Source organism: Esox lucius, chromosome 19, assembly GCF_011004845.1.
Source record: "Esox lucius isolate fEsoLuc1 chromosome 19, fEsoLuc1.pri, whole genome shotgun sequence".
NCBI classification, from domain to species: Eukaryota; Metazoa; Chordata; class Actinopteri; order Esociformes; family Esocidae; genus Esox; species Esox lucius.
The window spans coordinates 9,089,535-9,230,798 of NC_047587.1; the positions used below are offsets into that span (position 1 = coordinate 9,089,535).

Consider the following 141,264-nt stretch of genomic DNA (forward strand, 5'->3'; position numbering starts at 1 on the left):
TTGACTGATCTAGGACAGCTCGGAGGCTCTCCAAGTCTAATGAACATTGAGTGGATTAGCAGGGAATGCTGGGTAAATGGCAACACAAGGGAATTGTTTATTAGTGAAAGGCTTGGTTACAGTAGGCTCGGTTCTTCCTGAACACTGAGTCACGGTTGGTTATGGTTGGATAATATTGCCAAACCTTTGCCCAGTCCATACGGCATGGAGACCCGGTTGTCATTGTTAACGGTGTGTTGACCTGCCTGCTCAGAATAGGTGAGAATACCTGTGTTTTGGTCAGGAAAGGTCAGAGGCCACTGTGTGTCAGTAGATGCCTGTGTTTGCCTTTTGAATGAGTCAGGCAAAAATGGCCTTACTAGATTACACCTGAACCCAATCAGATAGAGTCAGCCATGGTGTGTCTGTCAAAGGTATCTCTGTCACCTTTTGTGTCCAGTCTGTGAAAATAGGGGATCACCTTCCAACATTTGTTGTGGAAGGTGACATGGGTGTGTGGGTTAATAAACATGACATCATTACACTCTTCTTACCTGCGTGACACAATGCTGCTGGACACCTCTCCAATACAGCGGGGGCAGGCTGCGAACGCTAGACACTAGCGAATAACCATCCCATTGTACACTCTGAATTACAGCAGGCATTTAAGCGGAGACCTCACCTCTGCCCAATTACACAGCAAGTCAGGAGCCCAGAGCCCTTCTGGGTGCGGGTCTGATATCAGTCTAAAAGGAGTCACGTCACTTTTCTATGTGAGCATCCTACACATTCACTATCCCAACACAGGTCAGGATTATACACATACTTCTCACTGTACCCGCCCAGAACTTAGTCCAAAAGACAGTGGCTCTCTTTCAAATTTTTTCGACCTGTTTTCTTTGCAAACCATTTGTGGCTCGGTCGGTATTAATTAGGCTGAAAACTAGTCATTCATTAAAGACTATTATGACAGCTGTTACCCTCCTATTGGTGACCACTGCCTTACGTTAGATTTCACCTGCCCTTATCTGTCTTTTGTTTCTCAAAGTGTAATGGGATAGCTTGAAAGTAGAGTGACACCATCAGTCAAATGAATCTGTGAATAATAGCAAGGAAGTTCAACATTATTAGCTTTATCTGAGGTGTTATCAATCAATCAGATACCTTGTGCTAGATAGACAATAATGAATACTTCCACCAATTGCTAGCTAGCTGCGATAATGGCTATCTAACATTTTTATAAATGTCAGTCTGTTTTATTCAAGCAGCAATTTAACGTAATTAATTAAATTGTAACATTACCATATGTTCCCTTTCAAATCCACATTTCTTCTGTGCCTACCTTGTCAAATGTTCCAACGCAGAGGAGAGCCAAGCAAGTTCGCTAAGCTCTAGGGTACATCTGTCTAGAGTATCACTTGTGGATGGAGGGGGCTTAACATCAACATTTCTGAATGATTTACGAGACCAACAAGTTGGACCGGTTGAGCGAGAAGCGCTGTACGCAGCAGACAAGAGAAGTCATATGACGTGATTTGTCAACAGAATCATTCTTGTCACTTGGCACGTCTGACACACACAATCCCACCGTACAGTAACCAAAGCCATTCAGAACATCCATCTGGGGACTTGGTGCAGGGCCATAGGGAGGGACACCAGGCCATCAACACTCACTGCTCCGTCCTCAGGTTCCTGGCCCGGCTACGTGCTTTGTCTGGGGCACGCAGGTCACCCCCGTTGGCAAGGCTCTCATGATACAGTGGAGTTTATTTTGAACTGGCCAGCAATGCTGCAAGTGTCTTCAACCCTCAGACCTCAGTCAGAGCTGTCTGCCTAAAAAGTGGGAACCAGTGCTCCTGGGGTCCTTTCCACCTGCTTACCCCTTCTACCTCACACTGCCTCCCTGGGGCTGGATATGGGGCTGTGGGCTGGGTTTCATGCCCTACAGGGAGAGCTGTCCCTGGGTGAGGAGCGAGGTAATGACGAGGTAAGAGCTTCAAGGTGCTACTGACCTACTGAGGTATGTACCACTTAAACTAGGCTTTAAGTAGTATGATATAAACCGTGGAGAGGACAGCTGTGTTTGCAGTTTGTATTAGTGATAATGGTACATGTTTGAGGATCGGTCTAGGCAATGCCTAAGAATCGGAAAAGTACATATTGTTTGTAAAAAGTAAATAAAATTTACTCTGCACATCATGGACATTATTCTGCATGCTAGTGTAGTGGGCGTGGTTCATGGGACAACCCATACGTGAAATAAATGCTCACGTGATTGCAAGGTGTTTTGGATGAAGACATCCATTAAAGGGCACTCCTTTGTCAATTCTTTAGCTTGAGCTGGTTTTCCTTGTACATAAAAAAATACTAATTGTATATTTTTTAGATGGACACTAAATAGGGGCATGGCAAAGACAAGAGGGCTGAACGAATGAACTCAATGTGCTTCGGCCAGTCAAAGTTGGTCAGTACAGAGTCCTGCTGCTACTTTTCTGCTCCGAGCAAGGCTGTGAATATTTTTCCTGTAGCACATGTCTGGTATATTTTTGATGCTCAGTATTGATTGCATTGCCCAGGGTCATCAAAAGGCAAGTGTGCAGGATGCAGAATATAGTTGTGATCATGACTGAATACCATGGATTATTTATACGTTGGAGAGAATGTTCTCTCTGGTTCGGTGTTGGCTCGCTCAGGGTAGGTTGGTGGTTTTGTTTTGAAGTGTTGCCATGGGATAAAGCAAAGGAAGGCAGACCATATAATTCTGAAGTTCCTGCATTCCTTAACCCAGGCCAGGAAATCTGCCCCGATACTGTGTGCCATTTTGTCTATACTGCTACACAAAAGAAAAACAGTAATTCAGGTATTTTTTGACTGCATAATCAGCAACATGTGATGCTTAATGATACAATGTGTTCTTATTTTATATTCATAGTCACTGCATTTTATACTTTCTAGGGCCGTGTAATGTAGTTGGCATCTGTCAACTCCACAGTTATGATTATACTGTCTGGGTTTAAAACTGAAATTTACAAGAACTCCAGACCCCTTTAAAGGGACAATCAGCAGGTGCCATATACAGGCTATATATTATTTAATTGTACTCTTTGATTTTTTAGCAATGTACCTTTGAATGCCTCACAAGCTTAGTTAAACTGTCATAAATCATCAGAACTGAAATTATCAGGTTGTTAGCATCATCAGCTTTTTTTTTACTGACTTTGCTTGTCGATGAGAACATTGCCGCCTGTCAAAGAACATATTATGATATGATGAAGACGAATATTTCTATTAAATATTCCTAAAACAATGTTGTAATTCCTATATTGCAATTTAGTCTGTTTAAAGTCATTAGCCCCTGTTCAACTTCTGGTCATCCATATGACACAATGTCTAAAGCTTGTATACCTGCTTTGGCTTTCTCTGTAAATACTATGAAAAGTCTGTCACTTGACTAATGAGATTTGTCTTATTCTACTGCTCTATTTGCCCAAGCCTGACTACTCTACAGCTCTATTGGCCCGAGCCAAACTAGTCAACAGCTGTATTGGCCTGAGCCAGACTAGTCCACAGCTCTATTGGCCCGAGCCAAACTAGTCAACAGCTCTATTGGCCTGAGCCAGACTAGTCCACAGCTCTATTGGCCAGAGCCAAACTAGTCAACAGCTCTATTGGCCCGAGCCTGACTAGTCAACAGCTCTATTGGCCCGAGCCAGACTAGTCCACAGCTCTATTGGCCTGAGCCAGACTAGTCCACAGCTCTATTGGCCCGAGCCAGACTAGTCTGAGCATGACACAGCTATTCTGACACACAACACTTAGACCGTGATCCACATCAGTTCTTTGGACATGAATAAATTGTACCTATAGGGAGATTATAGTTACTGTAATGGCTTTGTCATTTTGGTAATTTTGGTTAGCTTGATACCTGGAGGTCAACTTTCCGCTTGATGACATCACTCCAACTGGGTACTCTGCCTAGTGTCAGGGGTGTGTTTCAGGGGTGTTATTCTGATGGTAAAAGTGTGAAATGGCATTAATAATAAACTAACATTCCATTACACGTTGCTTTTATTGCGTTTTCTTCTCTCATTTCGGATCTGCCTCATATACACTCCAGTGGTATCTTCTAACCTAATTTTACGGGGAACCGTATCGTCACCTGTCAATGGGGATTCAATTGGGCCGGAGCCGTCAGATGAGCTCCAGTACATGTGGTCGAAATGAGACCTAGGAGGGGTGAGCTCCCGCCCCTCCACTGGCCAGCAGTTCGACGTTTTAGTGACGACGCGAAGGCAGAAAATAGGGTTCCACCTCTAACCAAACCCCGATTTAACCCTTGCCTGTAAGTGTGACCCGCATCCCTCCTCTGCACGGTGCTGGTGCTCTGGGTCGACGCTGAGCAACGCCTGCCGGGCGGGTGGTTGCCGGACTCCTCAGCCAAGTTCAGGAGACACTGATGCCGTCTGCGCTGTGTCTCCTGGCAGCTTGCTTACTTCGTCTCAGTCACCTGGGTACTATTAGGGAGTCACAGTATGCTGAGGTTTGGCCAGCAAAGGCCCTCACTGCCTGCTGTTCACCACGGAAATAGAATAACATGATTGGCTTACTGACTGACCGACTGATCTCACGCCTATTAGCCACTGTGGTTTGGGGCAATGTCAGTGCAGCAGTCTGTTAATGTGTTTCCGGTTGTTATTAAAGCTGCGTGAGGCTGAGTAAGAAGGAAACAAAGACAGTGACTACTCTACAGTGTCTAGGTTGACACTGCTCGAAGAAGCCTGGCAGAGTCAGTGGGGATAGCAGCCTTTTCATTCAAAAATAGCCGTAGTTTGATTGACATAGCCACAGATGTATAATTTCACCACGACAGGCTCTTTGCAAAAGTGGAACAAAAGACACCTCTTTGGACTGACTCTTTTGCAAGGAAAAGCTGTCTTGGATGTCTGTTGAAAAACACACAGACAGCACATCAGGCTGAAACAAGTGCAAACCAAAGTGATGCCTGGTTTTCAGGCCATTTAAGCTACAGGTTAACTTTTCTGAGTGTGATGTCGTACGTTCCCTGAGCATCCAACCTATATGCCTAGCTGCCTGTTTGGTGACACTAAACAGAGGTTAGTTTAGACCTGGTGTACCCTGATCTCCTACCTTTGCTTTGTGGGTAATCACTTCCTCTGCTCTCACCCGATCTGGAGACCGGCAGCGTAGCAGGCATCAGGGTAGGATTTCATCTCTGCACTGTTTGTCAGCAAGGCAGCGGCGTCCCATGGGGCTAGCAGCAGAGCAGGTGGAGGGGGGGGGGGGTGGGGGCTGTGATAGCTCCGGTGGTTCCGTCTCCAGGACACGGCAGAGGGGAGAGGGGGCGTCAGATATGTCAGCCGGCACGCCTGGGAGCCATATTAGCACTCTGTCTCCGCCTCTGTCCTGCTCCCCAGCCTCCCGGTGAGCCCGCCGGCACTGGAGAGAGATCCATCGCCTGCAGTCCTCCTCCCCAAGAGGCCCCTCTTACAGGAAGCCAGCGCCGGGTCCCTGCTGCGGCACCTCTGCTTCAAGACGGGTCCCTCGTCAAGCCCCCCCCCCCCTGCAACACCCACACGTCAGCTTCCTCCTCCCTCACCAAACGTAGCGGCAGCTTCCCCTCCCACCCTGTGAGCCTGCTTGCTCGTCTGCCTCCTGGACCGGAGAGAAACATCTGAGGAGGTGACGAGGAAGCCCAGGCTCTGCGAAGGCTCGTACAGAAGACACAGGGAACCGTGGCGCCCAGCAACTTCTCGTCCACCCGCCACCGCCATGTGAACCGCCTCTGGGAGTCTTATTCAGGAGGGCTTCGTCCAAAAAAAAAAAACAGATGACCTGAGTGGCCGAGACCAGGGGGAGGTTTTGTTTTGTAAGACGCAGGTCTCCCAGACGCAGGCTCTCTTCCAGTCCGGTGAGGTGGGGCTGAGGTGTGGCGTGGGCGTGGCAGCATGGGGAATCTTCGCAATGGGGGGAGACAGGACCTCGCCCGCCTGCTGTGGTTTTAACCTCCTCCAGGGATGCTGGGGCAGCCAGGGCTGCAGGAACAGGAGGGTCCAGCCTGAGGTGCATGAGGTAATTCATGGCGCAGAGGGGTCAACTGAAAAAGGGGAAACGGAGAGGCACTCTTTTCCTCAATCACTTCATCTTTTCTGTGTTGCTTAAACGTGTCTTTTTTTGTACGGTGCTATTTTCAGCGGTGGTGACAGTGATTGTCTGCTTTATTAACAAATGTAAATTCAGCTATTAAATGCTAATAATAAGTCATGTGATACGTCTGGATCATTTCTGAGTAATCGTGACAGGAGATGTGGTTTTGGAGGAGATGTCTCTAGTTTAGCTAGATATATGGTACGCCACCAAACCACACCCACTGTGTGGGTTTCTTATGTAGTTCTGGCGGGTCTGTGACATTTCATCGTTAATTGCATCCTCCCTCTGCCACTGTGACATTAATAGACCCAGCTGTTGTTCATTGATTTTTTTCCAATCCTTTTTACATTAATGAACAATACATGGCACTTTTAGTTAGTTACGCTACACCAATAGAATGCTACTGCTCTAACATTTCAAATGCACTCCAGTTGGAGGTGTATAATAGACTTACTTTTGAAAGAAAATGTAGAACGATTAATTGCTCAAAGAAAGACATTTTGGGAAGAGACTGTGCTTGTTATGGGGGACAGGGAGGGGTGCTGGTGAGGGAGTCTAGGGTGGGGTGTTTTGGGTCAGAAGTGTTTGGAAGACAGAGTTTGATTGCAGTTTGAAATGACAACAGTGCTGAAATAGCAGAAAACAATGCTGCTTCTCTTCAGCTTATCTCATCTTCATCTGCCAATGGGGCATATTAAGGCAGTGCTGGGATTCAAGTATGTTTTTTTTCTTTGGCCGGCACAGGGAGCTGTGCAAGAATTCCACTCAAAGGATTATTGTCTGATTTGTAAGCTAGTTCAAACCAATATGTCTGATCGTAAGCTATATTTAAGAGTTGCAGAAAAATCCTTTGCTGTTCTAAATTGTTGTATTTTTAAAAGTTTATTTAGAGATGTTATATATTTTGGCAGAGCAGTGGTATAGATTTATATGATTTTGCTGGCCTTATTAAATCTGGATGATTTCTATCACATAAAAACATAAATAATTTGACTGGTTCCAGAAATTACTATGTTGGGCCAGGGAAACACATGGGTTAAAGGCGCGTTTCACCATAGCAAAATGTCTTAATGTACAAGTTACTAAAGTTAGCAATGATACATTTGTGTCATAAAAACACAAAGTCCCTTCAACACAATAAAATTTGAATTTTGCTGTAGAATCTACTTCCTCTGTATTGGTCGGTCCATAAAATAGGCCTACCACAAGTTCCATCATTCATATTGAACGGACATACTGCTTCCCCAACGAATTGGTGAATGGAGATAACAACAGCTTTTAGAAGGTCAAAACGTAACATTGTCGTTAACTCACTTATCTAACTCATCCTTTCTGTCCTCGTTATTCTTAAGATCTGCACTGTATGTTCAAACGAAAGGCCAATGGAGAAGAAACATCTCAAATGAACTCATGATCAGTTGTCTCCCATGCACCATGTTATACTTCACAGTGCAGGGCCAGCGTATAATCAGCTTTGGCTCACTGTAAATTAAACCAGTTTACGCATAGCATTGCAGTTCTGGAAGTTTTAAATCAAGGGGGAGCTGCCCGGTTGCAACAGGTCTGACCAGGGCTATGGGAGGGGGGGGGCTGAGTAGAAGATCTACGCCATCACTGAACGCTTATCGTGCTGAAGGAGCACTCTGTAGCTATGACAGGTCATCCTCTTAACACTCTCTATTATTCCAGAGCCTTTGTGTTGCATAACACCCACTATAATCATATTCACCCGCATCCGTGTTACGTAAGGGTATGTACTTTGTTTTTGCCTGCTTCACCTGTCTGTGTTTGTCAATAGGTTTTGACCCGATACCCCAAAGGAATTTTTTTTTACAGTCCAATTGTATATGTTTCAGTGTAAGGTATTCTTATGAAAAATGCTTCTTTTAGGGTCAGATAGAGACATGCAGTGCATGTAAGGCACAAGGTCCTTAGGGTGGATATTAGATATTCCAGACCTACAGTAGCATCACAAGCGGTTAAGCAACGGCACAAGGTCTCTGAGCAGGATGTGAGATATCCCAGAGCTAGAAGCGTCCTTAAAGATTGGCAATAACACAATCTAGAATGACTCTGTAAATCACTGTCTGTAAGTCACTGTCTGTAAGTCACTGTCTGTAAGTCACTGTGAATAAGAACATCTGCTAAGCACGAGGCTTTAAATTAGGGTGTGAATAATGCGTGTTTAGATGGCAAGAAGCAGAAACCGCAATAAAGTTATCGTTGACTCACTGTACATTTTCAACTAAACCCCTCTTTCCCAACTGATTTCTAAGTTCTCCAGACTTGTTAAAGGGAAATTTCATCATCGCTCATCTACAACCTCCTTTCCAAAAAAAGTTGGGACACTATAATATGCAAATAAACACAGAATGCAATTATGTGCAATTCATTTATCCCTTTATTTAATTGAAAATAGTACAAACACAACATATCAAATGTTTGTGGATGAAAGAATTACTCAAAGAATTACAAATTCAAAAAATATATATAGAACGAGCAAATTAGAATTTCTTTCTAATATTTCTGTCTTCATTTATTTACGTTGGAACTATGTAAGTTGGAACATTCATAGTGAACGTAGGCTCTGGCTCCTAAACAAAATAGCAACTGTAGAATGTAATAGTAATAATTTTTAGAAGATGAATAAACATAATTTTTTTTAATTTGATCATGCCTGTGAGGTGTTCTGTGCCCGGCAAAGCAATACTAAATAAAAGCAAGCGCAGAAAACATTCCTTTCGTGTTTCGTTTTCCTGGTGCCATCACCCAATGCACCCTCTAAGTAACTACCATAGATCTCATGGGTGAACACCACGTTCATGTTTATTCTGCTCATACCATAACATTATCTTTGGGACCATTATGTCCATGGCTCTCTAAAACAGACTGAAATTGCATAAATCTTAAATGATTAATCTGTAAATAGTGCTGATGTTCTTAGATAAGCAGGTCATAGTTTTACAACTAGCCAAAGTTGTATGAACCAATGATCAGCGTTTAGTAAGTTTGACGATATCACAAAAGTTAGCTTGATTTGCTAATCTAGCTAAAATTAGCAACTAACACAAAACACAGCGCTAATAGTGGAGAATATACAAAGTAAATTATATTACGGCCGTAACTTTGGTTACTTTTGATTAGTTAGCAGCTGCTAACATCATTATGAGTTTTTAGAAATTGAGCTGCTATTGCCTCAGTGTTGACTGTAATGTAATGTGGTGCAGTATACAGAAGACCCCAGTGTCCAGTGTTGCCAGGTTAAGCAAAAATGTCTAGCACAACGACTGCTCAAAACCATCCCAGAATGCCTGAATTCTAGCCCAACTTTTGTTGGTGCAAAATATTGACTATTTTACAAGTGAACAACCGCCACCCCACCCCCCCGGGAAGAAAACCTAAGATGCGGTATATACACATGTGAAGCCTCGGATCCTATGGTAACTGACGTTCAACTGTGATAACAGCATAGAAGCACACGATATTACACATAAAGACTGAAATGGTGCAGCCGCGGTGAAGTTCAGAAGTAGACCAAAAACCTGCAACCTACGACCAGTTCATTTTCACCCAGCGACATTGTTTGAAAAGTAGCCCTGCTGGTGTCAGATGCTACTAGCCTGTACACAGCTGATCAAAAGTAGCGTAATGGCGATGTTCTTCTTCAGACTGATTTCAGATTGCAACCGCTCTTAATTTGCTCCACAACGTTTGATTTTTGTTTCAAGGATTATTAGTCAGGCTGTAGATGTTAAGAGAAGTTAAACTCAAAGAGTATTCTAAAGAGGTTAGAGATAAATTAATACAAATGCATGGATTATGAAAGGGGTACATATTTATGATGTTGGATATCCCAGTGAGCACAGTTGGATCAATAATCAGTCTCGTAGATCTCGCCCGAGGCCAAAAATCACTTTAAAGGTGGATTGTGGAGTAATGGAGCACTGCTGAACAATATCAAGAGCTCAGTATAAAACTGGCCTGTATTGGAGAGTGACAATAAAGTGCCACTGAAAGCATTAGTGACCCAGCTGTAATGTGGGAAAGGTTTTTTGTTGTTCAGTGAGATTAAGATAGAGTTTTTGGCCCTAAACTTAGTGAGAGTGGTGGCAACAATCATTCTGTGGTTGCACTGGCTGCCTGTTAGGGTTAGGGCTGATTTTAAGGTTTTATTGTTAACATATAAATCAATACATGGACTTGCTCCTACTTACCTCGCTGAAATGATCCAGCCATACATACCTACACGTAACCTACGATCGCAAGATGCAGGCCTTTTAATTGTACCTAGAATCTCTGAACAAACAGCCGGGGGCAGGGCCTTTTCTCATAGAGCTCCACTACTGTGGAATGATCTGCCAATTAAGGTTAGGAAAGCAAACTCAGTGCAAACTTTCAAGTGTCTACTAAAGACTCATCTCTACAGCACAGTCTATGATTAAGTGTAGTCTGGCCCAGGGGTGTGAAGGGGACCAGAAAGGCTTGCTGTCTGGCCAGGTGGGCTCTAATCGCCACTGGGATGCCCTCCCTCCAAAGCCTCTCGGGGGCGGAGTCACTGGTTTGTTGTTGTCTCTCTGTTGCGCACTTGTGCAATTGGGCTGTACCCTGCTGACAATACTCGGCCCTCATTCGGGGGAGTAGGGTCAGTTCTCCTTCTCCACTAAGTTCTCCTTCTTCACTATAAATCTTTGCTGATATGAGGAATGCATTTTCTGAATTTTCCCAGTCTCCTCCCATTTTGAACTTAGGAGGACATGAGGTCCTGGCCCACACCTGCGGAGTACCTGGCTTGAAAGTCCCGTTGCTGTCCCAAAGTCCGCCTGGTTGTGTTGCAGAACAAGACGAAACCTGACGATTTCAGCTGCCACTGTGCTGACACCTCCCCCTCCCATGTTGTCCCTGTACTTGTTCATCTGGTCATGCTTCAGACCTTGACTAAGTTTAAATAGACCCACATGCATTTATTAATTATTACAATTGTAATTTTAATATGTTCACCCGGCACAGCCAGAAGAGGACTGGTCACCCCTATGAGCCTGAGTCCTTTAGGTTTCTTCCAAAATGTTGGCATTCTTAGGGAGGTTTTCCTAGCCACTGAAATTCAACACTACTGTTGTTTTCTCCTTGGGGTTTAAGGCCAGGTGTTTTGTAAAAGCACTTTGTGAGAACTGATGTAAAAAGGGCTTTATAAATAAAAGTACAGGCTGCTTTGCTCATCTTTATCACAGGTGCCAATAAATATGGACCTGACTGTAATCTTATACTGTACAATAGGTTGCCTATATTTCATCATTACGTATTGTGTTTGTGTGAGTGCATGCCTGCTTTTGACAGAGATAAAATACAGCACTCATATTTCCTAACGTTGTTTTTCTGCCAATCCAAAATTACAATTTCACTATTCGAATAAGTCGATAGAGCACAAAATCCAACGGGCTAATGATTAACAGCTTTTCAAAAAGCAAGTCGGATGTCTTGAGACTAACATTTCTTCATGCCTCATAGACAAACCAATAAATTGTGCAGCAAAGGTTTTAGATGGTGGATATTGGAATGAGGTAAGGACATTTTGAGAGACAGCAGCTTTTTTTAATACATCATCGACGTTTCCTGCAATGTGAGCCTGTTAGGACAGTTTTTAGGTAATTTACAGAACTACTGTGTGTTTTAGCCACACTGCCTCCGCACAAGGCTACTGTGTATTGGCTTGACTCTAATGGCGCATTCTGGTGGAGCACTACTAGGTTTTAAGAGTGTCGATCCAATGACAGGTAGGCTAAGCTGACCGAGAAACATACGGTATTTTGGGGAGACACAGCTGTCAGCTGCAGAAACATGAACAGGTGGCTTCTCTAGAGACTTAGTCTATGCGTCAAGGCGAATGGACTTAACAGCTTGCCTCTTTCTCTAATCTCCGGCTGACGACAGCAATACTGACCCGATGATCAAAATTATGTTGACCATAGCAGACTGAGATTCAGGACCAGATAACTTTGTGTTGTTTCAAGTGAGAGCCGCTGCTCGGTTCGACTTGAGTTTTATTCAGCCGCAGAAAATGTGCTCGCATCTTGCATTTGCCTGGAGTGTACTGTAGTTCTCGGTAGATCCTCGTAGGTTTCCCTGCACGGTCACTGAGATTGTGATTTAGCCGGAAAAGGACCGAGGTCCCGAAGTGCAGCATGTTTCCCGAAATTAATAACAAGGTGAGTAGTTAATGAATACATTTCTGTTTATATAATGGCACTATTTAGATTATAGTTATTTTTAAAACCATATTTTCTTCTTTCGTCGTCATATTTATTGCTTAAATAACAGAATGTTTTTTGGTCAAATTTAATTTAAACAACAATAATTTTTGTAGTTCAAAACATATGCTGATTCAGTTTTCTTCTTCGCTTACCAGTCTATTTCAGTAATATAAAATATTTCAAATATTATGCTAAACGTTTTTGAACCATTAGTGGTTTGTTTATTATAAATTGTGGTGATTATAGAAGGTCAACAACGCTTTAATTATGGCATGGAAAGAAGCCCTATAGCTTTACTATAAACGCTATTACACATAACATACAAATAGCCGGCTACTGTTAACTTTGTTGCCTTGTTGTAATCCGTCAATCATTATTTGCATGTTGTTAATTAACCGTCTGTAATTCACACGGTACAAGTGTATTTTACATTTAATAGTTTGTCACTCATTAATGTCATTCTCATGTAGGGTTAATATTGCTCAAATTTTTTTGAGCACGGGCCCTTATGTGTACGTGGTAGACTGTTTATTATGCTTATCAACTAATCCGCTCAAAAACCGTGGTTTACATATTTTCGATTAATTCTTTGTAAGACATTGATTATCACTGGAGCTTTAGATTCCTCATGCGTGTTCTGTAACGGCTGTCACGTGAGTTGCAGAAAAACATTTGGAATACCGACGTCTACAACCCTAAAGCATTTTCAAATATCCAGTGAAATGCGCGCTTTGAATGTGGTGACGTGTTTGTTGTCCTGTGACTCTGCCCTACTGACCCCGAGACCCACTGACCTACCCAAGCCACTGTTGAGACTTCAGGGAATTCCCACAATTCCAAGTGGAAAGACAGAGTAACACGTCATGACACAACAAGTGACCCCAAGAAAGAAGTGACTTACTGGACCTTTGAAAATCGACAGTGAGACAAATCATTGCACTTTGAACTAAGAGGTTTTGCGTGCTTGGAATGCACCTTTGCTTATGTAGCCTACACATCCTTCCAACTGGCCCATCTTTCATTTAGCCGTACTACTGTACATGTACTATCTATGCTACAGAGTGCAATTTGCTAACTAATAAGCTGTTTTGTTGGCCTACACTTCGTTTGCTCACCCTAAGTACCAGTGTAGTTTAGTGTTCTTCCACGGTGACCCACGTCGTAGTAGAATCCTCTCTCTGAACCCTCCCTGGGTCCGGCCGAGGTTGTGTTACACTTGAATCATGCATGTGTTAATATTTGATTGAATGTTTGCTGCCTTGAACTTCCAGACATAACCAGTGGTGAAGGCAATCCAAGATGTAGTTACTGATGTACTACTGTAAATCCCTTTAGCTCAGCAGGTGGATTGTGCCAAATACTACAGCATGTATGCATGCCTGACTGTAGGTGATTTGGTCCAAAGTGTATACATTATGGCAAATCTTGAATGAATACATTTTATGGTCCTGGACGTAATATATTGATCCTGAAGTGACTCTGTTAAGTTCTTTCTCAATATTCTCTTCTACCAAGTCAGCCGTTTTGGCCTCGCACACTTAAGGTTTTAGTCCACCCATATGGTCTGTAGTTAGTTCATGTACTCCCCTCTGCTTAAGCCATGTTTAGCTGCTGACACTGTGGCCCCAGGGCTAATAGAGTTTGAACGGCTCTTATATGGCCCCATACAGCCCAAGGCCAGAATGAACCACCCTGAAACAGCCCTCGGCTCTCCTCTCCATAACCACCATCGTTAGCATACACGTACACTCTTCCTTAAACATCAGGGCCTGTGCTTTGTGCATGAAAGGAAGCAGATTGGGGAAAACTCTGCTGCATAAAATACTCTGAGACAATGCCTTACAGATGTGTCATGGTAACCAGGGGTTAAAATCTTGATTCCGGCATTCCGACGGTTCCTGGGGTCTCGCAGATGGTGGTGGGAATTGTCTCCGCAATGCCATGGGTGGCTTGGACGGGTTTGCCTGGACTCGATGCACTCTGGGGATTCGTTGTCGTGTCTGGCACTGTCAAGATAAGAAGCAGAATGTCTTCACTGGTGGAATGTTGCAATGTCCTGCTCTTCGACACTTCCGATTCCACTGGGAGTCAATGTGACACTGCAGGGCCATAACAGCAAAACGAGACACTGCGGAATTGGGACGGGAGAAAAATTATAGCTGATTCTGATTTGAGAGAATTTACGTTTGCAATGGTGCGTCCAGTGCTCCAACACTGATTTAGCAAAGGTATGGAGAAGCAACACTGTCTTTAAATGTAATATTAAGTACGATCTCCCACACTGTTTTCTTCCAGTCTTCTAGACCAGAGGCCTTCCCCCACTCACACAGACTTCTGAACCAACAGGTAACCAACTATTCACAGGTGAGTCTTTACTCACAGTAGACCCTGACCTGTTGAGCACTGCAGTCCTCCCAACCCACTCTCTTCTCATCCTGTATAAATCCTGTATCTTGTAGTTGTGCAGTGTCTTCCGGCTTCACTCCAACGAACCCCTACCCTCTATGTAGTTTCTGCTATTACAGTAAGAGTGCCATGTGGTCACTAAGTGATTGGCAACTCAATCAGATAGCAAAGAGGCCGCGACAAATTCATCACAAACAAGCGGCGAGTTTGAAGTGGTGCCTAATGTGACAGCGTAACAGTTGACTTGATGTTGCCGCGTGCACCTAACCGTTCCCAAGAGGTGACGTAGCTCTACTGCCGCCAGTCAATGGAGCGGGACAGCGCAGCGTACTGTAGAAGCGACAAGGCCGACTCCACGGCCACGACACCGAATTACACCTGGCTCGTTATAGTAGGATTAGAATTATATTTAGCCCGTGTCTCCAGGCATCATCAACAGGTTCTGGCAGCAACCACAGCAGCTTGTGCACGTATGATTGAATGTCATCGCTATGTTTAGATTGGGGATCTCTCATTTGCCTGGTGTTTTGGAAAGCCGTGTTGCTGTTGCCGAAAATGGTATACAAAACATCCTTCACATTTACACTGGAAGAGGTTCTTATGTGGTTCCTCCACTGCATTGCTCTTTCATTGAATTAGAGCAAACGCAGAATACTGTATAATGATCCCACATATACTGTAGACCTACTGAGCAGGTGGAGGAGATTTAACAGAACTTAAAGTTGCCCGCTCTAAAAATATGTCACCTCTGTGGCTGGATTCCAAGAATTACATATTACTTTGAAAGCCTGTGTACTGTAATGAGTGGGTTAAGAGCATCGGTCATTTAACTGAATGGTTGCCAAATCAAATCCGGTGCCTAGAAGAAGAAACAAATTTGTCATTCTACCCTTGAGCAAGGCAATTAACCCTAATTTCTCCCAGGGTACAGGGTAGTGTTGCAGCACTCCAATACCATTACAATACAAAGGGGCGGGATTAAAAGACACATTTAGGTCGGACCCTGTGTGTTCTTAATGTAAAGTATATCTGGCACTTCGGGCCACTTTAAAGCTAGGCCATCAAAATAAGGCCTTATGAAATGTGTAATGTATTGTCTTAATTACAACTAAATAATTGTCTTGCTTGGCCACAGGACTTAAAATGTAAGTATACTTTAGCCAACACAGCTATCAGCACACACATCATGGTTTCCGAGGGCAACATAAGAAGTATGCAAATAAGACACCTCACCTTATTGCCATTGAGAAAGATGTTTAGAGCATCCCATTTAAGGGTCTAGGTCCTGCATATTGCATTGTGCCAAATAATGTTATTTTATTCAAAGTTAAAGCTTTTTTGTGCAAAAACTATCTATAATAATACATTCACATTAGTTATGTAGGCCCATATACAGTGTGATTAAATCTGGAACTAGCATTTTCACAACTTCAAAGATTTTATGCACAATCTTTGCCATTCGGGTATCCTTCATTAGAGGTCTCCCTTTCTTTATGTTGGTTATGACTTGACACTTGCTCCTGCGGCCAGCAGAATGGCAGTAACAGAACGGCCTGCTCCCGTTCACCCCCCCCACACACACGCACAGTAGCAGCTAACTCTGACAGCTTCTGTCAGGTCCCACTCTCCAGGCTTTTGTCCCTGCCTCACTCTCACCCTGCTTAGTAATTCCATCCCAACTTGGGGGTCCTGGTTACCCGAGCCTCCACGTTTTGAACAGATGTAACACTTTATTCCTCCATCCAAATCCTTGTTCCCCTTCTCCCAACAATGTCTGATAGTATCTTCACACAGCTGCTGTTACAGCTAGTATGGGAGTACCAGGAGTCTGACATAACTAGGGTTAGAGCACCAAAGGTCTGACACAACTAGGGTTAGAGCACCAAAGGTCTGACACAACTAGTGTTAGAGCACCAAGAGTCTGACATAACTAGTGTTAGAGCACCAAGAGTCTGACATAACTAGTGTTAGAGCTCTACGAGTCTGACACAACTAGGGTTAGAGCACCAAGAGTCTTACACAACTAGGGTTAGAGCACCAAGAGTCTGGCATAACTAGTGTTAGAGCACCAAGAGTCTGACATAACTAGTGTTAGAGCTCTAAGAGTCTGACACAACTAGGGTTAGAGCACCAAGAGTCTTACACAACTAGAGTTAGAGCACCAAGAGTCTGACATAACTAGGGTTAGAGCACTAAGAGTCTGACACAATTAGAGTTAGAGCATCATCTATGGTTAAAGTACCAAGTCTGACACAACTTGTGTTAGAGTATAATCTGGAAAGCAAGACTAAGATGTTATAGCGATACAATGTTATTAAGTTTTTAATGTGTTCATCTTCATTCCTTTTCTTTTATCCCTCCTTATTTTTGTAGAAATTTAACTCGGGCGTAGGGAGCTTGCCCCAGCTGGAGCCCCCGGTGATACAGGTGGTTGTCAGCAATGCCAAACTTCACCACCAGCAGTCTGATAGCATTCTGCCCCACATTGCCAACAATGGGGTGCAGAACAGCAACCAAACACACCAGGTGAGGCTACATTTCACACTGTGTCACATTATACTGTTGGCCTCCAACAATTGACCCCAGTTGTAAATTGTAAATGACAGGAAGTCCTTGACAGTTCATACTGTAAATCTTCTGATGTACCTGCATTTGATATGTAACATCGGTCCCTGTCATGTATGTGAAAAAAACTTTGATTGTACCTTCCACCTTTACACTGCATCGACTGATGGAGGCAAAGTGTTGAGAGCTGACCTTTTAATTCCTTTGTTGATTGGTAGGGTGAGAGACCAAAGCTCTCCTCCCAGTTTCCCACACGGTTTGGTTCCACAGTGGAGAACCTGTCTGATCCCATGGTGACTAAGGGCCTCAGCCACAAGCTGGAGGAGAAGCTGTATGAAGGACAGAGGCTTCCTATGTCTCCCACAGAGGCACTGAAGCATTTCCAGGACCGTCTGACAGGGTTTGAGCAAGAGGAGATCATGGACTACTCAGAGATTTGGTTCCTGGGTCTGAAAACAAAGAAGATTGAGGGCTCCCATGCGATTCTTCAGAATGCAGGCTACGACGATGAGCATGGCAGCTACAACAAGGTATAGTTTCATTATGGTTTCTTGGGGGTGATGTGAGAGGGTTGCATTGTGTGTCTGCAGTACCACATTCAATGATCTAACCAGTCAGTCCAGCAAACGGACTCTGATCTTTAAAATAAACTGTTGTGAAATGATGTTAGCCACTTACTGTACTACTGGGAACTGGCTTGCATGGATAGGGCTAACTTTACATTTTTCTTCAATTCAGTATGAAAAGCATATGCGTGCCATGGTTGCAATTGAAAGGAAACCTTTTGAATATTATAGAGGAATTTTTAGACCTAAGGTGAGAACGCAGCATTTCACCTGACACGACCGTCTAAACATTACACTGTTGATCACACGTCAGTTCATTTTATATTTACATGTAGTGTACTTTTCTCAGCAAACTCTGAAAACACTACCCCTGATCAATTCATCTGTAATTCCAATCATGCCCTGAAAACCTCAAAAAATATGATATTGTTGATTAAAAAACGCAAATGTTTTGGGTCCCTCTGTGTGTCATTGAAGCATCAGATCTACTTCGCACTATTTGGAACGTGGGCAATTTGTGTGCGCCCGCCAAGAGAAAAAGACTGAGTGCACCAGTCACAGGGCAATACATTTAGGAATTCTGTAGTTTCTGTAGTGGAAATCACTGCATGGGCTCAGGAACACTTCTGAAAACGATTGTCCGTGAACACAGTATGTCGCTGCATCCACAAATTCAAGTTAGAACTCTACCATGCAAAGAAGAAACCAGATATAAACAAGATTCAGAACTGCCACCACCGTCTCTGGGGCCCAAGCTCATTAAAGATGGACTGAGTGCATTTTACACAGCGTCCCAACTTTTGTAGATGAAAACCAGCAACGGATGCATTCAGGTACTTGTTCTTCTGCAATCCTAGGCTCACTCCGTTCAGAGTGACTGTCAGGCAAAATCCGTAGAGGGCTGTGTAGTGTGCTTGAGCACCAGCCAAGCTCTGTGAGCTTGAGTGACTGTCCACAGGCTGTTTGTCTGAATATACCCTGCATGAAAGTGCTGGCAAATGGGAGGCTGTTAACCGTTTGGCCTTGAGCCTCTGTTCATAACTGTAGGAAGTAGGGGTGCTTGGGGGTGGGTGCATTCCTCATACCCCCCAGCACAATAATATAGCAGCGTAACACCTTGGAACTGAGACGGGGGGGTCCGGCGACACTGTGGCCCTACCCATTGAGTCAATTATGGCTTCAAAGGCTTTTTGAAGAGGATCATTGGACTTTTCCATATGAATATTGAAATCGCCAAAAATGTGAATACTATCTGCCATGACTACAAGGTTAGACAAGAACTCTGGAAACTCATTGAGGAACATTGTGTATGGCCCGGGGGCCTTTAACTAGTAGCTGTGTAAAACGATTTATCGCCCTGGTTAACTTTCATTAGTAAAACTTCAAAAGAATGAAACTCAGTGATGTGTTTGAGAGTTAATTTATATTTACTGTCATAAATATTAGCAACACCCCCTCCTTTTCGGGATGCACGAGGGATATGATCACTAGTATAACCAGGAGGAGAGGCCTCATTTAGGGCAGTGAATTAATTTGGCTTTAGCCACGTTTCACATAAACCAATAACATCTAGTTTATGATCAGAGATTAATTCATTTACGGCAACTGCCTTTGGAGCAAGGGATCTAACATTTAGGAGTCCCATTTTGAGAGGTGGAGGAAGGCTTCATCTTAATAAGGTTGCTATTGTTAGCACTACCTTGTTTAACTTTTCTCAGCCTTGAACGAGTCACAGTGACAATAGGTAAAGCTGTACTAACTACTCTAGCTATGCTATCAACAGACTCCACTATGCTAGCAGGCTGGCTAACAGCCTGCGGCCTGACCTGCACCCTATCTCATGTTAAGGCTATAGGAGTGAGACTCCTGTCAATGTTCCTAGATAAAAGAAGAGCACCACTCCAGCTAGGATGGAGTCCGTCGCTCCTCAGCAGATCAGGCCTGGCCCTATTTCTGGGAGAGTCCCAAAAAGAAGGCCAGTTATCTACAAACTCTACCTCTTGTGACGGGCAGAACTCCGTTTTCAGCCAGCGATTGAGTTGCGCAAGTCTGCTGTAGAGCTCGTCACCACCCCTAGCTGGGAGGGGGCCAGAGACAATTACTCGATGCCGACACATCTTTCTAGCTAGTTTACACGCTGATGCTATGTTCTGCTTCGTAACCTCTGACTGTTTCATCCTAACGTCGTTGGTGCCAACGTGAATAACAATATCTCTGTACTCTCTATACTTGCCAGTTTTAGACTTCGCTAGCACCAACCCCAGATTTGCCGCTACGTCGGTGGCTCTGCCCCCCGGTTAACAGTGTACGATCAGTGTTTGACAGAGGTCACGACAAAGCTTGATAACCTTTGTGAGACACAATGCAGGAGTAGGACTTTTATGAAATAGGGCACATAATGTTTACTCATTATAAACAACCATCATGAAGTTTGTCACTGTATCATGAACAATAAATTGCATACATACGGGGAAAGACATTTGAAGAAAACAGTTCAACGAAGCACAGAAAAACACCCTGTTGAAGGTTCTGTCTGTCCCGTTTCCAGGTTCTGCACGACCACATTGCCTTTCGCTTCGAGGTGTTGGAAGTGATCGGGAAAGGATCCTTTGGACAAGTCCTGAAATGTTTGGACCACAAGACCCAAGAGCTAGTCGCCATCAAGGTTATTCGCAACAAAAAAAGGTATTGTTATTTAATGACCTGAAAAGGGTATCAAGTTTTCAATGACTCCGAAACGTATCTTCTGGTCATTAAAGGTTAAATGAAAGTTTGATCGCTTTTTAACCTTCTTATGAGGAGTTCACTAACCTGTATCCAAATGTAGGGTATCAGTCCACCTTGGTTTGGCTTTACCTGTTGTCTCTCTGGGGATCCAATGCTCTCAGTCTGTCAATGAAACTCTGCCTCCTCCACTTTGATTTGATTGATGATCAGATGCCATCAGGACTTACTGCCCTTTAATAATGCAGAAAACAAAATGGGTGCTTATGCCTCAGGTCTACCTTGCTTTCTCAAAGATCCGGTTTCTTCACAGAGAGGAGATTCAGACTTTTTTGCAGCAGTCATCGTTTTTAAAATAATTTGTAAAATGTATGGTCATTGCAAAACTTATCACTGAAACTTAGTCTCTGTGATTAGTAGATTGTATATACTGTATATTATGTAGAATTTAACTATGACTAACCAAACCTCTTACATTGGACATCAGGTTTCACCATCAGGCCCTAGTAGAACTGAAGATCCTGGATGCTGTGAGGAGGAAAGACCGGGACAACTGCCACAATGTCATCCACATGAAAGAGTACTTTTACTTCCGCAACCATCTCTGCATCTCTTTCGAGCTTCTAGGGTGAGTTTAGTCTGTATGTATAACACTTAAATAAGGCACCTAAGATCAGGTTGTGGTTAAAGCAGTCAAACACAAACATAGGGGGCAGATGGTAGCTGAGCCGTTAGAGTGTTGGACCAGGAACTGGAAGTTTGCGGTCAAACCGGAAAAATACAAGCCCCCCCATATTAAATACAAGCCCCCCCCCCCCCCATATTTGACTTTTGGAACACAATCAAAATAGTCACGGTAGAAGGTGACAGGAGCCCTGCATAATGAATATGTTAGTCAAACAGGCTGGTGTTAAAGGTTATGCCCTTCTTCCAAGTTACAAACACACGGCTTAAGCCCCAAACAGCGCTATCAAATTAGCATATCGCTTATCACTAATCACGTCACCTGTTAAACCGCTTGAGCAAAGGGAGTATCCCACCTAGAACAATCTGCCTCAAATAACCTAGTCTAATGTTCCCTCTGAGACAAGATAGTCTTCCAGACCAGCTGGCTGACCTATACTGGACGTTTCGGACTGCCAGCTTGCCCTGTCTAGCATTACAGTCACTCAATCCCTTAGTTAAGGCCTTGGTTGGGGCCTGTGTCTTAATGTCTGGCTTCTCCCAGTGTTAATGCTGCAGATATGGTGGTCAGATCAGAATCAGAAAGAGTTTTATTGCCAAGTGAGTTTCACAACAAACTAGGCATTTTTCTGGTCCGTTAGTGCAGCAATTTGTACAAAAGAAATAAAAACAAATAAGAATAGTGGACTGAGCATAAAAACAGTAGACTGAACATTAATAAATTACTAAAACATTTACAAAAAAAATATGTATGGTGCAGGAATTGTCCAGTTATGGGTTGTGTGTTTATGTGGGGAGGGGTTGTAGATTTGTCAACTAAGATAAGTTTGTTCTTCCAAGTACACAAAATAACCGGAACAATTGAATTTCTCATCTCAATAATGACATTAAGATATGAGATAGTTGTTTTTTAATAGGCCATGGGCTGTTTTTTAATAGGCTATGGGCTGTTTTTTAATAGGCTATGGGCTGTTTTTTAATAGGCCATGACCTGTTTTTTAATAGGCCATGAGCTGATTTTTAATAGGCTATGAGCTGATTTTTAATAGGCTATGGGCTATTTTTTAATAAGCTATGGGCTGTTTTTTAATAGGTCATGAGCTGTTTTTTAATAGGCTATGGGCTGTTTTTTAATAGGCCATGGGCTGTTTTTTAATAGGCCATGGGCTGTTTTTTAATAGGCCATGGGTGTGGATCAGACTTTTAGGGATCTTTAGTGTGGAGCAAAAGCTCCTAAAGTTCTCTGAGGTTTCTGTGCATGTGCAGACCCCAAATTGCACTCATGTATATATTCTACTTTGCAGGCGATGTCGGGCAAATGGTGCTAATTTAATAATAAATTTGGTTCTGTACCATCTCTATAATACTGCATTGTTTTACACTATTCTAATACATTTGTTTCTGTTCTGTAAAATTCCATTTTGTCTGACTTTAAATTAACATGATCAAAGAGTGTGAGTAGTCTATTCTATATGTGTAGATAACATACACATGAACAGAATGTGATTTGCACAAGAGCAGCAGCATGAAAAGCTCCGGATCACTTAGACTTGTGGACAAAAGATCCAGAAAAGTTGGATCAGCACCCACTCGATTACATTCAGGGTTTTCTTCCATTACATTCGGGCTTGCGGGGTCAGGGAGACAGTATGTACCACACGTGTCCTCCGATGCACATCTCGCCAAGCCTGTCCGCTTCTTATCACACTGCTCACTCAACCAGCAGCATCTGACCAGTGAGCATGAAGTGCCACATCAAAAGATAATCAGTAGATCTGTCCCTGAGCATGAAAACAACGGTAAAAAAAAAAGAAGAAGGTTTTTGCTAGTTTGCACACACTGACATTGATCTTGGAGGAGCCCAGCCCACCTCAAGGACTTGCCACAGTGCTATGAGACGAGGCAGACTTCTCTGCAATTTGAACACGTACGATTTCCAAACTGGAGAAAGCTGCGATTCCGGCTTTTGAAATATTTTTTTAGTGGTGTGCCATCTTCGCTAAAATCCTATTCGTATTTATATACAATTTATTAGGAGTTGATTTTAGAATCCGTTTGCTAGTTAAATATAATAATTCAGATTATTAGTATAAAGGTTGGAGTCTGGCAAGTGAATGTCAGGATTGTGTCGGTCAACACATGTACAAGCGCTCTTACAACACATCTTCCTCTCACTGTCCCAATTTATTAAAAGTTAAAGTGAGTATTCTTAAAATATCCCAATTCCGTGAAGGCTCTACAACTAATGAAAATAGCCCCAACCCAATAAAGTAATAATGCGTGGGTCGGGGAAACAACATTAGCCGTGCAATCTGAACAGCAAATTCTAAGTCAGAAACATTGAAGATGTGGCGTAGAGCGTACTTCGAAAGAGTGCGGAGTAGGGCTTGCTTTTAGGGGATCGATTAAGAAAATGAACCCAGAGGACAATGTGATAGAGACTAGGGTTGATTTAATGCCGAAAAATAATTAACCTTCTATGTTTGCTAGAGAACTGAGCTATGCCATGGAGGGAAGACAATTGTAAAGTGATGCCCTCTAGCGGACAGAAAATCTCACATTTAAAGGCCAGACCCTACTTTCAGGAGAGAGAAACAGAGAATGCTATATTTATCTTTTTACCAGCTCTCAGAATGACTGTGTCTATGTGTCTTTTTTTTTTAGCGTGAACCTATATGAGCTTATCAAGAAAAACAACTTCCAGGGTTTCAGCCTGGCCTTGATTCGCCGTTTCACACACTCCCTGATCAAGTGTCTGCAGATGCTACATAAAGAGAAGATCATCCACTGTGACCTCAAACCAGTAAGGACCTAGGCTCTAGTATCTATTTGTCTCACCAAGTATAAAAATTTGCAAGCGGGCATTTCACTGTACTGTTTATTTTGTACAGGGACCCATCATGTTTTTGTGTACAAGATCTAATGATTATCTATAACAAAATATGTATTTTATTTGAAGTTGGTACTGGAAAGGTGAAAGTGTCCATTATCTACAGATGATTTCACATATGTTATGTTATATTTCACATATATAATCCAGTGAGATCAATGAGGTTGTGTTCAAAACATGATCTAAGCACTAGTAAACCTCAAGCAGAATTTTGCACAAAGGCTGAGACCAACGAGACATTGGAAGAGGCTTAACCCCCAAGACTAAGAAGTATGTCTTTGATTTGATTACGTGACACATTTTTTTTCCTTTTACAAAAGGAGAACATCCTCCTATCTCAGAAGGGTCAAGGCAACATCAAGGTGGTGGACTTCGGTTCTAGCTGTTACGAGCAGCAGAGAGGTCAGTGTTTCACCTGATTACCGTACCGCCGTACCCGGTGTAAGCGCGAGGTTGAAATTGCCAAAGCACATCACTCACGGACGTAACAATAAAAATGGTGCGTGTTGTCCCTTCTAATTGTCTCTTCTTGCCCTTGTAGTGTACACCTACATCCAGAGTCGTTTCTACCGCTCCCCGGAGGTGATCCTGGGGCTCCCCTACAGCACGGCCATCGACATGTGGAGCCTGGGCTGCATCCTGGCGGAGCTCTACACCGGCTTCCCGCTCTTCCCCGGGGAAAGTGAGGTGGAGCAGATTGCCTGTATCATGGAGGTATGTGATGAACCACCTGCAGGCACACTGTCTCAGACCTCCGCTGTAGCTAACTTATTTGGTTCGGTCATTTTTAGCCATCCATTTATTTCCTGACTAGTGAGTGAAATTCTGGTATTTTTATTTCTCAGGTACTTGGAATGCCTCCCAATGATTTTGTGCAGGCAGCATCGAGGAGAAGATTGTTTTTTGGTAAGAACTTTCTAGGGTTTTCTATAGATTTGGTATATCTGGAAGTGGTGTTTGAACCATGAGGTTTGGTATATCTGGAAGTGTGTTTGAACCATGAGGTTTGGTATATCTGGAAGTGTGTTTGAACCATGAGGTTTGGTATATCTGGAAGTGTGTTTGAACCATGAGGTTTGGTATATCTGGAAGTGGTGTTTTTATGACTTGTTGCAGACTCCAAAGGAAACCCCAGAAACATCACAAACAGCAAAGGCAGGAAGAGACGTCCAAACTCCAAGGACCTGGTCAGTGTGCTGAAGACCACTGATCCTCTGTTCCTGGATTTCCTTCGACACTGCCTCACGTACGTCTATACTACTGACTCACAAGATCATTTTGCATTCAGCGCACGTCAATCACCCTGTAGTTTGAGGGTCATGAAATGTGGAGTTAACGGTATGAAAATTACATATCACGGTTATAGTGACCAGAATTATCGCGCTTATCAGTAATTTCGCGGGTATTGTTTAAATGTGCTGGAAATTTTCAAAAAGTACTGATACACTGAAATCATTTCACAAAGTTTGAAATTGAAAACCAGCAAACAAATAAAAGTACTGAAACACACACTGAAATAATTTACCAAGTTATGTATTGAAAACCAACAAACTAAACTAGTTTGCGTGCATAGACATTAAAATAATAACATTAGCATTAAATATGGCACCATGTGGCCATGAGATGTAAAAGTTTCCCTAATGCAGGTTTTAATGAACTCAACCTTAAGTAAGCAAATCAAATGTGCATATAAAAGAAACACAAGTAAAGCAATGTGCATGTAAGAACTATACAACCATATGTTAACAAATCCAATGAGCAGGTGTTGACATAAAAATAACAATACTAAATATGTAAACATATCAAATGAACAGCACTGATTGTACGTCCGTTCTCTTCTTCATAAAGAAATAAGGTGCTTCTGGCCTAACATCCTGTATGTATGCATCTTCGTTCACTTGAGGCTAAAAGCATATTGACTTTGTCTGGTTTAACTTAGCTCGCATTCGCAATAAAATAGTGGGTGCTGGTCACGATGACTCAAGAGACTCAAGAGTGTTTTTTATTTTGCATATTCTGCAGGCAGAGTGACCATCTTCGATTAAGTTTCCCTCAGCGCTCTCGTAAAACCCCAAATATGACCACACATCAGATTTTGTCCTCTTAGAAAGCTGAAAAATCTCCTGCGCGTTGTCACGGCCTTCAGTCATGTTTTCACACAAAACAAAACCCACGTTGCATGCTGCGCCTGCATCAGGCTGGTGCTAACTTTGGTTGATGCTGGGCAGCATTTACCCTGGGTTTTTCAAGCCGTGGTAATCAAACACATAATTTAAATTTGAAACAGTAATACTAACTGTTGGGAATGTTGCTGTGGTTTATTGTGAAACTGGTAACCATTTCATCCCTATCCCCGACACACACACAAACATACATACACACACACACTCACTGTGTGTTCCTTTGCTATCTAGATGGGATCCAACCAAGCGTATGACACCAGATGAGGCAATGCAACATGACTGGATCCAGGAAGCCCGGTTCAACAAGCTCAGGCCCAAAACACGACCCATGATGAGGAAGCCCAGTGAAAGCCTAAGCACAGAAAACAACTATGAGGCCACTTACCGAAAAATTGTCACTAACAGGACAGGTAAGACCAGGCCTCTCACTTTCTTGCTCTAAAATTAATAATAACAGTGTGTCAGGTGGATCTATGGATTACACCACATGAACATGTGAAATAATGTCTTCGTTATACATTGCAGCCGAGAAAATCAAGTCTGTGAGCAATGACAAGCTAATAAGAGACCCCCCCGCCAAGGAGGTGACAGCCGAGCGACTGCGTCCCATTGGCGCGTCGGCAGAGGGGAAGTCGTGTGAGGGTGTGGCCAAGGTCAACAGGGACACCAATCAGGAGGCGGTCGGTGGGAGGCCTGTGCACATTGTCATCAGGCCTCCGCTGGATGTGGGTTCTGACGGAGCCCAGGAAGCGTCTCAGCGTCTGCCTGCCGTCATGTAGCACCGCCGGGGACGGGGTCGGGCTGACAGCACTGGGCGTTCGGCATCATCCACAGGACTCGGGATAATGCAGGTGGTGTTCACGTCCGGAACTCCCTGCTGTGTGACATTCAGGTGCTCTATCGGGACTCACTCAACAGAGTTACCTTAGCCTGTTCTGTGACTTCTATTGAATGCACTGTCTACCTTTTTAACGGAGGAGAGGGCAGATGGGTTGTTTTGCAAGGTACCACTCCTTTTGTGAACAGGGGTAATTGTTGATAATTTTCTGAATAATGGTCAATTTGCTGAAATATGGACACTCAGAAATAGAGACACGACCAGTTGAAGGGAAAAAGCACCATGCTTTTGTTATGTTTTCTTTGTTTCCTCTACCACTCAGTCTAACCTAAAGGTACCTGTTGCACATTGACTTCCTAGAATATATTACTATCCTCTTTTTTCTGTGTAATTATTCCCAAAAAGCTGTTCTGTTGTGCAATATTTTTGCATGGCTTTCAAAAAAAACCTGTGTAATACAATAAACAATCAACAGAATAGCTAGTCAATTTCTTAAGGCAGAGCCTCCCCCCAAACATATTCACTACTAATCTTTCAGCTCAGTTGTACCCTGTAGGAAAATAAATGTCCTGAATCATTATTACATTGAAAATGTTGATATATAATAGTGCAAAAAAATATTTGTAATGGCTTGTTTTCCCTGTACAGTATATACCTGCAGTGATTTTCAATGTATGGAAATACAGTATCGTGTATGTTACTTTTAATACAGTATCGTGTATGTCTTTTTAAAATGTAGACAAGGTTTTACTTGTTGAGGTTTTTCATGTATTATCTATGTATAAAGGAAAAGAAACATTTTGTACTCTATTATGTTTTTGTTCTTTTTTTAACTATTAGACAGTTTTTTAACTATTAGACAACCCTTTGATTAATAGTTTGTGCCTTGCAGTGTTAGAGTGCTTGCACTTTATCTCTGTTTGTACCTGTGATAAAATACTGTGAGATTCTCCACACAAAAACACTATATCAGTCAAAGTTATATAGAGCATATAGCATTATATAACAACAATGTACAGAGTTTTCCACTAATGTCACATTATGTATAACAAGGCTATGTTAAACCGAAAAACAAGCTAGACAAAGTAGAGACACGCTAATTACTGTGTCTTAATTGGGTAACTACATTGAAATGAATTGATTGTGAAAGAATATCAGGATTCAACTAAAATGTTAGTGGAATCAGTCTTCTCATTGTGAAATAAAATAGTTTTTTCAACCTGAATGCCTTGGCTTCTATGTAAGACAAAAAAGATTTTTTATGCATGCATGCCAGTATATTTTCACTGATGATGAGACCATAGTATTACTACCCAAATCAATCCAAATGAAGTACACTACTGTTCAATGGTTTGGGGTCACATAGAAATGTCCTTGTTTCCCAAGAAAACATACATGAAAAAAGTATGAATAGGAAATATAGTCATTGACAAGGTTAGAAATAATGATTTTTAGTTGGTCTCACATCTGCTCAATAGGGTTGAGATCCGGTGACTGTGCTGGCCACTCCATTACAGACAGAATACCAGCTGACTGCTTCTTCTCTAAATAGTTCTTACATGGTTTGGAGCTGTGCTTTGGGTCATTTTCCTGTTGAAGGAGGAAATCGGCTCCAAACAAGCGCCATCCACAGGGTATGGCATGGCGTTGCAAAATGGAGTGATGGTCTTCCTTCTTCAAGATCCCTTTTATCCTGTACAAATCTCCCACTTTACCAACATTAAAGCACTCCCAGACCATCACATTGCCTTCACCATGCTTGACAGATGGCGTCTAGCACTCTTCCAGCAGCTTTTCATTTGGTCTGTGTCTTACGAATGTTCTTTGTGATCCGAACACCTCATACTTAGATTTGTCTATCCATAAAACTTTTTCCCAATCTTCCTTTGTCCAGTGTCTGGGTTCTTTTGTCCATCTTTATCCTCTCTTACCAGGATGAGATATGGCTCTGCCTAGAAGGCCAGCAACCCGGAGTCACCTCTTCTCTGTTGACGTTGAGACGTGTGTATCGCAGGTAACATTTAATGAAGCTGCCATTTTGAGGACCTGTGAGGTGTCTGTTTCTCAAACTAGACACTCTAATGTATTTGTCCTCTTGCTCAGTTGGGCACCGGGGCCTCCTTCATTCTATTCTGGTTAGAGCCAGTTTGTGCAGTTTTGTGAAGGGAGTAGTACAGTAGCATTATACAAGATCTTCAGTTTCTTGGCAATTTCTCACATGGAATAGACAACAAAATTGCAAAAGGGTTTTCTAATGATCAATTAGCCTTTTAAAACGATGAATTTGGATTAACAATCCCAGCATGCCATTGGAACACATGACTGATGTTTGCTGATAATGGGCCCCTGTACGCCTATGAAGATACTCCATAAAATAATCGTCTGTTTACAGCTACAGTAGTCATTTACAACATTAACAGTGTCTACAGTCTATTTCTGATCAATTTTATGTTATTTGAGCGAGCCTACAAGAACTCAGGACTATAACCCCACTTTCAAGAGTACAAAAACTCCTAAACAATAAAATCAAAACCGCCTGCTCATCTGCAAGAACATCCTATTACACAATATTAACTCAGGCAAAAACTCTATACGTCCTCTTTTCCACAATCAAACATTCACTACAACCTCCCTAACGACCACTCGCCCAAAATGTGCAAAACCTTGTTAAACTATTTCAGTGCCAAAATCCATAACATCAATCAACAATTACCACCTCTCAATCAACCTGCTGACAACCTGTCCTGGATGAATACATCAAGAGGCCAAGTCTACTCCACCTGCCTCTCTGACTTCACCCTGCCTACTGAAATCTCTATCACTGAACTGATCTCCAAATCCAAACCCTCTCCCCACCAGCCTTGTTAAAGCAGGTCTTTTCTCCATTTCCCCCCTACTCACTGGTGTAATTAACTCCTCTCTCACCACAGTAGTGGTACCTTCCAGTTTGAAGATTGCTGCTGTGACCCCGATCCTAAAAAAACGAATGCTTCCCCAGATATCATGAACAGCTATCATCCCATCTCGAATATTTCCTTCCTCTCTAAAACACTGGAGATTGTGGTGGCCGTGCAACTGCAAACCCATCTCAACTCCAACAACCTCCATGAATTATTCATGTCTGGTTTCCGTTCCAAATACTGAACGGAAGCAGCCCTAGTCAACATCACCAATGGCCTTCATGCAGCCGACTCAGGCCTGCTGTCTATCCTCGCCCTCCTCGACCTTAGTGCAGCCCTTGATACAATCTCCCATCCAATCCTCATGGAACGTCTGACTGGTGTTGGTGTAACAGGTCTTGCACTTTCCTGGTTTTCCTCTAACCTCTCTGACTGTCACCAATTTGTGCAAGTAAAAGTCGGTGCTAGGTCCATTAGTTTTCACCTTTTTTATCTTTTTCCCATTCTTCTCTCCTAAACCTTTTGACAAAGGGGTTCATATCCTCTTTCCACATTTCCCTCCCCAAATATATCTCTCCTTTTTTCGGGTTCTTTGAGACGAACGTGTCAAGCTTAAGAATATTAAGCAATTCATTACAGTCATTGGTTGCAGCTAACTGAAATGGCTGTTGGGAGTTTTGCTTAATCAGAGAATTAAGTAGATACCAGTGAGTCTGTCTTTGTGTGTGTATAAAGGTACAGCTAACCTGATATATATGTATAAAGTTCACAGTGATGAGTTGTTGGTTTTCATTTTTTGTATATGTGGGGGGGGTGGGTTTCTTGGATTGGGTTGGTTACAATATAGCGTTATATAGACTGAAAGCATTATATTTGTTAAAATTATATTCCTTTCAGTCTGAAAGAAAAAAAAAAATCATTCTGCTTTTACACAGCTACAGAGACTTGAGTTTTGCGTTTGAGTCGCTTTTAACCCTTCAGCCTTACCGTAGCAATACGCGCTTTCAGAGAAGAAACATGGCGACTGCGGTCGTTAGCCGTCCTGCGAGTGTCCTTTCCAGGTTTTCTAGTGAGTAATACAAAAAAACCAACCATTTATCGTGTTAGAATGCTCTGATAAGTGGAACGTTGAGATATAGTGGAAATTATGTGAAACCTACACAAAATAAGTCACATCGCCACCCTTTTAACATGTTTGTCCTATGACCTAAGGTAGCTAGTTAGTTGCGTTTGCTAGCAAGCTAGCCAGAAGAATGCAAATGTATACTATAGGACCCTACCATGTCATAATAACAATTGCTAGGTAAAAAGACAGTCATGACTCTTGTATATCTATGTTGTTAGTCATTGTCAATCTATTTATTAATGTGCATCACTTAAACGGAAATAAGTTTAGGTACCCCAGGCCCAGCTCCAACTGTACTGACCGTACCTAGCTTACATGTCAGACAGCTAACTAAACAAACTCGTATATACACAGACAGTGTTTATTAATATTGATTTTCCAAATTAATGGGCCATAATTGTATCCTAGTGACTGAAACTTAAAGTTAAAAGGTTTGTTTGTCTGGGTTATTTGACCACAATCCGGATTATATGACCAGAGCAGCCAGCTACACCACCTTTCTCCTCTGTACTGCTCCCAGCTGCAGCTTCCTGCTCCCCTGTGGTACTGTCAACCAACCCTGTTACTGTCCAGCAGAGGAAGGTGCATCATGCTGTCATCCCCAGGGGCAAAGGGGGTCGTTCCTCCTTCAGTGGGGTAGCAGCCACAGTCTTTGGAGCCACTGGGTTTTTGGGCAGATATGTAGTCAACCGCCTGGGTGAGTTTTCAGTGCCAGAATCAGTCCCACACATGATGACGTTTCTATCGACAACGGCTTTATTGCAGTACGTGGTTGTGTCTCTACGGGTGTCTGTGTGTGGTTGGGATGGATACAGGCGTTTGTTTTGTCATGTGACTTTCCTCTGTTTACGCAACTGTTTTCTATTGGGCAGGGATTTGTTTAAGGGTTCTGTCTTTGTTTTTTTCAGGTCGTATGGGTTCTCAGATTGTGATTCCTCACCGTTGTGACCAGTATGACCTAATGTACCTCAGGCCCATGGGGGATCTTGGACAGATCATCTTTATGGTAAAAAATAAAAAGTGATCTCAAACCATTTGACTTTCAAGTCCTTTGTCTTTTCGTGTCAGCTAAAGTTAGTTTTTTTTATGCCAAGCAACCCTCATGTCTTCATGCCACTTCATTCTCATATTCATATTTGTATGTTTCAGGAGTGGGATGCCAGGAACAAGGATTCCATCAGCGATGCTTTGGCTCACTCCAATGTGGTCATCAACCTGGTGGGACGAGAGTGGGAGACGAAGTATGGCTCAAGTAAAAAAATTGTTGTTGAACATTCACCCAGTGTTGCTCTATTACTCCATAAATAAATCTGCCTATCTTTGCTACACCAGTGGATCTTGGTTTAGTTCACGGTGCAGCTAAGAATTCCACCATTATGCACATGTATGCAGTGTGGTTCATAAATATTTGGGCAGTGACCCTTGTTTTGAGCTTGTTCTCCAGCCACTTTTGAAATGACACATTGAGTGTTGATTGGTGTTGTGACTTTTTACAAAATGTCGGCTGTACTTGACTGTACTCCGTGCTCTCTTCCATCTGTGTTTAAAGGAATTTCCCCTTTGAGGAAACCTATGTGGGAATCCCGCAACGGATAGCCAAGGCCACTCGGGAGGCCGGTATCACAAAGCTGATCCACATGTCTCACCTCAATGCTGACATTCGCAGCTCCTCCAAATACCTCAGGAACAAGGTGCTGGCCCATACTGACTCTGTGAAACCGTTTTCGGTTTATCTTTATGGCTTCTCTGGCTGTAATGTGTGTTGTTACTTTGCAGGCAGTGGGTGAGATGGCTGTGAGAGATGAATTCCCTGACGCCGTCATCATGAAGCCCTCTGAGATGTTTGGAAGGGAGGACAAATTCTTCAACCATTTTGCCAGTAAGCAGAGAATATAGTTCATTTCTCTGTAGCTTTGTGTTTAAGAAAAATATAATATTAACTTTTATTTTATTTACTTTTAATATTAATAATAAGTCTAATTAATTGATATCCACATAGCAGAATGTGTTTGTTGGCATGATTACACCGCCTGTATTGACTTTTGGAGAGCAAACTGTGAAACATAGCAGTTTATGGTTGAATGTACACTACCTGTCAAAAGACTTAGAATACCACAATTACTCCAATTTTTATTGAAATTTAAGTAGTTCAAGGCCAGTGCATAACCTGAAATGTTCAAATTACAAAACATAAGTTACCAAAGTTATGAAAAAGGCCTGTTTAAAAGCAATAGGTTTACAACTTGCAACTGTTCTGCAGCAGTGGAAGTGAATTAAGCCTTGAAAGTTGATGCTAATTATTACAGGAGTCTTAACTTTTGCTGACAAGTGGCAGAAGAAAGCCATTGCTAAGATGGCAAAATTAGAAAAGATGCTTCCCTGGGGTATTAAAGGGTGCTACTTTGATGAGTAGAAAATGTATAACTTAACTTAAAACGATTCCATGATTTATTTTTTCTCCAATTGCAGAGTATAAGCTGTGAATTTTAATAAAAACTATAAACATTTAGATGTTCTATATCTGTTGACCGGCTGTGTACGTTTTTGGCTTATTGTCTAAATATGTAAACATGTGATCTAAAAGCAACAAGTGGTCATGAAATGAAATGCACTATCATTTAGAATGTGATGACTACCCAGTTTTGTCCCTTTGATGCATAGACATGCGCTGGTTTGGAAGAGCTGTGCCCCTCATCGGCATGGGGAAGTCGACGGTGAAGCAGCCTGTCCATGTAAGTGTTTCTGTCCTCGAGAAACCTCACAGCTTCAGTGAGATCATTTATTGGACTGAATGAGCGCTCAGTCACCAACTTTGGATGTTTTTCATATTTTGTTGCATTATAAAGTGGGCTAGGTTGGCATACAAACAAAAACTGAATAACTATACTGTAGCTGTTAAGCACTCACCTTGGCTTAGGAAAGCCACAATAAATTAAATAAAAATGTGCTTAAATCACAAGTTAAATCTCCTCTGTCCTCCATACATACAGGATATGTAAGGTCCCTCAATAAGAATTAAAATCCCAGATTAAAGTACATTACAATAAACAAATCCGAGTGTGTAAGTGCTCTGGGTGACATGTTAAAACACTCAGACACAGCAAAGATGCAGTCGTACTTCTGAACTGGGCTGCAGGTCAGGAAGGAATTTGCTCATTGATGTCACCACATGAGGACTTAAATAGCTAACGCCACACTTAAAAGAATAATAATTTTGGAAAGAATAATTGATAAGCAAGCTAAAATAGACTCTCAAATCTAATCGCTGCCAAAGGTGATTCCATCATGTACTGAAGACTAATCTAATGTAGTAAGAATGTGCTGTATCTAATCTGGGTATATTCATGTTTTGTTTTTGATTAATATAAAATGTTTTCTTCCACTGACATTCAAGTATTTTAGTAATTTTAATCACACCTAGTAATGCATTATTTAATCTACTTCTGTCGTTTTCAGGTGGTGGATGTGGCCAAGGCTATCATCAATGCCATCAAAGACCCTGATGCCAATGGGAAGACATACGCGCTAGTTGGGTAAGGATTCAATTAGGGCAGAAAATGAAATTAATTGCATTGATTTGAAATGGATAATTATGATAATATTATTAATATAATACACCCAAATCATGCAAACCATTTACAGTTAAAAAAAAAAAAAAGGATTTTACCAAGTTCCGAAATGTTTTATTTGCAAGTGAACTGATTCCAAAATGGCACCGTTACATGATTTAACTTACATTTTTTTTGGGCACAAAATCTGAAACCAACCGCAAATGTATCCAAAAAGTTTCCAAAAAGAGTTGCAAGAATATGGGACCAATTATTTTATTTTGGTATTAACTATAAGGGTCTTCAGAAGTCCTCTTTCTCTGAACAATTGTATTCATGTAAAATATAATTTCCTTTTTTCTGTCGCATACAATATAGCTCAGCATTTCTATTAGTGTTTTTCTTTTTCCTCAGTTATTAAGGGAGGTGTCTATGTATAAATTGTCACCAAAATCTGTTTTAAAAAGACAAATCAGGCGTGAATACATGTAACATCCACTGTTTAAAAGGATCTGTATTTCAGATGCATCGGTTGGGTGCTGTGAGTTTTTCTCTAAATTTTGTTTGTCTTGTAATCATGGGTTTGGTTTTCCCTCAACACAGTCCGAACCGTTATCTCCTTCATGATCTGGTGGAGTATTTATATGCTGTGGCACACAGACCCTTTGTGCCTTATCCACTCCCACGCCCTCTGTATCAGTGAGTACATACCATTCACCAGTCCTGCTTGCTAAACACTTTTTAACTTAGTTACACCAGGATGTCTGGAACTGCAGCAAGGCTGTCCTCTCAGATACCGTATAGTGAACATGTCGGTGACTCTCGTTTCAGTCTTGTTGCACGCTTCTTTGCAATGAACCCATTTGAGCCTTGGACAACTCCTGACAAAGTAGACCGGGTAAGTAAACGCATCTCCTATGGCCAATTATGATCACCTTAATAGGAAAGCAGATTTAATACACATTAAGTTACAATTCTGTGGCATTAGATGAAAAAATTGTCTTACTTTTGGATTTGTTAGAAAATATGAATGTTTTGTTTCAGTTCCACACCACAGATATGAAGTATCCAGGGCTTCCTGGCTTGGAAGACCTGGGCATCGTCCCTGCCACTGTGGAGCAGAAGGCCATCGAGGTTCTGCGTCGCCACCGTCGCTTCCGCTTCCTGGAGGCTGAGCTGGATACCAAGCCGGCCAAGACTGTTAGCTATTAAGACCTCTGGCTGAACGCCCAACACCAGGCAGATCCTCTAATGCTGTCAATGATAATTATTCTGTACATAAATAAAATATAATATTCAAAAGCTCTGTCATAGAAGAGAGTTTGATACCCATGAGTCTGGAAGAGGTTACAAGGACGTTTCCATTTGTGGACTGCCATAAATGGGCTGCACAAAATGTATATACAAGACTGTTTACGTTTGCCAGACAACACTTGAGTGAAGACCGAACTACTGGAACAATGTGGGTGTGAAGATCATCAACCTATGAATTGACAGCTTTCAGCATAAATTATAGCCTGAAATCGATAATTAACCATTCTTCATTCTGCTTGAGTAAAATCTGAGTGAATCACAGAATAGCCTATCTTTTGCGTTTCAGCCAAGAGCGGAAGTCCTTGAGAAGTGCAAGCTCTGCCGTTACTATAGGTTAACCGCCAGTGAAAGAGTGTTCTGTAACTGCGCTGATTTTGTGAGTATGACAAATGGTTAATTATCAGATTTAGGCTATAATAAACACACCCTTAATATATTAAATGAGGACAGGGGCACCGTGTCCGCTTTACCCGATTTATCAATTTGCGATTACCTCTATGCTCATTTCGAAAAGGTGCGAAAGTTCCATAAAACACTGAATTTCTTCTCTCCATAAAACACACCTGTGTCCCATAATGACCAAGCAAAAACATGTTTTTAGAAATGTTTGCAAGTTGATATATGATACTGCCGGTATAGTATCATGACATTAGATCATTTTGTCATGCACTGACATCACGTCAAGTTTTTATATTTTGCTAGACACCATTAAGCATTGTGTTAAACTGATTAAACTTAAGTTTACCTCCACCACAAATAGCATATATTAAATGTATGGCTTTTTCTACTGGCCATACAAGAACCAGTGAATGAACAATATGCGGACCTTGAACCTATCCTGGTCGCCCAGCCCAGCTAAAGACAGCCATCGCTTTTTTATTATGGGCCCATGAAAAGCGGAATCAGTATGAAAATGAGGTCTTTATGGTGGAAACGTCTTTTCATTTATCTGGGTTGTATTTTATTCATCAGCTATTTTGGCATATCTGTGGTTTTGAGAAAAACTCCCAACGAAAAGACCGTGTATACCAAGGAAGACATAACTATTGAAATTGCAAGGAAATTTTCAGACTTGGAGAGTAGCATCAACAAAATATGTGAGTGGTAATTTAAAATTAAGTAATGGGACTTGCTTTAGCTATTAGGGTATTGTTGTGGTTGCAGAATAAGTAATTTAGATTTATTCAGAATAGTAGAGTAAGATTTCATACCCATTACGATTTTGTGCGACGAGTTTTTGCCCTGGTTTTAGAAGTGTTACCGGTGCTTATATAACAGAGACTGTCTGGATAATATTGATATAAATATATAATATGTATATGGTGCTGGGAAAACGTCTTGCGCACCTGAATGTCAAACTAAAGCCATTATTTTGGGCAGTGTTTATTTGTAAAAGATACATAATATATTAATAAACACTTACTACCCAAATAAATGGCTTTAGTTGGACTTTCAGATGCCTAAGACTTTTGCACAATACTGTATATTTATAACTGATGTACTTCGTATACCTATCCATTTCTTGTTCACACAAGTGAACAGCTGGTTTTAAAGTTAGGCTACAAAATTTTTTTTAATATACCAAGTATATACGCACACACACACCATAAGCAGAATAATTGTATATATGCATTCAAACCTGTCCTAAATATTAGTTCACGAATGAAAGCCAGTAAATGAAGCTGTGATTCGGCTTCTTTCTGACAAATATCACATTTGAATTAATTAAATTATCATTAGATTACCAACAGTTATTTTGAAATACAGCCCAATAATATAGCCTATTTTAGGCTGAATGTAAGCTACATACATATACAAGCAAACTTAAAACATTTAGCCAGAAATCTGTTTTTTTATAGCACTGGACAAAAGCAACACGCACGCACCGACCTTTAGCTCGTTAATAAACGGCTTATAGGCCTATATGTGGTTGTAGGGCAATGGTCTGTGTAGCACTTTATGATGTTGTAGACCTATTGATTGTTGCCTTATCAAATGGTCATGTATTAGATATTTTCATTATATAGCCTACTCAATAGATAGTCATTTAAAAGTTAATTACTTACACGATGAGGCCATATTTGCGTTACAGCCCAAAACGTTATGTTCGGTATCGAGGTAAAGTTGGTTTGATATTCGATACTGGATATACAACTAGAAGCCAATAGTACGAAGCAGAATTTGGGGTTAGCTCGCTAACTTCAGGTGGACCCTGGGATGTCAAGGTCACGACTGTGGTTCACTTGTTTTTTTGCTACAGGTAGTTTTGTCTATGCTGTGATGCGGAGAACACGGTATGCTGTGCAATTCGTAAGGGGATTCTTGCTCTAACAGATCCTTCCACGCAGTCTATTAAATAGGGCTTTTAGGAAATAGCAGGTAGACAATAACGTATGTTGACCACTTCATCTATAAATAATGTAGACCCTGTGACGTTTACTGTTGTATATTAAATGCAACATACTCTTTTCATTGGACTCTCCACAGGGATCGGTGCCATAGATTGCACCCATATTCCGATAACAGCATAGCTGGATGAGAGTGAAGGCGATTTTGTTAATAGCAAGTCATTCCACAGCATCAACTTTCAGATAAAAGAAAAATAAGGATATTGTTTGGTCATACTGGTACATCGCCAGCTTATATGTACACCAATGGTTTTAAGGAAAATCAGTAATTCCTTTTTAGCACAAATAGAAATATTCACACTGCACAGGTGTCACGTTGCACTGTTGGACTATCTGTATCTCCACCACGGAGTCCTTTCAAATGCACATTGATGTTTCACTTGATATATTTATTTATTTGTTCCCAAGACGCTTAACACTGCCAGGGTTGCAACTGTAGGAATTCGGCAAAAATTGTTTTACACGCCATAAGAATTCATCTAAGCAACACATTAATTTAATGTAGTGCACATTTGTAATAGTCAGATCTTATTGTACTTTATAAGATGGGGCAGTGATAATTATTAGCCTTGTAACTTACGGCATTTATACAGTCGGCAATTTGCAATTTATATATGTATATTCTTCATATATCTCTAAAATGATTGTTTGCTCCTTGTGAATTAAATATGCGGCTCTAGTAGACTTGTCCATGTTTGCGATTGGTCATATTGTGAGAACGCGCTCATCGCACTGCTTTATAATCGAGATTCGGGATTTGATCGTCTATACCTCAACGAAACCTACAAGAAAGACAGGAGTTAAATATTCTGAATCTGATCTGCTGGCGAAAGCGAACAAGCAACACTCCCTGTTTTCTCTGTTGCGTTACATTTTTAAAAGACGACGTTACAGTCATGTCCATGGCAGATTCTCCGTGTATTTTCCGTTAAGGGAGAGTGTTGAAAGTACATATTGAATGTAGTTTTACTGAGAAACGCCAATTGCATTGCAACCAATAAAAAAAATAGACTAATCAAAACAACTATAAAGAGCTCAGAATTCTGTGCCCTAACATTTACATGGTTATTGTTTTGTATTATATAAAAAAGTATAGGTCAAAATACTTTGATTGCCTATTATTAAAATAAAGGTCAGTACATGAGACCCAAGGTAACTTCTATAATAGACCATAAGGGACAACTGCCCTACCATTAACATAATTCAGTCTTATAATTAAGGAAATTATTTATTATTAATTAAAACATTTTAATTCAGAGAACTCTCAATTGCTCTGACCCAATAAAACGTCTGTTGAAATAACCAACTGCTCTACCATCAACATCCTTTATATTTCCATATAAGTTTTATTGGGTCCGAGCTATTGAACAGAATTTATGAAAAATGTATTTATAAACTAGTAATAATGTCCAAAATTTAAAAATAGCCAAACTAAAGGATGTTGATGGTAGAGCAGGTGTCCCTGAATCTAAGTCAGTTGATTATTTCCATCTAAGTTTCATTGGGTTGGGGGAAATGTTGGAATTATAAATGCATTTCATAAATCCACCACAATGTATTTTTAATTAAACAACCGAGATGCAATTGATGTGCAGACTTTCAGCTTTAATTCAAGGGGTTGAACAAAAGGTTTTGTCATTATCCTGGTGAAAGAGGCCACTGCCATCAGGGAATATCCTTGCCATGTAGGGATGTACCTGGTCTGAAAGTGAAATGCATGCTAGATCGGGTTGAGATCAGGTGATTGACTCGGCCATTGCAGAATATTCCACTTCTTTGCCTTTCTTTGCCTTAAAGCTGGGTTGCTTTCACAGTATGTTTTGGGTCATTTTCCATCTGTAAATTCAAGCACCGTCCAATCAACTTCCAAGAATGTGGCTGAATCTGAGCAGACAATATATCCCTACACACTTCAGAATTAATCCGGCTGCTTCTCTCACATCATCAATAAACACTAGTGACCCAGTGCTATTGGAAGCCATGCATCCTGTGAAGTCTAATCTTTATGGTAGACTTGGACAATGATATGTCTGCCTCCTGGAGTGTTCTTCCCCTGGCTGGATGTTGTGAAGGGGTTTTTCTTTACCATGGAAAGGATCTTACGATCATCCACCACTGTTGTCTTCCATGGATGTCCAGGCCTTTTTGTGTTGCAGAACTCACCAGGTTGTTTTTTGTTTCTCAGAATGTAACAAAATGTTGATTTGGCCACTCCTAATGGCCCTGATATCTCTTGGATGGATTTTTTTTGTAGCCTAAAGATTGTCTGTTTCACTTGCATTGAGTGCTCCCTTGACCATATGTTGTTGGTTCACATCAACAGCTTTCAAATGTGAATGCCACACCTGGAATCAACTCCAGACATTTTACCTGCTTAATTGATGAAGAAATAACCAAGGAATAGCCCACACCTGTCTATGAAACAGCTTTTGAGTCAATGAAAAAGAGGGCGTTACATATTAAAGAACAGTAATTCCCTTCCTTCTTCAAATTTGGATGTGAATACCCTAAGATTAAAGATGAGAGATTCCACTTTAAGCCCATATTCATTATTTAACTGTAACTTGAATATATTTTGGTAAAGTCACCCATGCCATATGCACTAATGCACCCCCATACCATCACAGATGCCAGCTTTTGAACTGTGTTCTGATAACGAGCCGGATGTGCCCTCTCCTCCTTAGTTCAGAGGACGAGGAGTCCATGATTCCCAAAATATAATTAATATTTCTGAATCATCAGACCACAGGACAGTTTTCCACTTTGTCTCAGTACATCTTAAATGAGCTCAGGCCCTGAGAAGGCAGTGGCGTTTCTGGATCTTGTTTATGTATGATTTCGTCTTTGCATGGCACAGTTTTAGCTTGCATTTGTGGATGCAGCGACATACTGTGTTCACAGACAATGGTTTTTGGATGTGTTCCTGAACCCATGCAGTGATGTCCAATACAGAATCCTGTATGTTTTTAATGCAATGTTGTCTGAGGGCCCGACAATCACAGCCATCCAATATTGGTTTTCGGCCTTGTCCATTGTGTATTGAGATTTCTCCAGATTCTCTCAAACTTTTTATTATATTATGTACCATAGATGATGAGATCTCCAAACTCAATTTTACATTGAGACACTTTATTCTTAAATTGTTGTACTATTTACTGGTGCAGTATTTCACAGAGTAGTGAACCCCTCCCCATCTTTACTTATGAAAGACTCTGGGATGCACCTTCTATACCCAAACATGTTACTGACCTGTTGCCAATTGACCTAATTAGTTGTGAGATGTTCCACAAGTTTTTCTTTTTAGCATAACACAACTTTTCCAGTCTTTTGTTGCCCTTGTCCCAGCTTTTTCGAAACATGTTGCTGGCATCAAATTCAAAGTGGGCATATGTTTTTCAAGAAACAATAAAATTTCTCCTTTTGAGCATTTGATATGCTGTCTTTGTTTCAAATGATTTGCACATCATTGCATTCTGTTTTTCTCTACATTTTGCACAGCATCTCAACCTTTTTGAAAACAGGGTGGTAGATAAAAACTCAGTAATGTCACTAATGTCATTCCGTAACTGCCTGGCTTCACTTCACAACACAGTCATCACCAAGGCAATTAAGCAAGCGGGCGGTTATCTTGAATTCTACAAAGAAATCTTTGCTTTAGATTTTTTTTTTTATCAGTTCCTGCATCCTATTTAACTCCTACGGAGCTCACCACTGCCCCAAGCACATTTAGTTGTGTTAACGAGAGTTATTGAAATTGACTTAATGTTGTTTTTGTGTAATTGATCTACGCCATATTACAGAATATGCGTTCTAATTTCAGTGTGAAGTAATAAGGATTTACATAGACCTTTGTAGGACTGTGCAATATTTATTTATTACCTCAGTAAACTATAGTGTTGATTTCATCACCTAGATAGTTTTACTTGTTGTCACAGTCTCTCCCGGAGCCTTTTAGTTGCCATCGTTCTCTATCCCTCTCAACGAGGCGCTCTTGAATGTAGCGGACTGTCTCGTTCTACCATACTCACCTGATTCCCATTCCCCACTTGTGTATTTATGTTCCCTCAGCTCCCCAGTTCATTTTCTAGTATTTTCTCTATGTCACGCTGTCTGTTGGCTGGTAGAGTGTCTAGCCGTGTCTAGCCGTGTCTAGCCGTGTCTAGCCGTGTCTAGCCGTGTCTAGCCGTGTCTAGCCGTGTCTAGCCGTGTCTAGCCGTGTCTAGCGCTGTGCACCAGTTCTACTAGGATATCTATTTTGGCCAGTACCAGTTTCTTTTTCTGCTTAGGTAGAAGAGCCTGTTAACCGTCTGTATTTTGCGGTATATTTACGATCATTAACCCTTGACTAATAAACGTCATTTTGTTCCCGTATCTGCCTTTTCCCCTAAATCGTGACACTTATTTAGAGTTTTTCTCAGTATATTAAAACGCCGGAAAACAACCCTAAGGTAGTTGAACACTTCTGGATTTTGCACAGGATGAGATGTAACATAAAAAGGCATAATTTCATTTAAAAAAATCACAGACTAAAGGTCTTTAGTCTGTGATTTTAGTCTATAATTTTATCAATCAATCAATCAAATGTATTTATAAAGCCCTTTTTACAACAGCAGTTGTCACAAAGTGTTTTTACAGAAACACCCGGCCTTAAACCCCAAGGAGCAAACAACAGTAGTGTTGAATTTCAGTGGCTAGTAAAAACTCCCTAAGAAGGCCGAATTTTAGGAAGAAACCTAGAGAGAACCCAGGCTCAGAGGGGTGACCAGTCCTCTTCTGGCTGTGCCGGGTGAGATATTAAGAGTCCAATTGGAATAATTAATACATTTATCTGGGCTGAATCCAGAGTCTTTTTAAATTTAGACTAGGTCAGAAGTATGACCAGATGGACAAGGACAGGGACAGCAACGGGCCCCCCAAACCTGGTACTCCGCAGGTGTGGACCAGGACCTCCTGTCCTCCTAAAGTTTAAATGTGGAGGAGACTGGAAAAATTCAGTAAATGCGTTCCTCATATCAACAACTATTTATAGTGGAGAAGGAGAACTTAGTGGGGAAGGAAAAGCACAATAATATAGCAGCGTAAGACCTTGGAACTGAGACGGGGGCCCTACCCGGGGGAGGACATCAATCCACCCACATTGCCAGGCATCAACCAAAGGGACACCCATCAGCCATTTCTTATCTTCCTGTGAAAGAATAAATTTTTCTTCATGCTGCATTTGGATGTTTTATTTGTATTTTTTATTTTATGTATTTTTTAGTGCAGAAGTTTAGATAATCAGAAGATAAATACCTTTTCATGGCATTGTAATTTATTTCATTTTCTTCATTTTTTTTGAAGTGGCTGAATCAGTATTATAGTTCAGACTTTTTAAATCAATACAACCAAAGATGCACGTCCCTGGAGAGTTATGTAGGCCTACATGTTCAGTATATTCTCCTGAATATATTCTTTTTATTTTACATTACATATAATGACATAAAAGATCCATAAATAATGTTTTAAGGCATCCACATTATTATTTAATGTCTCTCCAGCTTTGTGTTATTTTATACAGACTTATTTTACTTAATCAACATGTGGTTGGGCTCTGAATATGCATTGATTTAAAGTCTAATCTCATACCTGTTTAGTAATTAATAGTATTATTAATGTGAATATTGTTGACTATTTCTGAGGAAAACAATCAAGACCTCTTTTTCTTTTGTCTCAGACAATTCATTCAATAAATTTGAACAAAGCAGAATGCTATTGAGAAGATGCTAATGGATGAAAGAGAGATATTTAAAGACCAGAAGTTTGTGGCATCATTTGCCAAATTGAAGCCAGAGCAGAGACACCAAGATGACCAAAAGCCCAAGCCCCAGAATGAGGAGAAAAAGGCCTCCAGACTGTTCCCCGACTCGACATTGTTTAAGAGCTGGGGGAAGACTCTCTCAGAGGAGGATCAGAAGGAGGCCCAGGCTTTGTTTGAGAAATATGGCTACAACGTTTTCCTCAGTGACCGCCTGCCTCTCAACCGATCACTCCCAGACACTCGTGAAGCAAAGTAATGTCACTAATCTCTGTTATCAGTTTTCTATTTCTCATGCTCACTGCAATTGCTTGTCTGTTGCTACATAGTTTTTAATGCTAAGATCTGGCAACACATTGCTTAGGTTACTGAACCAACAGACAACAATTAGTATTAATATACATCCAAGAGAGAAGTTTGATGGTTTGCTTCAACAGGTGCATGAGTAAGAAATACCCTAAGGAGCTGCCTAGTATTGCTGTGGTTCTGATTTACCTGGATGAGGCCCTGTCTATCATTAAGAGAGCCATCCACAGCATTGTCGACCGAACCCCTGGGCACCTGCTTAAAGAGATCATTCTGGTGGACGACAACAGCTCCAATGGTACGTATCACCAGCATACACTGATGAGCCAAAACATCATGACCACTCACAGGTGAAGTGAATAACATTGATCATATCCTAACAAGGACACATGTCAAGGTCTGTGTAGATTCGATGGTGAGTGAACAACCAGTTCTCAGAGTCAATGCAGGAGAAATGGGTAGGGGTAAAGTCTTACACCACCACCTGGCCAGACGACTGGGTCAGAGCATTTCTGAAATGACAAGGCTTGTGGGGTGTTGCCGGTCAGCAGTGGTGAGTACCTATCGACAGTGGTCCGAGGAGGGAAAACCAGCAACAGGGGTTGGGTTGCCCAAGGATCATCGATGTGCTTGGGCAACGAAGGCTATCCTGTCTGCTCCAAACCAACAGAGGGTGGCACAAGCCACAGAAAGATTTAATGGTGGTTATGGGGGGAATGTGCCACAACACACAATGCATCGCACCCTGCTGTGTTTGGGGCTGTGTAGCCGCAGTCTGGTCACAGTGCCCATGATGACCCCTGTCCACCATTGAAAGCACCTACAATGGGCACACGAGTGGGGCAGTGAAAGAAGGTCACCTGGTCCGATGAGTCCCGTACATGGACGGCCGTGTACTTGTGCACCATTTACCTGGGGAAGTGATGGCATCAGGATGCATTATGGGAAGATGACAAGCCGGTGGAGGGAGTGTGATGCTCTGAGCAGTGTTCTGCTGGGAAACCCTGGGTCCAGGCATTCATGTGGACGTCAATTTGACATTTGCCACCTATCTAAACATTGTTGCAGACCAGCTACACCCCCTCATGGCAACGGTATTCCCTGATGGCACTTGGCGTCTTGTAGAGTCCATGACTTGGCGGATTGGTGCTGTTTTGGTGGCACGCGAAGGACCAACTTTATATTTGATAATAATATTTTGGCTCATAAAAATATTAATATAATATAATAATATTTTGGCTCATCAAAATATTCATATAATATAATATTTTGGCTCATCAGTGTATACTAGTCCATACTAATCAACTAATAGTACAATTACAGCTTTGATGTGAGTTGATTTGTCCTCTACCTTTTCTAAACAAATCAGATGACCTGAAGAAGGATCTGGAGGTCTACGTGAAATCCATTGAGGCGCAGAATCCCGGTCTTCAAATAATCATTGTAAAACACACTGAATCCCTAGGTTTAGCTCAAGCTCGCAACTCTGGGTTTAGAGCTGCTACTGCAGATGTAGTTGCCATTCTAGATGCTCACATCGAGGTCCACAAGGAGTGGTAAGAATATATGGGAATGTACACTGTCCCTGAATGGTGCCAGTACCTACCATATCAAGTTGAATATCAGTGAAACTTGTCCCTCACAATAAAGCAGTTCAGCTAATCCACAGGAACAGTTACTTTTCATGACTCTGCTGTATGTTTGCAGGGCGGAGCCTCTTCTGACTCGTATCAAAGAAAACAGGACGGTGGTGGTGTCCCCTGTGTTTGACAGGGTGAACTACTATGACCTGGAGGTTGTCCGATATCCCCCATCGGCCCATGCTTTCGACTGGGCACTGTGGTGTATGTATGAGTCCTTCAGACCTGAGTGGTACAATCATAAAGACCCGTCACTGCCAGGAACGTAAGTAAGACCAGTCAAATGGAATGGGTTGCGGGGATGGAGGGTTCATTCTAACTCTTTGTTGTTTCTATCAACAGGAGTCCCTCTGTCATGGGAATCCTCGTGGTGGACAGGAAATTCCTGGGAGAAATTGGAGGCCTCGATGGTGGAATGAAAGTTTATGGAGGGGAAAATGTTGAGCTAGGCATCCGGGTGAGCAGCGACAAAAATAATACAGTATTTAAGCTGCCTACGGTGCACTTCACTCTGGGGGGAGCTTAGGTGGTGTGCATCATGTCTGACAGATTTCTAGGGCAGGGAAATGTATCATTGGAGCTTTTATTGGAACTGTTTTATGGTCACATGTCTGGTCCTCATGAGAGTAAAGGCTTTCTTCTGACAATATTCCCAAACAGCTTGTTGGCATGGACGTTGCTCCTAAATGTAGTTTTAGAGCCTTGGTGACCCAAAGATTCGACCAACTTAAACAATTGCTCAGAGCATATGCAGTTTGTCAACAAACACTGACCACAAGCCAATAGTTTACATTTGCCTTACTGCAACAGCTTAAACTCATTGCAAACCATACCCCAGTTTCACAGGCGTAGGCCTTTGACCCACGAACGTCTGCAGAACTGATTGACTTTCCACTCTCTACCTATATCTGTCCACATGCACGAATCAAACTATGAAAAACATTCCTAGAGCAAATCTGTGTCAAACATTGCCATAGTGATAACCCATCTGAATGGCGCCTCCTTCCATAAATCAGAACTATCCTCCTGGAAATCGCCTAGCTTCTTTACCCAAAGTGCCTTCTCTTTAGCTGACACACGAGTAACCAAAACACACCTGCTCTCCATAGGTGTGTTTGGGTGATCAGTTACGGCAAATGGAACATTGTTATTAAGAACCCATACTCCTACCAGAAACCTTTCTTCTGTCAAAACTCCTGCGCTCTCCCTGGTCTTTGATTACTATTTTCCACTCATCTCCGTCTAGTCTCCTCAACTGATTCTACACTGTTTCTGTCATCTCTCCGTCAGCGTTGTTGAAATATATATAAACCAACCAGGTAATCAGAAAGGCTCAGCTGATGAAGGTTGAAGTTCCACCTATTTGACTACATAAAAATAGTTGATTCCTTTAATCTTTAAGTCCTCAAGCCATCTCTATGTTCCCTGTTGGGCACTAAGGTTGGTCGATATGGCAATAAACAGAAATGAATCAGTCATACACACTATCTAATTTAGCCCCTGGGGGACTTTGCATAGTTTTTAGTGAACAACATGTTTACAGTTGCCCTGTTTTTCAGATATGGCTGTGCGGAGGCAGTATAGAGATTATCCCTTGTTCAAAAATTGCCCACATTGAGAGACGTCACAAGCCGTACCTGCCTAATCTGAGCTTGGCAGTGAAGAGGAACGCCCTGAGGGCAGCAGAGATCTGGATGGACGAGTACAAAAGTAATGTAAATCTCGCCTGGAACATTCCCATTAAGGTATGAGTTTATGGAAATATACACATGGTCAAAAATACATGAATTCTCCTTCATGAAAAGAAACAATGAAAAGTTTGGCAACTGTTTTATCAGATCCAGGAATACAAAACCACAGTTCTGCAGGAAACACGAAATGAACCATTATCTCCCTGTCAAAACTGTAGGATCACGGAATAGATATTGGGGACGTGTCCGAGAGGAAGAGTCTCAGAGAAAAGCTGAAATGTAGGCCCTTCAAGTGGTACCTGGACAATGTGTATCCTCAGTTGGAAACATGGGAAAACATAGTTGCCTACGGAGGGGTATGTTTCTTAAAACATTGGCTCTCAAAATTCTCTTTTGGCCATTTTCATTGTGGCACTAAACTAGCTCCACTGATTCAGCTAGTCTCATAGTGCTGGTGAGAAATCAACAAGTTGCGTAAGGTGAAACACTATCGTACGGTATCCGTGGGAGTTCATGTGCATTTAAATCAGGAAGGGGCGAATTTGGGGCGAGGAGCCAGATGATCATAAGGGGACCATGCGGCTCGCGGGTCTACACATCTAGACATCATGTGAAAAAGAAAAAGAAAAAAAGTTTGCCATTTTACAAGAAATGTCATGTGATTGTACTTTTGTTGCCATGGGGTTTGTTAGTGTATACGGTATCCAAATGAGTATGGGAGGGCACTTAAGAACTGAGGATGCTAAACAAAAAGCATTTTAAATTGTATATTTTACTTTTCTAACTCTCAAATGTGTGTTTAGGCCAACAGAGTTTAAAAAATAAGATATAAATATGTTTTCTGTTGAGGGGGTTGATTGAGCAGCCACGGCTATCATTCAGTTGGGAAATTAAGAGTTCTGAATGGTATCAGTCTAGATTAACCAAATGTTTAGTGAAATCTCATCATTGTCGTCACTTTACATTTGCTCTCTTTCTTCTGCATGTAGATGAAGAACGTGGATGCAAACAGGTGTATTGACCAAGGGCCTGTTCCAGGTCATACACCAATAGCCTATGAGTGCTACTACTATGGCCCACAGGTAACTGATAGCAATCCTCTTTCTCTTTTGCTCAGTATTCAAAGAGATCCTAATGCTCTGTCTTCATCTGTTTGATTGATCAGCACACATACTACACCAGTAAAGGGGAGCTTTACATTGGTGGCATCAAGTCCCACAAGTATAATGACAACAGATGTTTGGCTGACAGTGGGGAAGACAGTGTTCCTGATCTTTACAACTGTAAGGAGGCTGTGAAGAAGGGCATGGGCATTCTCTGGTCCTTCACACAGGTAAATATCACAGTTAATTCAGTATACTCGCAAAGGCAACTCTTCCCTAGACTGTATACACAGCATATATGATTTCCTTTAAGCCAAAAAAGTCCAATGTTTAAAATAATACCTTTATTTTACTATTTTTTTCCAGGGAAAAGAACTCAAGAACAGAAAAACAAAAAGATGTTTAGAAGTAATGGAACACAACCTTGTGATCCAGAACTGCACCAGCCAGACATGGGAAATCCAAAATATCATCAGGTCCTTCTAACTGACCAGTGTAGGATAACACTCATGACTAAACCACATTGGAGTAATATAAAGCAGAAGATACCAGATGGACCTATAATTTTCTATCCCAGTGGGTCTGCCATTAAACGTGGGATCAGGTCTGAAAAGTAAAACAACTTAACACTATGTCGTGGTGATATTTTATTTGTGCAGCAGGAACTAGTGAGAAATATACAATACTGGGTATACTGGAATCACTTCATGTGTCCTGTAACACAGTAGGGAGGCTGTATCATATAATACATTTCCTTTACATACCTTTTAGAAGCTAACCTCTTCTATGATCTTTTACATTCAGTGAGCTAGGTGAATTACTGAGCAATTACCTGAAATAACATGAGTCATTACGGTGGGGGGGGCAAAAGGGGGCAGTGCCCCTCCAGGTAGAATGTGTGCCCCCCTAGTTTTTTCCCCCCATAAACACTGCAAATGAATTAGATGTGCCCCCTAATTTATAAGAAATGCCACCTGTCATTTCATTCTGCAGCCAGGCCTGAGTGATAATCCCCAAAACTGCTCGCAGGTCCACACATCTAGACATCATGTGAAAAAGAAAAAGAAAAAAGTTTGCCATTTTACAAGATCAGCTGTGGTCATTTAGATTAGCTCAGCATGAAACAAGCTTTTCCTGAAGCATTTCAGTCCTTGGTAGTGCAACTGAAGAAAACAATCAACTATGGGTGGCAAGGCATTGTCAAAAGATCTCCGGGATAAAGTTGTGGACAGGCACAAGTCAGGAGATGTATAAAAAATTTATTCAAAGGCTTTATCAGTGCCTAGAAGCACAGTGAAGTCAATTATTAAGAAGTGGAAGGTATTTGGTACAACACAGACCCTCCCTGGGTCAGGACGTTGCTCCAAACTGGATGAAAGAGCCAGGAGGAAACTGGCCAGAGAGGCTACCAAGAGGCCTACAGCAACTCTGAAACAGTTGCAGGAATTCATGACAAAGGGTGGTCATTGTGTGCATGTGACAACAATATCCCAAATTCTCCACAAATGTGGCTTGTATGGGAGTGTTGCAAGAAAAAAGCCACTCCTCAAGAAAGGCCACATGCAGTCACAACTGAGCTTTGCCAAAACGCACCTTGAAGATTCTAAGGCCACGTGGAAAAAGGTGTTATGGTCAGACTAAAATGTAATTATTTGGCCTCAACGCCAAACAATTTGTCTGGCGAAAATCCAATACATCTCACCATCCAAAAAGCACCATATCTACAGTAAAGCATGGAGGTGGTAATATCATGTTATGGGGTTGTTTCTCTGCAACAGGGTCTGGAGCACTTGTCAGGATAGAAGGAGAAATGGATGGGGCAAAATACTGTCAAAGTCTTGAGGAAAATCTGCTGTTCTCTGCCAGAAAGTTGCCAATGGGAAGAAGATTTACCTTCCAACATGACAATGACCCAAAGCACACAGCAAAACTGACCACACAATGGTTGAAGGAGAAAAAGAAGAATGTCCTTGCATGGCCTAGTCAGAGCCCGGACTTAAACCCCATTGAAAATCTGTGGAATGACTTGAAGACAGCAGTCCACAAACGGTCACCATCAAATTTTACTGAACTTGAGCAGTTCTGCAAAGAAGAGTGGTCAAATATTGCAACGTCTAGATGTGCAAAGTTAGTAGAGACATATCCCAACAGACTAAAGGCTGTAATTAAAGCAAAAGGTGGTTCAACAAAATACTGACACAAGGGGGTGATCCTTTTTCCAACTCAGTGATTATTATTGATTTTTTTCTGACATGTTGGTGTTATATCTTTCACTTGGATGTTATACGTTGCACTGAGTAAAAGTCTGTCTGCATTTCAGGCTGCAAAGCAACAAAATGTGATTATTTTAATGGGGGGGGGTTCTTTTCTATAACCACTGTAACACCATGAAGTATATACTGATGATGCACTGTGTGTTCTGACACCTTTCTGTCAGTTCCAGCATTACATTTTTCAGCAATTTGAGCTACAGTAGCTCATCTGTTGGATCGGACCACACTGGCCAGCCTTCATTCCCCACGTGCATCAATGAGCCTTGGCCGCCCATGATCCTGTCACCGGTTCACCACTTTTCCTTCCTTGGACCACTTTTGATAGGTACTGACCACTGCAGACCGGGAACACCCCCACAAGGACTGCAGTTTTGGAGATGCTCCGACCCAGTTATCTAGTCATCACAATTTGGCCCATGTCAAAGTTGCTCAGATCCTTACGCTTTCCCATTTTTCCTGCTTCTAACACATCAACTTTGAGGACAGAATGTTCACTTGCTGCCTAATTTATCCCACCCACTGACAGGTGCCATGATAACGAGATTATCGGTGTTATTCACTTCACCTGGCAGTGGTCATAATGTTATGGCTGATCGGTGTATGTATTCTGTCTATCAAAATATCTAAGTGTATGTGTATCCAATGGATTAGTTCACTACAGCAATAGGACAAATGAACTGATGACAGACAGGGGACTGAACACTGACCAAATTAGGAACACAAGGGACAGAACACTGACCAAATCAGGAACACAGGGGACAGAACACTAACCAAATTAGGAACACAGGGGACAGAACACTGACCAAATTAGGAACACAGGGGACAGAACACTGACCAAATTAGGAACACAGGACAGAACACTGACCAAATAAGGAACACAGTGGACAGAAAACTGACCAAATTAGGAACACAGGGGACAGAACACTGACCAAATTAGGAACACAGGGGACAGAACACTGACCAAATAAGGAACACAGGGGATAGAACACTGACCAAATTAGGAACACAGGGGACAGAACAGCCACCAACAATCAGGAAGAGGGAAACCCAAACACTGGGTACATCTATCTTTAACAACAACGACTCAGGAAATAGAACTCTTCAAATCAAACACACTTGCAAATCTTTATGGCAGTGACTTTCTTTGACCACTCAGAAATTAATGAGATCTCAAAATGAATAGGTTGTATCTGTAGTGTACATCGTGAGTTGTCAGTGTATTTGGCGCTTTGTCTATGTAAAGAAGGAGTTGTGTGTGTGAATATTTTTTTATATTTGAAAGAAAAAAATTGTAATGATGCAAATTGTTCATTCTTGCTATTCCTTAAGCACGCATTCACAGATATTTAACTACAAATGCTAAACCGTAGTGTGGATTGTGATTTACATGTGTGCAAATCGCTTTATTTACCTACAAGACATTTGGCATTAATTTGAGCCCATAGTGAAGATGATTTAAGATGGGGCACACCACAGCGACCTCTCTTCCTAGTGCGCTCCTTGGCCACTAGGTGGCCCAGCAGAGCAAAGCCATGGCCGACACCAGAAGTGCTGAACAACTGTTGAAAAAGTAGTGCATCCAGCGGGTTCCCATCCACCTCAGTGCCATCTGGACCCGCAGGTAGGTCAATCCGTGATGTTTTCCATACACACACACACAAAATAGGGTTCCATGTTCAAACTTTTGGTGTCAGGCAGAACGCTGAATCTAACCTGAGAAACATGCATGACGGGAGAAGATGTCTATATAAGCATTTGGCATGTGAAATTTATTTCTGACCCACAGATGTCCCTACTGTGCACTGTGTTTCAAAGCTTTGAGTAATAATAAACAGGGTTTTTGGCTTCAAAGATTTCAAAGAGCTTTGTTTGTCCATAGGTTACAGTGCTTTGTTTGTCCATAGGTTACAGTGCTTTGTTTGTCCATAGGTTACAGTGCTTTGTTTGTTCATAGGTTACAGTGCTTCATTTGTCCATAGTTTACAGTGCTTTGTTTGTCCATAGGTTACAGTGCTTCATTTGTCCATAGGTTACAGTGCTTCGTTTGTCCATAGGTTACAGTGCTTCGTTTGTCCATAGGTTACAGTGCTTCGTTTGTCCATAGGTTTCAGTGCTAAGTGTCTTCTCTCACAATGCTGAATCATGATTATTCTAACCACGTCTTTTTATTATTTGCCAAGTCTCTAATAAACCCAAATAATCAATAATGAAATTCATTGCCAACAATTTTTTTTATCATCAACATTATCTGTTTTAATTGATTTGTTGTTTCATTCTAATAAATTATATGTCCTAAAACTACAAATAAAACTCTATTTTAATATCTTCGAACAACTGTTAGCTTAGTAGAAATTACAAAACAAGGACAAAGACCAATTGCTTAGAGATAGAGCCTTAGCTAACACAGGGAAAGGTGGATATGATTCACAGGGCCCATGGCTTGGGGCGGGGCACTATTAGTAATTATATCAATATTGTCAATAAATGAGGGTGCCCGAACGTAGCTTTTCAGGGGGGCCAGGATTGCTAGCCACAGCCCTTCTCGATGGCCGAGGGTCTGCAGGTTTTCGCTCTCACCTTGTACTTGACTGATTCATTAGGTCACTAATTGGTTAGGTTCTACCGTCACATGGTTGTGTAGGTCTAAACTAGGGACCAATTTAAAAGAAAAACCAGCATACACTAGGTCAACTGCAGATGGCAGTGTAGCGCCGTTTCTTCAGAAAAAAACTGTTATACTGTAGGAGGAAGTATGGGAAGAGTATCTTTCACTTTGGAAAGTCTGCCTCTCCTTGTGAATTTCAAATCTAGTTATGGTTCTTTATTTCCATGAGATAGCATTATCAAATATTTGGTGAAAGAAGTAACAGGTAAGTCTGTAGTTTACAAGTCTATTGTAAATGTTAGTGTACTTTTTAATCGTTTTCGATTGCCAAGCGGTAGTTTGGCATTGCTCCCATATGTAGTGTAACTTACAGTCTTTGTTTTTGTATAGTCACTGGCGTAACAATCAGGGGTGCCGTAGGGCCTTGTTAAAACAGTTTGCAACCCGGCTCGGTGTCACCACGCTTCGCCGGTGCATATATGCTTGAAGAGGAATAACCTTCGTCACGAGAAAACAACTTATCACACTGAACTTAACCTTAGTGCTAACCTACGTTTGTTGACTGAGCAGAAAATGTAGTGTATAGTAGCCTACGTTTCACTTACTGTAAATGCAAACTACAGTAATTTTGTCATGTTTCTATATTAGGCAATGACATGGAAATAGCTATGCCTGTTCTTTTGAAAAGTGAAACCAACTTGAGTTACTGAGTAAAAAAAGAGGAAACAGCTAATTTAGTCAAGAGGCAAACTCATTAATGAGGGTGTTCTTTTTAACAGTTCATTGTGAAAGTAAAACAAATAACATGAAGTTTGTAGTCCCAAACCTTTTCAGTTACTGTTTAGCAGCTACAGCGTCCTCTGCCAAAAGTGTCCAAAAGTTTTTTTGTTTTTTTTACAGGTTTGTGCATGGTAGCCATTTTTGTGTTTAGATTTAATCCAGATGCTAATCTGTTGAAAACCTCCCTGTGTTTCCCAGGCTGTCTTGTTGTGTGTTGTCTGTCAGTGAGATGGAGAGCCATGCCACACCAGAGGCGGACATCGATACATTCCCAATGGACCAAAGCAGTGAGGAGTTTCAGCTGCTCGTGGCCTACTGTGAAAGGCGAAAAAGGAAGCGGTCTGGCCTAATCCCTCAGTTTGAAGGTTACAAGATCTACCCTCAAGGTCCTGCTCCATCCAAACACATGCCAGAAGCAGGAAGGCAACGTGTCATGATGTTTAAGAAAGGTACATGTTTCTCGCCCTCTGGAGAAATAAAAACGTGTTAATATGAAATATCAAAATGTTGTATCACAGAGAACCAACACGTTTGTCTAACCCTTGTAACCGAATAGGCTCCTTTCCTTCTTAATTTGTGTGTGTGAAAAAGTTGCTAAAGGAAAGGGCTCTTTGAGTGGCGTGGCCGAACGACTGACTCAGATTGCAGACACTGTGGACATCACACAAAGGGCAGACACAACAGTTGCCATCAGGCCGTGTGTTGGTCACATAGAGGCAGATGGGACCGACGATCTTGACGGTATGTCACTTCTACACTTGCTAGAATAATTGAAGACAATGAACGGATTCGACCAATGAACGTTGGCCTGCTGTGATCAACAACTAGTACTAAGTAAAGTGGAACTTCTTGTTTTTGATGACGCAAATGGGATTGGATTGCCCCCCCGCAGATGTGATCTTGAAGATAGTGGAGCTGCTGAAGGTGTCCGGAGACCAGCTGAATGAGAAGGTGTGCGGGAGCTTACATGTTTGCACTTGTGTGGTTGGTACTTCATGGGTTGTGCAAGAGTCTACCCCCAATCACCACAAGATGGCGTTGTTCCCTATTCAAACGTCACTTGACAAGAACGTGCTCTTTCTTCTTTTTTATTTATGGGGTATTCCAGAAAGATAACGTATTAAGAGAACATATTTCCCTGAACCAATCCGGCTTCCCATAACACAATGAGGGATTCCCAGATTTTGTTTTGTTAAAAAAATGTCTGCTTCTCATTCAATCATCATTGTTGTTAGTCAAAGTAAAGTGCAGGTTGGTTGACCCGGCAACTCGCACAGAACATTTATAAACGTTCTCATTACAATGACAAAAAACATGATGGAAATCATGAAGTCAAAAAAGAGAGCATAATATTTTAGTAATTTGGAACATGAAATTAATGTTACCTCCTACAACGATCATGTAGATGTTTTCTCCAAAATAAGTAACACCACCCTGCCACAAAACCTGGCAGTAAATAACTGAGTAAATATGTGAGTGAAGTGGCATGATTTCCTTATTGAATAGGGCTACAAAGGGTGATTAATATTAATAATATCTTTAATTTATAGACTACTTCTATTGCAATGCTAATGATAGTAATTGACAATCCTATTACCTAAATTGAAGTTGCCTACCGTAGGTCACAACTGCAATTGTATTATCCAGTTTGTAAGTAATTTTCATAAGATGAAGTTAACCTGTTGAGAAGGTAGCAGGTTTGGTTCAGAGCATTTGTTGCTGTGGTTTCTGATCAGGCTACACTACACAGCTCACTTTCTGGACCCAAAATCTTAAAGTTTGACCAAGTTCTGGTTTTACAAAACTGGTTAAGTTACTAATCCTGCGTGGTAGAATACCCTTCAGATATTTTTATTTTATGTAAATTACATGATGCAGTATCCTGGCTGACTTTACAGGAGCCTACTGGAACCGCAATATTTGCTAAGAAAATGTTTTGTGATTCGTTCTTCTTTGCTAGCTTTTTGTTAGCACAACACTGCAAGCTTCAACAATTCACTAGGTAAGAGATTTTAGATGTTAACATGACATTCATGGGGTGTTTACTAAAGCATAGATTATGATTTGTATGATTCCCAGCCAGCGGTTGCACATTCCCCCTCATTAACACCTCTTACCTACAGCATAAAATAAACCCTTCCAGACTGTAGTCAGGAGGACTTCAAGTCAGTTGTCCGCCAGGATAATGTTTCAGTACTTTTCCTTCGCTGTTGTGTTGTCGTCGGATGTCTGGCGTACTCTTAACCCGTTCTTTCCAAACCCATATTGCCCTCACGCTTATCTCCGCCCCCACAGATCAAGAGTAACCCCACTTTGCAGAAGCATTTCCAAACCTCATTCACCTACGGTCTATTTGAGAAGGTGACTACCACCCTTGTCCAGGGAATGATGGGTGGAGATCCTGTAGCAAGGCACGGGGACCCGGCGCCTGAGAAGAGCGTCCAGAGGGAGGAGATTGCTCTGGTCTGTGAGGTGACCAGCAGGCTGTCTGCTCTGGACCTCCACCCCATGAACCAAGCCATGGGCTTTGGGTCACGCTACCTCCAGCAGCATCACACGGCCTGGGTGAAGAAGCAAGGCGGCTGGGTGAGTACAGCACCACCTGGTCCTCTATCAGTGGACTGTAGGGGGCTTTTTTATTAAATAATTTGGGTGGGGGGGTGAGGGGTGAGGGTTGAGGGTTGTTATGCTACCTACTCTACATTTATTTCTGTCTTGTAATTCTTGTCATTTCTTTCTTCCAGAATAAAGTGTTTGACAGTGAAGACACTGATTAGATCTGCAAGACATCTGAACTGCTTTAACTGTCCATGAATAAGTAGCTGAAGTGGTCACAAAAAAATAAGAAATCTTCCTAACTGGACTTGTCTTAATTTTTTCCCCTGAAATGATGAAAAGATGAACGTACAACAATGTCTGGGCATATTATACATTTATAGGTGTCCCCTTCTCTCACTCAATGACACTCTCCCTAACAGTTGGTCGTTTAAAGTTGCTCTCATGAACCATATCTCCTTAAAGCCATTATATGTTGGCGAGGTAATCAGGACAGGAAAAGAGCATTTAAAGAATAAAACATTGACAGAATAGTAACCTTTTTAAAGTACTCTATTAATACAAAAATATTATACTAATATTAATTATAATAAACTACATTTTACAGTCTCAGTAAAAATAATTATCATTGGATCTACATCCAAAAGTAATGTACTGTATTAGATAGTGAATCCACTGTTAATTTTGTTAGTTTGGGATTAAATCCCACCTGCAAACATGGCATTGAACCTGTTCTCTGAGAAGGAACTGACCTATGGATTATCAATCAAACTGCCTTATTGGAGGATAGTGTATTAAACCTTTTTCTAATGTTACATATCTACTGCTAGTGTGTTATGAAAATAATGTTCAGGAATTTTTAATTGCATAATTTTTTTTATGTTGAATAATGAATACCTTTTGTGCATACACTCACCTAAAGGATTATTAGGAACACCATACTAATACTGTGTTTGACCCCCTTTCGCCTTCAGAACTCCCTTAATTCTACATGGCATTGATTCAACAAGGTGCTGAAAGTATTCTTTAGAAATGTTGGCCCATATTGATAGGATAGCATCTCGCAGTTGATGGAGATTTGTGGGATGCACATCCAGGGCACGAAGCTCCCGTTCCACCACATCCCAAAGATGCTCTATTGGGTTGAGATCTGGTGACTGTGGGGGCCATTTCAGTTCAGTGAACTCATTGTCATGTTCAAGAAACCAATTTGAAATGATTCAAGCTTTGTGACATGGTGCATTATCCTGCTGGAAGTAGCCATCAGAGGATGGGTACATGGTGGTCATAAAGGGATGGACATGGTCAGAAACAATGCTCAGGTAGGCTGTGGCATTTAAACAATGCCCAATTGGCCTAAAGTGTGCCAAGAAAACATCCCCCACACCATTACACCACCACCACCAGCCTGCACAGTGGTAACAAGGCATGATGGATCCATGTTCTCATTCTTTTTACGCCAAATTCTGACTCTACCATCTGAATGTCTCAACAGAAATCGAGACTCATCAGACCAGGCAACATTCTTCCAGTCTTCAACTGTCCAATTTTGGTGAGCTCGTGCAAAATGTAGCCTCTTTTTCCTATTTGTAGTGAAGATGAGTGGTACCCGGTGGGGTCTTCTGCTGTTGTAGCCCATCCGCCTCAAGGTTGTGCGTGTTGTGGCTTTACAAATGCTTTGCTGCATATCTCGGTTGTAACAAGTGGTTATTTCAGTCAAAGTTGCCCTTCTATAAGCTTGAATCAGTCGACCCATTCTCCTCTGACCTCTAGCATCAACAAGGCATTTTCGCCCACAGGAATGCCGCATACTGGATGTTTTTCCCTTTTCACACCATTCTTTGTAAACCCTAGAAATGGTTGGGCGTGAAATCCCAGTAACTGAGCAGATTGTGAAATACTCAGACCGGCCAGTCTGGCACCAACAACCATGCCACACTCAAAATTGTTTAAATCACCTTTCTTTCCCATTCTGACATTCAGTTTGGAGTTCAGGAGATTGTCTTGACCAGGACCACACCCCTAAATGCATTGAAGCAACTGCCATGTGATTGGTTGATTAGATAATTGCATTAATGAGAAATTGAACAGGTGTTCCTAGTAATCCTTTAGGTGAGTGTATGTCGTTATCGTTTTCCTTGAAGTCCTGTTAAGTATACTGTGATGCAATTAAATGCAATTAAGTAATTAACTGTTTTGTCACAACTTACCAGTTTCATTTTCATAGCCATTTATTTGGATTTGGATTCCCTCTTTCTAAAGTTGTGAATAAAGCTGTGAATGTCCTTTTGCGAAGTGAGTGAAGTTGTGAATGTCCCTTCGTAAAATTGTGAATGTCGACAAGGGATCCCTTTGCAATGTGCAGTGAAAACCGTGTAGCAGACAAATACAGGAAAACATGCATGCAGAATCACAGTAATTATTGATCAGTTATCTAATCTAAGTGCAACATGTACATACGTAACAACATGCATGAAGACCAGAGAAGTCTGAATAAAATTTTTATCCTGCTGTTTGTTTTGCAGTTGTATTACATAGTGATGTTTCTTAATCAAATGTCAGTCAAGTTACATTTTACATATTTGCAACATTTTATTATTTAAATTAGATGCACTCTTTAGTTGAAAATATCTTTGCAGCCCCCCACCCCCATACAATTATCACTATAGTGTTAATTGTATAACATCCATACCATAATATTTTATTCATCATGTTCTGTGCAATAAGTGGAAAATTGATTTGTCACATGAAACACTTCTATTACACTGACTATGATCACTTTATTTTAATAATTATAGTCTGATTTATATTCACCAAGATGTTACAGTCAAAAAGAGAGCTCAGAAGACTTCCAACTAAATCCCTAGGTAGGTGTTCATCTTGCCCAGGGCGTCACAGACAGTGGTGAGGTCACTACGGAGGTCCTGCACCACGTTCTCAATGCTCCTGGTGTCTTTCAGCAGGTCTATGCTCTGGGTGTAGGGGTTGTAGTACACAGAGAACGGCCTCTTGATCGTCTTGGCAAACTCCCTGTTGGGTAGATAACATTTAAACTGTGGGTGACTGGTGTTGTCCGCCAGCCACCCACAATGTACTGAATTTAAACTAGCCATGTGTTCCCTGTGAACTCCTGAAAACTGCAGGGTCAGATCATTAACGTAAAGAGTTTAGAAACAGATCAACTACGCCATTGGAACTGTCACTTTGTCGCCTTTCAACTTCACCTCATCTTCTCTTTGGCCTCTTCGAAGCTGTCAGAGACAAAATAGACATCCTGGAAAGTTGTGATGAGGCACTCCTGGTAGCAAGTGGTGCCGGGGTCAAACATCTTCACCAAAGCTTTGTCGGACAGGGCGTGCTGCAAGGAAACACCAGACCAGTCACTGGGGCATCCGTCAGTGTGTGTGCGTACATGCGTGCATACATGCATGCGTGCGCGTGCGGGGCCTACCTTCAGCTCTCCAATAGACGACAGTAAGCCGGCGCCATAGGCCCTGAGCTGGCCATCTTGTTTGCACAACCCAAACTCAATAGTGAAGAAGTAACACTGTCGACAGCACAGAACGGTCAGTCCCTCCATATATAACATGTTCTTTATTCAGCTGACACCATTATTCAAAGTGACGTGCAAACAATTGGTACTTTAACGTGTATTTAAAAAGGTGTTGTGGGGGGAGGAGACAGGAATAATGAGCCAATTAGATAAGTGCCATTGGACCTTTAGTGATCACTAAGCCAGGACCCCTAGCCTCTGCCCGTTCCCTTCTCCCAGTCACGTCTTAGTCCTTTTCTTCACGTTTGTCTGTGTAATTGCCCCATCACTCTCCTCGGATGCTGTTTGTTTTGTACCTTTAAAGCATCTTTGGGTCCCAGAAAAGTGCTATATAACTGTATGTACTGAATGTATTATTATTATTATTAGGACAGCCATTGAACATCATCCCAATGATTGTATCCTACGCAGGGCAATGTCCCCTTCATTCCCCTTGAGCAGTGGGATGTGATTTCTAGACCAGTGTCCCATACTGCCATTCCAACAGCCCTTTAAGCAAGCTCTAATCACGCATCCAGAGACTGACCAGGTCCGAACCAGATTAGCTCCAGAGGCAAGTCAGTACTGGGATGCCAGGCCGTATGCTTAATGATTAATGAGAAACTTTCAATATCACTTAAATGTTTTGCTTTTGCTCCTTTCCTTGACACAATCAAATATGGAAGGTGTCATACTAAATGATGGAACCACAACCTCTCAGTTTATGATATTATGTGGTTATTTGGTAGGCTTCAAGGGCCACGTGAGGGGCCGACACATCGCCATCAGCGTTCAATATTACTTGTTTGTGGATCGTCTGTCAGTACTCACTGTGGCAAGTTTCTGTACGTCCTCGTCCGATGCCCCTAGAGATGCCAGGCCAATCTCCTGGGAGAACTGAGCGAACTTGGGGTCCGCGAGGAGTGGGACGTGACCCAGCAGCTCATGGCACGTGTCCCTGTACCCCAATATCAGTTATGATTCTATTAGCATTAGATGTTGTCTAGTGCAGGGCAACCCAACCCTGTTCCTAAAGAGCTACCACCATGAAGGTTCTCTCACCAGCCCTAATTTAGTGGACCTTATTATAATCATCAGCCAGATGAAAAGTGAAATCAGATTGGTCACAACTGGGGTTGGACAGGAAACCCACAAGGTGGTGGCATGCAAACGTCATCTCTAAGAATTGACTCTATCGTTAACATTTTCCATCTATATTTTCCTCGCACGTAATCCCACAAACACAAATGTTTCTGTTTTGGTGCGTGTCAGTTCAGGTTCTGTTAAAAACAGAAGACTCTGCGCTGGTGATGAGGCACTCACGGCTCGGGGGTGTAGAGGGGGTCTGTGCTGTGGCGGACATACTGAGTGCAGTTGAATACTCGGTATGCCAGGCCGGCCAGGAAGTCTCGAGGAGAAAGGTATCCTGCCACAGGCCTCACGGTGAACCCTGACCTCTCTGAAACAGTCACACCCACAGCATCAAGTGATGACCCAGCTAACGTCTGAGGAATTTCCATATCTTCGTTGAAACTGATAAAATGGTTTGTAGGGTCAATTCGAGGTTACACAGATATGTACTAGATGAACGAACAGTGTATGGGCAAGATAAGGTGTCTGAGAATGACTTACGGCAGTGGCCAAACAAACTGGGGATGCTTTTTCGACTGACGGCATCAATGAGAATGAATGTGTTGCCAAAGCTTATGAGTAACTGCAGTTGCCTGGTACACTGACGTCACTCATCATCCCATACCTTTTAAGAACAGGGACACGTCCTCCAGTTGGGGGATGTTGTCCTCCCGGTACCCACAGTGCTTAGTGAGCAGGGGGAGGTTCTTCAGGTACTCTCTGCAGGCATGTGTCGGGTAGAGTTTGGTGAGCTCCTTGAAGACCACACCCCAGGTCCGGACCTCCTCTGGGGTGTACTCTATGTGGGGGATAGGCTGGCCACTGGAGAGCGGAGACGGATGACTAATCTAAACACACTTATAATGAGGCAATTTAACATAACTCATGCACACTGCGCTGTTATTTATGTGATCTGTAGTTTATTAAGTGATCTGGAGTTTCTCTGTGTATCTAGTCAGTGTAACTAGCAATACAGAGTACTAACATAAAAGTTCAACTGTAATTACAGTTACGACACAGAATGAGTGAGAAAATAACTGATTACCAGATTGTTACCATAGCAAAACAACTGAAAGAGAAGGGGCTACTCATACTATTTGTAATTCATGGCCATTTCCACAAAGTACTTCCTCCTCTGACGGTATGTGTTATCTGTGAAGCCCTAGGGTTAGGAGAGATAAGGAACAGCGTCACAGACTGGCATTTTTACCAGCCAAAAGTTAAGGAAATGGTTCCTGTGATTTCCCTAAGATTACTGCTGTTAAAATGTTTAGATTATCGTTATATATTCCAATGCTGAAATTAATTATATTGCCAGTTGCCCTTTGATTCCAATGCAATTGTTGAATTTGAATGTAACTGCATTTGGACACACCCTTAGGAAGCTTATGTATTCTGCAGTATGGTGATGTACATTGCAACATCATTTATGGTTACCATAAGAAAAATCTAATACAATGTCATGGACTGTCTATAATAATTCAGAACTCATAATGTGTGTGTGTGCACAAATATTTAATGTATTTTACGTGTTCACATAAATCATTCTTTAAATAAAACAACATTTAGCAGATGCTTTCATACAGAGCAACTTACAGAAGCAATTAAGGTTAAGTACCTTGATCAAGGGCACAACAGATTTTGAACCTTGTTGGCCCAGGGGTTCAAACTAGCAACTTGTAGGTTGCTGGCCCACCGGTCTAACCATTAGGCTGCAGCCCTGAACCCCAACCCTGATATTATCTCATAATTATGATGACCTCTTATTATTAGATTACATTTATTTAATAAGATTTGTAACTCAGCTGATAACCAGTTCTCATTTGCTGAGCCGGGCAAGCAGCAAACACACAGCAGAAACTTACTGGATGGTCGGCATCCAGCTCAGAACCGTACATCAGCACTCTGTGAGAACACTGGTCGAGCTCTGCGATCTTCTGGGGGAACCAAGGTACTTCCTCCCCATCTAACAAGGCAAGCACAACATATACACACAAATGAAGCATTATAAGCACACAAACTAAACCACAACCGATGTCATATTTCACATTCATTTCACCCGGCCTCTCACAGTATGAAAATAATCCTGCAGCGACAGAAAGTGTGGATTATTGTAGACACGGATGAAACTTGATTTGTCCCACACTGTGAATGTCACATAAAGCAAGTTTGATAAACTTTAATTTAACAACATGTAAAAAATAAAATCCACAAAAAAACATTTCCAAATGTTCAACAAAAGCTGACTGGCTTGTTAGAATTCACTCTGTACTCACACACATGTCCATTCAGAGACATTTACTCCTACAAGATGAGACAACAAACAGAACATAAGATGTTACATTCACTGTGAACCACGTAAAAGAGCCACATTTCTATTTGTTCTTGAACTATGGTGAATGCTGAACTGAGAATAAAACAAGCTGTTGTTTTTGTCCCAAAAAAAAGGTTAAACCAAAGAAAGAATACAACAAAAAGCCGGGTCAGTACCTGCTTCTGAGGACCACTGGTTTTGGGGCGTGTTGAAGGAGAGGATGTTGACGTGATCTTTTAGGAGCTCCAGCAGCTCATTGAACTCCTTCTTGCTGCAGTTGCAGTCAGCATAGATCTCCACCTCAGAGTGAACCCGCTTGGATATCCGTGACTCGATGTGAGCCAAGTTCACACGCTTTTCCTGGAAGAGCAGAGACAACGAAAGGGCAGGGAGGTGAGGAGAGTTTGGGCTTCACAAAACTGAATAGTATTACAGGAATGTTCAGGTTGTGTCAGGAACAGGACAGTAAATACCCACCTGAAAAATGCGTAGTGCTTTGACCAAGCAGCCCACCTCGTTCTTCAGAGAGAAGACAACAGCTGTCTTTCCTGACTCCCTGCTCTCCCTGATTTCCTTGTCCGTCGGGTTCTCATCTATTGGACAGAAGGAGGGCCGGCGCGACTGTCGGACAAAAAGAAGATCACGTCTTGTGAGCAGGAGCATCAACCGCAACATGTCTACCTGTTAATACAAGTGTTAATATGTAACATAACAATAGCCAACATAGAACAGTCTCATTGATTCTGCAGTTGATGCTTTTTCCCTTAAGCAAACATGGAAATCTGCCTTAGTATTTCAACCGGTGTCCTCACCCAATGCTTCAAGCCGTCAGTTCTACTTCCACTGGCCTTCTAGCTTTTACAAGAGCAGAGATGAGCTAGCAAGCTGATAATGAACAGATAAAAATGAGGATTTCCTGGCCCTTATATGAGCGATGGACACTAAGATATGTCAGGCTAGAAAACCTAATAAGTGTGCATTACAAACCATAGCAGTGTACAATCTAAATTGAACATGCAGGTTGAGCAGTTATCAGACTCTGAATGCAAAATCAAGTCAAGTTTATTTATAAAGCACATTTAAAAATAACAAGTGTCAACCAAAGTGCTGCACAATCAAAGTATCAAGGAGAGCAAAAGGAAAACCATGCATAAAACATATAACTAACTAAACATACAGCTCTGGACAAAATGAAGAGACCACTGTACCTTTTTCTTTCCTTTGCAAAAAAGTTGAAAAGGAAAGTTTTGAGTGAAGAACAAGAAAGGAAAGAAAAAGGTACAGTGGTCTCTTCATTTTTTCCGGAGTTGTATTTACATAGAACATGACAGATAGAAACACAACTTCATACCCATTTGCAGAATGGGTCAATCAAAATCAACGACTCAAAAAAAAAACAACAACAACAACGCACCAGTCAACCAAACAATCAACCAACCAATCAACCAACGGACCGACGAACCCATCAACCAACCATTGTACCAATCAACCAATCAATCAACCATTACCAATCAACCAACCAATGACTCAATCAACCCAACGACCAACCAATCCATTCATCAACCAGCCAACCAACCATTCCACGCAACCGCTCACTCACCATTTGCCCTCCGGTGTGGCGCTGTGTCTGCTGGTCAAACATAGCCGAGTCCAGAGAGAGTCCCCGCCGGGACCAATACTTACTGGAGAACATCATCATGGCCGGCTGCATCCTGGGCACGGGCTCTGGGACGCCCCTCCTCTCCGTGCCACTGCCCCGCTTCCTCAGCTGGGAAGACGCCATCACCATGGGCTGCCTGCATGGAGGGAACATTCAGATGCAGTTGAAGCCGTAGGGGTCTTTTGTAGACCCGAACATTGGTTTGTCCACACATGAGATGCGTACTGAACTCAACGGGGTAGAGTCACGCCTCACCTGCCGATGCACTGGAGAGGATGTTCCGGATCCAGAGTTCCTGGTCTGCTTCCACTCATGACCACTACAACAGCTGTTACTGCCTTGGTCCACTGGGCTACAGTAGGCAAGTCGTCTGCCAGCCAGCACAACTCAAGCTCCTTTATATAGTGTGACGGAGGTGGAGGGGGGCTGGTACTGATAAGGCATCCCATCTCTGGTCTCTCTCGGCTGTTGACATGCAGACTTATAAAGAACAAACAGAGGTGTGTGTGTGTGTGCGAAGAGTTTATCTTCTTTGTTTTGGAGAGGTAGGAAGCTCCACATTAATCCACCTTTTCGTGGATGCAGATCCACCAATTGAACATTGAATTAGAACAGGATTCTTGAATAGTTATTTCACATAGGGTTGAAAAAATAAACCATACATGGTCATTCTGAGTGAGAGGTGAGATCAGATACAACTCTACAGGAATACTGTACTGGTGTCTTAAACCATGATTGTGATCAGATGAGAAAATGGATACCTCAGTTCATGTCCAAGGGGGTTGGGAATGTACAGTGATAGTTACGGGTGAAATTATCACCTACTTATATTACAATTTAAATGTCCTTTCTAGGCAAACAATGCACTGCATATAACCACACCAAAACTGGAAAAGCCCAGGTGTGTTTGACTAAACCCAAGAAAAGAAAATTGCTCCATTCATTTAGAATACTCTATTTCCTTCTGTTCATTCAGTGTCACTACCGCAACACAATAACGTTTACATGTTGCTCCAGCTGAATGAGCAAGCACCTGTCAGTCCACAAAACACTGCCAGAGCCACCTCTTTAATGAAACCCAGGGAGATGACAGATAAATCACAGTTGTGGGCAATGTGCTATCGTCTGACTGAGGCAATTTCCTGTAAGACAGGAAATGAAAGAGCGCCGGAGACGGGAGTGGAGGACGTGGGCTGCTGCCTTGTTCTAATCGTGACGGCCCGTTATGAGCAGATCGTTGTGATAGGCGGACTCCCTCCACCTGACTCCGATGTAAACAGCACTGTCCATTCCCTCTAAGCCAGAGACGTCTCCAAATGTCTTCCATCAAAGACCCAGGAGGGGTTGTGAACTGTCACCAAGACTGAAGACGTCACAACATCAGGGACTTAAAAGGGGCGAAATGCCATTTGGAGGCCATACGTGGGCTGCATATTAAGTGGAATTATGGAGGGGATTCAGGGAGTAAGTGTGCAAGGTGGATATCTCAAGCATTCAGTGAAATTACTGAAAAACCTATTTGTCCAGTAGTGACATTTCTGCAGACCGTTATGATTGGAGGAAGTAGTTTGAATATAGAAGGGTGTTAACCGCACACATATTGGAGACTAAGGTTCATGCAGGTTGCATACATTATGAAAAAGTGCAGCAACAAGAAACAAGTGTTTCAGCAAGTGTCACTGTATATCCCCATGTGCGTTCCCTGACAGGAAACTGGTATTTTAAACAGACTGTACACAGAAACTATTACATTCCAAGCAATTGCGAAAAGAGGTTTATTCTTGATCGAAGTGCTTTTGCAACCAATGAGATGAAATAGGCGGAAAGGGATGTTACAGGACATGGCATATATTTCACAGGATGAGTCATAATGAATCCTAAAGGTTTGGTTTTATTGCCTGAATTGACTTTGCTGCAGTTCTAACTTTTTTCCTGGATCAAATACAGTCTGCAATTTAATGTTTTGGTAAGAAGTACAGTCAAAGGAATACTTTCACAACACAGAATGAGTGGTGGTGGTGCTGGACCCACACTTCAACTGATATAGAAATATAAAGAATGTGGAAAATAATTAAAAAAATCTCACAAAACAACACAATGCTATCTTTTTATTTTGATTCAGATAGATTTTTCTTAAGTTAGTTTTCTTCACATTTTCAATCTTAAAATGTTTTTATTGTGGCATAGCATTAAGGGAATAGTTTGTTCCAAAACTATCTTTTAGCGCTGTTCATTAGCCCAAAAATACAATCCACAAAACGTCAGGTTTTCAAGACGGTACAGAACAAAAACCCCCATGATGCATTTTGCATCTCCTTTGTTGTTTAATTGAACTCCGGATAGATCAAAATGTCAATAACAGGATTTGATTTGAATTCTTTTGCGTGACTCAAACTGGTTATATAGAAATAAAAACAGCACATTACTTTACAATGCAAACTTACCTTGCTCGTCTTTACAAAAAAATCCTTAGCAGGGCGAGAAGGAATGACTTACTTCAATGAAAGACAATATGATACAAGAAATTACAAAAATAATACAATTTGAATAATTTTAAATGCTTTTTACATTATTTTCTCTTCTCATTTCTCTCCTGTTAGGGACTTAATGAGATTGCTTCAGTTGCCAACTTATCCAAAATACTCTTTCTGGTATGTGGACATTGCAAAGTGTCTGTGTGAATTATATTGTTCATTATGATATGAAGGCGACTTTGCAGCCATTGTGAGTTGGGGGTTCTCTGTAATGTCCATTGTGACCATTGGAGAAGACTTCCTGTTTATGTGCGGGTCTGGGAGACTGAGGAGAATCAAGAGGAATTCCAAACTCCCTCTCTTCTAATTTGGAAAGTTCACTTTCTGTATCGAATCCAAGGATCTCGCTTATTGAATGTGGCAGGTCCTGAAAGCAAAATACAATTTTATTATTCACAAACAATATCAAAATCTGAAACTGCGTGGTCATTGTTTCTTAATTTGAAAGTTAAAATAGCACTTCAAATTACCTTACAACTTCTGATCTGCATACAAATGGCCTCTGATTTGTGAAGGATTTCTTCAATGTCCAGTTTCATTGACAGGTCATTAATGTGCTGTGAAAACAGGCAAAATAGCACTAAAAATGCAAATTCATAAAATCAAAGCAAAGGCAATAACTTGGGAAACTATGACAAAAATGTCTAACAATATATACGTTGCTGTTCAAATGTTTAGGGTCACTAAGAAATGTCCTTGTTTTCTGTGAAAACATACATGAAATGAGTTTGAAAAGGAAATGTAGCAAAATGAATAGGAAATATAGTCATTGACAAGGTTAGAAATTGTTTAATTTAAATAATTGTGTCCTTCACACTTGTGTCAAATAATCCACCATTTGCAACAATTACAGCCTTGCCAAACTTTGACATTCACGCCATGCTTCCTGAAGCACTTCCCACATATTGGATTGGCTTGACTGGCACCTCTTACATAACATACGGTCAAGCTGCTCCCTTAACAGCTCAACAGGGTTGAAATCCAGTGACTGTGCTGGTCACTCCATTATACACAGAATACCAGCTGACTGCTTCTTCTCTAAATAGTTCTTGCATGATTTGGAGCTGTGCTTTGGGTCATTGTCCTGTTGTAAGAGGAAATTGGCTCTAAACAAGCGCCATCCACAGGTTATGGCATGGCGTTGCAAAATGGAGTGATGGTCTTCCTTCTTCAAGATCCCTTTTATCCTGTACAAATCTCCCACTTTACCAACATTAAAGCACTCCCAGACCATCACATTGCCTTCACCATGCTTGACAGATTGTGTCAAGCACTCCACCAGCAGCTTTTCATTTGGTCTGTGTCTTACAAATGTTCTTTGTGATCTGAACACCTCAAAATTGTCCTATTCACCTAAAACAATTTGTGTGCACATAACACTTTTCTAATCTTCCTCTATCCACCCACTCTTTCTATTCTGGTTAGAACCAGTTTGCGCTGTTCTGTGAAGGGAGCAGTACACAGCATTGTACGAGATCTTCAGTTTCTTGTCAATTTCTCACATGGAATAGCCTTCATTTCTCAGAATGAGAACTTTCAGAAGAAAGTTCTTTGTTTCTGGGCATTTTGAGCCTGTAATCGAACTTGGATTAACAATGTGCCATTGGAACACAGCACTGATGGTTGCTGATAATGGACCTCTGTATGCCTATGTAGATATTCCATAAAAAAAACACTTATTTTAATGGACATAAAATATCTAGGTGACCCCAAACTTTAGAACGGCAGTGTATATTTTTAACTGGTTAAACCGGTTAGTTTGCCAATGACTGCTGGTACCTTGAGGATCTCATTGAATCCATAGTTTTCCTCTATGATTTTCCTTTTCTCCGAGTCTAGGATGGAACAACACACCAGCAGATGAAAGTTTTGGCAGGGCAATCCAGTCCACATTACCTAAGCAGAACCAGGAAATGTGTTAGTAACTAGATCCATCTGAATACAAGGATAAGTTTCAAAGACAACATAAGGACATTTCCAGAGTAATGACAGAACATAACGTTAACAAGCAGTCCATAAGAGCCAAGTAGATGACGTCATTGTACACCTGAAGTAACAGGAAGTTTCCCTATTGTGTGTGATGATGGCATAGTGCTACATCATAGCTTTAATTAAATGGAACAAAGGCGGCTGACAGGCTAGTAGAACCATAATCACCTCCCACAGACGAAGGACGTCTGGATAGCGAAGTTCCCTCTTGAAGCGGATCAGTAACCAACGGAAACAGAAGTACAGATAACCTGAATCCTGCGACTCTGCATGAAACCAATGAACAAAAACAGACAAGCCATTTGAAAGCCAAACAAGATGCTCGTTTCCCCATTGTCTTTCTAGCTTGAAATGAATAATGTACATGACTTTTACAGTAAAAGTAGACATCATTGCTAAAAATAATTCTGTCCACACAGGGGACAAATACACAAATGTTTGCCGTGAAAAGCCTTCTCCCGGTTTATGGTCGGCGGCTCCCAAGTGCAGATGAAGGTGACCTGATTGACGTTTGAACGGAGACCCGTGAGGCTTGTGACGCACCAAGATAGTTCCAGAAGGACAGGTCCAGCAGCCTTAACAAAGTACTGAGCTGGATCAGCTGAGTCTTCATGCCCTGCATCTGCTCCTCAAAATTCTGGTGCTGCAAACACAATCGTGTTGCGTTTGGGTCACGGAAGGCATACTCAAGCATGTTAAAGGAAGCACAGGTTTGTTGAAAAAAAAAACTTCAATCAATAACAGTCCCAGACAAAACGACGCAACATTTCTTACCATCTGATCCATGTAGGAGACAAAACACCAGAAGGCCTCCACCTCGTTCTCCATCACATAGAGGACAGGGGAGAGAAGGTCGCTCATTCCCTGGACATATCCTGGAGACCGACACGATGAGACAACCCCGCACAATTCAATCAAGGCACGCGTAGATAATCCCTCTGATACGCAGTTCTTAATCAGCTGTGATTGTTTAATTGTCTCTATGACCACGGGTGAATTTCCATTTTGAAATGATCGTCAACTAGGTAATAGATTCCATCGATGCCAATCAGATGACCTTTTCGTTCAAATACAAAACGGGATCTGCTGCACAACCGGGATGTAAGGCTCTCACTCACCCAGATCAAAATCATACATGCAGTAGGTCATCAGGATGTCATGGAGTAATACCAGGCCTGGGTTGTCAATGCCTTCATAGAACCGGTTGGTTCGGTCTGTTCTGTTCACGTCCTTCTCTGAGAAGACAGGACATTCACAGACAGTTAATAAACAACCCACTGCACCCATAACAGAAAGAATACACTTCTCATGCTTTACAGGTGCTTCCGGGACAGTCAAATAAATTAAATCAATGACACTCTACACAGAAAAAAACATTAAATAATATGATCATAAAACTTTGAACACACTGAAAAATGAAATTCAGATTACAAATGAAACAGCCGAGACGGAATTCATTGACCTATCAGGCTTCTGAAGTCTCTCAACCTAGAGTTCCTCCTCTCCTGGTCGTCACTCACAGACTTCCACTGGAGCTTCATCCTGAAGTACTCATCCCTTTTTAGAATGAAGGAAGGAAGGAAACAAAGGGTTAAACAATTTAGAAGGCCATGTTTGCACAGCTTGTGTTCCACTCAGGCACTGAGTTCCTCATACAGGTTTGAGAAAGATGTCAACAAAGGCCATCTGCCACACTGGCAAGTGGCTATTCTATTCCTAATGAAAAAAATAACATGTCAGCTTCAAAAACACTTTGTCTTGGTTAATACGTACGTCTTCCTCCTCTGTAGGCTCTTTCTCTCCTCGTAGGTGCTGTCCCAGGGGTAATATCCTAGTAGAAACTTCCAGGCTTCTTTCCTGACCGCGTGGCACAAGCCCTGCGGGGTCCAGACATTACATTACAGACAAGCCACAAATGTATAGTTTCCACTATCTCACATACAGAGAGAGCTTCTCAGAGGGAGATGACATAAAATCAATGTCAGCTCGACCTTGGTAGGTCATTTTTGCCACACACTATGAAAACCAGCCAGGGGAGTTTTGCTAAAGATTATTAGGCGCTTTAGCAACCCACTCCATAATTCCAACATACCCCTTTGAAAATCATTTTCTTAAGGTGAGAGACATTTCTCATCCTTCCCTCTGCATCTTGGTGCTCGGCCCAGTCGTCTGCAGACAGTGGCTCCCGCCTCGTTACCTCTGGCCTGGCTCCCAGGTCAACCTAACAAATCAGAACCAAAACCAAATAAGGCCATGCCTTCTGTACTGAAAGCACATTACCAGATCAGCTTCAGCTACTGACGGACAGTGCAAATTATACAGGTATACTGGTGGGTAAAGCTGACGGTTCAATTCCCAGAGCCGACAAGGTGACCTCATTCATAGGCACTAGACTGGTGTTGGCGAATGCTCCTGGGAAGTTACTGGGTGTCCATGCTTTTTAATTCAGCTAGGCTTTCATGCACACCCTCACCTTGGGACAAACAGCTGTTTCATAGAAATGCTGTAACCCCTAATCAGCTGATTAATTACTGAAGTGCTTGATGATTCGTTCACAGGTTGAATTCAGTGTACTAGCGATGGAACGGTTAGGTACATGGAAAAGTCCTTAATGAGACATATTAAACCCCTGCTGTGACACACCTGACAACAGCGGCCATGCTCCAATTCATCTGGAACCAAAACTTCCACACCCCGTAGCTCTCCAAGTAGGCTGGACTGTTTCTACTCAGACAGACACCTAGGAGTGCTGTAGTCGTGGTCAGAGGTGCTTATGTGCCTCTTCCATGTCCACTCACCCGGGTGATGACCTCGAACCCAGGCTCCTCCTGCTGGTTGATCTCCAGGCCAGGGATTACTTCTCCCAGTTCCAGGATGTCCAGGTCTGCCACCTCCTCCGCGGGGCGCCTCTGCCGCTCCAGCTCAGGACCGCGGAACGCATCGAAGATGTAGTTGGTGACCTTAGAGAAGCCGCCCAGCGTCGTCACGTAAGGATCCTTCTTGAGCTTCTGTTGGGGGAACAAGGGAGGAGTCTTTTCGCGACAGCAACAATAGACTCAATCCCTCCGATTCTTTCTTCTGCGGAAGCACACTACACTGAAATCTAATCCTAGAAATGTGTAAACGTTCTTGCTGCATAAAGGCGACACTGACGTGAGCCTGCATTTTGAGACCGGCCATGGCATTCACCATTGTTTCATTTCATGATAGCGGCACAGTGGTCATTCTGTTTCCAGTGGGTACACTGCATATGACGATGACAGTTGTCTGCATGACGACAGTAAAGCCCTTACGGTGACAAGGCCATAGTTGTTGTCATCGAGAAGATTCTCGAAGGACTGAGAGAGCGCTCTGTTGGGAGTGCTAACCAGCAGGCAGGTGTTGTCATCCAGGGACCTGGAAGAAATAGCAGAAGTTAAAGATCCCTTTGACGTCAACCTAAAATTTATTTCAACATACATTACAGTAGATATTCTGACTGAAGTAGAAATAAGATTGCTTTTTGCTGTCAATTATGGGAAATAATAATCAAATTGATCATCTAAATGAGAGGTTGAGGATTCAGGGTGGGTCCAACCCCAGGCCTCCAAGCTTCCTGACAAGCGTTGAGGACACTGCAGAATGGTGTTGAAAGCCAAGCTGTAGTTACTAAACAGTTTGTCACATAGGTGATTCCCTTGTCCAGGTGGGTTTGTACTCAGCCATGTCTAGCCTTACAGATATTTTTGAGATATTGGCTTGCAGGGAAATCCACACAACAGGGGAAAGAATCAATAGGAATTGCCACAGAATGTGATAAGTGTACATTTGAGGTATTCCACATCACACGTGCAAACATTTCTCCACTTCCTGAAGGTTGCAACAGTCAAACAATTTATTAACACAGTCCACCGCTTTGGCCAGGATTCAATAAAGCGAAGAATATTACAAATGTATAAATATAATTACAGAACTTGCGCCTACGAGGGGAGCCTCCATTTCCGACAACGGTGTTCGTGTCAAGGCTTTATGATAGGAAGAGACGCAACGAAACAACCCATAGTCCTCAGAATCACTACAGATAAATCCCGCATGCGAAGAAGATAAAGCACCACATTAGCCTTAACATTCAGCTTTCACATTCAGATGCACTCAGACTTTTAAAGGGTTAACGGTTTGTCAAAAAACGTAACCGAAGAGGAGACATGGTACGGGACATGGCATTATTGAATCATTGGCAATTTTTCTCTCCAAAGCCAACACCTAGGCAAAAACTTCCGACTGCCACTTATTTCATTCAAACAATTTTATTATGAAAGGCCTCGATAAGAACTTTAATAACAGCTATCAGCTCCAAATGCGATAGGGCAGCCTGTACTGGGGGAATTATCTGCTGTGATATTTGGCTCAAACAGAAAGCCCAGCTCTTTCATGAGGAGAAAAACTGCCCACTAACCACAACATCACTCAGAAATGGGCCAGAAAGAGGAAAACCGAGTGTTAGCTATAGGCTGTATGCAAATCACCAGCATTAGCATATAGATAAGAAACACCATAGGAAAGCTAGTTGTGTTTTAAGGTGGTTCAAAAACCCATTATTTTTTTAGTCAAAACATAGATGAAGACTGATGAGAAAGAATTCCATCTACAGTTAATAGCAACAGCAGGTAATTTTCCCTTTAATCTCATGAAAATGGGATTGTATCTGTGTAAGCGTGGTCACTTAAGTAATAGTTTTGAGTTTTCTATGCTTTATTAGACATGAAAGTGGGGACAGTAGAAGGGAACATTTTAGCTTGAAGAGCAATTAACCTGATTATTTTCTAATGGACTACAGTGTGGAGTCATTGTCCACACTGAAGAACCTACAGTAGTAAACAACATTTACAACCTGGCCCACATAATATTGTCAGAAGTTGTTTAGCATCCATGGATCCACACCAAAATTGTAATCCTGCAATAATCAAGGTACAATCTCTTGGTTTCTGCTGATCACTTCTGCCCTTGCAATGGTACATAAAGTAGACAGAACTCCACTGAACTTAAAAAGGATTGACAAAAAAGCTTGATCAGTGGGTTTTGGCAGACAGTGAGGCAAAATGTGCAGAGAGATATTCCTATTTTTCAACTACACTGGAAAAGCGTGTCCTAATGTCCAAGTGAACTGGACCGCATTAGCTGTATTCACAGATGAGCGGCAGACAGACAAAGTGGAATGACGACATGAACTCGCACCCTTCGTTGTTATTCACTGCAGACCCACCTTCATCCCATTTTAATAAACCGCTGTGTGTGAACCTGAGCCGGTATACTGAGCAATTTGTCAAAATCAGTGCCAGAGGAGCTCCAGAAAGCCCCCACACCAGTTAAGCGCCACTTACAATCAATTTATTAACTGAAAGACTAATTATGAAGTCATTATTTCCATTTTACAGCCAGTTGGACTGGTTCAGCAGATCAGAAGGCTGAAACACTCACTCTGTGAGCGAGGCGTGTCTCCTCAGGCAGTCCAGGAAGCCTTCACTACCTCCCTGGTGGAAGTGGAGCATTGGCAGGGAAGTGGGGGGCTCCTTCAGCTTGAATACAAGGCGGGTCCAGCCCTCTTTCTTCACGCTGACAGACCTCAGGTCCCAAACACTGAAGCTAAAGGCCCACTTGCTTTTCTCCTGATTGTGGTTTAAAGTACCTGGTAAAAAAAATAATAATAAAGGAATTAATCCACAGCTTCCTGTTGAAAGCTTCCATCATTAGGCTTCAACTGGCAAACCAAAAGGAAATTAAATCTCTGGAAAAGGACAAAGAAATGCCCAAACTTTTATTAGAATGTGTTATTCGAATTATTTAAAACACGCATATCTCAGTCAACTTCTAGCTGTCCGTAAGTGAACAACACATAAACCGGATGTCATCGCTCCGGGCTGTTTGTTTTGGGAACACCGTTTAATGCAACCCTGCAATGAAGCCAGCCTAAGCACCAAAGATCCACCTACCCTCTCCGTTGGCACAGGGTTTCCTCTTGGGGTAGGAGACTGCGTTGATCATGTCCCACTCGGTCTCATAGCTCTGCTGCTGCTGCTCCACCACGGCCTGCTGAAGTTCTGACCTCTCCTCCCCGGGACCCCGGGTCCATTCCATCACAGAGCTGGAGTCCTGGAAAAATGGAATACATGTGCCCTCATTAATAACACCAGTTAGGTTTTAAACCGGTCACGACAGGGTCAGAAGTTAATTACGGCCTTCTTGAGGAAAAATAAAAAAGCAATCCCCTCGCAGAGCTTATTCATTTTAAAGAAATTGATTTACAAAGAAACAAATATAGCATACAGTAAAGGAATCTCAAGCAAAACGCTGAGTATTGTCAGTAGTCTGCAAAGAGAAAGCTATAGATACAGTAGCAATTTTTAGCACAGGTCGATTAAACAGCTTTTTAAATGTAGCCTATGAATCGCTGGTGGGGAAAAGCACGCCAACCCGTAGGCACTGCATGAAACCAATACATTAAAGTAATTAGTGGAAAATAATGGTTCTTCTATAAGCCCAGTGAGTCATTGTATTTTGACTAGTGGTCAGACGGACATGGTCTTACAGCCTTAATGTATGCCATTTTAAAGCATTAATGGTTATCCTTTCAATGTACATGGCAGTCAATGTAAACAGCTGAACAACTGGGTAATGAATAAATAATGATGAAAAAAAAGGACAGGTCCAACCTTGCCAGCGCAGAGCATGTTGGACGGATCAACAGTGTCCTCCAGGGGTTTGTATTCCACAATTGTTTCACCATCCTGGGAATTAATAAAAACATAATAAACATACTTGCAAATAAGTCAAATTAAATTAAAAAAACAGCCTGCCAGAACAGGAATTCCCAACACTCAGTATTGCAGTTTTGTTCCAGAAACTTTTTGCCAGAATCCTCCGCCTCTCATGGCACAAATCATAAATAAAATAACAATAATATGCAGGGGGTGTGATTTGAAAATTTGGGCAACATTGAATCCTTGAGACCAAAAAGCATGCCCACTCCTGTGGGTGGTCAGATAGAAATCCGCACCTCCATCACTTGAGACACATGAATGAAAACCAATCTGTTATTAATATACCTTAGAAACCTCCAAATAAGAGCAACAGAAGCCAGTTCTAGGTAGGAAGTGAGCAAGCGTGAAGTTTCGGACATCGCCGGTGAATGAGCAACTGGGTGATTCCATGAAACTAGAAAGCTATTTTAAGCTGCTATTTTTCTCCAAGAGGTTGTTTTCATCGATATGAGATTCATAGTGTCCGATAGCCTGTAATTCTGACCAGTTGAGCAATTTACAAAAATCTCAAGTCATGTTAAATGGGGCCTGGAACATTTTCCAGGACTGAGAACATATGGGCTAAAATTATACCCTGTAAGTGCAACTTCTGGTGGCTTCTCTGTCCTCGAGACCAGCTGTTTTTTTTCTTCTCAAACCCCGGTCTGCGGACCACCGCCGTTACATGGAGAAACGGCTAACAGTCTGTGATATATCCCTCAAAAAAAGTCCCATTGATTGCACTGACAAATGTCTTTAGCCTTGGAATGGTTTTAACTAACAACTATTACACCCCCTTAAATTAAATGTGTAACTCTCAGGGACAGTTCTCATTGGTTTTCCTCTGACGCTCACAAGCTTCATAGATAGTGACAACATTTTGTAAAAAGGCCTTTATAAAATACATTTGATTAATTATTATGGGAGTGCTCTAAAGACAAAATACAGCCTTTTATTTAATCACTATTTTTTCAATAGCCCAAATTTGTCTTAAAATAAAACATTAAAATGCTTGTGGATCCATATTATCACTAGTTGAAAATAATATTTTGTGTTTGGTTAGTAGATTTGGCAAAAGAAAAAGTGATTTTAATAATTAAAAAATTAGATGGACAAAATGTTTCTCTGAAAAAACGCTGCTCCTTATGCCAGCGCAAATGTTATGCCTGACATACCATGTGTTCCGGGAACATTGGCGCTACCCAAGTCACCCCGCTCTCATTTCCTGTTCTGGAACCTCCTGATTTACAAATGAAGCACTGGATATCATGTTACCTTATCAATGATCCGTAGGAACCCTGACACAAGTAGATCTTGTTCTTCACTGTCTTCAGAGTTGGAGTGTATGAAGACACCTTCATGTTCAAATAACACCTGAAGACAAGGGATAACAGCATGCTATTGGATTACAGAATTGCCAATTGTTTTGTAAAAAACAATACAATAACATTACATTATGTTATATAAAAATATTATTGTAATGCTTAATACAATAACGTTACTAGCTTACTAGCAACAGTGTCAATAGTACAGCTATTCATGTGTGCTATTAGTGGCCGCCAAAAATAATCTTGAAGCATCATCTCAACATGAACTCTTCAATTGAGTAGCTAATTGTTATATTTCAAGTTAAGCAAAACATTTTTTAAATCAGAAACTCAAAAAAAAAAAAAATATGTAAGGTCACACTAGTTTTATGTTGGCAAAAATTAAAAATAAAAAGTAAGCATCAAACTCTGGGGAAGCTTCTTTATCGACGGATACTGGGTATCTTGCTAAAATTGAAGGAACAAAGGATGAGGCGCAAAAAGGAAAAATAATACTGCAAGATAACCTGGATATTAACTTTTCAGCAGAATAATTATCCCAAGCACAAGGCCAAAGCATCACTGGAGTGGCTCAAGAACAAAAAGGTGAATGACCTACAGTGGCCGAGTCAAGTCCTGTTCTCAATCCCACTGAGAATCTGTAGCACTATTTGACAATTGCGGTCTACAACGTCATCCAACCAACGTGAACAACGTGGAACACCAAAAAAAAAAAACGGCCCAAAAATGTATCAGACACTGTGTGCAAAGTTGCTTAACCCAAAATACTTCAGATGTTATTGCAGCAGAAGTTGTCACTACCAATAAGTATTAATGCGTGGGGTTTAAATACCGCACATATTTCAGTTATATTTTTCCTACAAATATTTCCCAAAATAAATGTCCCTTTAAAAAAATTGATTGAGTTTCACTGTTTAAAAAAACAGACAAAATGAAATTTGTGAGCCCTTCGTAATTCAGGAATATAATCAGGGGTTTAAATACTTTGATTTCAACTGATCGCCTAGTTATGTTAGCTACAGTTGCTAACGGTATATAATTAGGAAGCCATAACGTTAACGTAGCTAACACTACAGGGACACACTAAGCAAATACCGTTAGCCAACTGAACAGTCAATAGCCAAATGTATGGGCTGTTCTTTAACAACTTGCAACAGGAAACTCATTGTATTACACGTTTATAACTTAAAATAGGATGCCATAACATCAAACTACTGTACCAAGATCTACTGGTGATTTAATGCATGCATGTGTTGTGAAGAAGTGCCAAGTGGGCGGCTGGCTGGCTGGCTGGCTAGCTAGCTAGCTAGCTGGTAGAAGAGCTGGTGATGGACACCAGTAACCTAGTGCAGTGCAGTGGGGCTGAGCAAGCCTCTTTATCAACGGAATATACATTATCTACAGTTATGTTTATATTCAAGGTTAGATCAATCAAACTACAAATAAGCTGATTTCAAATACGCAAAGAAATTCAAAAAGTTCTGAATTTTGCGTACCTTAGGAGGAGTATCAGCCGCCATATCGCCTTTTAGCACTTTTACGACGACGTAGCACTAGCTCACGTGCCCGATAGCTTCCACAACAACAGTGACAAGTCATCTTCCGCATTTCCGTTTTAGCGCAGGCGCAGTTGCTTCAGGTCGTTCCACCATAGAGTAGAATAGATACCTCTACTTGTAACATTTCTACCTTACTAGGTTTTGAAACAAATGCAGAAACTGAAGAAAAAAATTAAGATAACAATTGACAACGCAAACATATCCCAGCAAAAAATATTGACTAATTTAAAGAGAACACATGTGCAATTTCATCATCAAACATTGCATAATTTAACACATGAACCAGGACCGTTATAAGACCTATTAAGTAGATAGCACACCGACAGAAGTTACAAATGCTAAAATCATTTCACATTTTACTTAGATAGCGGACACTCTGGTCCTAAGCAATTTACAGTTAATGCAATAATCTGAAGAGAATTAACTAATAGTCTAAAGGCACCATACAACACGTTAAAACTGCTCATACCGCTGGCAGAACCGGACCAACTTGTCCAGCAGACTATTGTTATAAGTCAGCCATTTCAGGTTTTCAACCTCTCTTTCTAATGTAAGATTGAATCAGATCTGTATACATACACTTTCCACTGACTAGCTCTGTCTGAAGACATAATGAAAATCTTCACAGGATAGGCAATCACAATGATGTTTTCCTCAATGCAACTGTTTAGGTGTCATCCAATGCAGTTGGAAGTCACTGCACCCACTGGACAACTTTAAATTGTCAGAAGCTATCAAAGGTGTTGCCCATGCTCTTACAGAAGAGAAAATTTGATATTTATGGGCAAGTGTCATCTATCTAACTTCATGGTTAACACATTTCCAGAGGAGCCATCTGCAAAGTGTATGTTTTTATTCAGAATTGAGAAGAGAATCATACATGTACTGCGTGTACTCTAAAAAGAGCAGTGGAAATATGAAGTTCTGGCTTAACCCAAACTGGGTTGTATTCATTCAGCCTAACAAAATGTTTTAGTAGAAATACCTCAAAAGGGAGAAAGCTTGACCCTACCCGTTCGCACAGCCCTATATGATTTGATTACCTGACCCTGCCCCCGAGCTAACACATTGTTGTCCACAATGGAGCTACTGGGTTTGTTAGGGTAGAGGTAATGTCCAGTGTGGTGTTGATGTAAACCTTGTAATGATCAGCACAGCAAATTAAGATAATGTTTTTATCACTGAGGATTTGTGCAGAGAGGGAGCAGACACAGTACATTTAAAACTGGATAGGCCCCAGCACGGACACCTGTGGGACACCGCATGTGACAAACAACCATGCTGATCTGGACTGTTGACCAGAGCTGTTTCAGTGATCTGTAAGTGACATAAATCACACTGGAAAACCTTGTACAACTCATTTAATGATCTATGATTGAAGATGGTTCAACATCTTTTTGTAGACTTTTTGATTAGAAAGGAAGGTTTGAGAAGGGTGTGTACTTGGATAGGGTTTCCTGGTACAGGTTGAGATTCTTCAGTAAGTTAGTGACAGCAACTGTTCTAAATGTCGATGGAACTTCTCTGGTAAACAGATACTTGTTTATCAGGGTGGTGACAAATAGTGTTTTAGTAAGGATGTAAGGATAGGGTCATTGCAACAACTAGTGGCCTTTACTTTAGAGAAGTGTTTCCCAATCCTGGTCCTCCGGACCCAAAGGGGTGCACGTTTTTGTTTTTGCGCTGGCACTCACTCACACTAGTGGCCTTTACTGTTTTAAATGTTGCCCTACCACTTACACACTTGATTGATGTAATCTTCTTATCATTAGGTCTTTAATTTGAATCAGGTGTGTGAATGCTAGGGCAAAAACAAAAACATGCAACCCTTTGGGTCTTGAGGACCAGGATTGGGAAACACTAGAGATAAGAGGAATCAGGCTATGTTGAGGGACCAGTCTTCGTGGCTGTGCCTGGTGGAGATTAATAGTACACAACATTTCAAAGCCACATCATTCATTAAAATACATAAAGTTCAGATGACCAGCAGGCGGGTCAGAAATCCAGATGGGACCTGGTGGGCTGTGGCCAGTGACAAGCAAGTCTTCAGGCAGAATCTCAATCAGCTGACAAGGTGGTCTCTGATCAGGGACAGCAAGGAGTCACCAGGCAAGGTAGGCTACTCTAATGATGAAGCATGGTCCAATGGGCTCAGATCAAAGAGAGAAATTAAAGGGAGAATACTTAAGATCCTACAGCATACCATTCAAACTAGTTAAGGTTTGGTAACTGCACATTTCTCTAGATAGGAACGTCTGCATATATTACCAAAATGTAAATGGAAGGTATTTAAAATAGTTACGGTAAGGTACAGTGCTCAGGAACGACTTAAATGAAATGGATTCAAACTCGTAATTTTTGGAGTCTAAGTCAGCTGCTTGAATTGCAATCTATTTAAGGCGTGACACGTAGAATTGTTCCCACATGAGGAAGATCCCTCTCCAACAGATCTCTTGTCGACGTTAGCTATCTAGTCCACGGCAGAAAGTCACCGAGCCCCGCTAAACTGCAAATATGCATGTCATCAAATCAAATACACTCCTTTGATCAAGTTGTTTTTTGACCTAATCTAAAACCTGCTCAGTATGTCACTTTCACGCGATTGTTAGACCATCTCAGCTACTTAAGATATTGACTGGAATCAAGATTTTAAATTAAAATGTTGAGGAAAATTAACAAATAAGAAAAGATTTGCCATTCGTCTTATTGACATCCCGCAATCCTCGCGATGTTGCATGTATTAACCAATGTGATGTAATGCGACATACCGAAGTTGGTTAAGGTCGTATCGCGAGATCCGTGGGGCAGAAGGCACCATGATTTATAGCGCATATCTACGAGAGGTCACAGTACGGTATTCTCTAAAGGGGGACGTCGAGAACTCCAGCGGTATGTTAAATCAGCAGTGGAAATCAGCTACATTAAGCGACTTCAACTTCAAAAATAAAAGTAATCCGTTTAAATAAACTTTTCCTGTCCAAGGATCCCCACCCAAGCCATTACTTAATCCCATATGATGTCCAGTGTAGCTCATATGGTTTGCTGGATTCCCATGGTGGTCCAGAATGAAATGTGTTGCGTTTTCTAATGTCAGTTGCTCTGGATAACAGCAGCCGCTAAATTAATTCATATTTCTAAATCTAAATGAATGTATTTTTAATAACTATTGTCTACTACACGTAATAATTAAAAACATTATTATAGCAATTTGTCACATCTCAATGTCAAGGTTTGCGTATAAACTGTTTTTTACACTTTTATGTCAAACACATAAACCCCTTTCTCTCTCTCCAACCCCAAAATCCTCTTCATCTCTGAACCTCCCTTGTTCATTCATTTTGCATATCCAATCACATTTTAAATTTGGAAACACAAATCCCTTTAATTTACCCCTCTCTACACAATTCAGTAGTTATTTATTCACAAATCTTTCTATCACTTTGTGTTAATTTTTCCAATTTTCAAGGTTAAGCCAACCAAACTAAACAAAAATAATGTACATTGCATGTTATTATCAAATATACACAGACAGACAGCGAGAAACAGTAGGACAGGTAGGTAGGTTGGTATCTTCTAGGTAGGTAACCACCACTTATCTAAAGCTTATAAGGCTTTTGTAACAGAATCAGGTCTCTGACAGAACCCAATAGGATTTGATAAGCTTACAAAAGTCTCTTAAATATTAAATATGTGTGGAACAGTGCTGCTAATGTGTTGTAACAGTCTCTCTTTTTTTTATAGGACTCGACAAACGTTATAATAAAAATGTGAACTCAGAATATTGGTAGTTAAAACAATAGTTGCAACTTTTATTTAGAAAATCTGCCGTACGTGACCTTAATCTCGCTAGCTTTCTAGTGCTGAAGAGGAAGACCGCAGAAAGCAGAGCGTAGCAATTTAGCAAACAAGCAGGCTAGTTCGCTGGCTAGCTTTATATTCGTTGATATTTACTAACAACCAAGTTGTATGTGTTTACGTTCTTATGTAACTACAGTCAATCTCGATTAGACTACAAGATGGATACAAATTCAAGCAATCGATCTCCGAGCCCGAGAGAAGAAGGGGAGCTTGAAGACGGAGAGATCTGCGATGATGACACGGACGAAAAGGTTCTTGTGCGGCAGGGTGTAATGAGGCCTAGCGTTTCTATCAAAACCAACTCATCACGAAATACTCGGAAATCGAAACAAGCAGCACGAACTTTACCACCTCTCATGGGTGGCCAGCCAACAGATTTTCGACTTTTAATGCCATACAACCGCGGACCTCATTCGCACAATCCTTTTCCCCCAAACCACCACAGACAGCAGGGTGGACCTAGCGGACCCGACCGGCCGCCGACACTGGGGCCTCACTGTGATCAGAGTCCACGTTCCAGCTTCTGGGAACGAAGTCACACAGCCCTGGGTCGATTCCGGCATCGGGGGAAACCAGATGATTGTCGCGGCGATTGGGGAAGAGGAAGCTGGGGAGACGGTAGTGGGGGAGGGAGAGAGATCGGTAGGCCTCTCCCAGGTCGCTATGGGCCAGGGGAGAATCACAGTAACATGAAGGAATCCCCTTCGAGAAACAAACGTATCCTTTGGCAATTGTCTTATGACATCTGTGGGAATCTAAATTGTGTAATACTATGGTGATCAGAGTAAAAAAAAAACAACGAATATCTATCTTCTCTGTTTTGGTAGCCTATCAAGCTGTAACAATGGATCGATCCATCGTAATTTGACGAGTCGATTTTTAACTGGCTACTGTTTGGGTGTATGGTACACTTTGAGTCATATGCATCCATATTCCATCCAGCTACCAATGAATCAGACATTTTGTAATAACATGTGCTTATTACACATGCTTTCCTGTCATTGGGTTTTAAAGAAGACTGCCTCTGTGTTGAAAAAAAGGGTATCAAATAAAAGACAATAACAATAATTGATTTATCTTTTTGAAATATCCAGTGTTGTAGACTAGTAAATTAATTTTGTTCAGGTGCCAGAAGTCTGTCTAGTTCACCCAGTGTCCTCAAATGCATTAATCGTGCCTTTCCTTCACTCCCTGACCTCAGAGAAGGTAATGATGGGGAGGAATCAGTTGAGAAACAAACAGATATTGAACAACACTAGTGCTGCCAAAACTGAGAATGGTGTTGATGAGAGCTTTGAGGATCTGCTCAGCAAGTACAAGCAGATCCAGCTGGAGCTGGAATGTATTAGAAAACAAGAGAACATGGTTCTGAAGCCCAAAGAACAATCGCCGGCTCAGAATGAGTCAGAGGTTACTGACAGTGTTCCCCAGACCGAACCTTTACCCGACACTCATAGTATTTACATTGAAGCCTCTGAAGAGGATCCGTCGAGCTCAGAGAAGACTGAGGAGAAAAGGGTCTTTCAGGCATTCAACCTTAAACCTCTACGGCAGAAACTCCTCACTCCTGCAGAAATTGACGCGCTCAAAACAAAAACAGAAAAGACTGGTTCAGAGAAGGAGGAGAGTGACACAGAGGGTGGAAATGAAAGTGAGAAATATCAAATTGAACCAGTTGCTTCCCTGACCGCTACTCCTAAAGGTGTGTAACAGAGCCTCATCATAACACTGCATCAGTGGTCCGGGTAAAAGCAACTGAAGACTGTCATCAATAATGTGCTGTTTTAGCAGCCACTATGTTCAGAGCCTGTGTGTTGTGTTCTGTCTTGCCTTTCTAGGAAAGGAAGAAACAGCGGGAAAAGATGGTTTGAAGAAAGTGACGCACAAGAAAGGGAAGGACACACATGTTTGTTGCGTGTGCTGTAGCAGTGAATCGGGAGACCCCAATGACCAAGAACAGAAGAAGGACCTAGAGAAGGACCCACACGCTGGCTGTGTGTGCTGCAGTGAATCATCAGAGGAGTCTTCTCCAACCCCCGCCAAGGTAGGATTCCATGCAAACGTTTCCCTGAAGGGAGAGTCCGCGATCTTAGCAGTCAGGCCAGTGTTTCTACTGACACGGACGTCGTTATTCACACACTGCATTAACCTGATTTGTGTTTGCAACTAGGCTGTTTGTCCTCCTCCACGGCAGCTTAAAGGGAAGGGGACCAATGAGGACGAGGAGCTGTCCGAGCTTCAGCTGCGTCTCCTGGCGCTGCAGTCCGCTAGCCAAAAGTGGCAGCAGAAAGAACAGCAGGTGATGAAGGAGAGCAAGGAGAAGATCACCAAGGCCAAGCCCTCCCAGGATAAGACCTCCGGCTCCACCTTCTCCAGTGCCAACCCCCCAGAGAGGGGGAGAGTCACAACCAGGTCCGCCACCTCTGCAGCTTCTGAGAAGGCCAAAGCGCTAGCCAACAAGCCCCTGGACAAGGCCAAGGCTGGGGCTAAGCATCCAGCAGAGAAGGGCAAAGCTCTGGTCAAGGGGTATCCAGGGAGAAAGACGGTCAGCCCAGGTGAGGAGGGCCTTTCTGCTTATATCCTTAGCTCCAACTTAAACATGATGTAATATAGAACATCTGTACTCAGGAGACAAGTGGTATTAAGACAGAGAACGTGCTTGGGTTGAGACACTGATTTAGACAACATGTTTCCAAAGATTTAATAAGTGGAAATCTGGTCGGCCATTTATAACTGTGTGGAGTTCAGTGCATTTCTTTGCTTCATACAATATATATATTTTTTTGTTACTATGAAATTATGTTCTTCCAATCTGTTCTTTTGAATTGATGTCTCACAAAATTATTTTTTACTTATTCCATATTTTGCAGCATCAGAACCAGAAATGTAGTAATTTATTTTTTTCAATAATGTTTGCTGTTTAAAATCCCAGAAACATTTAATATGCTTTCTATTTAGGTTCTAATGTGTTTTATTAATTATTCTCTTCATGAATATAAATTTTTTGGTAATGACTGTTGGATAGACTCAAACCAAGAACTTTCCATCCCCAGGCTCGGCTGCCAAGCAGGCTTTCAGAAAGCAGCAGCTGAGGACATGGAAGCTGCAACAGGAGAGAGACCAGGAGGAGCAGCGGAGGCAGGAGGAGGAGGAACGCCGCCGGAGGGAGGAAGAGATCCGCAAGATCCGGGATCTGTCCAATCAGGACGAGCAGTACAACCGCTTCATGAAGCTGGTAGGCGGGTCTAAGCCGCCGCAGCCAACCACACGTAGCAAGGTGAGGGAGCGACTTGGGTACACCATAGCTAGTGCCTGGGCACTTCCTGAAGTACATCTGTAATAAAAAAAAAAAATTGGTGTTCCCAGTCCAGGGACAGCGACCACACCAGAAAGTCTTCCGGCAAACAGGGATTGGACACCTCAGGGAATCTCTACCAGTACGACAACTATGACGAGGTTGCCATGGATACTGATAGTGAGACCAATTCTCCAGGTGAGCAACCAGCTCACCTGCCAACGCACTCACTGCACAATTGACCCTTGCATCATTGAATGACCTAGAACCCATCTCAATAGTGAGAGGAGTGTATATAGCTGTGGCCAAGGCCTGTTATTGCCATGTTTGCCAGTCTTATTTTTTTGACTTAATTTGATGGGCAAGAACTCTGTTCTTGTGATCTTCAGTATCATCTCCAGTACATGATCCATTTGAGGTCCCAGGATGCTTCACTCACATGCCCATGCCTTACCATGTTGACTCCCCTCCACAATACAGAATGGTACGTTCCGCCTTGACCTTAAACTCGGACTGTTCCATGTGTCCCTTAAAGATGTACTGAGCAGAGAGCTTTTTTCCCACGCAGGATTTAGGACAGCCGCGTTTTCTGTCCGTCATTCCGTCAGCCCCTCCGCCTCCTTTGCCCCCAATGCCCCCAATGCCCCCACCTCCGGATGAGCTGGAGCCACCCCCTAAGCCGCCGTTCGCTGACGAGGAGGAGGAGGAAGAGATGCTTCTCAGGGAGACCTGCCTCATGTCCATGGCCAACAAGAAGGTTTCACTGCCTGAGGTACATGAGGGGGTGTTCTTAAGCTCTTAGTCGTACTCTAGAAAGGGAATTCCACTCAACAGAAGATGCATTTCTTTTCACACTTTTGTTAATTGCCAGGTGCTGGACAATGTCAGCCTACTATATCAGATGGGCAACTCAATCATGATATTGTCTTCGGATCCTACTACAGATCCTTGTCTTTGAACGGTGAACGTGGGTGAATCTTGGTCTTCCCTTTTTAGGAGATGACCCATGACAGTGGACCCCCCTCCCCACTGGGGGATGTTGTCCAGCCCATGCCCAGGAGCAACCTGGGTGTGGTTAGCCTCAACACAGCTCCCCAACCACGGAGCAACAAGTTCAGCCGAGGGCACCACCTCCCCCGGCCGCCTCTGATGGTGAGGATAACACCAAGTTATTGATCCGTCAGTCATTTTGGAATATTATGAATAGTCATGTCGACTTCTCAGTCCGGTTAGCGTTGAAGGAATCCAAAACATAAGATAAGGCCAGATGTCTACATGCTTAACTAGTTTCCAAATAGATCCAATTCCTTAAAGGGATGGTTTGGGATTTAAGGATTTTATAGTGTCACATGTCTCATAGAAAGAGTGTGCAGTCAGACAGTAAATGATTAATTTGAAGGAATCTGCTAATGTAACAGTTTAAGTTATTTAAAATATCCTTTACCACGTGTGGCTTTGTGAGACCACAAACAATGAACCACCTAGCTTTGGCACAAATTGACAAGTATATTTTTCTTGGTTATGAAAATGAGCTGCTACATCTTGACATGCCGAGACATGCAATTCGTATCCATGAGTTTGCCTTGATTTTGGTTAGTAGGGAAAAGTGCTCGAGTCAAAAAAAAATCCACACCATGCCTTTAAAAACCCACACTGTCAAGAATAGCTTTCATTATTTCACACCTTCAACCACAATGTTCCGGGACTGCATTCATTCTATTCATCTACGTTCCAAACCATTTCAAACACTGCACTGGAAATATGCTGAAACATTATGTTAGTGGATTTTTTGAATGCTTTCTCAATCTAAAAAAACATTAATTTTGTTAAACATATTTTCAACAAAGCATATTTTAAACTTGAGTTGTCATTTCCAGGAACATTTTATTTTTTTGTAGCTAGACTGTGTGAAGTGAGGCTTTTAGAGGGAACAGATGTATTTGTCCTCAGAATCTCCATGCAGTCTTTCCTTATGAGAACAAGTACTTGGCAGCACATGTAAAACAATACCTCACCATACATTACAGCAGACCGTGAGACAGTACCTCACCATACATTACAGCACACCGTGAGACAGTACCTCACCATACATTACAGCACACCGTGAGACAGTACCTCACCGTACATTACAGCACACCGTGAGACAGTACCTCACCGTACATTACAGCACACCGTGAGACAGTACCTCACCGTACATTACAGCACACCGTGAGACAGTACCTCACCGTACATTACAGCACACCGTGAGACAGTACCTCACCGTACATTACAGCAGACCGTGAGACAGTACCTCACCATACATTACAGCACACCGTGAGACAGTACCTCACCATACATTACAGCACACCGTGAGACAGTACCTCACCGTACATTACAGCACACCGTGAGACAGTACCTCACCGTACATTACAGCACACCGTGAGACAGTACCTCACCGTACATTACAGCACACCGTGAGACAGTACCTCACCGTACATTACAGCACACCGTGAGACAGTACCTCACCGTACATTACAGCACACCGTGAGACAGTACCTCACCATACATTACAGCACACCGTGAGACAGTACCTCACCGTACATTACAGCACACCGTGAGACAGTACCTCACCGTACATTACAGCACACCGTGAGACAGTACCTCACCGTACATTACAGCACACCGTGAGACAGTACCTCACCATACATTACAGCACACCGTGAGACAATCATTTAACGCCTTTTACCATGTCAGCTCAGGGATTCAATCCAGCAACCTTTCGGTTACTTGTCCGCGATTTGCCGCCATTGCTGATGATATTGGTTGGCCTCCCGCGTCGCTCCGTTGGTGGAAAACCGAAAGTCCAAAGCCTGTGTGGTGGTGGCAATTCCCACACGCGGCCAGTTCGGGAAATGTACGCACTCACTGCTATGTTGGCTTTGTGTAAGAGCGTCTGCTTCCAGGACTTGAGTCCATCAAGGAGAGGTGCAGGCGGGGACCTGATCCCAGACGGTCACTACTGCTTAGGGGATCGTTTTAATTGTCAGCTGTGAGGTCATTGCCTGCGCGTAACGACGGCCCGTTTTCTTCAGCTTCCGAGACACAAAGCGGTGGTGGTGCAGCTGAACGACTCGGAGGACAGTGATTCTGACGTGGAGGCCTGTAGCAGCTCCGCTCAGACACCGTCTGTCTTCGGAGGCCTGGAGTTCATGATCAAGGAGGCCCGCAGGATTGCCGAGGTACGTGTTTGTCCGTGTCCGAAAGGTTTGTCTTCCCGGACGTCCGCGGGGGGCTCCTCTCAACGCGCCGGTTATATTCGTGTTAGAATCCTGGTTCGATGTGTGTGCATGCTGGCTTATCGTATGTGACAGGCTGTTGATGCTCTTTCCCCCTAAAATCCCAGGCAGCAAAACCCAAACCGACCTCAGGGTCTGAGAAGGAGAACCATCCAGTCAGAACTCCAGAAGCTCTATCTGATGCAAAGAAGACTGAGTATCGCCTGCTCAAAGAAGAAATAGCCAGGTAGAGTATAGGCAGTTACCGAACATGTTGCTGGTGCGTAGTGGTGAACGGTGAAAAGACTGGTTCCAACCGGCAGTTGGTTGTACCGCTAGGGAAGTGGTGCCCGAGTCATTGCGCCGAGGAGTTAATCTTCTGCGGGTGGAAGGGAAAGGATTCTCCACACTAAGGGGTGGGACCGGTTGCTTTGACTCGAAGCGTTCTGGTTGCCATGGGCCACCGTACACCTCAGGAGCCCGATAACGGAGTCTAACTTTTAATACGTTCACTTTCATGGGTTTAATTTGTGCCTCTGACTGCAGCCGGGAGAAGCAGAAGGTTCTGAAGGACTGCAGTCCTCGAGGGGTCCCCTCTCCGGCAGGCTCTGACCCCGATGTGGACTCTGCCGGCAAGGCAGCAGCCGAAGTCGAGCTTTCTGAGACTGAGGCCAGGCTGACCAAACACCGGTGAGGCCCTGAAACCCTTCGACCCAGGCCTTCTCTGCCGTTGCATCACATCAGGCATTTCATTGGATGTTTTTCTCTCTCACTCTCTCTCACTCTCGCACGCTCCACTCCTTCGGTTGTCCTCCTCCCTCACAGAAACCTGCTTTTGAAGGATGAAGCCATCCTGGGGCAGCTGTTGCAACAGGCCCAGAAGAAGAGGGAGGCGTTGAAGGCGGCTGAGACCAAGGTGGCCAAGCTTAAGGAACAGCTCCTGGCCTCGGAGAAGATAGTCAGCGCCAACAAGACGCTCCTCAACAGGCTCCAGGAACAGGTGTGTCTACAGCCCCAGGACAGATCTGCTGGGGGAAGCGGAACACATCCCTAACCCGATAAAAGGGTGAAATAAACCTCCCATGCTGCAGGATTTGTCCTAGGCGGTCATGTTGAGGGCAAGGAGGCAGGTGTTTGAGGGTTTAAGACAGTGGAGGCTGAAAGGGCTGAGTGGGTTTGTTGTTGGGGGAGAATACAGAGCCAAGCACAGAAACATTGTTTTATTTCTCAAAGACTTTCTCTCTCAACACACTAGTGTTCCTAATGTCGTAAAGCGGGTCATTGTATTATGCTAGCTGTCACAACAGTCATCTCTGTCCCTGAAGGTTCACCGTGTTCAGCACCGTGTCTCCGTGAAGAAGAGCCACAGTCTGAAGCTGGAGCGGGAGCTGCTCCAAGCCCAGGCAGCCGCTGGCATGGGGCTGGGAGATCAGAAACGACGTGCAGATGTCGGCCATGCTTCGGTGAGCACCATGACCACCCACGCCATACCAGGCTCCCACTGGCCACTTGTTGAAAAATAGAAATGTGTTCTGCAAGGACTGCCAGTCTGGTGCACTGTTTTGAAGGTTACCATCGATGATGTTGTTCATAGTCATTCAACACCAGTCTGCCGGTTGAGTATCACTGTCGTTCGGTCAACATGAACCAGTAATGTCTCTCTTCCTCAGCCTGCGAAGCGCCTGCGCGTTGAATCGTCTGCTGTCCCCCGCGGCTCAGAGCGCCGCTTTGCTGACCTCCTGGCCCAGAAGAAGCATCTGCAGCAGCTGGAGTCCGTGTACGCCCTCAAGATCCAGAAACTCAAGGAGGCGCAGGCCCTCCGCAACCGAGGAGCCCTACCTGAACCCCCTCCGCCCCAGGCCTCCTCCACCCCTCTCCCCAGGGCTCGGCAGCCCGGCAGCCCCCCGACCAGCCCGTTCCCCCTGCCCCAGCCCTCCCTCCACGACCTCACCCAGGACAAACTCGCCCTGGTCAGTAGTGAGGAAGCCGGCGAGATGGAGGACGTTGACCTGGAACCCGCGTCCTCAGCCCGCGGTGTTCGCAGGCGCTCCTTCAGAGAGACTGGTTCCTTTACCAAGCCCAAGCTGGAACCCGGTGGGACTGGGCTGGTTAAGGACAACGTGGCCAAGCCAGCGAGTATTAAGGCCCCCGGCCCTGGGGAGCTGTTCCTGGGCCTGGAGGTGGAGGCCCTGCAGAAGATGGACCAACAGCAGGCCGGGCTGGGAGAGCTGCTGCTGGGGGAACTAGGCACGCTACGGGGCGCCGTGGAGAAACCCGCTCCAGGAAAGGTAACGTTGTGTGTGAAACTAACAGGAACCTAACTGACGCGGAGAACACGGTCAGGCAAATACCGACAGTGCAGACATTCTGGAACTGTGTTTTCCGGTCATTGTCCGTCGTAAGATTAAAATACTGACACGGCTCTTTTTACCTTTATCGTCCAGTGGACACCTACAGTCACTGTTATGGCTATGGCTAAGTCATGTACCGAGTTAGGTTCCAGTTCTCGGCCCTGTCTAATAAAAAATTGCAGGAGCCTGTCTCTGAATGAGTTAAAATTATGATATACACTGATCAGCCATAACATTATGGCCAGTGACAGGTGAAGTGAATAACACTGATAACCTCGTCATCATGGCACCTGTCAGTGGGTGGGATATGTTAAGCAGCAAATTAACATTCTGTCCTCAAAGTTGATGTGTTAGAAGCAGGACAAATGGGCAAGCGTAAGGATCTGAACGACTTGAAAAGGGCCTAATTATGATGGCTAGGTGACTGGGTAAGAGCATCTCCAAAACTACAGCCCTCATGGGTTATTCCGGGTCTGCAGTGGTAAGTTCCAATCAAAAGTGGTCCAAGGAAGGAAAAGCGGTGAACTGGTGACAGGGTCATGGACGGCCAAGGCTCATTAATGCATGTGGGGACTGAACGCTGGCCAGTGTGGTCCGATCCAACAGACAAGATACTGTAGCACAGATTGCTGAATAAGTTAATGCTGGTTCTGATAGAAAGGTGTCAGAACAAACAGTGCATTGCAATTTGCTGCCTAGCCGCAGACCAGTTAGGGTGCCCATGCTGACCCCTGTCCACTGCTGAAAGTGCCTACAATGGGCATGTGAGCATCAGAACTGGACCACAGAGCAATGGAAGAAGGTGGCCTGGTCTGATGAATCACGTTTTCTTTTACATCACGTGAATGGCCAGGTGCGTGTGCGTCGCTAATCTGGAGAACACATGGCACCAGGATGCACTATGGGAAGAAGGCAAGCTGGCGGAGGCAGTGTGATGCTTTGGGGAATGTTCTGCTGGGAATCCTTGGGTCCTGCCATTCATGTGGATGTTACTTTGACGTGTACCACCTACCTAGGCATTGTTGCAGACCATGTGAACCCTTTCATGGCAATGGTATTCCCTGATGGCATTGGCCTCTTTCAGCAGGATAATGCGCCCTGCCACAAAGCAAAAATGGTTCAGGAATGGTTTGAGGAACAAAACAAGTTGAAGGTGTTGACTTGGCCTCCAAATTCCCCAGATGTCAATCCAGTCAAGCATCTGTGGGATGTGCTGGACAAACAAGTCCGATCCATGGAGGCCCCACCTCGCAACTTACAGATACCACAGCACACATTCAGAGGACTAGTGGAGTCCATGCCTTGACGGGTCAGGGCTGTTTTGGCGTCAAAATGGGGATTTACACACTTTAGGCAGGTGGTCATAATGTTATGGCTGGTCGGTGTACATTGAATTGAGCCCCAGTTGGATCACACCTTCCTAGGGATTCTCTTGCTTTTCTCAAAAAGTTTGTTGATTTTTGAAGCTGTAGAGATTTGTGTTTGTGGTAAAAATGTCTGTGTGCCTCTATTTTGTCCAGGTCTTTATTTAACCACAGTGAAACTATCCTGGGGAAAAAATAGCTGAAGAAAATCCTTTTTTGTTTCAGGTAATAGCGGTGGACATGGACACAATGTCTGCCCAGTCGAACCGGAACGAGTTAAAACCGGTCCCGTTCGGTCCATACCGCAGCCCTCTGCTGGTCTTCAAGTCTTACCGGTGGGTCACTGCCAGGCTAGCTCCTGACTACACGTTAACACTGCCAGGCTAGCTCCTGACTACACGTTAACACTGCCAGGCTAGCTCCTGACTACACGTTAACACTGTCCAGGCTAGCTCCTGACTACACGTTAACACTGTCCAGGCTAGCTCCTGACTACACGTTAACACTGTCCAGGCTAGCTCCTGACTACACGTTAACACTGTCCAGGCTAGCTCCTGACTACACGTTAACACTGTCCAGGCTAGCTCCTGACTACACGTTAACACTGTCCAGGCTAGCTCCTGACTACACGTTAACACTGTCCAGGCTAGCTCCTGACTACACGTTAACACTGTCCAGGCTAGCTCCTGACTACACGTTAACACTGTCCAGGCTAGCTCCTGACTACACGTTAACACTGTCCAGGCTAGCTCCTGACTACACGTTAACACTGTCCAGGCTAGCTCCTGACTACACGTTAACACTGTCCAGTGCTACAACGTCCTGCTGCTAACCAGAATCTGTCACCCCTTTTGCCCTCGTTCAGGTTCAGTCCGTACTTCCGGACCAAGGAGAAGTTATCCCTCAGTTCCGTGTCTTACAGCAACATGGTCGCCCCCAAAAGGTCTTTCTGTCGCTTTGACCTCACTGGCACATGCAATGATGATGACTGCCGGTGGTAAGCCAGGGTGTGGGGGTGGTAAGATTAGGAACACTCAAAAATAGTAACATATGTTTTTGAATGTCTTTTCAAAAACGTATACTGTCTTGTGTGTGATCTGATGTTGGATTCTCCCGGTCTTTGTCTCCAGGCAGCACATGAGAAACTGCACTTTTAGTGGAAACCAGCTGTTCCAGGATATCCTGTCGTACAACCTGGTCCTGATTGGCTGCTCTGAAAACAGTTCTAGTGATGACATTAGTGTTGCCACAGGTAATAGAAACAAGACTGAAATAACGGAATGGTGTTGACCTTACGTTTTATGTATTGAAGATATTATGAGAAACGTTTAGCCTATTGTTAGCCTTTTATACCATGATAAATAGATGCTGGAAGCTTTCACTAAAGCACAATTTTTTAACAATGTCACTTTTGTTTACTTTTATCAGAAAAGTATCTTAAAAAGCTATTTGGGGCCAACAAGGATCGCATGGGAATGGACCAGAAGGCTGTCTTACTTGTGAGCAAAGTGAACGAAAGCAAAAAACACGGTGAGATTTTATGCCATTCTTCCACCATACAGTCAAGGCTGAGCACTGGATTGGGCCGTTAATGAGGGGGAAATATGAAATGTTTGTTGTCTCTAGTCCCTCCCTTCACCACATGTAAGGACCTCCGGAGGTGGAGGCCTCAGCCCGATTGCCCGGGCAACCCCAACACGGGGGATGACAGCGGGGACGAGCGGAAAGAGCCCAACACTGGTCCTGTGAAATTTGGTGAGTCAGTTGCTTAATCTGCCAACAACGAGTGCATTTACTAGTAATTTGAATCACAATGTAAATGACCGGAGTGGCACTTCAACCGCCGTAGCGTCCCTTCAGTGGTGAAGCACACAGCCGTTTGATGTCTTTGTCCTAATGCCCAGGCACATTCAAATGTTATCACTTACACTGAGAACTGTCAACTGAACAGGAAGTTACCAGTCTGGCTTCTTTTGTAGGTTTGGCTTAATCGGCTACAGTTCCAGAAACATGTTCACAAAAAAGTTTCTCCTCCCTTGAAGGAGAGTTCATACTTGGCCGCCTCTCAAAAATCTAATCTCTGATGAGAGATGGGCTCTCCTCCGTGTGCCGCACGCTTGTCCGACGGGTTGCCTGAAAGGGACATGCATTGTGATGTGTTTTGATGTGAACGAGGCGTTCGAGATTGGACCTTTGCCCGTGTTTCTACTCCCTGTCCCAGAGCGACGTTCCAAGGCCAGCCTGTCCGCAGCCCTGGATGTCTGTGTGGCCCCAGAGGACAAGCGCTACTTTGTCAGCGAGACGGATGACATCTCCAATCTGGAGACCAGCGTTCTGGAGAGCCCCTGCAACGCGCAGCTCTGGATCAAGCTCACCTTCAAATACCTCAACCAGAAAGACACGTGAGTGGACGCCTCAGAAGGGGGAAAACCACTAAGTGGCTGGAGCTTGGCTGTATCAGTGCACCCTTTGACTAAAACTCATACTCAAATCCACAATTCTGGTGGTTTTCTAAGTACCTGGGGTGTTAAAAAGAATGTATTTGTGTTTTTTTTTGCTGTGGTTTTCTTATCTTATATCTGTGTTTTATTGTTAGGTGTTATTTGTACTTGCGTTGGCGTTTCATAATGAATAACGTTAGGTGATGACGCTGTCTCCCTGTAGCTCACCGGCAGAGTGCCTGGACGCTGCGTTGAACACCTTGTCCCGGGCCCTGGAAGACAACCGGGACAACCCGGAGATCTGGTGCCACTACCTGGCTCTGTTCTCCCGCCGCGGCGAGCGGGAGGAGGTGCAGGAGATGTGTGAGATGGCTGTGGAGCATGCCCCCGACTACCAGGTCTGGTGGAGTGTAAGTCCCCACGCCCCGTGGCCCTTGGTGCACCCTGCTTCGGGGCATTTCCAGGTTCCTAGCAACCCGTGCCGACCGCTGTTGGTTAATTCCCCCCCTATGAGTCTGAATGTCCATACCTTACCGATCAGTGTGGATGTGTTGGGAACAGAGCCGGAACACATTTTACAACTTGGCGCTTTTCAAAGTTGACCCTTGCACTCCTGATTCTGTTGCTCAACTGAAGAACTAGACAGATAAATACACACACACACACACACACACACACACACACACACACACACACACACACACTCTTATTTAGTTTCCCAGGTGGGAATCGGCCTGTAGTCTTCAGTAAAGGCTGATGAACGATGTCAGCAGGACTGTGTCTTTCCCCAGTATCTGACCTTGGAGAGCTCGTTTGAAGGGAAGGACTACGTCTGTGGCCGTCTGCTGCACTACCTCCTGGACTGTGCTGCTAGTTGGGGTGTCTCGGAGCGGCTGTCCTTTCAGCTGCTGGAGTCTGTGCTGTATCGGGTCCAGCTCAGCGTGTTCACAGGCCGGCTCCAGAATGCCCTTGCCGTACTGCAGGTGAGCCACTGCGGCACAGCCAACCTCGGATCCCCCTGCTGAGGTTGACAACGTCTGCTCTCGTGGTGTGGCCGTAACGCCGTGACCTGGAGAATTCCTCCACGCGGAGAGGAGTGACCGGCACCTTTGACTGTGTTCCCCGTTTGTTCCAGAACGCCCTGAAGTCCGTCAGTGAACGGTGCATTGCTGACCACCTGACTGTGAGTGACCGCTGTCTGCTCTGGCTGTCCTTCGTCCACCTGATGGAGTTCGACCGCCTGCCAGCCAGCCTGTACGACCCAGCCAACTCCAACCCATCACGGGTGGTCAGCACCAAGCCCTTTGTCCTGCCCTGGAGGTCTCCCCTCGATGTCCGCACAGAGCCTGACACACTCATCGCTGTGTTCGAAGGTGAGACCAACAGGATTTGTAGATCTTTTTTTTTCAACAAATGTTCGCCCAGCTATAAATGTAAACGATCTCCGCAGTTAATCGGGGTGAATGTAGTTTATTTAGACGCGTGCAGATTTTACACTTCCTGTTTTACCGATTCAGCTCATTTTAAGTCCAATCACTCGTATTGCCACGTACATGTGGTTCACAGCCGAGAGAGCAGGCCGTTGACCTCGGACTCGTTTCTCCCTACAGATGCAGTGCGTCAGTGCAGTGATGAGAATCTGCCCCCCGCTGAAGGGACCCTGGCTCGCCTGTCGCTACACACCAACCTCATCACCTGTTACACACTGCTGGGAAGGTCAGCGACGCTGTTGTTCTCCACACTGGGCCTGTCTGTGTGTGGGTCTCTACAGCTCTCCTTAACGTGACTGTCTGTCCCCCACAGGTATGATGTAGGCGTAGAGCTGTGTCAGTCTCTGTTAGCCCTGTGCCCTCAGTCCTGTGCCCTGCTGGATGCCCTGTCAGGCCTCTACGTGGGGAAGGGGGACTGTGAGCAGGCTGTGGGGGTCTGGCTACAGGCCCTCTCACAGTGTCCACACAACGCTGAGGTCTTCTATCAAACCTGCAAGTTCCTCATGGCTCAGGTCAGTCTTCCCTGCCAGGAGTCTGGCTGATGCCCTTTTTTCACCTAGGGTTCTCTGACACAGGTCTATGCTCAGTCCTGGACATGTTTGTTGGAAAAGAGTTTGAACGTGCTTTTAATTCCAAGACTCTGCCTAACCTGGATCTGGGAATCCAGCCCAAAAAGTATTTAAAGGATTTGGAAAGTTACCTGACCGATATTACGTTGGCGCCACTTCAAACCATTGTTTTCTTTATTGCTGTGCCGTCTCTTTAAAAAGGTTTTATGTACGCATGCTTCATAACCTAGCTAGCGTGCGTCATAGTGTGTCTCTGTGCAGGAGAAGCCCAGTTGCATCGCTCCTCTGTTCCGCGGCTTCATCCTGTCTTTCTGTGACAATGACAGCAGTGACCAGCAGCCGGTTGATGTGTTACGGTGGGTCTTTTGGTTGAGACGTCCTGTTAATGCTGCCAGGCTCTCACTGCGTTAGCAGACACTCGTCCTGGTTTATAAGCCCTTGGGTGTCACAAATGATCTGTACCTGACCTTTTTTTTTTTAAGAGTGGTGGAAGGACTTAAAATGTAGTAATACGGTCTCCTTTTCTTTTCTAGGTACATCCTAAGTATTCCAACAGGGGACATCCTTCGAGGCCCAGTTATCAAAAAGCATCTTAAAGAGCAGCTGAGTCACCAGATGCCTTACCTGAATCTTGTTCACTGGTAATAAGAGTTCCCAGTGAGGTTTCCTTGATGAAGCCGGATGTTTAGATGAGCTGCCGAGTTTTGGCATCGTTAGTCTTTTCATACAGCGGCTGACGGTGGTCAGGACGACGACCAAGCTGACTATACCTGACCGTACCTGACGATACGTGACGATTCCGGTTGACGCCACCTGATGGTCCTTGTCCATCTGGTCATGTAGCTGACGTAGACCGTTTTATGGACGCAGCCCACATGCATTTATTAATTATTACAATTTGTCCTCTTAAAATGTTCACCAAGCACAGCCACCCCTCGGAGCCTGGTTCCCCTCCAGATTTCTTTCTATTACTTTTGTTGCTTGTTCTATGGGGTTTTAGGCTGGGTGTTTGTAAAAGCACTTGATGAATTCTGATGTAAAAATGACTTGATTCATTGATCTGTTTTCTTGCATCTTGTCTTGCAGTCTTTGGCAGTGGGCGCAGGGTAACGCAGTTGAAGCGGAGGATGCTTTCGAAAGAGCGCTGGGTTCTGTCAGGCAACTAGATGTTCTTCACAAGCTCTGGATGGAGTGAGTCAAATCTTACAGTGTCTTACACCTCCCTGGCATGTGTTGCCCACCTCCGTCATCCGTAGGGGCTGTAAATCTCATGGGATGAGGGGGCCCACATCTCACGGGGGGGCCAAGCCCCATCAGGCCAGATGTGAAGGTCCTCATAGCAAGGATGACATGCACACATACACCGTAAAGGGCCTTAGTAAGGACTGGAGGCTCTTAATCAGGATATTTCAATCTGTCAGATCAGTGTGGTTGGTTAGCAACTCGCGTCCACTTAGCCTCTGAGCGAGGCTGCCGTGGCAGAAGCATGTCCACACGCCAAGGTGGGGTTGGGCCCAGAGACCTGAGCTAACTAACAGCCTAATTGTTCTCTCTCCAGTTATCTCCTCTTTACCAGCAGTAAGCTAGCTGGGAGCCCATCCAGCAGCAAACATCTCCGGATGTTCTCTGACCTGGTCCACCGTTGCCTGGTGACTGTGCCCTCCAGGCTGGAGGTTCCATTCAGTTCGGCCCAGTACTGGAGCTGCTTCAGCTTCCACAACAAGGTGAGCGACTGCCTTTTACTGTCACATCTGCCACCCGCGGAGGACCTATGAATGTAAGGACTCCACCGGACTTCCAGATCTGTCGCCTGTCGCGTTCAGCTGGTTTGTTGGTGGTGTTATTCACATCCGTTAACTACACCTCGTTTACCGCCAACGCCCGTCCGACCGTTTGAACGTTCTTTGCCTTGTACCCCTCAGGTTGCGTCGCACTACCTGAGCTGCCTGCCCGTGTCCCGTCACGCCCACATCCTGGAGAGACTAAGATACGACATGCCAACCAACGCTGAACTGGCCCTGAGGTACACCGAGCGCCCAGGTCCCAGAGCAGATAAACTACCAGCCATTTGCCTCTAACTAGTCCTGCCTGCTTGGTCATGGGTGGAGGGTTATGGAAGTCGTTTTCTCTGAGGCTTGTATTTCATGTCTACTTCGTTAAATCTGTATTACATTAGTTACTGGTTGTTATGTCTGCAACTGTCTGCATGTGGAGTCTTATTGCCTAAGGCGGGGTTATAGGGTTCTGAATGCGGCTCCGATCTTATTCAGGGTTGTGTAGTCTGTACTGTCCAGACAGTTAGGCCTGGTTTGTTGTTGTATAGGTTGCTGCATCAAGAATGGGAGGACGGAAATATAGAACATCTGAAATTCCAGGCCAGAATGTTGACCAGTAGCATTCCAAACTGTCTGGCCAACTGGAAAATGTAAGTCAAATTTTCTCCTCCGCCAAAGACATTTGCTAAGGCATCAAGGTGAATATTTATCTAGATGGATTGTCACTGTTCCCGACTCTCCCCGTTTTTTTTTACCAACGCCTTTTCTTCACATACACAATGCAGCTTCTGTTCTGCTTCATGTGCAGATTTTAAAAGCTGCTCCTTACGCAATTAAATAGCAGGAATTGCCTGCTATTCAAGTGGTGACAGGCATCTGTGTTTCTCGGCAGAGCGATCGCTGTGGAGAGGCAACTCAAGGAGCGCTCCGAGGTGAGTCAGCAGGAGCAGGGGTTGGGTTGGTGGTGCCCCGAGAAGTGGGGAGGTGAGGGGAGGGGAAGTGGATGTCAGGTGGCTGAAGATTGTTCTACGCCAGGGAATATGACAGTGTGTCAGGTGGTTTGGATGGAAGCTATGAAAGAAGAGTGCCCCTGGTAACCCATTGGTGCTCCGCTACCTCAGCCACGTGTGTGTGTGTGTGTGTGTGTGTGTGTGTGTGTGTGTTTGGCTTTGCGTATTCCCCGTGAACCTGCTTTCCCACACTCCCCCCTTTCATCCTGTCGTAATCTATTTCTCCCCTACAGGCTGTTGTCAGTGTTCACCACAATGTAACGTATGACAGTTATAACGGAATGGCTGGATTTTGGTGACTGACTGGTGTATTAGAGAGAGAAGGACACGAGTCACTAAAACCACTGACTCATTCCGCGCTCTTTGACCTGTTTTTTGTCCCCTGTCCTCCGCTTAAACTGACATGGGCCATCCCGCGTTTCGGTGTTTTTTTTCTTTCTTCCTTTCTTTGTTTTGTAGGTCCGGCTTCTTTATCAGCAAGCCCTGCAAAAGCTTCCGCTGGGTGCTGCCTTATGGAAAGATGTAATTTCTCCCCTTAGTTACCACCACACACATACAAACACGAGACATTTTGAATATTTCTTTTTTGTTTTTTCTCTCTCTCCACCTGGCAGATAATGCACACGCATGTTCACCCTCCCCCCCCCCCCCCCTCCCCTCTCTGTCTCCCCCTTTTCCAGTGCCTGCTGTTTGAAGCTGCGGAGGGAGGTAAAACTGATAAACTGAGGAAACTTGTTCACAAGTGTCAAGAGGTCGGAGTGAGTCTAAATGAACCCCTAAATTTAGGCTCGAGCAAAATGGAAAGAGAGGATCACTGAGAGAGAGAAAAATACCACAAACAAAAAAAAAAATTACCACAAAAAAACGAAATGCTATCAAAGTCCAATCAGACAATGCCAGTCCACTGCCTAGGTTAGCCAGAGAGGGACAGACTGCCAGATTCCGTAAGCACTCCCCTGGACGCTTGAGAGCCCCGTACGCAGCACGGGGGAGGGGGGTGTGTGTGTGTGTGTGTATCATGGAAGACCATGATTGAACTCCCGCCTTCTTGTCCAAACTCTGGGCCTCTCACGGTTGTATCACCTTACATCATGTACGTAAGTATAGACCTGCTAACTAAGTGACCCGTCTTTGCTTTTTAATTTACGTGTTCCTGTTTTTTTTCCTCGTACTGTCACTTTTCATTTTGCTTTTATTTTGACCTTTTTATCTACGAGGCTGGAGGTGTTATGACTGACTAGGACATTCTAAGAAGGATGTTCACTCACATCACTCAGTGTTTTAAAGGATGTTTCCCCCCCCCAATTGCGATGTTCACTTTCTGCCATCTACAGTATGTGTAACATTCTGTTCCAGTGTCTCCCAAAGGAAGAGATACAATGACTAGTTTACTTTGATATTTGTTTAAGTTACTTAAAAAACAAAACAATTTCCACATGAAAATTTGAAGGGCCGGCCATGGTGAAAACAAAATGGCTGCCTGCAAAAGTATTCCTATTTGGGCTCTGTCATCATTGTCCCATGTATTTTGAGGCTGCCAGCCACAGAGACTGCTGAATGCTGTGATATCCTCTCTGCCAGACAGTCAACCTGTGGGGAAGACCCTTTAAACGCACCAGTAGACGAGGACAGTCATAAACATATAGTAGATTAAATGTTCTCATGTGCAATTTTGCTTTTGTAAAAAATATATAATGATTAAAACAGTATTTGGGACGAGCCAAGGATGAAAGTCTTACAACTGTTTTGTATGTTGATTTTGAATTTGTTTATATTAAATTATTTTCTAATGAATTTTATTGTCCTTTCTTCATTTGCTGTGTCAGACTTCATTGTGTTTGGTTTGGAGTGAACCTTGTCAGCTGTGAGAAAGTGTTTCATTTGTTCCATCAAGTAGCTACATGAAAGTCAGACTGTTAAAAACATGATCCCAGCAATTACATTTTACCAACATAATCTAAGCAATTAGATTTATCAATGACACACTTCAAACAGAACCTTTTATTCAACATACTCCATGACAGTAACAACTTCTAGAATATTTTTGTCTGAATATTTAGTCTTCAAAATATTTTGGTCTTTGTAATATTTGATTTCCACTATGTGCCAAATATAAAAATAATATTTAAATATCAATTTGTAATAAAATATTCTAAATATGTCATTTGTTGTAGTATTGGTAACCGTATATTGTCCGCATACACTGATTTTTATCTTGAGTATTTCGAGAGTTTCATAAAAACGGTTACCTAGAAGAGCACAATCTAATGGCCATCTCAAAGTCATCTGTACCATGGTCCATATCTCACGATAACCTACCAATCCCTGTACAAACTGTTTGGTGACCAGCATGCACCTGGGACTACAACTGATGGGGGCAGGGCCTTTCGTACCGATAAGCAGTTTGGTGTGTGTGTGTGTGTCCCTACATAGTGGGAGACACCAGCGCTTGCAGGGAGTCACATGACTGTTTCTCTGCATCTTCGGAGTCTACCGAGACAGAACCAGTGCTGTGCTGCCCTATCTTCTGCCTGTATGTCATCCAACAGAGAAGCCTGTTCAAGTCCTCCTTGAAATGGGGGCTGATTAGGATATAAAGCAGGGGGTTGAGACAGGCGGGCAGAGGGGCCACCAGGAGCAGGACGGCCTTGGTCACCTCTGGGCTGGTGAGGACAGAAAGCCGGAGGAGGGAGAAAAAGGACAGGAGCGCCACGGGAAAGGAGAGCAGGCAGTTGGTGAGCAGGAGGCAGGCCAGCAGTCTGGTAACAGAGCACTCGCGGGCAGTGACGACGTCCTCCTCCGCTGTCCCATCATCCATGTGGCAGTAGAGACGCATATAGGTGCCGGTCATCAGGAGGTAGCACAGGGAGTTGAGCAGGACCAAGGCCGTGGCGTAGCTGTGGCCCAAACAGGAGGAGGGCGTGTAGGGGGAGGCCATCGCTATGCAGGGGGACCAGAGACCATACTCACCCCTGATGAGGGGAGGCAGGATGGCAATGGCTCCAGCAAGGACACAGCAAAGGGCTGAGATACCCTGAGTACCCCGCCCCCCCAATGGGCGCCTTCTCCTGGTGCAGGTCTCTGACCTATCTGAGCCCTGGACGGTACATCTCCATCCGCGCTCTAAGACGATTGCTGCCAGCAGAAAGACACTAGCCTCTGCGGAGAAGATGGACAGGAAGTCAAAGACCCAGCAAGCAGGCCCATTCCCCAACCATGGGCCATACATGGTGAAGTGGTCGAATGTAACGGCGTCCAGTACAGCCAGGGTGGCACTAGAGAGGCCCGTGACGAGATGGACCCCAGACAGCATTGCCAGGAGATACTGGGTAGGGGGTGTAGGAGATGTTGAGAGGACAATGGAGACGAGGACCAGGGAGTTACAGGCGAAGGAGAGGATGACGATGAGCCACACACCAGCACGCAATGGCCAGCTCCCAAACAGGCTCTGGCATAGCCGGCGTGGACCTAGTGTGAATAACCACTGGATTAGATGTGTACAGTCTCATTTCAGGGTCAATAACCACTGGATTAGTTGTGTAGTGTCATGTTAGGGTTAATAACCACTGGATTGGATGTGTACTGTGTCATGTTAGGGTCAATAACCACTGGAATCGATGTGTACAGTGTCATGTTAGGGTCAATAACCACTGGAATCGATGTGTACAGTGTCATGTTAGGGTCAATAACCACTGGATTAGATGTGTACAGTGTCATGTTATGGTCAATAACCACTGGATTTGATGTGTAGTGTCATGTTAGGGTCAATAACCACTGGATTAGATGTGTAGTGTCATGTTATAGTTAGCAATTTTTCCTAACCTTCTCCAGGTATGTCTTGACATAATTCTCTCAGGTATACAGAGATGTATTTGGACTTCATTGCTTGGTTTCTGTTGTCACATGCACTGTGAAGTGCGAGACCTTATATAGATAAGTGTGTTCCTTTCTAAATTAATTAAAGAAACATCTCAAGGATGAGCTCAATTTGGAGAGTCATGGCAAAGGGTCTAAATACTTGACATATTTTAGTTTCTCAATTTTCAATTTCAAAAAAGAAAAATGCACTTTATTATTATGGTGTATTGTATGTAGATGGATTATTTAATAAGAAATATAATATATGAAGTCTATAAAACAACAAAATCTAGACAAAGTGAGTGTCTGAATACTTTCTGAAGGACTGTACGCGTTGGTTCCATCCTAAAACTAGCACACTTGATTCAGCTAATTCATGGTCAGATTTGCAGGCAGACCTACCTGGAGATGGGAAACAGTGGACAGGGTGTTGGTGCTTGCTGTCTCCCTCTCTCTCCTGGTCTTCATTTTCTGTGACAAAAAAAAAGCTAGATTGGTTAGTTTTCACCATCCGAAACACAATCATGTTTGGAGAATGTTTCTTGAAGTAATTCCCCCACCTTGGCTGACTGCAATGTGTTTTTCTGTCACAGAGACAAGGTCTTCGGAGATGTTGGTTTTCCAAATGTAGCGGGACTTGGAGTTTTGACCAGGACCAGATACGAAAGCACAGCACTGGAAGGCATATGGCATCTCCACTACCCTGATAATGACAGGTACAAATGAGACAGTTGCACACAACCCCACCTGACATACAGCCCTACATTCCATCCTTCTCTCTCTCTTCTCTTTGAGTTCAAAGAGTTTGAAGAGACCCAGCCTAGTTGTTAATTCTGTTTCAATCGCTATGTCCAGGCGTTCCAATAGGCAGTACATCACTGACACCATTTGGGTCAGGAGAGTGTAGGGCCTCCAACGCATTACTTGCCTCATTGCACTCTAGCAACTCCCTTTGGCAGGCCGGCTCCCTGCAAGCTGACTCAACCATTGAAAAGTTTCTTCTGACGTACTGGTTTGACTGGCACATGTCCCAATCTTTGCCACCATGACAGGAGGTTGTAACCACCCACTGGGTTCCACAGAATGTAGCTTTTTTTTTTTTTTACATTTTAATAAACAAATAGTACTAACCAGCACTTGACATAAACTTTTCCAAAGTTACTAGCCACTCAGCATTTTCACTAGCCACCATTTTGTTGTTGGGAAATTATGTTTTATTTGTTTATCAGTGCTACATTGTAGCCTGTCTAGTTCACACTGTGGGTCCCTGGCATGCAAGGCAATAGGCCTAACACAAATGGACCAGAATCAAACACTATGTAGGTTGTGCTCATGGGATTTGTAGGGACGTAGGTAGTAATGTCACTCTCACTGCAATGAGACTACAGTTATTTTTATATATATATATATACACACACACGCAGGGGTTTTCTTGGCTCAAACCCTCGCACTCTATCGAAATACTTAATATATTATTATATTATGTGGCTACACACTTGAAAAAGACAACTATTAAATCAGCCTTGTGTTAAATCTGCCCTGTTGTCCATGTCCACGTGAGCAGCTAATGCAGGCTGCAATGTCCTCCCTAAAATCAACCAAAATATATAGCAATATATTTATTCTTAACATAGACCTATTAGCATCTTATTTAAAAAGAAATATGAAATCACTCATCAGCTATATAGCAGCCAATATTATTGCTGTCTATTTTCATTGTTATGCTATATTCTTGGTAATATTGACTTGCATAAAAACGAAACAGAAATATTACAGTCTTGTCTCGTTATTTTTCCCTCCATCCTTGCCTTGACGCCATATCATGAATCTCCCTCTCTTGACCTCCTTCATCTGTACTAGGCTCTGCTGCTGTCGCTGATCCAAAGTCTTTTTCACGTTCATATATTTATATTCTTAGTGACTTAAATAAGTTAATTGTATATTTGTTTCACTGTATATTGGATATATAGCCCAATGTTTTTGGTGACAGTACACACCCTAATCTGATTATCTTTTCACCAGTCATCTTCATTTATCTCGCCATCTGTCTTCAAATAAATCTGTAATTGTAGGCTATACTAGAAGTCACCTGAAAAGTAAAAAAAAAAAATGTATGTGGCTTGGGTGTAGTTTGAGGTTATTACGTTGAAATATTTTGACATGCTTGGGTGTGAAAGAAAACTAAGATCCACTTGTATTTCTGACGTTACTCATCTCTGCGATGTCAGGACCGGTGTGGTCCTGTACGCAAGGTTGCCAGATTTCATTGACAGTACGGCTATTCTCCCCCACAAAATCACGTTTTACCATGCCAACACGCAGAGGCAGTGCAAGATTTTGGTTTGAGTTTTGAAAGCTGGAAAAACCCTGTGTATAGATATAGAATAGTAAGAGTGACTGCGTTACCCGCCACAGCCGAATTCCACCCGCATTTTGTCGGGTGGGCGGGTGCCAATGTCAAGCCCTGGTACTAACATATCCATTACAGAATTGTGGATTCTGTCCATTACCTGAGTTTTGGCAGGCTCTGGGCCAGGAGCGAGGGCCTCAGGGCCGTGTTGCCTGCCAGCCTGAGGTGTGTGAGGTCCTGAAGACCTTCCAAAGGGACAGAGGACAACAGGTTGAAGCTGAGGTCCCTGAGGGAGGGAAGGAAGGGGGGGCTCAATGTAAGGATGCATCTCAATGGTTAAAAAGTGATGCTCTGTATTCGTCCAGTTGTTTCACGTCCATGTGGTTGACATGGACCATTAAAGCAAAGATTCTGTTTGGAATGGATGGACAGAAAGACGCTGACACGAAGAAGGTAGTATTTCAGGTTATGGACTTGAGTGTGTTAGGTTATGTGCAGGAAGAGGAGGTGGGCATTTCTTGTTACTCACAGGGTTCTGAGTTCAGTCAGCCCCAGGAAGATGTCCGCTAGAACCTCATGGATATGGTTGTGACGGAGGTCACTGAACACAGAAAACTTTGTCAACTCTCACCTGGATTTTAAGTATGTTTTGCTAGCTTGAAAAGACGTTAATACTTACACTGATGAAGCCACTTACATTTTCTGGATCTTTCTGCAGCCACTGAATCTTGGAAGATGCTGGATCAGGTTATGGGAGAGATCCCTGCAGGCATAAAAGAGATACATTTTATTGTATTTTATGGTTTAAATGCTCTACAAGATCTGCATGAGATATTTTAGTCTAGTGGCATTATTATTCATGTGAACTTCGAGCTATCAGTGTTACTCCGTTCTGAGACTTACAGCTGTACCAGGTTGGGCAGCAAATCACACAGGTTTCTGGGTAATGTAGAGATGTGTGTACCTGTCACAGCTCTGAACAGAAAGAGAGTACAAGAGACATGAACACAGTTCAGATCACTACATCACATTCTTCCCACACCAGCATTTTCAAGGACTTACAGGGTCTCCAGGCTGTTTGTGCCGGTCAGGTCTGGGAACTCTGTCACCTCTGTTGCTCCCCTGAGTGCTCTTCATAGGTGTCAAATACATAAATGAAGCATGTTTAAAATCACACATGCTTCTCACAACGTGTTCTCTTCTAAAATGAGTGTGAACAGGAAAGGGTGACTTACAGCATCTGGAGCTCTGGTAAATTCTGGAAGGCCGACTTGCCTACAGACTGGATGGGATTGTTGTAGAAGTATCTGTGGGAGACGAAATAGAAGAACACCACTGTCAAATGGATCAATATGATCTTTGATAAAAAATCAGTGCGAAAATATCATAATAATGATTACTTTTTCCTGATTACGTTTAGTCAAGATGACTCAGGATCACCTACATTGTGATGAGAGATGGGTTTCCCACAAAGGCATGCTCCGGGATGGATCTGATGTAGTTACTATGGAAAGTTCTAAGGGGCAAAGAAATTGACAATTTAGTCAAACTGACAGCGTTATTTCGCAAAGTTGCAAAACTGTAGGATTCTGTCTTCCACTCACAGCTCTTTGAGGTTGGGAAGGGCGCCAATGGCCATTGGAAACATTGTCAGGTTACTGTAGTTCAAATCTCTAACAGTCGAGACAAAAACGATACAAAGACACAAGATTGCAAAGACACAGCATCGCCCTTCATTCTACTTTCCCATCAAGTGTTCATATAGCTGTGTTCAAGTACAGTAAAGCTCTCTTTTTCGCAGAGCGTTGTGGAGAGATTACAGCAACAAAGGCACAACATGGGGTGCACACAGGACTCTTAGTGAAGTGAAGTAACAAGTGCTGTTAGCCTGGAGGTTGTTAGGCTATTGCCCTAAAAACCTCCCCTGGAAACATGTGCAGATAGACTGAGGGTAATTGGTTGAGTGCTGCATCATGCGGCCACACACTGTGACGCGCCAGACTGTTGTCTGATCGTTTGAACTGAACTGCTGGGCTGTTTAGATGTTTACATGAGACACATGCTGAGTTCTGTTCTGATGTGCACATCTATAGCAGGGCACCAGAGACCAATGTGTACCGCTGCAAAACAACAGCGTTGGTTTCAGACACGAAATACGGCGTGTATTGAATCTGACGATGAGTTGTTGTTTAGTTTACTGACAAACCCTTTGCCAAAAGCGTAGAGTTCAAAAGGATGAACATAAAACAGAAGTAAAACACTAGTAATAAACGCAAATTAATCAGTGTTTTTTTTCCTCCGGTAATTTCTGTACAGTAAGAACAAAACAAAGTCCAAGTCATAAGCAGATGAGGGTGCATCTGAGGTGAACTCACAGACTCTCCAGGCTGAGCAACCCGTCAAAACACCTCTCGCCCAGTGTCTGGATCTTATTGTTATGGAGATGCCTACGAGGAGATGAGGAAAGAGAAGTTTTTTGTTTTAGAAAGTGTAAAAACCCAAGAAAGACACATACGTTTCCACACAGCAGGAGAGAAAAAGAGGCTGCGCGTGCATGCGTGTACTAGGACCTAAAGAGGTACAGAGAATCCAAAAATACCGAAGGGGGGTGCTGTTTTTGAGGAGAGAAAAACAGTATGGACATGGAAGCCGTTTGGCGAATGCAGCAGAGCTACTCACAGGACCACCAGGCTGGTGAGGTTAGCGAAGGCCCGGTCTGGGACATGGGTGATGCTGTTGAGGGCCAGGGTGAGGGCCTGCAGGGTGGGCAGGCTGTCCAGGGCACGGACCGGGACCTCGCTGAGGGCATTATCATCCAGCCACAGGTGGCGCAGCGATGCCAGGCCCTTAAAGGAGCCCGCAGGCACACTGGTAATGCGGTTGGCATCCAAACGCCTGGCAGACAGAAGGGGGAAAGAGAGAGACGCAGTCAGACTTCAAATGAAATCCGGGGTTTGTGTCTGATTAATCATCCATTCCTCTTTATGAACTGTGCGTGTATTTTAGCTGATTCCTTCTTAGCCCACACACAGTGACATTTATCCCGTTTCTAAATGTCATTTTATGTGGGTGTTACTGACAATCGTTTTATAAACTATGTATCTGTTACTATTTTTTGTGTCTTATCTTCCATCCAAAATCAGTGCAGTACTTTATGTTGGAAATAAATTACACAAACATACGTAATAAATAAATAAATAATAATGACAGACATCTCGGAAAATACTGTAATCGATCACATAATCACACCAGTCGCCTTATCCATACATTTCTTTGGAGACACCATATTTATTCATTTCTCAACATTTATCTTTTAGTTTAGATTAAGCTCATATGCAGTATAAGCATTCTACCATCAACACACTAGTTGACATGGAGCGTGTATATCCAGAAATGTGTTGTTAGCATTCCCAGTACACTGCAAGAACGAATAAAAAGTTGCTTGGAAAAAGTGCTCAATCAATAAATGCAGATCTGCCCATAGTCATTTCTCACGCGAAAAAAAAAGTATCTCCATGCTGGTCTTCTTGTTCAAGAGAGTCATTGTCGATCAGGGAGGTCTGTGCATTCCTCGGATGCATGGTAGTAATTTCTGGTGTTGACGTTCTCTGCAGGGACACACTGTAGCTGCCTGACATGTGGCCATTCCCCCTCTGTCTTAACGTGTGAACCTCGGATTGGTTCGCCTAAACAACGCCGGCTGCAGTTTACTCAGGTCTGAGCGTTCGGCGTCCACCCGACTGAGCCGGAGGGCTGTGGATCAGGTAAACACACTTCGGGGATGCCTCAGGGATTTGTGTAATGACCACTTCCGGACCGGGGCGGAGGAGGAGTGTGTGTGTTTACCTGTGGATGGAATGTTGTTCGGAAACACGCTTTGGGGTTTCATGTGATTTTGATCACATCACATTTTCAAGCTAATGAAATTTAAAAAAAAATGTTTTGTTGTTAGAAATGGTCAGTGTGTGTGTGTGTGTGTGTGTGTGTGTGGCATCAATAGCAGAAAACATTCCCACATTACCAACCCTGTGGCCTTTTCCCAAAAATATTTACATTTGTGGCTCTCTAAAAGGGCATAACATAATGTTTTCTTCCCATGACTGTCACATTGTCTTTTCTGCCTCCAGAGGATAATACCTCCAGACTGTAAGAACATAAACAGAACACATGAAATAAGCCAGAAAATTCAGCTTAGCGTCAAACATGGTCTGTCAATCATCTGCGATCACCAAAATTCCTTCATACAAGTAGGGCCATTTTCCAGGGTGAAATGACTGAGATGGGGCACATGGAGAAGTTCTCCTGCCCTTAACCTCCTCATGAAGATATTCTCCTGCCCTTAACCTTGACATGGAGATGTTCTCCTCCCCTTAATCTCCACATGGAGATGTTCTCCTGCTCTTAACCTCCTTATGGCGATGTTCTCCTGCCTTTAACCTCCTTATGGTGATGTTCTCCTACACTTAACCTCCACAAGGAGATGTTCTCCTGCCCTTAACCTCCTTATGGTGATGTTCTCCTGCCCTTAACCTCCACATGGAGATGTTCTCCTCCCCTTAATCTCCACATGGAGATGTTCTCCTACACTTAACCTCCACAAGGAGAAGTTCTCCTGCCCTTAACCTCCTTATGGTGATGTTCTCCTGCCCTTAACCTCCACATGGAGATGTTCTCCTCCCCTTAATCTCCACAAGGAGATGTTCTCCTGCTCTTAACCTCCTTATGGCGATGTCCTCCTGCCTTTAACCTCCTTATGGTGATGTTCTCCTGCACTTAACCTCCACAAGGAGATGTTCTCCTGCCCTTAACCTCCTTATGGTGATGTTCTCCTGCACTTAACCTCCACAAGGAGATGTTCACATCTACACTTCTGGTTAGATGCAAACTGCCTTTCGTTGTACTGTACATGTTCAATGACATTAATGTTGAATCTAATCTAATGGAGATGTTCTCCAGCCCTTAACCTCCATATGGAGACATGTTCTCCTACCCTTAGATGTTCTCCAGCCCTTAACCTCCATATGGAGACATGTTTTCCTGCCATTAACTTCCATATGAAGACGTTCTCCTCTCATTAACCTCCATATGGAGACGTTCTCCTCCCCTAAAACTTCTTTGATCTACTCCCCTTCCTGTGCTTTATGCTCTGCCCCTTCTCTTATAGCCCGGTTCTGGTAAACCAGCTACTCATGAGGTGGACAGACAGTGGCAGGTGCTGTATTATAGTTTGATGGGCGTGGTGAGGTACTCACAGAGACCGTAGGTTCCTCAGGTTCTCAAGAGCATCATTTGGAACCCGCCTTAGATTATTGTTTTGGAGCATTCTGCTTAGAACAATCAGAAACAACACTTTAACAAAGATGAGTGAGGTACTGTATGAGTTAAGTACTATATGAGTAAGGTACTATATGACTAAGTTACTGTAAGGGTAAGGTACTGTATGGATAAGGTACTATATGAGTAAAGTACTACATGATTAAGGTACTGCATGACTAAATTACTGTAAGGGTAAGGTACTGTATGGATAAGGTACTATATGAGTAAAGTACTACATGATTAAGATACTGCATGACTAAATTACTATAAGGGTAAGGTACTGTATGGATAAGGTACTATATGAGTAAAGTACTACATGATTAAGATACTGCATGACTAAATTTCTATAAGAGTAAGGTACTGTATGGATAAGGTACTATATGAGTAAAGTACTACTTGATTAAGGTACTGCATGACTAAATTACTGTAATGGTAAGGTACTGTATGGATAAGGTACTATATGAGTAAAGTACTACATGATTAAGATACTGCATGACTAAATTACTATAAGGGTAAGGTACTGTATGGATAAGGTACTATATGAGTAAAGTACTACATGATTAAGGTACTGCATGACTAAATTACTGTAAGGGTAAGGTACTGTATGGATAACGTGCTACCCAAGGAACATTCTATATGAGTAAGGTACTGTATGAATAAGATACTGTATGGATAAAGTACTATATGGGTAAGTAACAATATGAGTAAGGTACTATATGAGGAAGTTAATGTGTGGGTGAGGTACTGCATGAATTAGATACTACATGAGTTGAAGTATTGCTTACAACACTTTGAGATTGAAGAGGCCAATGAAAGCCCCTTCAGGGATGTCTGTCAGGTGGTTTCCTGCTAGTCGACTGCAGGGAGAAAATACACATTAGAATGTGGTTGTGGGAAAAACAAATGCACACTCATACACACGTGACTCATACACGCAAACACCATTAAATTACAGTATAGTACAACCGGCTGACTGTCCAGATCCACCGATTCAGTCCCATTCCATTAGTAGCACCATTAGTGGACCTGTTCCATTAGTGGACTTGTTCCATTAGTAGCACCATTAGTGGACTTGTTCCATTAGTGGACTTGTTCCATTAGTGGACTTGTTCCATTAGTGGACTTATTCCATTAGTGGACTTGTTCCATTAGTGGACTTATTCCATAGGTGGACTTGTACTCACAGCTCTTGGAGGAAGGGCAGGTTGGACAGGGCTTCACGGGGCAGCAGAGTGATGTTGTTCATGCTCAGATCACTGAAGGGGGAAACAGAGGCGGCGTGATACAGAGGAGCTGTCTGTTAACATAACATGAATGTGTTAGAGCCACAACTGGGCCCTCCAGCTGTCCATTCCACAGATTGTACAAGTCATCGCACTTCTTGATTGATATGCTATTAACATTCTTAAAAACCATATGCAATCGTACAACAAGCGCAAAGACGAGCCCCCCGGAATCCCACTTTTCAACTGATATAAAGCACAACTCGTCCTTCCCTCCTCACTTCAGCGGTCCAGAACCACTCTCAATCACACAAAGCAGTGGAAGACTAAAGAGACATTGTAACTCATTCCCCAAAGAACAGGGCTTATGGACACAAAAACACAATCTTCGACTGTTTTTTGGTCACTCTGTATTAGACTGATGCATCGCTCCTGAAGGTGGTCCACCAGACATGCAGACCACACAGCCCAAAGTGGTCCCAAAACAGTAGGTACCGGGTGATAAAACTCACAAAGATTTACGGGGATGCCCAGCTGCCCAGGACATTGCCCTACAGTGAAATTAGCTCAACTGCTTTTTGTCCTTGCTATGTCAGTGTCAATCCAATGCAATCCCCTCACCTTCAAATTGGAATACCTCCAGTCGCCCCTTTCTGTTGATACGTGCCACCACTGCTTGCTGTGGGTCCGGATCGGGACACTTGGGCCCTTTAATCCACGGGTTAGGCCCTCAGATCAGTGCCAACCTCTCCAGAACTATAAACCTTCATCAACAGAACACACCGGCTCACTGTGAGCATTCTGAAACTGTGCCCTATCTTTACGACGCTGCAATCTAACAGCATGTACCCGGGAAGGGGCAGAGCCTCCTCTTGCCCGGGGAGGAAAAAGCTGCCTCTGCGCCTGGCGCATGTGCAGACTGGTCCTAACGCTCTACCGATACAGCCCTGCGTCCATATTCACAGGAACAGGTCCGGACAAGGGCGGCGCCCTGAGCAGAGCATGATATAAACGGAGCTCACTTTTGAACCAGGACAACGCAGATGTGGCCCTAGTCAAAAAACACAAGGCCATCTGGTTCAACCAACCAGTGAAATTGGACTTACTGAAACATGTTACATCTGCATTGCAGCCACTTACAAGACACTTTTATCCAGAGTGACTTTCAGCAGTCCATGCACACATTTCTAGCTACGAGGTCCTGCTTTTATGTACATGCTTTGACATGATTAACAAGATTTCAGTCATTAGTCTCTCGTTCAGAGCCACCCAGCCAGACTCCATTTCATAGCAACAGTGCTTTACCATTTGTTTTAGTAACTGGGGAAGCGGAGGGGATGAACAGGCCTACTGGTTGCTGGGGATGATTAGGTGGCCATGATAATGTAAGAGTCAAATTGAAAATGTATGGTTTAACACCCCTTAGGATTGTTAATGGCCCCAGAGTCAGGATACTCATTTAAGATCCCAGTGTCTCGCTTCAGAGGCAAGCCAGCAGGCTCTATGGTACTCAGGCACGGCATACCGGACGAAACAAGCAAAAGAATAGTTTGCATTTGTAAAGAAACGTGATATCTCACAATCTTTCTTGTAAACCTGGCTTCATCTCATTAACCAGCAATTGGCCAAGCTAAGCTCAGGATAGTATGTTACATTAAAAAAGAAACACCTAAGAAAACCATAAAACACAGTGCTTATAGGGGAATTCCCCAGGTGGATAGTTAAATTGCAGCTAAGGTTGCCAATAGATTTATACATTTTTAATTGTGAATTGTACTACTTAGAAAAAGAGCATACAATCTGAGAAAAAAAGGACAAGCCCTGAATTAAAGCACCTGAAAGGTGAGGTTTCTAGGGACGTGTATATATTTATATATTTTAGGAATGAGCTAAACTTGGTAACTTTTACAGTTAAGAGCATACTGTTCATACTGTTTGATTCAATCAGAAGGGATGTGTTGTACTAAACACAGCAACACCCGAGGGCTTTGGAAGTTCCAGTACAGCAGGAGTTTAGATTTGGTCACAGGGACAGAGGCCTAACATTATCTGTGCAGAAAATATAAGGAGGGATTTGTCCCCTCGTTTTAGATAGTGATGGACAATGGGAAAAGGGCTGATGAGAAGTTGACAAAGGCTCTGATTCTAAGTGAATTCCTTAACATTTCACAACTAAGACCCTCTGACTTTTCAAAGGGTGTCGTGACACAAAGCTTGCTACCACATAACAACTATGTTGCTGCTGAGCTTTCACTTCCTGGAAAGTTGGGATGTTCATCGATAAACTTTGAAAGAGAAGTCTGTAAACTCAGAACTTCTGAAACTTCAAATTATCTTCTTTACAGCTTTTTCAAATAGTCTCAGGTCCAAGGCAAATCAACCCCGGAATGTTCTTTAATTGTAAAATGATGCACGCAGTCCAAAAACAGAAAGCTAATGCAATGATCCAGTCAGTCATGGTGTGGGACCACAGAGGATACAATCAGAGAGGAAATTAGCGGAAATGCCTCCTCTATGTCCCTCATTCATTTCCTTTTGATAAAAGGGTTACCATCTGCAATAGCTGTCTGCTGTAGGCATCGCCATACATGTCATGCTGGAATGTGCAATCCTGAGAGGCCAAGGTGTCTGTAAAAACATTACATAATATACCAAGAATCTATACAGGTCTGAAGTGAAAGTAATGCTTCTATGTTAAAATTGGCGGCATAGCATTTTTGTATATTGAAGTATTTTACATCTAAAGGATTGGATGAGCACCAGAGGAACATTACATTTGTGTTGCTGAGTGTGAAAAGTGAGAAGTAGCATTACTGACTGACACAATCATACTGTTCATAGGCTTTTGTTGGTGACAGAGAGGCACCGCAGGGCGAGATTTTGTCTCTCCCTCCCCCTTTTTATTTTCTCTCTAACACTTTCCCCCGCTCTCTCCTCTCTCCTTGCCTCCGGTCCCTAACAAAGAACCCCTTTGCCTTCAACCTTCAGTTAACTACTTGCTATATTGTATGTATGTCAGGAATCCATAGCATTTCCTATGAAAATCCCAAAGTTCCTGCCAGACTTTCTCCAGCAGAGAAAGTGTTAATAAGTTGCCTTTTCACACACGCGCGCGCGCGCACACACACACACACACACACACACACAACATAAATGTTTTAATATTCTCAAGTCACTGGCCTGACTCCGCAATAGATTAGACAGTTGGTTCTTCAACTCAAATCCAGATCCATTACAGTAATCCCACTTAAGGCTGGCATGGGTAAGGGTCAGTGTGACCTAACAGTGTCCCTGCACTCGAAGGACTTCCGCTAAGCCACAAAACATACTGCCGTGGCCCGTGCCACCGAGATGAACTGATGAACCACATCCAGAGCAGCGATGTACAGCGTAAGAGAACGACCACGGGAGAGAGAGGAGTCACATACAAGCAAAAGGAAACATTCCAGAGACAAGCTTTAGGATTAAGAGTAAAATTGTGATCTACAAAGTTTGCTTTTGTCTTTGGTATTTTATTAGTTTATCCGTTGCTGAAAAGACAGGTGCAAACCTGTGTGGAGGGCATCCATAATGCAGTCAAGTTAAATGCTCTCTCATCTACCTGTTTAGCCTACTGTTGTTTAACTGTTTATTCAAATGTATACATTATTTTGAGTTTATATTTCAATAGAAACGTTTGTATTTACCTTTTCATTTGTCATTAGTAAGGAACTTTATATAAGCTCTGTGAATTCTATGGATTTTTTGATTGAATCACTGGTTGCTGATATTAAGGTTCATTCAAATCCAACAGATGGAAGCACCGAAACATGTTATGCAAAGTATAGATTGTAATTCGAAACTTACAGGTAGGACGTAAACATGCTCAACTTTGAGGGCAACTGCACAAGACCGAGTTCCACACACTCCACGCGTAGAAGCATGCCGTCGTCTTCACATTTACAAAGTGACGGGCAGTCGGTGTCAAGAACCGCGCTCCGTTCAGTAAACGCGCAGTCCGCCACTCCAAGAACAGTAATCATAATTGCTAGAATCCTCATGCTATCTGTATCCCCTTTCCCTTCTTCAGATAACATGTCGCAAATGTAATCTAATGAAAAGCGTGTCCCCTCTTGGCTAGGCCTACTTTGGTTTGACTGGTTAGACTAGAGGGAAATTCATGCCACCGCGCGTCATGACGAAGTCCATTCAATATTAGACAGATGTTGTGGGCCAAAGACAAGTAGGGAGGAGGAGCGCGCGCTGTATCGCTATTACCATTTCCAGTGTGGGCTTTTTCTGCGTCCTGTAGAAGACTGCCATCTTGTGGCGTGTTACAGTACTCTCTCTGAGAAGTACAGAGTATTGTGAAATTTAGAGCCGCGAACGTGAGTATGGAATCGTAATTTTTTCAGTTCAGCTCCATGATTAGTTTCTATTAACCAAAGAAAAGTCGACAAATGAGAAGAGCGAAGATGTTAGTGCAGCAACACCCTGAATCCACACAGGTTCCTCAACCGAGGTAAAGTTGGTTTGATATTCGATATTGGATATTCAACGGATATTCGAAACCCGAGAACAGGTCGTATTAGGGTTAGCTATTGAATTTTTCAAATTTCAAATGTTTATAAAAACGGCTGTGAAACATGTTGGTGTCCTCTCCGAACAATTTGAAAGCGGTTTGAGGTTTCTAAGTAATTCAACAAAAAAGCTATTGAGTATTTAAGTTATAAAATGTTAATTAAAAAAATTATTCACTTTTTTGGTAAAATACAAAGGCTGTGCTACATGTGGGTTTCCTCTGAACAATTTCAAAGTGGTTTGAGGTATCTAAGTCATTCAACAAAAAAGCTATTGAATATTTACATTTTCAAATGTTTATTAAAAAAATTTAGATTTTGTTTGTAAAATCCAAAGGCTGTGCAACATGCGGGCGTCCTCTCTGAATAATTTGAAAGTTGTTTGAGGTTCCTAAATCATTCAACAAAAAAGCTAGTGAATTTTATCATTTTCAATTATTTATTTAAATAAATCCAAACTTTTCTGGAAAATCCAAAGGCTGTGCATCATGTGGGTGTCCTCTCTGAACAATTTGAAAGTGGTTTGAGGTTTCTAAGACACATGGTTATGAAGCTATGAAATTAATAACTTTTTGGCATGTAATTTATTGACGGTCCCTATCCATAAGATAAAACTATATCTGTTGAATATCCAACATCAAATATCAAACCAACTTTACCTCGGTGATTCCTCAATACATCCTCCATCCATGGATACATATTCTCTGCGCTTGACTTGGGATAGAATAAGTGCAGAAAATGAAAATTGCACATTAGACTATATTCATCAAAGTGTATGTGTTAATAAGGCTTGTTCAATTAAAGTAGCCAATCCCGATGTCCCAGACGGCTCTTTTGCCTCAGAAGGAAACAGAACACTGTTCCAGCCGAAGTCAAGCACTGCTTGTACTGTAATTCATTCCATTTGGTCATAGCTTCATCCTTGACCTTAAAGGCACACTTGGTATGAAAATATAAAAAATGTGTGTTTGTGCTGGATGTTCATGCATGATGCTACCCCAAATAAGTTTTGGAACAGTCTCACCTCATGTCTCTACCAGTTGTAAGATTGATGATTTGTGTAGAAAGCCTGTTTACTTGTGGACTGCCAAGATGAGATCAATGTTTATAACGTTAGTGAGGACTGAGCAATAGTTAGGTAATAACACCAAGTCCTTGAACTTAATGTGGCTCTGGATATCGTTTTGAATCGCTATGAAAGAAAATAAAAAAATGCTCATCTGCTGTTCATGATGCAAATGTGACACCTTGTGGTAATATCTGTTTTCAGAGGTATTAGCACAATGCTTGAATCTTTCAAAGTTGGATGTTATTATCGTTCTCCATCCACTATAGAGATTATTTGCCAATAGAATTTCATTGTTACCTCAGCGTTTGATGGGTTTCCTGAGTAGTTGTGAATTAGTGTCAGGATGAACAATTGATGTCCATAAATGGTCATGTTGCTCTATGTCCAGTGATTCCAAAAATGTTAATGTATCTCTGTCTATTTCCAGTCAGTGCCGATGACATCTGAGCAAAAAATAGTAAAGCTGGGCAGGCCATTTCTTCCGGTATGTCCCTGGTCTGTTATTACGACCTGTTATAACTGTTATAATATGGATATAATAGAGATCCATCTGAGAGTAGAAAACAGAAAACAAGATATACGATATTCACAGTTAGACTTGAATTATTGTCCTTCTTATTGCCACTTGAAATTATTATGATAACATTTCAGTTGAATGGTCTAAGACCGTCTGTCTTTGAAAGCTAATCAACTTTTTTGCCTTTAGTTGGACCTCTTTGGAGCATTACGTTTGAAATGATAGACCAGACTCTACTGATATGATGGGTGCATCAATTATTTAAACTGTATTTCTTCCCTGCAACACTTCAACCTGTGTCCTTCATCAGCCTAAGATCAGGAAATGGAAGACACTGGACAGTTGAGATGGACTCGAGGATGTTGTGTTGATCAGGACCCCTAAACTAGGTCATCCCTGCCTGATGATAATGTGGGAAAAGTCCTTAGACTAGGTCAATCCTGTCTGATGATAATGTGGGAAAAGTCCTTAGACAAGGTCAATCCTGTCTGATGATAATGTGGGAAAAGCCCCTAGACTAGGTCAACCCTGTCTGATGAGAATGTAGAAAAGCCCCTAGACTAGGTCAACCCTGTCTGATGATTAAATGTGGGAAAAGCCCCTAGACTAGGTCAACCCTGCCTGATGATAATGTGGGAAAAGCCTGGGACTGGAGTGCGTGTCAGCTTGTTTCCTGAGCAGAGTACCAGGATGGATGTAAGGTGTGCTCCATCCTAGTCAGAGAAGAGGGGTCACCTCCTCTTTCCCTTTCCTTACGCCAGTCATCTGTAACTGAGACTTGTAAAAGTGCTTAAATGGTGATTGGTGACAGGGTGATATGCATGTGTAATTTGCAACAGCTCCACAATAGTTTGTTGAGGCGAGGCCCTGTTAGTTTTGACTCTTGTAACATTTACATGAGACAAAAGCATCCAATCATCATTTCACCAAGCATCCAATCATAATTTCTAAACATATTTTTCTGTTCTATTGCAGTCGGCACACAACACAGTTATTAATTATAGCACATATGCACATATCCTGCCAGGATGGAACTTTTTACTGCCGGCTGTTCTATGACATTGTAAATATTATAAAGTGATTCACAAAAAAGGAAAATAGAAAAAACATTAAACTGTTAGAAAATACTGAATAAGTTGAAAACTGTACATTTCCACGGCATAAGCTAGCTGCCCGATCACCACGGTAACAAACCATTTGGCTCATCCATCTCTGCAGGCCTCCTCAAGGGTCGCAAGTCAGGGTGTGGGCATATGCTCAAGGTCGACAGGCTCTGATTGAACCAGGAAATGGCTAATTACAGAGGAACAGGAGATTTCCTGAGCTGAACCCTGCTTGCCTGGACTCAACTGAAAGACACATAGGAAGTGCTTTATGACTCCAGTTGAAGTGAGTGTGTGTGTGTGTGTGTGTGTGAGGGAGTTGAGGTGCAGGTTGAAATAGGACATGATGAGTTGTCTTTTCCAGTAGTTCAGGAAGACTTATTTTAAAAGCATGTAGTGAGAGGGGAATGAGCATAGAGCTCCTTTTGGCCTGGCAGCCAATCAGATGTGATCCATGTTGTCCCAGATTTTCCCATCCTAAATCTCAGGGTCATTGTGTATACAATATCTAGTTATTTCACAGCATAGCCACAAGTGATACCTGATTCAGCTCCAGTGAACTCATCCTCATGGCTTACCTCAGCCTCATCCTCATGGCCTACCTCGGCCTCTTCCTCATGGACTACCTCGGCCTCATCCTCATGGCCTACCTGGGCCTCATCCTCATGGCCTACCTCAGCCTCATCCTCATGGCCTACCTCAGCCTATTCCTCATGGCCTACCTCGGTCTCATCCTCATGGCCAACCTGGGCTTCATCCTCATGGCCTACCTGGGCCTCATCCTCATGGCCTACCTTGGCTGTCTTCTATACAAACAGCAAATGGGTGGGCACTATGGCCGAAGTGTTTGTGTGGCTTGGCCATCAGCGCTGTATCAATTTGATGTTCTACCGGCTACACCTGAACCCAGACAAAATCTTATTTTTTGTTATTATTATTTTCACTCAGAAGATAGAATGAACGGGTTCAGCCTTGGAGACTAAAACCATGGCAATTCGTACTCTGTCTGTCTGGGCCTAGTTACTTTGTCTGTCTGGGTTAGGGCTCTTGGGGCAGAGAGACCATGAATCCATTCCACAGAGGTTTGTGCGGACAGACCAGGTTACGCAGCACGTCTTCCTGTAGAGGGTGGAACTTCCTCTTCACCAATCGTCAGCTGGGTGATTTCTGGTGGGGTTAAGTATACAAGCCTGCTCCACGCACAGAATGGTACTAAATCTTCCATCCATCCCTCTTGTGCAGTGAGGACATAGTGAAGGGGCCCAGGTAGAGTGTTAGGAAAAAATAAAAATACTCATACTTTAAAAATGAGCGAGACTTGAGCCCATGAGCTTGTTAATCTGATTTTGTTTGTATATTTCTGCATCCTGGAAGAGCATGCTATTGTCCAACTCAGTGTGTACAGCTTGACACTGAAGTGGCCAGAACAGACTAGCTAGGCTGTTTGCAGAGGAGAGAGAGGGAGAGGGCTATGAAAAAAAGACAGCCAGACGGAGACAGAAAGGGGCTAAACTATAAGTACTACATGGATTCAATCAGCAGTGTATTGACTCTGGATGAGAGCCGTTTAGCTATCTTACTGAAATCTAAATGTTCAATAACAGAGAGAGTGAGGGAAACTGCCCTAGCTAAGTATGGGAGCGCACAAACACCTCTTCCACCCCTTCACTCTTCCCGCCCCCCCCACGTTCAGTTGGCCCCATGGGACTGGGTCCACCACAGTCTTAGCTCCAGACAGGACACAATGGGTGGACAAGGAGGCACCGAGGACCCTGAGACCTTGAAGAAGAATACAAAAGAAAAATGTATTGTAGGTCTAGATTTGAGATGGAGAAGATATTTCTGTAGAAGAACAATGGCTTGCTGTCTTTTTCTTTATCAAAAGAGAGTTTCATTGCTATGCTAATGTCCTGTGGGTTAGTTTAGATATTCACGAGCAGGACTTTGCATAAAAACATGTGCTTGATAACCATTCTGGTAGTGGGGAAGCCTAGATCATTAAAACCCTAGCGTAGTTCATAGCGTCAGGCTTTCTACAACAACACTGGGCCCCGTGCCAAAGGAGTCCAGTTCCAGGACAGGTCGGTACTTCATGTGTCCATGACATGTAAAGGCTGAAGGCTCAGAGGGTGGATGCTAACCAGAGGATGTGGAGGATGGGTGGAGGAGATGTCCTGCTTGGAGGGAGGGAGAGAGGGAGTGAGAGACCTCCCCTTCCCTTTCGGAGAACAGGATGTCAGGGAGGGGGAGAGTGTTCCGCAGGGGAGTGGGGACCGAGGGGTGGGGGGGGGGGGTCCACGAAGGTCCCACTTTTAATGGAGATAAGAGCAGGAAAAGGAGCCGAGCCTGAGAGCGAAGGCTCCCAAAGTTTGTTGATCTGGGAGATTCTCTGGGGCTCCCCCAGAAACTGTTATGGCGCTCATGCTTTGGCCGAACCCACCTGTTGACGTGGGCCATATTTGTGATTTCCACTGCTTTCGGACATGAATCGTACTGTACGTTGGCAGACAGCTGAGATCGTGTTGATATTCTAAAAGAGTTGTGATGTTTGCACTGGAAACATTGTTATTTACTAGCCCCGCTGTAGGAGAAAATTATGAGAGAATGTTGGCTCTGTGCATCATTAGGCCATGTGCCAATGCTGATAGGCTTGAAAGAAACGCACAGCTGCTCTTGGATCAGCTTACGCCATTCAAACTTTACCTAAAAGTAACTGCCCAGGATTTACAGATTTCAATAAAATACAGTACAATCTGTATTTGGCTACAATTTCAGTGAAACCGTTTTTCTTTAAAAAAAAATAAATGATAAGCTGGAAAGGCGTGGGCATCCCCAAAAACCCAGTATGAATAAAGGACAACAACATTTTAGGAGAGGAAAATATCAACTTTCTACATTGAGATTTACACTGGCCAGTAACTTTAATATTTTTTTTATTAAATCCCGGCATGAACCAAATAATAATGCAGTGACTAAATTACGATATTTTACCTGGTATTTAAATGACTTATTTTACCTGTTAAGTTGACAGAGAACCTGTTCTCTTAAAGGAACAAAACAAAATTATAATTGTAGAGGAGAGCAGAGGGGATCAAATGGACAACTGAATGCTGAGGATGTCTAGTTGACCTTGTGGGATTAGATATTTGGCTAGGGCACTCACTGTTAGGCACCAATCCTCTTACTCAAAGTGCAGTGGAATCCTATGTCATTGTGTGTCATTGTGAACCCAGTCAGAAGCAATGTTTAACAGAAACCTACACAGGGTAATTCCCTTGCACTGTCCTTTGATTCTGGGATTTCATCTGTAGGTCTGTAGGAAGATGGCCAGCCCCTACTGGCCATCTGTTACCTCTCCCACCATCATCTGGCCTCCCATCCAGGGACAGACCAGGAACAACTCTGACGGCACACATATCATTGGCTACATTAGGGCAAACATTAGACAGTTAGCCTAGAGGCAAGGTACCTGTAGAACTCAATTGACTGACCGTGAAAATGTGCACTGATTGAAATTGATTCCATCTGTTTTATCAATCTGGTCAATGCCTTATGTCTATCTTTCTTTCACTCCCTGTCTAACAACACTTTTCAGTGTATTGCTTTCTTAAATTAACTATTTTGCGTGGATGTTTAAGAGCTTTCTTTACTCGGCACACGGGGCTTCAATCAGCGATCCACTGAACACTATGAAAACTATAGCCCACAAAACAACTACTTCAAGGTCTCGGAGCGACTGACGTAACTGATTGAAGTGCTTTAAGCACCAGCCAGTAAACGACTAGCCATTTCACAACCATTACTCAAGTATCGAAATATGGAATTACATGACCTTAATCATAACACCCAATATCACCCTTCCCCTATGGCCTAAACTGCATGAGCTTCATCGTCTTAACGCAGATTTCCTCTTTAGAGTTTTTAGTTCCACTTGCCACCCATAGAGATATGACATGTCAATGCTTCAAATGACTGGCCTTTGGATGCTCAAATGCAAATGTTTTTGTGTTTGTGTGTAGGGACCTAATTCTGCTCTGTGAGAGGACTGAAGAACACCATGGGGTTAAGACGAAGTTGAGCTTGGAGGTATTCAGTTGAAACTGTGACTCATAGAAGAAAAATAACGGGACCATGTACAGCTGTAAATAACTGTATAAAGAAATTATTTTCTCTATTGATTACATGGCGAGATTGACTGAGCACACATCTGTTACAGCAACATATTACAATACTTAGAAAACTTCTATAGCACCGGTCTGCATCCAGCTTTGTTTTGAATTAGGCCTGAATGTAACATGGGGCAAGGCAGCCCCCCTAAGATCAATGTCTATTTACTGAAACAAAAAAGAAAATGTAGTGATTTTTTTATATGTTGAAAATTGCTATGCTTAGGGTAATGGATTATAAAGTAAAATAAATTGCTACAGTTGACACATTAATTTGTATTTAATCAAATGTATTTTTAGGAAAGGTGCATTTTTTCCAGCTACTGGGGTAAGATGCTGCCCCATGGGGTTAGTTCCCCCTGGGGAATCTGATCCCAATAGAAGGTAATGCCAAAGGGTTTTTAAGAAATTTTCCTTACACACCATTTCATACAGTTAAACTAAATGTATTATCGTTTAAATACGGCAATCTTTTAAATCCCAGTCGTCTTTAAAATGAGATACAGAAGAAAACGTTTTTAATAGTTGGCTGAGATGGTGTGATGATACAGAGGACATCTGTAGTTGATTAAGACTAGTGGCACCCCATGTTATACTACCTATGGTCATTTTGAATTGTGAATATGATAATAAAAATGCTTGGTGAGGTGATGCTTTACACAGTACAAAATAAATAGATTCGGTCATTTTGTTCTTGTGTTGCTGAATTCTTAAGTTTGCAATTGCGGCTCTGCATCACGCCTGTTGCAACATGGACACCGTGTTTATTAACCTGTGCCCCCACATTGCGTGTTTGCGTTCTATCTGAACGCTTTGACACTTCAGCATCTTTGGTATTTCCGATAGAAGAGCATTTCCCTGTCGATGTCCAGTGCTGAAGGATACTTTACTATGAAACCTAAAAACAATTGAATAGAAGGAAGCACTGGTCACTGACTTTTTCCTCCCCAGAAGGCCACTTCCCTTTAACGCTTCAACTCAGCTCATCTGAATCTAGCGGACGCGGCAACTGTTACAAATTCTAGAGTGAAATGGATACTTTGGGTTTCTTTATATTTATTCTTCATTTCTCTTCAACAAGTAAGTAGGTTATTTTTAAATTTGTCTGTAAATTCACATTCTGACTATTGAGTAACAATCAATTTTCCTGTGCGTGAAAACAACGGAAACAACGGTTCTTTCTTATCTATAGCCTACAGGAAAGTGAACGCGTTTTTGATTAATGTTAAACCCAATGTTATGATAGAAGTAAGCTATATCGCACTATAACAATAAATGGTAGATTATTTGAGTGATGCTTTTTACTTGATGTTGAGCATCCTGTTCTTGACCTCAGATGATGAGGGATAACAAATTACCTGTATGAATGAGCGATAATGAAAAAAGCGCCCCTTTCAATCAGATGAAACAGTTGTCCTATAGGCATATGAGGGCAATATCCTACCGTAAGACTTTTCGTATACGTATGTCTGTATGTAACAGAATAATTTTTAATAGCTTTTGGAATTATAATAATCATAATAGTCTCGTTTGCAGCTTTTCAATGATTGTTAATATCCCATCATTGACCATGAGTTTTTATCTCCATTTAGATGGTTTCCTTATTGTACATACAACAAAGAAATTGTGTCTGTCAACCCTCAAAACGAGGGTGATCCTCGCCAAATGCAATGTCACCCGTCCAGATCAACAATGGGAATGGACGAAAGATATGAAGTTGCATCACGCACAATCATCCGACTGTCTCTGGGTCAATCCGAGCAATGCGATACCTTCGCACGCGCGTCTTGCCTCGATAAGGAACTGTGACAGCGCACCTAGTTGGAAATGCTACGACAACCGGGGGACTTTTGGGTTAGCGGACAAGCAAATGTACCTGAAGAAACAAGGTTCAATGGTTACGATCAGAGGGGACCCAAGTTATTCAAACTGGACTAAGTATGAAGAAGTTGATTCTGGAGGGAAACAATTGATGACAAACTTATGTCCGGGCAAAGGTAAGTGGTCCACTGAAGAATTGAATCTGCTTTGTTACATCTTTCAGAGCCGATCGGTGTCTTCCAGAATCAGGCTTTTGGACACCTTAGTAAATATGAGCAAAATAGCTTATGACAATGTTATTGTCCTGAGGTTCGTTTTAAGCTCAAATTAAAGAGAAATCTAACCTGTAATTGAGGTCAAATTTGTTATCAATAAAAAAATCCTCAGTAACATTTGTCAAGATAATTGGCGGACAGATTGGCGGACATTCTTATTAACCAAATATAGTAGAAATTATTTCCTACTGATATATATATATATATATATATATATATATTCTTTCAAATTCATCAGTCTTAGGAACTCTTAATTGGTCACCCCTTACTTCTACAGGGGTTTACATATTAGGTGACATATATGCCAAAACCTCTTAGTCATCTATTAACATGGAGATGGTCAGAGTTGGCACAACAATGAAATGAGACAACATTATATATGGTTATATAATATGTCCACTATTAGGGCAATAAATAGGTAACATTAAAACTACAGCTGTGATAAACCTGCCTGGAAATTGGCCCAAGTGTATTTCTCCCATGCATATTAAAAAGGATAGTTCAAGAGGTAAACAATTCCCCAAAAACGATAGAGAACTGCAGAAGCTGGTTGAATCCTGTGGTCTCCAAAACTACGATGATACATTTATTTGCACACTGCTCTCATCAAGACAAGACATCTGTGTGTTTGAGCTCTTGCACATAGGCCTGCCCACTATTCATTTGCTTGCAGACAATATAATACTCACAACCCTAGTCACTTAAATAAAATGCACATCATACGCTAATAACATTTTCAATTCACACTAGTAACTAGGAACTCCCACAGCAGCATAAGGCTCAACACATTGTCCAGACCTCTGCTTACCAAAGAAGAATATTCAAGCACGGCCCCCCACTTACCGCGGGCCCTGGTGCAGCCACACCCCCCATAGTTACACCAGTGCCCATAGCCTATTGGGGGTGGTTAATGAGATCTGGTTGGCGTTGCAGCAGCCGCCTACCTAGATGCCAAAACATTTTCATTGCCCCTTTCTTGAAGGCCACTAAACATTTTAAGTTGTAAAGTTAATTTCACATTCTTCAATGGGGCAGAGAAAAATATACTTATTTTTTAAATAATTGGACACTGACACAATTTTTGTTATTTTGTCTGTTTACCAAAAATGTCTTCAAGTCAAAGTTAAATAATGAATATGGGCTTGAAGTGCAGTCTCTTTGCGTTAAGGGTATTCACATCCAAATTGGAGGGTTTTGGAATTACATCTCTTCATTATGTAGCCTCTGTCTTTCAAGGGACCCAAAGTAATTGGGCAATTGACTCAAAAGCTGTTTCATAAACAGGTGTGGGCTATTCCTTCATTATTTCGTCATCAATTAAGCAGGTAAAAGGTCTGGAGTTGATTCTAGGTGTGGCATTTCACAAGAGCAAATACAGAGGGTTAACCACAAGGTGCAAAACATTCATAAGCCTCAAGAATAGAAAGACCAGATTTTGCCAAAAATCTAAAAAAGCCAACCCAGTTCTGGAATAGCATTCTTTGGACAGATTAAATTAAGATCAACCTGTACCAGAATGATGGGAAGTAAAAAGTATGGAGAAGGCTTGGAACGGCTCATGATCCGAAGCATACCACATAATCTGTAAAACACAGTGGAGGCAGTGTGATGGCATGGGCATGTATGGCTTCCAGTGGCACTAGGTCACTAGTGTTTATAGATTAAGTGACAGAAGACAGAAGCTGCCGGATGAATTCTGAAGTGTATAGGAATATATTGTCTGCTCAAATTCAGCCACATTTAGCGAAGTTGATTGGACGCCACTTCACTTTACAGATGGACCATGACCACAAACATACTGTGAAAGCAACCCAGGAGTTTTTTAGGGCAACGAAGTGGAATATTCTGCAATGTCTGAGTCAATCACCTGATCTCTACCTGATTGAGCATGCATTTCACTTGCTAAAGACAAAACTTAAGGCAGAAAGACCCACGAACAAACAACAACTGAAGACAGCTGCAGTAAAGGCCTGGCAAAGCATCACAAAGGAGGAAACCCAAAGTTTGGTGATGATTAAGTCTGCACTTAAATTGCATCTCGGTTGTTTCATTTAAAATCCATTGTAGTGGCATACAGAGTCAAAATTATAAAAACTGTGTCCGTGTCTAAATATTTCCAGAACTAACTGTAATTCTAGTTATTTTGTCATAATTGAATTTCTTACTATTCCGCACATGTTGCAAAGAGTGCCATGTTAATGTGATATAAGTAAAGAATGAGTGGCCCCTGGAAAAGTGTTTCCTCATGTGTGGTATGCCTGACATCTATGCCAAACGAACTTCTAATCAAAATTAAATATCCGTAATGATATCATAGAGAAGTAATGATTATCTGGAGGCCATAATTAACTGCCTAATCAGCCTAAAGTGTCAGGCTGGCCCTGATCACTGCTATTTCTGTGTATACAACCACCTAGCCTACGTTGTTTCAGTGTAGTAGCCTTGCCTCTCTTCCTCAGAAGTTTGGTAAGGACATACCTTGTAAAATGGTAAGGCCCAAACCATGGAATTAAATATCGGTAGTAGCCGGTTGCTCAAACTCAAGATCACATAAATGACTACATAAACTTTTTTATTTTTATTGGTGCACATTTAAAACCAGGTAAAGCAAAAATGAATAAGCTAAAGAAGCAATCACACCCTGTCTGATGGTAATCAGATGCGGTTGAGGAAAGCAGACGATCACCCTCTTGATAATGACTTCGCTTAATATTGTGGTCAAGTTTGTGTTTTACTGCCCACTCTCTCAGCCAGGAAAAACGTCAGCAGTGTTCTTCCTGTGAAAGTTACGGTCATACAGGAGACGTGAAATGTCACAGTTCATAAAAGAGGAATGTAACTGGAAGATTTGTGCTAATTGTTTACAAAAGGTTGATTCAAATAAGTGTTCACTTTTTTCCTTTTTTTTTGACCGTGCATAAAATCATTTACCTACACAGATAACATCAGTTTTATGCTCATAAGGTAAACATTTTTAATATTGTTTGCCGGATGAATAAATTACATTATGAACCATATTTTACTGTTATTACATTTAAACTAATATACTGATTATGTAAAAAAAATTTCCCTCACATGGTCACACAATGAGGAGTAATGTGTATACCTGGAATCTTAGAGCCATGTATAAAGAAAACTTTACTTCAAAAGGTGCTTTGTGTTCCACAGCAACTTGAATACGAAACACATACCTGACTGCTAACGTACATTTTACCAATATATCATCCAGCTGTATGTAAGTCACTGTACAGCTCTGTCAAATCCTAGTCATCCCTCTTTTTCCCAGGTTCCACCACAACCTCATCCACTTCAATGTATTCATCCACACACAAACCAACCGAATACACCAGCACAGTCCTTGCCATTAAAAGGACCTATATAAGCACACAATCATCCGACACTGTGTGGGCTGATAGGACTACTCGGCATCGCTCTACTGTAGGAGTTCCCTTCACAATATCCAACAGGGTGAACACCTTTAATGCGTCCTTGGTAGCCACACACACCGATGACCTTATCAAGACTCGGACAAGAAGGACGGCCACATTGAGTCTCATACCCAGTTCCGTCTCAAGGGCTGTCACGACTTCAGGGGCTGACTCAAGGGCTGAAACAGATCCATCTCCATCCAGATTCACAACAGTGCTGACTACAACTTCTTCTGCCCATACCAGTGTTACCGTCGGCCGAACAGTGAAGTTGAAATCTACATTTCCATTTAATGTAGCCCCAGACACAACAGCCCCAGCCTCTGTGACCTCAACTCCAGCCATGCCCTCCTCAGCTCCTCCTTCAAAATCATCAACTTCACCCAAAACCTCTCCAAGAAAGACTGTAGGCAGACCAACAAATGATATAGCCCCACCAACAACCTCTACCGTCCCCCCATATACATCCTCAACTGCACCCGCAGACCCCCCAATCACATCAACGGCAGCCTCAGCCACAGTGACAACAGGCCCGCCCACAAGCCCCAGAACCAGACCCACAGCTGCAGTTCCACCCTCAACTACCACAGCCGCACCAAGAACTGCCACAAACACATCCACAACAACTTCAGCTCCACCCTCAACTACCACAAGCACACCCAGAACTACAAATACGGCACAGACGACAGAGGTGACCAGCACCCCACAGGTGAGAGATGATGACATTCACTTGAAATGAACATGAATTTAACGTGATGATTAAGATTTTACATTAAAGTGGTGAAGCTCAGAACAAGCATTCTGATAAAAGGGCATTGTTTTGGCAATGAGGCACACGGTGGTGTGGTATGTGGCCAATATATCACAGCCAATAGCTGTTCTTAGAAATGATGCACCCTGGACTTCATATGTTGTTCATATTCCACAAACCTCAGAAATGCCATAATTTTATTAATAATTGGATACAAACAATTAAAATAAATGTTGTCATGCCCCTGAATAAGGTCTCATATACCACCGCCTTTAACCACCATTCAGAGATTGAACCTCCTTGTTAATAACAACATAAATAAAATGTGATCACAGTTACAGGCTTCAATTATATATTCATGCCTGCTTTGACTTTTGCCCTAATACTGCATCCTATGGATGTTAGTTTAGCTGGACATCAAGGTTGTTAGACAGTCAAGGCAGGCAGCCAAGAAGGAAAGAAGGTGGGGTATCATGTCGAGCTGGGGGGGGAGGGCGGGGGTGCTGCTGCTGCTCAAGGTGCTGCTGTCCAGACCCTAGTCAAAGTTAGACCTCTGAGAAATAGGATAAGTCCACTGTAGTTGGATAAAGTTGGTGGACTGTGGGTGGTTAGGTGACCTGATTTGGGATACATTTTTCTGAGCTGCCTGTCTAGCTAAAGCAGGTCAAGGTGGCGTGGAAAGAGATTGTACGTCCCCAATTTTGCGCTGATTTTCTACTACAAAATACAAACGAGATTCCACGCTTTGTTATGCGCGAGGCACTAAAGCGTCCAACAAGCAAACGTAAAATTCATAATAGAAATACAAGTTCGTTTATGGAATGATTATGACAACCTATTTTGGGATATACTTAATATGTTTTATGTTGTTTAGTAACCTAACGGATTTAAATCAACGACCGCAATGTTCAGATATGCAACTGTTACTTTGATAGTTTGTTTTTTGTGGAATTTTGTGGAGGTGAGCTATTGTCCTTATAAATGTAATTTACTATTTGCTTGGACATTTTTTACTTTACTGATGCCTTTTTATTTTTCATTTCAGGCCGAGACCACGGTCAAGTGTTCATTTTACCTGACTGAAACAAGCGCTGGTACGGATTCCATTAGTCTAAAATTAACCACACCAGGAGAAGAGTGTAACTTCGCAATTTTTTATGATACTAGGCAATCCTATATAACGGAATGTGATCACAATGGAGAGCACACTAAAGAGTATATCTGCAATATAAGACATTTGGAACCTGGGACTTTGCATCACTTCAAAGTTCTCTCGAAGAGTGATGGAGAGAAACTCGATGTATCAGTGCGAACAGGTAAGCTTTGCAAATTAAAATACGTGTGCTTCTATTATATACTTCAGAATATCAGAAAATATCTAGTCTGAGAATATGCTTATTTTAGTCTATTTGTCTTTGTTTACCCTGATTCTACTGATTCTGTTTCGTAAACTAAATTATACGCCTGTTTAAATAAACGGTGAAATAAAAATAGAATCAAAATGTTTTACACACTAGGGCGGTTTTCTAACTTATTGCATCTTTGCATCTACAAGTGTATCTGTTAGTTGTCTATTTGCTGATGTTTTATTCCACATTGGGTATTTGCGAAAACAATTATAATTTCTAAATAATTCTACAGCAGTATTTAATATATTAAGAGATTACTTTAAATAGCATGCTTCATTGTATTCACTTTTTTATGAACTGTTTCAAATTTGCCCAGCATTGTTTTATGGTGCACTGATTCTGAATAGATTCTGTGCATTTCTTTGATAATGAACAGAGAATAGAGAGCTCCTGTGCCAGCATCTGGGTGTAATTTCAGTACACTTTTTTCGCTTTACATCCTTTGTTTTATCCTTTGTATGTCACTAAGACCACAACCTTGAATTGTTGGCCAAAAATCTAAAACCAAAGAACCTTTCAGGTCAGTGGTCCCAATATTTTAGATTAGAACCCTGGACATTCTGGAACAAGCTGCTCCAATCATCTAAGGCAGCAGAGGTCAGTAACAATGCTGAGCATCTAATCTTCAAGTGTTTGTTTCCAGACAGATCTCCCTCTCCCCAGAGCCACTTCCCGGCAAGCATTGTTTCTTTGTTCTAGCGGATGCAGAAGGCCTCAATGATTTGTTTTCACAGGACAGACAGAATTGACTGAGAGTGCACTCAAGATCTTTGCATTTAATGTGCTCAGGCTTTTTGTATGTCCTTGTGAGTGGATTGTAAACAAAATTGTTTCATTGTTGTAATAAGAAACCACACTTTTGTGTTATGTACCTTAGATTTAAGTTTGGACGCTGCATAATATGTAATTAAAAACAGAATGCAATGATGTGCAAATTATTTATTCCCAATATTGAATAAACAATATTACAAATACAACATATCAAATGTTGAAACTGAGAAATGTAATTGTTTTTAGAAAGATATATGCTCATTTGGAACTTGATGCCAGCAACATGTTTCAAAAAAATATGGGGACAGGGGCATGCCCACCACTGTGTTGCATCACCTCTTCTTTTAACAAATCCTCTCCAAGCGTTTGGGAACTGAGGAAACCAATTGCTGTAGTTTTGAAATTGGAATGCTGTCCCATTCTAGCTTGATATAGGATTGCATCTGCTCAAAAGTCTCCTTTGCTGTTTTTGACGTTTAATAATGGGTGACAGGTCTGGACTGCAGGCAGGCCACTTTAGCACCCACACTCTTTGCTACAGAGCCATGTTGTTGTAATACATGCAGAATGTGGTTTGACATTTTCCTGCTGAAATAAGCAAGGCCTCCTCTGAAAAAAACGTTATTTGGATGGCAGCGAATGTTGTTCCAAAACCTGTATATATTGTTCAGCATTAATGGTGCCTTCACAGATGTGCAAGTCACCCATGCCATGTTTACTAATGCACCCCCATACCATCACAGATGCTGGCTTTTGAACCAGATAGTCCTTTTCCTCTTTAGCCCAGATGATGAGGTGTCCACAATTCCCAAAAAGATTCACAAATTTGGATTCGTCAGACCCACAGGACAGTTTTCCACTTCACCTCAGTCCATCTAAAATTATCTCTGGCCCAGAGAAGGTGCCAGTGTTGCTAGATGTTGTTTATGTATTGTTTGTTTCTTCTTTGCATGGTAGAATTTTTACTTGCATTTGTGGATGCTGTGAAGTTTAGTGTTCAGAGACAATGGTTTTCGGAAATGTTCCTGAGCCCATGCAGTGATGTCCATTACAGAATCATGTCTGTTTTTTGTGCTGCTTGCGGGCCTTAAGATTACATCCATCCAATATTGGTTTTCTGCCTTGTGCTTTGCGTACAGCGATTCTTCTGGATTCTCTGAATATTTTAATGATATTGTGTACCGTAGATTAGATTTCTTTGTAATTTTGCATTGTGATACATTATTCTTGAATTGTTGCACTATTTTCCTGTGCAGTCTTTCACGAAGTGGTGAATCCCTCCCCATCTTTACTTCTGAAAGATGAATCCTCTCTGGGATGCTCTTTTTTTATCCAATCATGTTACTGGCCTGTTGCCAACCAACCTAATGTGAGGTGTTCCAACAGGTTTAGTTTTTTAGCATAACACAACTTTTCCAGCCTTTAGATGCCCCTGTCCCACCTTTTTTCAAACGTGTTGCTGTCATCAAATTGAAATGGAGCATATCTTTTTCAGGGAACATTAACATTTCTCAGTTTCAACATTTGATGTGCTGTATTTGAACTATGTTCTACTGAATATAGGGTTTCAATGATTTGCACCTCATTGCATTCTGTTTTTATGTACATTTTACACAGCGTTCCAACTCTGGAAACAGGGTTGTATATACTCTAATCAAGGGTCCCGGGCTGGCTGCATACAGAAAATTGGGCAATGTTGGGTTTTCAGCATGTATTTTATTTTTTACTTGAAAAAAACATTTGTATAAGGATTTTCCCCAATATTTCTTGATATCAATTCTTGACTATGGCCCTGCTTCATCGCAGCAATTCACCACCAACTCAGAACAGTCAATGTGGAGATCTTCCAATCTTCCATTTTGATTGAGCTCAAGCAAGATTCAAACCATGGTCGTGCAATCAAGCAGCTTAACTGAAGAGCAGCGACTTTAATGCTGCAGTGTGTTGTTTCAAGTTGAATCAAGAGTTAAAATCATTCTGTCAGAGCGAAATGAACACTGTTGTAAAAAAATAAATAAACTGCAGTTTTATTGTTCCAAGGTATCATAAAGACCACTCTATGATTAGATTTTATGTGTTTTAATGGGTAACAGATTTTCAGGGTTCTTTTGAGTATCTATGGTTTCACATGTATATTCATTAATTAATCTCATGTTTCACAAAGATCAATTACTTGTTTTTATCACTTGCACAGATTTATCTGTTACAGAAATGGTTGTACCATCTTACATCATAGTCTGCCCTAGTCTGCCCTAGTCTGCCATAGTCTGCCAAATAAATGTGCCTTACCCTTACAGTCAATCTGAATACAGGTTGGGGTTGAATGGACATTTTCACAGTTGAATGTCCTAACTGGATGGCATTGTGTTGCTTTAAAACTTACGTTTTACATAAAAAAAATTGTGTCAAAATTTTGCCAACCTAGGAACAGATTATGGTGCAAGCCAGAAGCTTTCAAAGGAATTAATTCAACAACCATGTTTATGTCAGTAAATAATACGGTAATGGGTGGTGACTCTTCAATAAACCCGAAAAGAAAAAGCACCTGTGAAATATAAAAACAACATGCACTATATTTAACATCATAAAATAGTAAAATAGTTCACAGTAGGGTGAGAGGCTGTTAATGACTCTATAATATATTCTGAATTTCACATAGACCTTGAAAATATCCTACTCTGTATTGGGTCACAGAATAACAGTCAGACAGTTAAAAGTAAACACTTCTAAAAGTGTAGAACGCACTTTGTCGAGAGTGGAAGCATACGCACGCCAACATCATGTCAAAAGCACCACCACATCAACCTACCATTTTGCAGTGTAGGATTACAGGTCATTGGCCCTTAATGTCCGTGGGGTTCTTCTTAGTGGGATATGATTACAGGTCAGTGGCCCTTAATGTCCTTGGGGTTCTTCTTAGTGGGCTATGTGGTTCCTTGGGTTCTGGTGGATGGCCCCTAGAGAGGAAGCCAAAATTAGGAAAGGGTAAGAATTCATAACTGAGCAACGGGGGGCACCAACTGCCTGGCCATCCTGCTCCTCTATGTTCCCTCAAATTTGGCTTTGTTTTTATCGTTTCCTGTAAGGCTTGCTCCGAGTCCAGAACGCACGCAGGCTTCCCTGACAATCCATAACAATCTTATCACTCCGTTCCATCGGTGGCATGAACCACTAGCCTTCAGTTGAAGCACAAAGACAGGATACAAAGACTCTCTTTGTGCGTTTCTCCCTGTTGTGTAATATTGATGTGTATTTGAATGTATGTACAACATTACATTACATGCTAGTCAAATTGACAGACACTATACTAACAGCCAACAATACTAACCCACTCTCTCTTTATCTCTCCTGTTGTTCTTTATATCTCTCTCTGCAGATCCTGTGGGTCCATCCAGGTTGGATGTGGTACCAGCGTCGGTCCAGAATATTCTTCCTGGTCAGGACAGCTCCAGAGGCTTGCTCGTATCCTGGCCTCGGTCTCACGGACAGGTCGACTGGTATGACCTCACACTACAGGACACCAAAACAGGGGCGAGCCGCAGTACTCGTGTCATGGGCACTGCTGCCCCTCAGTCAGGCTTCAGCGGCCTCATCCCTGGCACCCTCTATGCCCTCAAACTGGTGGCAACAGCTGGTAATAAAACAGCCCTACCAGTTCTGGCCAGTGCAGCTACAGGTGAATGACTTCATTACTGGTTTCCAGTTGTTTGACAAGTCCTCTGCATCCATATGATTTTATCTACCACTGTTCTTGGACTTAGATTGCATTAAGACTTCCTGATCTACCATGTATTGTCATTTTACATGCTGGTACCCTCTGTCCTTTTACTAGACTCCAATCTTGATACCCACTTCAATAATAGCCTACCACTTTTCTTGGATTTGGAATAGAAATAATCCCTGATAAACCATGTCTTCAAATACATAAAAATGTATCTAACTGATACTGACCACTGTGTCTTTGTTCTCAAGCTCCGTCAGCCATCAGCGGCCTCCAGATCTCAGCCACCTCCATCAGCATGACAGTTTCCTGGCAGCCTGGCCCAGGCAGGAGAGAGTGTTTCAGGGTTCTGCTGAGGGAACAACAGGGCAGCCTGGTCAAGAACGTAACCGTGAAGAGCAGTGTCACCTCCCACAACCTTGACAACCTTCTACCTGGGACCCTGTACACAGTGACCGTGGTGACAGAGGCTGTAGGACTGCAGAATTCTGTCTCCAAACAAGCAGTCACAGGTAGGGTAACAGTCACCGAGGAAACGTGGCATTCTAATTCTGTTTGGGTGATAAGGTAACCTCGTCCCCAGGCTATTGTTCTCAACACGTTTTAACTTAGGACATGAACCTTTCTTATTTGGCCTTAGTGGGAGTGACCATGGAATTCTGTGGCGGTGGCCTACTGAGTAAAGTCATAATTTAACTTAATCAAAGCAGGTTGCTTAGCAGCTTTTCCTATGAACCTTAACTTAAAACAAAACTTTGCACTTGAAAAATAGTCAGTGAATGTCAACTTAACTCAATAAATCTGTCATTAATTTGGAAGATTTGCAGTTTGATAATTTACTTGTTGAACATGTCTAAGCCAGCCATTCGTTGTAATATGAAACAAAGATGAAGTTAACTTGCTAGTAAAATCCTAACTGTTCTGCTCTTAGTCAGTGTAATAGTGCAGAAGATCAGCTGCTTCTGAATATAAGACGTGTGCAGGAAACATGGGGAAGGTGTTGTGCAAGATGATTGGTTGGCAGACTAAACTGGTTAAAGGGATAATCTATCAAAAACCACACATTTCTGCAACATACATAGCTAATTAATGCACATACATGACAACAATAGATGTTATGAAGTTTTTCTGTATTTTGTAATTATAATGAATTAGCAAGCAATATCTATTTAAACTCATGTCTAGTTTGGAACCAACAGTCAAAACTCTCTAGACAGGCTGGCTGGCTAGGTAAATTTTTAGATCAATTGCTAGGTAGCTAGAATACATACTTCTACATGCCAAAATCAACTATCAGCATTTGAAGTAGTTACATAGATATTAAAGCCCATTCGATCTAAAAGCTGATTTGAAGATCTGGAGTACAGGTAATTGTTTTAAAAGCGTTGTGAAATGTTCTCCATCTATAGTTTCCAGAATACTTATCTGTGTTGCATTACAACACCATTTTCTAATTACACAGAAAGACCACTGAGACATAAAATCCTGGTAAAATGTTTTATTTTAACTATTGATTTTAGTTGGGTTCTCTACAGCACTATAGTACTATCCACCAGCTATTTCGGATTAAGCAAATATACAATACTTCACTGTCTTGCTGCTGGCCCCTGTCCTTGTACTAGATCCCTAACTTATGACTCAATTCAATCCTAAAGTACCACTTCTTGTGGACTCAGTATAAAACGATCCCTGATAAACCATGTAAAGTTAGACAAAAACGGGCTGCACACTGACCACTGTGTCTTTGTTCTTAAGCTCCGTCAGCCATCAGCAGCCTCCACCTCTCAGCCACCTCCATCAGCATGACAGTTTCCTGGCAGCCTGGCCCAGGCAGGAGAGAGTGTTTCAGGGTTCTGCTGAAGGACCAACAGGGCAGCCTGGTCAAGAACGTAACCGTGAAGAGCAGTGTCACCTCCCACAACCTTGACAATCTTTTACCTGGGACCCTGTACACAGTTACCGTGGTGACAGAGGCTGAAGGACTGCAGAATTCTGTCTCCAAACAAGCAGTCACAGGTAGGGTAACAGTCACCGAGGAAACGTGGCATTCTAATTCTGTTTGGGTGATAAGGTAACCTCGTCCCCAGGCTATTGTTCTCAACACATTTTAACAAAGAACATCAACCTTTCTTATTTGACCTTAGTGGGAGTGACCATGGAATTCTATGGCAGTGACTTACTGAGTAAAAGTATTTATCATTATTTATTTTGAGCAAATACATTCGCTTGGCAGCTTTCCAATAAATCTCAGAATGTTATCTAGCAACACTAACTTGTCGAGTCTTGAAAAAAAAAAAAACGGATCCCCAGAAAATACATTTGAAATAGATTTACCTAAATCATATTTCTTGAGGAGCCTAAATAAAGTCCTAAATCAGTCCTTTTTCCATACTTTAGGGCTTATTTACATTGTGTAAGAGAGAATAAAACGCTAGATAGACTTATCTTAGCTTGCAGAATAGTTTCCATAGCGTTTGAATTTATGTTCGAGGAGAAACCACGCAGGATTGTGGGTGTCAATCTCTGTAACATCCTGCGTTATGCATGTGCACTGGAAAGAACCTTGATACTGTCCAACACAAATGTCTTCACACCTGTAAATCTCTGGGGGGCATTATCAAAAATGTGGCATATTCAACCTCAGAAGGTGGTGTTTCTTACTTTCGATATCTGCAAGTTTACAGAACAAAATAACCTAGCTTCTCAAGTCTTTTTTGATATGTCTCAGAAAATATATCATTATGTAAATAAGCCCTTTGTTATTCGGCATAGAGATGTAGAGTTACATGTTCCTCAAACATTCACAGTATCTGTTTTAGTTGGAAGATTGTTGCTTAGCACTTCATGCACTTTTCTGGCAGTTGTGTGATATCATTTGCCAATGAAGGTTTTTATGTGTTGCCTAATATTATATTTTATTAATTTATCAGATACTTTTACCCAGAGTGACTGACGGGGTATAACAACAGTTTGTTTGACTTGGTTGGTTTTGGGGATTTAAACAAGTATTCTTCTGTTAGTAGCCAAAAACCTTGCCAACAATACTAACCCACTCTCTCTTTATCTTTCCTGTTCTTCTTTATATCTCTCTCTGCAGATCCTGTGGGTCCATCCAGATTGGATGTGGTACCAGAGTCGATCCAGAATATTCTTCCTGGTCAGGACAGCTCCAGAGGCTTGCTCGTATCCTGGCCTCGGTCTCACGGACAGGTCGACTGGTATGACCTCACACTACAGGACACCAAAACAGGGGCGAGCCGCAGTACTCGTGTCATGGGCACTGCTGCCCCTCAGTCAGGCTTCAGCGGCCTCATCCCTGGCACCCTCTATGCCCTCAAACTGGTGGCAACAGCTTGTAATAAAACAGCCCTACCAGTTCTGGCCAGTGCAGCTACAGGTGAA

The 141,264-nt window shown here is 42.6% G+C and overlaps 9 protein-coding genes across 26 annotated transcripts in view; 6 read left to right on the forward strand and 3 right to left on the reverse strand.

The window, feature by feature from the left end:
• Positions 1 to 1,596: 1,596 nt before the first annotated feature.
• On the forward strand, positions 1,597 to 28,476 carry dyrk4 (dual-specificity tyrosine-(Y)-phosphorylation regulated kinase 4). 5 transcript variants are annotated; one of them, XM_010883508.3, is made up of 13 exons: positions 11,659 to 12,350; positions 14,691 to 14,759; positions 17,175 to 17,327; positions 17,585 to 17,896; positions 20,481 to 20,617; positions 21,144 to 21,284; positions 24,005 to 24,143; positions 24,551 to 24,632; positions 24,772 to 24,944; positions 25,076 to 25,136; positions 25,347 to 25,476; positions 26,645 to 26,823; positions 26,939 to 28,476. In XM_010883508.3, the coding sequence occupies exons 1-13, from the start codon at positions 12,327 to 12,329 to the stop codon at positions 27,190 to 27,192; spliced, it is 1,854 nt and encodes a 617-aa protein (XP_010881810.2). In that variant the 5' UTR covers positions 11,659 to 12,326; the 3' UTR covers positions 27,193 to 28,476. The 5 variants fall into 5 exon arrangements, with proteins under 5 accessions (XP_010881812.2, XP_010881813.3, XP_010881810.2 ...); XM_010883509.3 differs by having other exon boundaries at positions 14,691 to 14,741; XM_010883510.3 differs by lacking the exons at positions 11,659 to 12,350; positions 14,691 to 14,759 and adding an exon at positions 1,597 to 1,966.
• Positions 28,477 to 31,115: 2,639 nt separating this feature from the next.
• ndufa9a (NADH:ubiquinone oxidoreductase subunit A9a) lies at positions 31,116 to 36,127 on the forward strand. Its single transcript, XM_010883512.3, has 11 exons — positions 31,116 to 31,220; positions 31,798 to 31,974; positions 32,186 to 32,283; positions 32,427 to 32,518; positions 32,827 to 32,968; positions 33,054 to 33,156; positions 33,939 to 34,009; positions 34,734 to 34,810; positions 35,429 to 35,524; positions 35,657 to 35,723; positions 35,870 to 36,127. Exons 1-11 carry the CDS (start codon positions 31,169 to 31,171, stop codon positions 36,035 to 36,037), a joined length of 1,143 nt encoding a protein of 380 aa, XP_010881814.2. The 5' UTR covers positions 31,116 to 31,168; the 3' UTR covers positions 36,038 to 36,127.
• Positions 36,128 to 36,963: 836 nt separating this feature from the next.
• LOC105018236 (probable polypeptide N-acetylgalactosaminyltransferase 8) lies at positions 36,964 to 49,713 on the forward strand. The gene is made up of 11 exons (XM_010883513.2): positions 36,964 to 37,236; positions 44,261 to 44,596; positions 44,779 to 44,945; positions 46,017 to 46,203; positions 46,355 to 46,552; positions 46,630 to 46,744; positions 47,847 to 48,032; positions 48,197 to 48,334; positions 48,968 to 49,060; positions 49,144 to 49,311; positions 49,448 to 49,713. Exons 2-11 carry the CDS (start codon positions 44,307 to 44,309, stop codon positions 49,565 to 49,567), a joined length of 1,662 nt encoding a protein of 553 aa, XP_010881815.2. The 5' UTR covers positions 36,964 to 37,236; positions 44,261 to 44,306; the 3' UTR covers positions 49,568 to 49,713.
• A 3,055-nt stretch (positions 49,714 to 52,768) lies between these two features.
• LOC105018237 lies at positions 52,769 to 57,602 on the forward strand. Of its 2 annotated transcripts, none has more exons than XM_010883516.4 (6): positions 52,769 to 52,975; positions 54,938 to 55,188; positions 55,331 to 55,480; positions 55,632 to 55,690; positions 57,035 to 57,325; positions 57,484 to 57,602. In XM_010883516.4, exons 2-6 carry the CDS (start codon positions 54,969 to 54,971, stop codon positions 57,514 to 57,516), a joined length of 753 nt encoding a protein of 250 aa, XP_010881818.1. In that variant the 5' UTR covers positions 52,769 to 52,975; positions 54,938 to 54,968; the 3' UTR covers positions 57,517 to 57,602. The 2 variants fall into 2 exon arrangements, with proteins under 2 accessions (XP_010881818.1, XP_010881817.1); XM_010883515.3 differs by lacking the exon at positions 52,769 to 52,975 and adding an exon at positions 53,901 to 54,224.
• A 2,038-nt stretch (positions 57,603 to 59,640) lies between these two features.
• tph2 (tryptophan hydroxylase 2 (tryptophan 5-monooxygenase)) lies at positions 59,641 to 66,289 on the reverse strand. Its single transcript, XM_010883517.4, has 12 exons — positions 66,188 to 66,289; positions 65,873 to 66,068; positions 64,750 to 64,893; positions 64,449 to 64,632; positions 63,824 to 63,924; positions 63,053 to 63,120; positions 62,584 to 62,780; positions 62,151 to 62,286; positions 61,659 to 61,785; positions 60,747 to 60,842; positions 60,520 to 60,653; positions 59,641 to 60,325 (listed from the first exon to the last, which is right to left on the reverse strand). Exons 1-12 carry the CDS (start codon positions 66,244 to 66,246, stop codon positions 60,151 to 60,153), a joined length of 1,617 nt encoding a protein of 538 aa, XP_010881819.1. The 5' UTR covers positions 66,247 to 66,289; the 3' UTR covers positions 59,641 to 60,150.
• Positions 66,290 to 67,689: 1,400 nt separating this feature from the next.
• Positions 67,690 to 80,181, reverse strand: tbc1d15 (TBC1 domain family, member 15). Its single transcript, XM_010883518.3, has 17 exons — positions 80,056 to 80,181; positions 78,507 to 78,605; positions 77,145 to 77,219; positions 76,425 to 76,584; positions 75,913 to 76,120; positions 73,749 to 73,851; positions 73,254 to 73,463; positions 72,548 to 72,676; positions 72,229 to 72,332; positions 71,918 to 72,012; positions 71,574 to 71,690; positions 71,230 to 71,330; positions 70,999 to 71,098; positions 70,624 to 70,721; positions 70,246 to 70,362; positions 68,937 to 69,023; positions 67,690 to 68,833 (listed from the first exon to the last, which is right to left on the reverse strand). Exons 1-17 carry the CDS (start codon positions 80,077 to 80,079, stop codon positions 68,627 to 68,629), a joined length of 2,034 nt encoding a protein of 677 aa, XP_010881820.1. The 5' UTR covers positions 80,080 to 80,181; the 3' UTR covers positions 67,690 to 68,626.
• Positions 80,182 to 83,974: 3,793 nt separating this feature from the next.
• On the forward strand, positions 83,975 to 102,364 carry LOC105018240 (zinc finger C3H1 domain-containing protein). 2 transcript variants are annotated; one of them, XM_010883519.3, is made up of 35 exons: positions 83,975 to 84,693; positions 85,178 to 85,678; positions 85,815 to 86,020; positions 86,147 to 86,531; positions 87,030 to 87,253; positions 87,343 to 87,469; positions 87,661 to 87,755; positions 87,840 to 88,043; positions 88,268 to 88,423; positions 90,343 to 90,489; positions 90,654 to 90,772; positions 91,072 to 91,215; positions 91,351 to 91,525; positions 91,851 to 91,988; positions 92,196 to 92,813; positions 94,466 to 94,575; positions 95,106 to 95,237; positions 95,371 to 95,492; positions 95,669 to 95,770; positions 95,867 to 95,995; positions 96,462 to 96,642; positions 96,905 to 97,091; positions 97,473 to 97,664; positions 97,817 to 98,054; positions 98,292 to 98,397; positions 98,485 to 98,683; positions 99,002 to 99,096; positions 99,274 to 99,381; positions 99,827 to 99,931; positions 100,299 to 100,464; positions 100,663 to 100,763; positions 101,064 to 101,165; positions 101,408 to 101,447; positions 101,985 to 102,047; positions 102,206 to 102,364. In XM_010883519.3, the coding sequence occupies exons 1-35, from the start codon at positions 84,135 to 84,137 to the stop codon at positions 102,341 to 102,343; spliced, it is 6,414 nt and encodes a 2,137-aa protein (XP_010881821.2). In that variant the 5' UTR covers positions 83,975 to 84,134; the 3' UTR covers positions 102,344 to 102,364. The 2 variants fall into 2 exon arrangements, with proteins under 2 accessions (XP_010881821.2, XP_010881822.2); XM_010883520.3 differs by having other exon boundaries at positions 87,343 to 87,451.
• A 1,224-nt stretch (positions 102,365 to 103,588) lies between these two features.
• On the reverse strand, positions 103,589 to 118,449 carry LOC105018244 (leucine-rich repeat-containing G-protein coupled receptor 5-like). 3 transcript variants are annotated; one of them, XM_013138828.4, is made up of 17 exons: positions 118,119 to 118,449; positions 114,234 to 114,305; positions 113,835 to 113,906; positions 112,986 to 113,057; positions 110,413 to 110,628; positions 110,109 to 110,180; positions 109,338 to 109,406; positions 109,178 to 109,249; positions 108,969 to 109,040; positions 108,796 to 108,864; positions 108,637 to 108,708; positions 108,431 to 108,496; positions 108,263 to 108,334; positions 107,894 to 108,019; positions 105,944 to 106,086; positions 105,786 to 105,854; positions 103,589 to 104,993 (listed from the first exon to the last, which is right to left on the reverse strand). In XM_013138828.4, exons 1-17 carry the CDS (start codon positions 118,346 to 118,348, stop codon positions 103,951 to 103,953), a joined length of 2,607 nt encoding a protein of 868 aa, XP_012994282.2. In that variant the 5' UTR covers positions 118,349 to 118,449; the 3' UTR covers positions 103,589 to 103,950. The 3 variants fall into 3 exon arrangements, with proteins under 3 accessions (XP_012994282.2, XP_012994284.2, XP_012994283.2); XM_013138830.4 differs by lacking the exon at positions 118,119 to 118,449 and adding an exon at positions 114,894 to 115,045; XM_013138829.4 differs by lacking the exon at positions 109,338 to 109,406.
• Positions 118,450 to 126,600: 8,151 nt separating this feature from the next.
• LOC105029513 (receptor-type tyrosine-protein phosphatase beta) overlaps positions 126,601 to 141,264 on the forward strand; it is a 43,589-nt gene continuing 28,925 nt past the window's right edge. For 3 of the 10 annotated variants that reach the window (XM_029115050.2, XM_034288284.1, XM_034288285.1), the window contains exons 1-8: positions 126,601 to 126,766; positions 127,279 to 127,683; positions 131,069 to 131,919; positions 133,007 to 133,277; positions 137,518 to 137,817; positions 138,114 to 138,374; positions 139,618 to 139,878; positions 140,960 to 141,259. In XM_029115050.2, coding sequence (XP_028970883.2) covers positions 126,718 to 126,766; positions 127,279 to 127,683; positions 131,069 to 131,919; positions 133,007 to 133,277; positions 137,518 to 137,817; positions 138,114 to 138,374; positions 139,618 to 139,878; positions 140,960 to 141,259 — 2,698 coding nt within the window. In that variant the 5' untranslated portion in view covers positions 126,601 to 126,717. Of the gene's footprint in view, positions 126,767 to 127,278; positions 127,684 to 131,068; positions 131,920 to 132,520; positions 132,923 to 133,006; positions 133,278 to 137,517; positions 137,818 to 138,113; positions 138,375 to 139,617; positions 139,879 to 140,959; positions 141,260 to 141,264 lie in introns of those variants that run through there. The other 7 variants (XM_029115056.2, XM_034288286.1, XM_029115051.2 and 4 more) reach the window with 6 other exon arrangements.

Coding starts and splice junctions, on each gene's coding strand:
- dyrk4 (XM_010883511.3), top strand. CDS start 5,962: ATGGGGGGAGACAGGACCTCGCCCGCCTGCTGTGGTTTTAACCTCCTC. Junction 24,633..24,771: donor CTGTTACGAGCAGCAGAGAG/GTCAGTGTTTCA, acceptor TTGCCCTTGTAG/TGTACACCTACATCCAGAGT. Junction 25,137..25,346: donor GAGGAGAAGATTGTTTTTTG/GTAAGAACTTTC, acceptor GACTTGTTGCAG/ACTCCAAAGGAAACCCCAGA.
- ndufa9a (XM_010883512.3), top strand. CDS start 31,169: ATGGCGACTGCGGTCGTTAGCCGTCCTGCGAGTGTCCTTTCCAGGTTT. Junction 32,519..32,826: donor GGACGAGAGTGGGAGACGAA/GTATGGCTCAAG, acceptor CTGTGTTTAAAG/GAATTTCCCCTTTGAGGAAA. Junction 35,525..35,656: donor CTCCCACGCCCTCTGTATCA/GTGAGTACATAC, acceptor CTCTCGTTTCAG/TCTTGTTGCACGCTTCTTTG.
- LOC105018236 (XM_010883513.2), top strand. CDS start 44,307: ATGCTAATGGATGAAAGAGAGATATTTAAAGACCAGAAGTTTGTGGCA. Junction 44,946..46,016: donor GGACGACAACAGCTCCAATG/GTACGTATCACC, acceptor TAAACAAATCAG/ATGACCTGAAGAAGGATCTG. Junction 48,335..48,967: donor ACATAGTTGCCTACGGAGGG/GTATGTTTCTTA, acceptor TTCTGCATGTAG/ATGAAGAACGTGGATGCAAA.
- LOC105018237 (XM_010883516.4), top strand. CDS start 54,969: ATGGAGAGCCATGCCACACCAGAGGCGGACATCGATACATTCCCAATG. Junction 55,481..55,631: donor TGGGACCGACGATCTTGACG/GTATGTCACTTC, acceptor GCCCCCCCGCAG/ATGTGATCTTGAAGATAGTG. Junction 55,691..57,034: donor GAGACCAGCTGAATGAGAAG/GTGTGCGGGAGC, acceptor CCGCCCCCACAG/ATCAAGAGTAACCCCACTTT.
- tph2 (XM_010883517.4), bottom strand. CDS start 66,246: ATGAGTGGAAGCAGACCAGGAACTCTGGATCCGGAACATCCTCTCCAG. Junction 64,633..64,749: donor AAGCACTACGCATTTTTCAG/GTGGGTATTTAC, acceptor CTGCTCTTCCAG/GAAAAGCGTGTGAACTTGGC. Junction 61,786..62,150: donor CCCCTCTACACCCCCGAGCC/GTGAGTGCCTCA, acceptor ATTGGGGTACAG/GGACACGTGCCATGAGCTGC.
- tbc1d15 (XM_010883518.3), bottom strand. CDS start 80,079: ATGGCGGCTGATACTCCTCCTAAG. Junction 78,606..80,055: donor CGGCTGATACTCCTCCTAAG/GTACGCAAAATT, acceptor CCTTGTCTTCAG/GTGTTATTTGAACATGAAGG. Junction 77,220..78,506: donor TCCTACGGATCATTGATAAG/GTAACATGATAT, acceptor ATTAATTCCCAG/GATGGTGAAACAATTGTGGA.
- LOC105018240 (XM_010883519.3), top strand. CDS start 84,135: ATGGATACAAATTCAAGCAATCGATCTCCGAGCCCGAGAGAAGAAGGG. Junction 87,470..87,660: donor TAGTGAGACCAATTCTCCAG/GTGAGCAACCAG, acceptor TGTGATCTTCAG/TATCATCTCCAGTACATGAT. Junction 100,465..100,662: donor GCTTCAGCTTCCACAACAAG/GTGAGCGACTGC, acceptor TGTACCCCTCAG/GTTGCGTCGCACTACCTGAG.
- LOC105018244 (XM_013138828.4), bottom strand. CDS start 118,348: ATGTTATCTGAAGAAGGGAAAGGGGATACAGATAGCATGAGGATTCTA. Junction 113,907..114,233: donor CTGCCCTTCCTCCAAGAGCT/GTGAGTACAAGT, acceptor TTCTCCCTGCAG/TCGACTAGCAGGAAACCACC. Junction 110,181..110,412: donor CTCACCAGCCTGGTGGTCCT/GTGAGTAGCTCT, acceptor ATCTCCTCGTAG/GCATCTCCATAACAATAAGA.